Source organism: Zingiber officinale, chromosome 5A (assembly GCF_018446385.1).
Source record: "Zingiber officinale cultivar Zhangliang chromosome 5A, Zo_v1.1, whole genome shotgun sequence".
In the NCBI taxonomy this organism is placed as follows: domain Eukaryota; kingdom Viridiplantae; phylum Streptophyta; class Magnoliopsida; order Zingiberales; family Zingiberaceae; genus Zingiber; species Zingiber officinale.
Genome location: NC_055994.1, coordinates 83,399,955 through 83,544,133, shown reverse-complemented (window position 1 = coordinate 83,544,133; position 144,179 = coordinate 83,399,955). Strand labels below are relative to the sequence as shown.

Sequence of the window (144,179 nt, the reverse complement as noted above, 5' to 3'; positions counted from 1 at the left end):
GGAGTTTATAACACTTGTACATTCATTTTTAGTCAAAGTTTAAGCTTCCAACTATTATAAGGAGACCTTGTCAAAGTTTGAACTTCCAACTATTATAAGGAATTTCTCTATCTCCGACCTTATCGAAGAAGAAGGAGATTTTTTAGTGAATTGTTATTATCTTAGATGAAGGGTCCGACTGTAACGTCTCGGTAAGGACCGCTACATCTCCAGAATTCGGGTGTAGTGATAAATATGCAAGAGTTCGTGTTACAGGGTCCGACTGTAACGTCTCAGCAAGGACCGCTACATCTCCATGAGAACTTGGGTGTAGTGTTAAATAAGCAAAAATTCTCACACCATAGGTTAGATAAGAACAAATATGATAGGAAAACTAATAATCTAAGATTTGGAACATGGAATATAGGAACTCTCACTGATAAATCAATGGAGGTAGTAGATATGATGATTAGGAGAAAAATTAATATTTTGTGTGTACAAGAGACAAAATTGATAGGCGAGAAGGCAAAGATGATAGAGAACTCGGGTTTTAAGTTATGGTACATTGGAAAGAGTAGAGCAAGAAATGGAGTGGGTATCATTGTAGATAGTTTGTTAAAGGATAAAGTTGTAGGAGTAGTTAGAAAATGGGATAGAATTATAGCTCTTAAGATAATAGTGGCGAAAGAAACTATGAACATAATTAGCGTATATGCACCACAAGTAGGATTAGATGAAGTTACCAAATCAAGGTTTTGGGAGGACTTAGATGAAATATTACAAAATATTCCACCAAATGAAATGATTTTAATGGGAGGTGATCTAAATGGACATGTCGGAGTGAAAAATGAGGAATATGAGAGAGTACATGGGAATTATGGGTTTGGAATGAGAAATGAGGAAGGGAAAACTATATTAGATTTTGTGATAGCATATGACCTTATATTAGCTAATACGTTTTTTAAGAAAAGAGAAGAACACTTAGTCACATTCAAAAGTGAGAATAATAAATCGCAAATTGACTTTCTTATGGTTAGGAAGAAGGATAGAAAGATTTGTAAAGATTGCAAAGTCATCCCTGGAGAAAGCTTAACTACCCAACATAGGGTAGTAGTGTTGGATATATGCCTCAAACATAGTATCAATAGAAAGAAAATATATAAAATTCCTAGAATTAAGTGTTGGAAGTTAAAGGATGGGAAACAAAATATATTTAAGGAGAAGGTAGAAGTACAAGCATTAGGTGAAATATACGATGACTCTAATACAACATGGGATAAGATGGTATCAAAGTTGAAAATAATAGCTAAGAGTGTACTCGGTGAGTCAAAGGGACATGCACCACTAAGTAAAGAATCTTGGTGGTGGAATGAGAAAGTACAAGAGAAAGTGAAGGAAAAATGAATAGCTTATAAGGAATTATATATTTGTAAGAACGAGGAAAACTTTAAAAAATATACAATAGCCAAGAAAGAAGCTAAGAAAGTAGTGAGTGAAGCAAAAAATGAAACTTTTGAACGCTTATATCAAAAATTGGATACAAAAGAAGGGGAAAGAGACATTTATAGAATATCTAAAGTGGGAGAAAGGAAAATAAGATATCTTAGCTAAATAAAATGTATTAAAGATGAATGTAATAGGGTATTAGTAAATGATGGAGAAATAAAAGAGCGGTGGAAGAGGTATTTTCATCAACTTTTTAATGAAGGTTTAGGTGACCAACTTAACTTAGGTAATTTAATTAGGTCAAATGAGCATAGAAATTTTAATTTTTATCGTAGAATTCAAACTTCAGAAGTAAAACAAACTTTAAATGAGATGCACAATGGAAAAGTCGTTGGACCAGATGATATTCCGATAGAGGTATGGAAGTGCTTAGGGAAACAAGGTATTGAATGGCTTACAAAATTATTTAACATGATATTGAAAACGAAAAGAATGTTTGATCAATGGAGGATAAGTACTCTAGTTCCCTTATATAAGAATAAGGGAGACATACAAAATTGTGCAAACTATAGGGGTATTAAACTAATGAGTCATACTATGAAACTTTAGGAAAAAGTAATAGAAAAAAGATTAAGGAAGGAGACCACAGTGACAGAAAATTAATTTGGGTTCATGCCTGGAAGGTCGACCATAGAAGCTATACATCTCCTTAGACAATTAATTGAAAAATATCGGGAGCAAAAACAAGATCTACACATGGTATTCATTGACTTAGAAAAAGCTTATGATAGAGTCCCAAGAGAAATTATATGGAGAATTTTATAAAAGAGAGGTGTTAGCGTAACATATATTGAACTAATGAAGGATATGTATGAGGATATAACGACCAGAGTAAAGACTTCAAGCGGAGTAACTGAAGCATTTCCAATAAAGATAGGGTTACATCAAGGATCAGCCCTAAGTCCCTATCTTTTTACACTAATTATGGACGAACTCACTACGCACATTCAAGACACAGTACCGTGGTGCATGTTATTTGCAGATGATATTATTTTGGTAGATGAGACACGTGAAGGAGTAAATGTTAAGCTAGAATCTTGGAGGGAAACACTAGAAGGGAAAGGTTTTAAGCTTAGTAGATTAAAGACAGAATATATGGAATTTAAGTTTAGCAATATTAGAAGTAATGAAACAATTGTTAAGATAGGAGAGGAGGAGTTGCCCGGAACCGAGAGATTTAAATATTTAGGATCATTTTTACAAAATGATGGAGGGATTGAGAGAGATGTCTTACATAGAATACAAGCAAGATGGGTAAAATGGAGGGGAGTGTCGGGTGTTTTATGTGACCGTAAAGTACCTCTTAAACTTAAAGGTAAGTTCTATAAAACCGCAGTTAGACCTGCTATGTTATATGGAGCTGAATGTTGGGCTATGACTCGAGCACATGAGCATAAGATGAGAGTTGCAGAGATGAGGATGTTAAGGTGGATGTGTGGACATACGAAGATGGACAAAATAAGGAATGAGAGCATTAGAGAGAAAGTCGGAGTTGCATCTATTGAGGACAAACTCCGAGAGACACGTTTAAGATGGTACGGATATGTACTTAGATGACCAATAAATGCTCCAGTTAGGCGATGTGAAACTATGATAAACATGCATATCAAACGAGAAAGTGGACGACCAAAAAAGACTTGGTTAGCAACAATAAAACAAGATAAAATTTATTTAAATATAGATGATGATATAATAGGAGATAGGGCTCAATGGCGTAAAAAGATTCATACAGCCAACCCCACCTAATGAGAAAAGGCTTAGTTGTTATTGTTGTTGTTGTCATCATCTTAGATTAATAATCTTTTCTATTCTATTGTAAACCAGATAAAAATTCTCAATCTCTTACTTTATGTTTTTATTATTTATTTTTAAATAATTAGTGCGCCTTTATGAGTTCAAAGGTAAAAGAAATAGTTAACTTTTGTTACAGATTATTTACCCCTTTAACTAGTTCATTCGATCTAACAATATTAAGAATACATGTTTAATTTGTTCTTACATGTCACTCCACCTAAACTAATTGTATATTGAAATGTCTTTCATTATAACAAATGCATTTTTAAGGTCCAACTAGCATAGTAGTTAAAAATGACGTGCCCAATGCTTCAAAAGCAAGGGTGTAATAGCTTAAGTTTTAAGGTATCTAATAATGTACTTTTAAATCTAATAAATTAATTTTTTTAAATGAATGATTGATCAAAAATATTAGTGATCCTATCCGAAAGTACGAAACTGAAAAGTTGAGGAGATGATAGTTCCGTTGATTGTATGAAGTCCTCACTCCCCTCTATAAAATAAAACCAAAATTAAGGAAGGGGTCTCAGGCGTTCAAGTTAGAAATAGAAGAAGAAGAAAATGAAAATACTAGGGACAGAGATTTATCTTACCTTTCTTCATACCTGGCATACTCTTTTATACCTTTCTTAGTGACCCTCCATCTTCCCCTATTTTAATGGTATTAATTACCGATATAAAGCATCTTTGTCTTAGCTTTTTCTCATTTAATGATAGATGGAGTGCTCTCTTTTGTTTTCTCTTTCCCTTATTAATTATCCATCTTTTCCTCTTTTATTATTTTATCGGTTCATTATGTGCACAATGCCAACGCCATACCTCAAGCCAGACAGGTGGCTCGTTCGGCTCGGGCTCCTAGCCCGCTCAACTTGCTCTCCTATCGACCGGGTTGACCAGACACTGGTTTACTCAGATGGTCGAACGGACAATGATCCCTCCGATCGACCAATGAGTCGCTTCCCGCTCGGGTGTGGCTGAGCCCTACCCTGGCATTGACCGCCTTGACTTTGACCGACACCGTAGCAATTGACTCATGCCAGGTAGGCTCCTCCTTATCGCTTCATCACAAGTCTCCCCTTCAATTCTAGTCGAAGGAGGTTGTAAGTCTGACTGACTGGACAAAAAGTGTCTTCAGCGACTCTAAGGCCCGTTCAGCCCAAATGCTACAGTGTCCGATCGAACTGTGCTCGGTCTGTAACCACTGATCCGCCCACAAGCCAACACCACTCAGCTTCATTTTACCGTTGCTGGGTTTAGCCCTGTGACCCGTTCTTTACGCCAATCGAGATGCTGAGCAGCAACACTTGGCACATGTTTCCCTTTTCTTTACGCATCCTCGGGTGAGTTCGGTCTTGGCTAACGTCATCCAGATTTCTTGAAGACCATGTAAATAGTTATGGCGGAGCATGCGCCCATATCTTTTAAATTAAGCTCATTAAATACTATCTGATGACCGAAGGACACGTGTCCCTCACTGCCACCGCACGCTCGATGTAATAGGCGAATATTCTCTCGCAACGAGGCGTGCGCCTTTTCAAAATCAACGATGGGATCTTCTTCTAGGTTTCCGCAGCTTTAGATCGGACGACTAAGGTTGATCGACCGCGAGGTTTATAAACCTCACGTGTGTCGTCACCTTCCTCATTCTGCATCTCTGTCTTCAAATTTTCCAGTGACACTGCGCTCTTCCGGTGCTCGTGGCGATCTCTCTAGTAAGCTCTCTGTACCCTTTCCTCTAGTAAGCTCTCTGTACCCTTCAACCGGATTTGTTCATTTTTCTTAGTGTCTTTTCTTTCAATCGAACTTCTTCATTGTTTCTCATTGACGTTCATTTCTGATGGCAAGCTCTTATCAACCTCCTGTCTCCGTCCTTGGTCTCTGGTACACATCTATCGAGTCCAAGTTCGATGAAGACGATGCTGAGAGTTTGAGAGCTGCCTTTGAAATTCCCTCCAATTATCAAATCAGTCTTCCTTCAGCTTTTAACCATCCGAACGAGCCGCTTGCGGGTTTTGTATGCTTCTTTAGGGGACAATTTACCGTCGGTTTGCGATTCCCGATCAACCCTTTTTTCTCTACCGTTTGTAAATATTTTCGTATTTCTCTCCGTCAACTAGTGTCGAACTCCTTTCGACTGCTGTGCGGGATCGTCGTTTTGTTTCATCTGCACAGCATTCCCCTTACTCCATAGCTCTTTCACTATTTCTATCATCCCAAATTATCTATGCTGGGGACTTTTCTCTTCCAAGCCCGAGTGGGCCTAGTCTTCTTTGACAAGATGTCATCCTCTAACAAGCATTGGAAGGACTACTACTTCTTTATTCACTTTTTCGAGCGGTCGGACTTCTCAACCAGGTGGAAATTAGAGGTGTCGAACCCTTCAAAGCTCAAGAAATACAAGATCTGCTTGGATTACCTTCATGCAGCTTCCATCTTGGCCGGTCAAAAATACCATATACACAAGTTGTTGCTGGAGGGTGTCTTTTATGTGTTCGACCTGAGCCTAATCCGCATAAGGTTTCCGTCCAACCTAGGTATGTTCCCTCTTAGTCTAACTTTTGAATCTAACTGATTTCTTTTTTTCTTTTGCAGCTCAAGTCATGTTGCACTCACGTCTGGCCGACAAAGCCAAACTCGCGGATGCAGAGATCAATGCTGTGGTCGTGGCTGAGTTGGAGAGTCACGGCTTGCAGTTGGTCGGCTCTCATGAGGATCCACTCAAAGAGAGCACAGGAGCCCCAGCTCAAGCCAGTGACGGAGTAGCTAGCCATATGGTTGGAGGTGAAGCGATTGTCATAGTGAATCCCCCTCCCGAGTGTCTTCTGTTAATTCCAGCCGCTGAGGCCTCGAAATCGGCTTCTTCTGGAGAGCTATTGATAAGCCGAAAGAGGCACCGTGCAGAGATTGCAGCCTGATCTACTACCTCCACTATAGACTCCAACCAGGACCAGTCCACGTCTTTTATTCAAGTGGGGTGAAACCTCCACCCTTGCGCCCGAGCAAGCGACGGTCATCCCACATACTTCGCTTTCATCCGATTGGTCATCGTCTTTGTCCGAACTGTCGTAAGGAATAATATGTACACCGCTGGTCACTTTCATACCACCTCCACCGCTGACTCAGAAGTCTAGCATTCGACCAGTGTCAACGTCTCGGTCTACTGGTAGAGCAACCTCGGCCCCGTCTGCTCTTAGTGGTCAGCGCCAGATAACGGAGGTCATCCATCTACCTACAAACAAGTGGCGCGACTCTGACAACTCTAAATCTAGAGCCCAGAGCACCAAATAATTATCCAAGGGCCACTAGCACAGATATGGGTGGCAGTCATGCCTCCAGGGGTGCTTACCGATAGTTATACTCAGATGTCTACTGCGGTAAGTATTTTACATGTTACTATTCATCACCGCTCGACCATAATAAAAAAATTTTTACTTCCTCACAGTATTGGGTAGAGAGTCTAGCCATGTGTCAAAGGTTCGTATTTTTGGAGCAGGAAGTCAAGCAGCTGCGGGCACCGAGCGGCCAATCATCTGCTTCCCAGGCACAACTGGAGAAGATGAGTGCTGAGATGGCTCAATTAAGAGTCGATCTGAGTAAGAGCTCTGAGCAGCTGGAGACGGAGAAGAGCAAAGTCACCGAGCAGATTGCACAATTGGCTTGGCTTGATAAACAGGTCAGTTCCTTCGAGTTCAAGCTCAATTTGGTCAATACCAGGAAGCTCTAGGCCATCAAGGACTTGGAGATCAAAAACAAGGAGTTTCAGGTGTTGGCCCAAAACCTAAAGGAGGCTAAGGCTATATTGAAGGTCGAGCGAGATAGACCATCGGCCGAGTAGACCGCCGTGAAGACCCAGCTCAACGCCAAAGATGAAGAGCTGGCCAAGTTGAAGGAAAGTTGAAGGCCTCTCGGGTGGCCTTAGAGACTTATCAGGGAGCTAAGTTGAGCAGGTTCAATCTCATGAAGCAGGCCTACATCTGCTCAGACATTTTTAACGACAAGGTCACCGATCGAGCACTCTGTCTATTCGACCTTACTATCGATGGGACTCTCGATCAACTAAAGGAAGGTGGCTACCTACCCACTACTCTAACAAGTAAGATTATTAGTCGGGACAAGCTAGCTGAGTCACTGCCCGATGATGTTTTAGATTATCTTGAGTGAGCTTGCTCGTGCGAGTTTTGCTTCTGTAATTTTTTTGAAGTATCAATGAATGATCATTCGTCTGGTGAACCATTTTTTCTTTGTCCATTTCTTGTCGTTCGGCATTTTCGGTTTTGACTTGTATTCAGTTCACATGTTGTCGCGCCAACTCGAGTGAAATTGAGTCGTTTATGCCCCCAAGTGTGGTTTCGTCATCTTTTGATCGGCAACTAGTTATCTGATTTTATAGTCGATCGATCAGTTCCGAGTTGAAGGTCATTGCTCGACTTCTGTTGGTGACCAGGGTTCAAGGTCGCTGCTCAATCATTGATGAAGACTGGGGTTTAAGGTAGCCACTCGACCGTTGACAAAGACAAGGGTTTAAGGTCGCCGCTCAACCGTTGACGAAGATAAGGGTTTAACGTCATCGCTCGACCGTTGACGGAGACAAGGGTTTAAGGTCACCGCTGGACCGTTGATGGTGACGAGGGTTTAAGGTCGTCGCTCGACCATTGATGGTGATGAGGGTTTAAGGTTGCCGCTCGACCATTGATGGTGACAAGGGTTTAAGGTTGTCATTCAACTGTTGATGGTGACAAGGGTTTAAGGTCGCCGCTCGACCGTTGATGGCGACAAGGATTTAAGGTCGCTGCTCGACCGTTGACAGAGACAAGGGTTTATAGTCACCGCTCGACAAGGGTTTCTGTTCGACATTGTAAGGTCCTCTCCATGGCGCCTCGAGTTTGGTGACATCGCCGACCAGCTTGATTTTCTTCCACACCAGATCTCCGACCTAGAAAGACCTTGGGATCACCCTTTAATTGTAGTTCTGTCTCATCCATTATCAGTATGTCATTAGTTGGACGGTGGCTTTATCCCATGATTCATCCACCAAGTCGAGCTCCATTAACCCCTGCTCGGTATTTCTCTCGTCATAGAGTTGCACCCGATCGGATTCTACTCCAACCTCCACGGTGACCACTGCTTCCCCTCCATACACCAGCTGGAATGGTATTACGCCGGTCACTTCTTTTGGAGTCATGCGAATTGCCCATAAGACACTTGGGAGCTCGTCGACCCAGCTACCTCCTGCGTGGTCGAGTCAAGCTCGTAATTCTCTAAGGATCTCCCAGTTTATGACTTTTGCCTAGTCGTTGCTCTGGGGGTAGGCTACTGAGATGAAAGCCTGCTAGATGCCATAGACTTCGAACCATTCCCTGAGCCTCCGTCCCGCAAATTGCCTCCCATTATCTGAGATAAGCCAGTGGGGGATGCCGAACCGACACAAGATGTTTTGCCGGATAAATTTGATGATCATTTGCTCACTTATCCTTGCTAGCGGATCGGCTTCCATCCACTTTGAGAAGTAATCCACCGCGACGAGCAGGAATCTCCGTTGATCGGTTGCCATGGGAAACGACCCCACGATGTCCGTGCCCCATTGGTCGAACAGGCAAGATACTGTGGATGTCTTCATCTCCTCAGTTAGTCGATGCAAGATGTTGTAATACCTTTAGCAGTACAGACAAGTGGTTACTGTCTGAGCGACATACTCTTGGAGAGTTAGCCAAAAATATCTGGCTAGGAGGATCCTTTGAGTCAGCACACGACCACCCGGATGGCTTCTGCAAGAACCTTGGTACACTTCCTGCAGGATGTACTCTGCGTCCTATGGTCCAACGCACTTGAGTAGGGGTCTGGAGAAGGCTCTCTTATACAGCTGATCTCCGACCAAGGTGAACCGTCCGACCCTCTTCTTTAATAGTCACGTTGCCTCTCGGTCAGTCGGTGTTCTACCCGATCGGAGGAATTCAATCAGTGGCATTCTCCAATCGCTCGAGAAGACCACTCCCTCCATACAGTCGATGTGTGTCACCAACGAGACTTGTTCGATCGGTTGGCTGATCACGACTAGTGATAATGAACTATCTAACTTAACCAGCTCATCTGCTGCTTGATTGTCCGATCGGGGGATCTTCTGTATAGTGACCTCTTGAAAAATTTTCTTTAGCTTCTCGAAAGCTTTTGCATATAACTTGAGTCAGGAGCTGCTAATCTCGAACGTCCCTGATAGTTGTTGGGCAACCAACTGAGAACTCGAGTGAATGAGGACTCTTGTGGCTCCGACATGTCGTACTGCCTATAAGCCGGCTATCAAGGCTTCATACTCCGCTTCGTTGTTGGTGCCCGATAATCTAGCCAAATGGAAAGTTGTATCCGGTCTTCTTATGGTGAAATGAGCAGAATGTTAATCTGTTGCCTTGTCGAGTAGACGAATCATCGACATATATTCTCCAAGTTGCTGTTGGCTCGGTATTCTGGACCTCTATGACGAAATCGTCTAAGGTCTGAGTTTTGATCGTCGTTCAGGGTTGATACTAAATATCAAACTCGTTTAGTTCAGTTGTCCATTTGATTAGTCACCCAGATGCCTCTGGGTCGAGGAGGACTCTTCCCAGGGTGTTGTTGGTCATGACGATTATCAGATGAGTGAGGAAGTATGGGCGGAGTCTCCGACCGGTAAGCACCAAAGCGTAAGCTAATTTTTCGAGACCAGTGTAGCAGGATTCGACGTCTTTCAATATATGGCTTAAAAAGTCTTCGGGTTGTTGTTCATGGCCATTCTGCTTGACTAATGCCGAGCCGAACGCATAGTCGGTGGATGACAAATAGATCCAAAGTGGCTCCCCAGCACTCGGCTTAGCTAACACGGGTAAGGAGTTAAGATACTCCTTGAGTTCTTCCAACGCTTGGTCGCACTCTGCATCCCGCTGGAATCTTGTTGCTCGGCGCAACACCTTGAAGAATGGTAGACTCCGATCAAATGACCTAGATATGAATCTGGACAATGCTGTGATCCGTCTGGTCAACCGTTGGGCCTCCTTCAAGCTACAGGGCGGGGGCATGTCTTGCAATGCCTTTACCTTGCTCGGATTCACCTCGATACCCCCCTTCTATGACAATATATCCAAGGAAGCGTCCACTCTTAGCGCCGAACAGACACTTGTTTGGGTTCAGCGTCATCCCGTATGTCCTCAAGGTTCGGCATGTTTCTTTGATATTTGCACATAGATCAGCAACTCAAGCTAACTTTATTAATATGTCGTCGATGTATACCTCCAAGTTACGGCCGATCTATTTCCGAAACACCTTGTTCATGAGCCTTTGATAAGTGGTGCCGGCGTTCTTCAGTCTGAACGGCAAGACGTTGTAGCAGAACGTTCCATTGGTCGTGATAAAGCTAACCTTTTCCTGATCTTCTTTGGCGAGCGACACTTAGTGGTAGTCTTGATATGCTTCTATCATGCAGATCAGCTCACAACCTGTCGTAGAGTCAACCATCTAGTCTATCCAGGGCAGTGGATAGAAATCCTTTGGGCACGCTTTATTCAAGTTGCAGAAGTCGATGCACACTCACCATTTATTGCCCGACTTGGAGACTAGCATGACATTAGCGAGCCAACTTGGGAGCTGGACTTCCCGAATGTGTCCAGCCTCTAATAATTTCTCTATTTCTGCCTGAATAATCAGGTTCTGCTCTGCGCTAAAATCCCTTTTCTGTTGCTTTACGGGTCGAGCGTCTGGTCGGATATAAAGTTCATGGTGGGTGACGCTCGGTGAGATTCCGTGGAGCTCATGGATAGACCAGGCGAACACGTCATGATTCCGCCTAAGGAAGGCGGACAACTCCACCTTTCTCTCGCTCTCTAGATCGGCAGCAATGAACATGGTTGCTTCTTATCAGCTCGAGTGGATCTGGACCTCCTCCTTTTCTTCATAGACCAACGTAGGGGGCTTCTCAATGACGACGTTCACCTACAGATGCGAGTTCTTCTGAGCGATCCTTGCTTCTGATCTGACCATCTCAACGTAGTATCGTCGAGCGGCCAATTGGTCGCCTTTGACTTCTCTCACTTTGTCGTCCACTGGAAACTTAATCTTCTGACAGTAGGTGGACACCACTGCTCCGAATTCATTGAGGGTCGGTCAGCCAAGTATGATGTTATAGGCCAACAGTGCTTCTACCACAATAAAGTTGGTGGTCCTTGTTCTCTTCAGTGGCTCCTCTCCGAGCGAGATTGCCAACTTGGTCTGGTTGATCGGCAACACTTCGTTGCCCGTGAAATCGTAGAGTGGGGTCGTCATTGGCAGCAGCTAGCTCCGGTCGATTTGCAACTGATTGAATGTCTTTTTGTATATGATATTCTCCGAGCTCCCTATATTAGCAAACGTTTGATGGATTGTATAATTGGCAATTACCACTTGGATGATCAGTGCATCATTGTGAGGGATCTCTATTCCCTCCAAGTCTTTACGGTCGAAGATGATTCCAAGTCCTTCAGCTTTCTCCTTGCTGCAGCCAATGGCGTGGATCTCGAGTCCCCGAGCATGCCACTTCCTTGTTCGATTGGAATCTCTGCTAGTCGGATTGCCTGCAATCATACCTATCTCACCCCCCCCCCAGCGGCATTACTCCGGTTCTCTTCCTCCCATGACGACGGTTCATTCCACTCGGCGAAGCGTCGGGCGGGACTTGGATTGTTCCCATGCTGAGACTGATGGTGGTGTGGTTCGGGTGTTGTCCTCTCTCCTTCCCTTCAGACAGTTGATCGGCGCCTTTGTCGCCGATCAGGTGATGGTGATCGACGGTGATATCCCCGTGAGGTCGTCGTGCTTGCTGCCAGGTCGTAGTAGTTCTAGGTGTTGCGCATTCCTGAATGGTGGAAGGAGCAAAACATCAGCGTCCACCTTTTTCCTTTTGCGACCTTTGGACGAGCGGCAGCCACATGTTGCACAGTATGTGTCTTGGGTTCATGTGACGGGGCTCCTCCCGAGCGGGGCCCCTTGGAAGGTTGATGGTTGCTCGGCTGTCGCCGTTCAGATGCTCCTACGGGCTCGGTATAAGTCTCCTTCTTCCTTGTCGTCTGGGTTTCTTCTACGTTGATGTATTCATTAGCCTTCTTTTGTAGGTGGCCAAAGTCCCTTGGTGGCCTACGGATGAGCGACCGAAAGAATTCTCCTTCAGTGAGCCCTTGGGTGAAGGTGTTCACTAACACGTCCGAGGAGACTGCCGAGATATCCATCGCCACTTGATTGAAGTGCTGAATATAGGCCCTTAATGCTTCTCGGGGCCCCTGCTTCAGTGAGAATAAATTGACACTCGTCTTCTAATGGCCCCGACTGCTAGAGAAGTGATGCAAGAAGGCCGCTCGGAAGTCTTTGAAGTTGTGAATCGAGTTGCTCGGCAATCGTTTGAACCAACGTTGCGCCGATCCGGATAGTGTGGTGAGGAAGACTCGGCATTTCACTCCCCATCAGTGTACTGGAGGAGTTTGGCTGCGTTATCGAACTTGGCCAAGTGGTCGTCAGGGTCAGTCGCCCCATTATATCCCCGATCGTTAGTGGGGTGTAATGCTTCGGCAAAGGGTCATTTAGAATCCCTTCTGAAAACTGTCGATTAACCTGCTCGAGCAAATTATTCTCTCTGGGTGCCTTCCTTTTCCTTGTGTCTCGAGCGGGTGCCTCATCTGAGGAAGATCCTCGGTCTCTGTCCGCTTGGCCCCTTTCTTCTGCCGGGCTCCAAAACGGCGCTCGGTATAGGGGGCCGACGCATGAGGTACTTCCCCATAGGTGTTGATCAGCCTTTTGTTTAGGTCCCGAATGGAGAGTTGTTCCGTTCGATCCCCTCGCTCAGCCTAGCGGCCTACTGCGAAAGTTGCAAGCTCCTACGCTTGTCGATCGGCCAGCGTTTGGTGTTGCTGTTGCTCTGATATCTTCGTCACTCGAGCTGTATTAGTGTGTCGAGATCCTGTTGCGTCAATGCCACTATTGTGAGTCATCCAGCATCTTCCATCTTCTTGATCGAATGCAAGCTACGTTCCCACAAACGACGCTAAAATAATCCTATTCGAAGGCACAAAGCTGGAAAGCTGGGGAGGTGGCAGTTCCCTGATTGGATGAAGACCTCGCTCCTCTCTACAAAACAAAACCAAACCCAGGGAAGGAGTCCCTGGCGTTGGTCCTCTAACGCTCAAGTTAGAAATAGAAGAAGAAGAGAATGAAAGCAATAGGGACAGATATTCATCTTTCCTTTCTTTATACCTAGCATACTCTTTTATACCTTTCTTAGTGACCCTCCATCTTTCCCTGTTTTAATGATATTAATGACCGATAGAAAGTATCTTTGTCTTGGCTTCTTCTAATTTAATGATAGATGGAGTGATCTCTTTTGTTTTCTCTTTCCCTTATTAATGATCCGTCTTTTCCTCTTTTATTATTTTATCGGTTCATTATGTGCACAATGCCAACGCCATACCTGGAGCCAGACGAGTGGCTTGTTCACCTTGAGCTCTTGGCCCGCTCAGCTTACTCTCCTATCGATCGGGTTGACCAGACACTGATTTACTCAAATGGTCGATTGGACAATGATCCCTCCGATCGGCCAATAAGCCGTTTTCCGCTCGGATGCGACTGAGTCCTGCCCTGGTATTGACCGTCTTGATTTTAACTTATATTATGGTAATTGACTTGTGCCGAATAAGCTCCTTTTTATCGCCGCATCAATTAGATGGATGAATCTATCATGTGTTTCTCAATTTACTTAGTAACCGATAAAATTTTTTATGGAATTGAATGGATGACTTTTAAAATTAATGTACTTAAACTGAACTCGTAGTGACAATCATATAAATTTTCGGTCAAAACGAAAAATCCCTCGTCGCTTACTGACCTACAATTATAATTACATTTTAAATATGTCTTATGTTCGAAAAAACTATGATTATAGCAATAGACGTACTTATGAGATCGAACTACAATCATTTAGTGCAAAATGATATTATCATATTTATTTCTTTTTCCATTGTGCTAAAACAGAGACTTAATTAAATATTAATATTTTCGTTTTATGTTTTTTTAATATATATATATATATATATATATATATATATATATATATATATATATATATATATATATTAAATATTAATATTTTCGTTTTATGTTTTTTATATATATATATATATATATATATATATATATATATATATATATATATATATATATATATATATATATATATATATATATATATATATATATATATATATGTTATCTTTCATATCATTGCCAATGGGGCCAAAATGACTACTGGAGAAATCAGATCCAATAAAGATGATAAAGAATTGAATACTTTAATATTTAATTTATTTAATATAAATAGGGCAAAAAAAATTTTAAAAATGTCTTGATTTTTTCCAAATGGTAGCGCACTATTTTAATTTTTTTAAAAAAAAAATCTCATCCGGTGTAAAATAATATAATTATTTTTCAATTAATCTCCCATCTATATCTTCTGCCTAAATCCTAAACCAACTAGTTGCACTATAATTGTTATCGTTTTATAGCTACTGTAACTATAATAATTGTAACTTGTAGTTGATACAGTTTCTTAACTTCTATAATTATAATAGTTGTAACTTATAGTTGTAGTAACTATAATTTCGTAGCTGCTATAATATGAAAAATAACCTCAATAAAAATTAAAATTATTTGGAATCTCAAAAAAATACTTTAAATCATGTTTTTTTATCCTAAGACTAGGCGTTACAAGTTACACTCAATAATAGATGTAGACTTTAAACAAATTTTAATTTAATATATTGTACATCCCGTAATTTAACCTAAGTCAAAATTTATGATCACTCAAAACTTACCTAACATTCACGTTGTAACAGCTATAATTTCATATTTGCTATAACTGTGTAGCAACTATGAAAGCATAGTTGTTATAACTATGTGACAGCTCTATAACTATGAAACAGTAACTGCTATAATGTGCCCTTAATTCAGGATTTAGATAGAAAATATAGGCAAGAGATAATAATGAGAATAGTATAGTAGAGGTAGTTGGGTAATTGTATAATAAGGGTAGGATATTTTTTTGATAAAAAAATCAAAGTAAGGCGCTATCTTGATAATTCCAAATTTAAAGGGTGATCTTCTAACTTTTACCTTGTAAAATATGTGTATCATTAAAATCCTAGATTTAAAAAAATATGTTTTAGGATATGTTTGGTTGAAGATTATGATTTGAAATTTTGGTTATCTATCTAAAGTTGTTATTTTTTTTTGTTTAAGTAATAAGTGATTCTCAGGTAATGGAGCATGCTCATCACGTCAACAAATGAGGGATATAATCCGGAATATAATTATCTTAGAAGTGTGAGGTTTTATGTGATTTCGGGGTTAACAAAAAAATCTCAAAATTTTTTTTCTAATTTTTCCCCTAAAATGAGTATTCTAAAGGTGGAACAAAACAACATTAGGTTATAATTTATTCTCTATAATCTTAGTTATGTGATTATCTAGTAATTACATAAACAAGATTATGTAATTATTTGGTAATCACATAAATAAGGTTATGTATAATAACTTGAATCAAACATACTCTTTCTGTATGATCCCATCTGAAAGCTGAGTAGATGAGTGGCTAGTAATAAGGCATGAATGTTGGTGGAGGAAGAACATGGAGTTGGAAGTCGCAGACCTGCACACAATACAAAGAGAGCAAACAGGAATGTTAGAGCGAGAACCAAGGAAGGGGTCCCTAGGACAAACACTATGATGCTCAAGGCAGAATCGTAGCTCCGGCGAAAAATAGAGAAGAAGATGAATAGTAGAACAGCAGTGTGGATGTATGTGCATGCGTATACCTAACCAACTGAGGGGATCCCCTTTTTATTCCATCTCTCATAACCTCCGTAATAATGAGATGTCAGAGAATGTTTGGTGTCAAAATATGTTGGGTAGTGGAGAATGTATAATAGTCTTTTCCTAGGCAGAGGAAGGTTCTATTGTGTGTATATGTTAGAGTAGTGAAATATTCTATGGTGAGTGATCCTTATTCTCTAACTGGTGGTTGCGATTCTCTGACAATACTATCTCCTAGAGGGAGTTTGATCAACTTGGAGCTGACCGAGTTTATGTTGGGAGTCATACCGATGAGAAAAGGGGAGCTGAACCCTAGAGGTATAATCTGCTTTGGGTTGATAGGGTTTACGTTAAGAGCCATGACCATGAGAAGTGGGGAGCTAAGTCCCGGAGATCCAACCGGCTCTAGAGTCGATCGGGTTTATGTTGGAAGTCATGCCTATGAGAAGTGGTGAGTTGAGCCCTGCAGATCCGACCATCTCTTGGACCGATCGGGTTTACGCTGGGAGCCATGCCCATGAGAAGTGGGGAGCTGAGCTTCGGAGGTTCAACCATCTCTTGGACCAATCAGGTTTATACTGGGAGTCATGCCCGTGAGAACTGAAGAGCTAAGCCTCAAAGATCCAACCGGCTCTGAGGCCTATTAGGTTTACGCTGGGAGTCATGTCTGTTGGGACCGAAAAGTAGCTAGAGGGGGGGTGAATAGCTCATCGCGTGCTCGTTGTAGCTCGTTTCTTCAGAAATATGCAGTGGAAAATATAAAAACAAACTACACAATGCTAACAAGGAGGGTTTACTTGGTATCAACCTCACAAGAGGTGACTAGTCCAAAGATCCACACCTACTCACGCACCCTCCACTATGAATAACACTCCTTTATGATAACTACCAAAGGCAGAGAAGCCCTACAGATTCACACTACAAGAAGAAAGGGAAAGGGAAACAAAATACAGCACAAGCTTACAAGAAAACCCTAACCCTAGCTTTCTTCTTCAGCTGTAGATCCGCCTCTTGACTTGGGAAAACCTCCAAGAACCTTTAAGAACTGGCGATCTGAACTCTGTGGAGAAGCTGTGGAGTTGCTGAGATGAATCGTGTGAGCTCTCGAAAGTTCTGCCGAAGGAATCAAGCACCTGCAGCTAAATACGACGCCAACGGTCGGATCCCGATCGATTGGAATGCTCCCAATCGATCGGGGAGGCTTTGGATCGATCAATGGATCGATCCAAAGCGCCTCTGTGCTCTGAGAATTTGCCTAGATCGATCAACTGATCGATCCAGGGCTTATCGCGACAGAACGCACCTTCCCAATCGATCCCTTTATCGATTGGGACCTCTGGATCGATCAGCTGATCGATCCAGAGGCGTTCTGTGCGCTTGCGACTTCCTCCCAATCGATCCGCTGATCTATTGGGATGAAGGCTTCTCGCGGGGACACCCCAATTGATCGGCCGATCGATTGGGCTCCAGCCAATTGATCGGCCGATCGATTGGGCTCCAGCCAATTGATCGGCCGATCGATTGGGCTCCAGTCAATCGATCGGCTGATCGATCCACTGCTGATTTTTGCCCATAATCAAGCCCCAAAGCCCCCAAACCAACATCCAGTCAATCCATGACCTATTGATTCATCATGCCTAGCATCCGGTCATCCTTGACCTGCTAGGACTCCCTCACCAAATGTTCGGTCAATCCCTTTGACCCACTTGGACTTTTCTTCATCGTGCCAAGTATCCAGTTACTCCCTTGACCCACTTGGACTTTTCCCTTCTTGCCAAATATCCAGTCAATCCCTTTGACCTACTTGGACTTTCACCAGATGTCTGGTCAACCTTGACTCATCTGAATTTTCCCGTGCCTGGCTTCACTCACCAGGACTTCCCTTTTTGCCTAGCTTCACTCACTAGGGCTTCTCTTCTGCCTGGCTTCACTCACCAGGACTTCTCTTCTGACTGGCTTCACTCACCAGGACTTTCACCTAGCTTCACTCACTAGGACTTTCCTCTGCCTGGCTTCACTCACCAGGACTTCCATTCTGCCTAACTTCCCGGTTAAGACTTTCTAGTCAAGTATCTGGTCAACCTTGACCTACTTGACTCTTCTACAACCAAACTGATCAGACCCTGATCAGAGGGGAATTGCACCAAACAATTTCCCCAAATGAACAACTGCACCTGCACTTGTCCATATTATCGAAGTCTTGTATTGTCAAACGTCGAAACCCAAACCAAGACTCAAGCTTGGTCAACCAGGTCAGCCTTAACCTAAGGGATATTGCACCAATAATCTCCCCCTTTGATGTTTGACAATACCACTTGTAAGTTAGACTAATCTCATAGCCTAAACCTCCTTCATGCCACTAGGTAATGAAGGCATACGTTAAACCCTTCATTCTCCTCCTAAGTGGGCAAACTCCCTCTAGGTAATGAAGTCCTAACTTACACCCTTCATTCTCCCCCTATTGGCACACATCAACAACATGCCCCATCCTTGGGTACACATCAACAAATTCACTTGTTGAAAACTCTCCCTTTTGAGACTCTCCCCCTGAAGAGTTGCTCATCGTTGTTCACAACTTCACTCGTTGTGATCAACACGATAATGAAAGTCTCATACCCTTCATTATCCTTAACCCTACATTCTCCCATAATGTAGTCAAATGTCCATCCTTGAGTATTTTTTTTTTTAACTTAAACCACTTGATCAATGAGGATATCCACTCCCCATTAAAGTTCAAACACTCAACCTTGAGCATATTCTAAAAAGAAGGTTAACCACCTTCCAAGGTTTATGAAAAAATAGTTTTCACGTCTTTAAAGAGTCCCTCCCCCTAAAGACATGGTGGTAACTTCTGTCATTGCACCAACAATGACTTGGAATCCCTAAACCTTTAGGAAACCCAAAATTAGAAGTTTTGAAATTCAAAAATTCAATATTGAAACAAACCTCAACCTAAACTTCAATTTAGTCTTCCTTAACCAATCCATCCTTGTTTTCAACACGAAAACACCCTTTTTATGTATACAAATGTATTTTTAAGGGTTTGGAATGGTTACCTCGACTAACCATGGTTCAAAAATGCTGAAATCAGGCTTTACCAGCCAAAATCAGCAACTTTGATCGATTGGAGTTGGGTCCCAATTGATCGGACCATGCTGAATCGATCCACTGATTGATTCAGGTAGTGTGGATCGATCGGTGGATCGATCCAGTGAGCTTCTGCTCGCGGGATTTGCCTTCCCAATTGATCGCCCGATCGACTGAGGCATTCCAATCGATCGGGTGATCGATTGGAGTTCTGACAGTTGCTGAAATTCCATTTCAGTCAACTTCAGAAACCCCTAAAAAATTCTACAAAAATTCAAAAATTGTGAAAATTTGTGTAGATATTATTTAGGGCATACTTTATCATGAAAAAATAGTTTTCTAAGAAAATAATTCATATTTTCAAAGATTGACACAAACTTGAAAACTTACAAAAACTTTAGTGTTTTCTTCAAGTTTGTGTATAACTATTCAATGGTGATTACTATCAAAAGATAGCCTTCACCAAGGTTTTCCAAAATTATTTCAAAAAAAATTTCAAAACCAATATCCCACCATGTTCCTTGGGCTTAATGCACATGACTTGTACATTAGCTTTCCCAATGATGGGAACACACATAACTATGTGTTTTGATGAACTTAAAACTCAAAAGAATGCACTAAATCAACATCTTAAGTTTTGTTCATCATCCTTACATCTCACTTGTATCTAATGTGCACTAAAACACATACAAGTCATCTTATAGGTCTTTGTGAGATGTAAATTTTAGTTTTGCCCTAATCTAGGGATCATGCATATCTATCTAGGCATTTTGAGTGGTAAACATCCACCAAGGATGTTAATTGTTAATTCCACTTGTTTATAAATGCCTTTTGTCCTTAATTTTAAGGAAATAAATATAATGCATGATAATGTTATGGCATACATCAAAATGAAATAATTTTCAAAAGAAAATTTCCTATAACTACATGATGTATGTGTGGCATGACATGGTATTTTTGTATTTTCATAATAAGGCATGAATGCAAAAATAAAACATGATGTCATGGCATATAATGGGCAAACAATCATGGCAAGGTTTAGCATAAATAAAATATACCTAGATTATCTATCTAAGTATCCTTAATCCTGGCTAATCCTAAAACTTAAACCCTAGATTGCCCAAAATACTTCAAGAAAGTGCCAAAACCTAAATTGACATTTCTAATTCTCTTGATTAATTTATGCCGATTGAAATTAAGTTTATTCCTCAAGTGTTGGCACATTTCATTTTTCCACAAGAGTAGCCCTTTAAATTAAGGCTTAGATTTGCCTTAAATTACTAAGAAAATACCAAAATCCCAACTTGGTATTTCTTATGTTTTCCCAAATTGTGCCAAATAAAATTAAAATCAATATCTTCACTTTTGGCACACTTTACTCTTCCAAAGAGTAAATTATAAATCTTTTTCATTTTCAAAGGTTGATAATAACCTTGAAAATGCTCCTTGAGTGTCAATTTCTTCAAAGTTGGGTTAACTACCCTTCTTCTTAGAGTTGACACTCTCTAAACCATCTATGGGGTAGAGAAAATGCTCCTAGGAACCCAACACCTATTGGTGCTCCTTGGATGCTCTAGGTATTCACTAGGGATAACTTCCCTAGATACCTTCCTAGTGACCTTGTTTGGCTTCTTAGAAGCCTTGGTCACTTTTTCTAGGTCAATCCTAAGGATTGCTTCCCTTGTGACCTTGTTTGTGACTTTCTTAGACTTCTTAGAAGTCTTAGTCACGTTTTTCGTTGCAAAAATACTTCTAGGGATAACTTCCCTTGTATCCTTGACTTGACCTCTAGACTTAGGGTTGGTTCCATAGCTATATGGAACCCTATGGTAAGTAGGTACATCCTTTTTAATTTTAAGTTTGTATCCCAAACCTCTATGACCCTTGGATGACCCTTGTTGTCCTAAACCTAGATTTTGCTCATTTTGCCCTTTTAGGATATTTTCCATCCTCTTTAGGGTCTTTTCTAGTTTGTCAAGTCTTGACCTCAAGACTTGATTTTCCATCACTAAGTCCTTGGTTTTTGGTTTTTCATTAAATCCATGAGCATTTTTGTTTCTAGGCTTGTAGCTAAAATCCTTAGAGTTCTTGTCTAGACTCACTACTACAAATTGAGGCAAAGACATCACCCCTAAAGTGTTTTTTTTGGCCATATAATTGTTGCATTATACCTAAGGTAACACTTTTCATTCTATCTTATCATGTCCTGTCATGTTAGATATAACGCAACACTTTTATCATTTTATGCAACATTTTCTTAAACTGTTGCGATATATAGCAAAGGCAACACTTTTCTATATGCAACACTTTTTTCTTCCAAAAGCAACATTTATTTTTTTGTTACACTTGAATAATTGCAACACTTTTTACTATTAATAGCAACACTTTTTACAATTTTTTAACCCAATAATACAACACCCTTTTTCATCAAATGCATCACTTTTTTATTAAATTTTTCACCTATTAAATGCATCGCTTATTGATACATATGCAATACTTATATTTGTATTTTATTTTTTCAAATGTAACACTTTTAACCATTAATAGTAACACTTATTTTTTCACCAATATATTATTGATAATGTAATTTTATTATCTAATTAAACACATTTGTATAAAATAAATTATTTAAAATATGATCATTGTGATTGTACCACACTATATTCTGCTTAGGAATTTTACAAAACCCAACACTCAGCATCTAAAAATATATAGCTAACTAAAGTACTATACAAAATCCATCAACTAATACCTTCATGAATCCCTCCTAAAAAAGACAACTATACATTTACAAAAAGCAACCAAATGGCAATGTGTGGTTCGACTTCATTAATCCCCCAAAAGGCATTTGTCCATGTGTTGATCGTGCCCACCAAAAAAAACATATAATGATGTCCTGCTAGTCATGAAAACAAAAAATAACACACATTAATCAGTAAAGCTACACAACATGAATATATAAAGAAACAATTCAGTTCTACCAATAAAAATAAACATATTTGTTCAGTTTCAATAAAGATCATTATGAGTAAAGCTACACAACATATTGACACATGCAAATTAGTTCTAGTCATCAGTTAAATCTTGAAAAAGAAAATGGGAGAACCACATAAACAAATTGATAAATCTTGGGAAGAAATTATTGAAACACAAACAAATAAAAAAACCATAGGTAAGTTTGGTTAACCATCCACACCTATAGAACAGACTACACATAAATAATAAAACCATTCAAAGTGTCTTTAGCTACAGGTCCGGTAAGAGGCTAGAAAGATAAGCACATTAATATTAAACCAAACATTAATATTGCACGTACTAAAACCAATAACAGGCTATCAAGAAATTTTTAAAAAAAAAACTCAACAACTCAAGACTATAAGAAAAGGAAAAGCCTCTTAACTGAACAAGGAAAGGGACAACTTAAATGGAGCTAAACCTAGAAAAAATAAAGTTCTTTCAGTACTTCAAAAGCTATCAAGGTATAACACTTTTCAAATTTTGAGGTTACCAAATTTATCAGCCTTAAGCAAAAGTAGCAATATCCAAAAGTACTGCCAAGTTAATTATTGCCAAAACCATATAAACTTGCAAGCACGAACAGGGGAGGAGGAGCATGCCTATGTTACTAAAGTTTCAACCATGGAATCACATCACAAACTCTTTGTTTGCCTCAAAAAACGTGGAAGATCAAGCAACAAAAAGAGAGAACTATAGAAAAACCTAACAAACATATTGACACATACACCAAATAAACTAGAATAGTTTCGATGTTGGTGCTTGTTTATTATAAGAAATAGTGGGCAAAATAATGGGTTTATTGAAAGTTGTCCTTGCTTGAAACATGCAGAAGGCATGATGCAGTTAGTTTACCTCTTTTGGATGTATTATGGGCATAGAAAAATATAAATAAATAAATTTTGACAAGGAGACATCAATGAAAGTGCAAGCACAAACCATCAATGAGTACCTAAAGAAACAACAACCCAATAGCAATTAAATAAAAATGTACATACAACTGATAGCACAAGCTTTACTTTAAAATTTAGTAAATAACAATTACCATATGCAGAAAAGGCTTGTATTTTTCAGGATCTTTTAGCCTAGCCAGTTATATAATGTTACAATAAGAACAATTAAGTTGTCAATGATAGGTATAAAAACACAATATGTATAATAAACCACATTATTATTAGTATACAAAAATAACTTTCAGGATCTTTTCCTAATACAAAATTCTAATGACATTCTCAAAAACTTTCACCAGTAAAAACCACATAATATGGAACATGTACAATAATTTGACTATTTTTTTAAGAGAAATAGCAGGTCACACAAACAAAGGCACGTTTGAGAAAATAAAAAAGAGGTCTCTCATAAGTGAACTACTCACACTTAGATATCAAATATTAATGCAAGGACTCATCAAGTATCATTTGCAATGTTCTAGAAGGGTTAAAATAAAACTAACTCAACAGTATATCACCGAAAACATAAGGAAGCAGATTTCAATAGACAAACGTGATGTTTGCTGGAGTATTGACATATATAATTTTTATCTATATAAGGTGTAGCAGAGTCAAGAATTCTAAAAATAATGCATTTGGATTCCTTTCTCAAAATTCTTGATGTGACACTAACAGATGAAGACTTTCAAAGGTATTCATTATAGCTAAATGAGATATTAAAATGCTATAGTTTAGATTGCATGAGTTATCTAGAAAATTAGAACAGGTAATAGAGTGCAAGAAAAGATGCTTGAATTGGACCAACAATATTAAAGTTGATATAAGAACTACTCTTCCAAAATCTCCAAAGCAAGATCATTAATTTACTCAACTATCATCTATTTGTACTATTTTTGGAAGTTAATAAAATTATTCAGGAAACCATAAAAAGATGAAAGAATCTTACAAATCTTACACAAAGGCTAGAACCTTATTATTAACATATGATCAAGTAACTGAAACATATACGTAAGAAAATACATATAAAACTATAATATACCTTAGGAAAAATATTGATTTGCAATTTCCAGAGGTAGTCTTGCAAGAACCTTCTTTACTGTATCTTCAACAATTTTGTCCTATTGAAAGTCAATGCCCCTTTGCATCTCTTCAGTTCCAACCTTTGCCTTTCATTATTAGCTTCAATTTCTTTTTGCAAGTGCTCTAATTCTACCATATTTCTCTGATATCTTTGTTCAATCTTAGCAGTACTTCTTAAGAGAGTCAAAGACCTCCTCAGGCACCATATCTGATGATGTCGATGCACCACTAACCTTCTTCAACATCTTGCTAGTAACTCCTCTACCATAAAATCTACGACATCCATCATAATCCTTGCCCATAACAGTAAGAAAAGGATCTGCATCACCACATAACCAAATGACCAAACTCAATAATTTCGGATAATTAAGTTAGGTGCAAATAACTTACAAAAAAACTAAATAGTATTTTAAAACATACAATACATTTTTTGAACCCAAAATAATTAAATGCATTGTGTATCAAGTTGTTGATAGGTTTGATTCTTGATTCGTAAAATATTTTGAAACTTTATAAAATATGGCCCTAATCTTGGTAGAAACACTAATGCAAGGGTGCAATGTTATCACTATTCCAATCTAATCCACCAAATCGAGATAAACATAATTACTATTGATCAAATTTAATTGCCCAAGTTAATCCAATTGCATTGACCTATAAACATAAATTAATCAATCTAAACAATCAACCAATTAACCTCAATTTCATTCACAGCCATTACCTTCCATTTCACATCTCAATCCTTGAGGTTAACACCCCCAATTAGCTTGTTTATCTAATAAACACTTAATTGATCCAACAATAAACCAAATGAATTTTCAGATTCATGTTAATAAGCTGAGCAAATTTGATCTAATCCCAAATTTACCTTCACCGACGGTAGGACAATGATTCCTTCTCCGATGGTAGCTCCAGTGTTCAGGTGGAAAACCCTATAGTTGGACGGAGTATCAATGGAGCTGGCAACAACTGTGGAATGGCTGGGGTGGCGACGGAGAGGATTACGGTTGTAGGGGGTCGGCCATGGACTAGTGTGGTAGTCGTACAAACAAGAGAAGGGGCATCTACTTCTATTCTGTTGGAACAGTGGCGACGACAACGTCTTGGGAGAGGGTGAGCATCGAGATCTACTCGCGGTGGTGACATAGAAGCGAGCACGACAATGTTTCGTGCCCGTGGTGGTTGCGATGGCAGAGACACTCGGACTAGAGGGGCATCAGATCCGTGAGAGAGAGTGGTCGGCTCTGGTGGATTGGGAGGCTAGGGTTTCGAGTGAAGTGGAAGAGATAGGGCGGCGGTAGCTCTCACTCGGCCGGCGACTAGAGGGCGATGTGAGAGGGAGGCGGCGGTGATGAATCGGGGAAAGAGGAAGAGGAATCGGGGAAATGGAAAGAAATAGGGAGAGGGAGAAATAAAACTTAGGGTTTTGATTATAAAACATGTATTTATATTACAACACTTCTATAAAAGTGTTGCCTTTTCTAATAACAAGTATACCACTTCTAAAAAATATGTTGCATTTTAGTTATAATGTAACACTTATCTGAAAGTGTTGCATGTTTTTTTAAAAAATTTGATATATGGCAACACTTATTAAATTGTTGCTCCCAAAGTGATACCTTAGGCTTATTTTGTAGTAGTGACTTTTATCTACATTCCTAGCCCTAGGTGTAGTGGTTTTAGAATGAAAAGTTACATGATTTTCTTTAACTTTATCATGCCTCCTATTTTCATGGTAAATATCATTGAAATGATATAGTTTAGTACTAGCATGCTCTTTACCATAATTTAAATGGGTAGGCTCAATAAAAGTTACCTTTCTTTTTACCTTGGAGGCTCCCCCTTGAATTGAGCTTCCTCCAAGAGCCTTGACCACCTTCTTCTTCCCCTTAGGGCATTGACTTCGGTAATGCCCCTTTTGGTTGCACAAGAAGCACACAATGTGCTACTTGCTCTTCTTTGTTCCGGGGATGGTCTCCTTGGGCTTCTCCTTGCTCTTTTGTGCCACTAGGCCCTTCTTCTTGGCCAATTTAGGGCATTTACTTTTGTAATGCCCTTTTTCCCTACATTCAAAACATATAATATGGTTTTTATTATTAATTGAAATTGTTATACCTTTGCTTGTAGGGGTGGCATCTTCTCCTTTTGATCCGAAGGTAGAAGCTTCCTCTTGATCCAAAGATGACACTCCTCCATTTGATTTAGCTTGACTTGTGGAGGTGGAAGCTCCTTCATCCTCTTCTTCTTTTAACCCAGATGTGGAGGCTTCTCCTTGATCCGGCGTCACCGAAATTTGCTCCCCCTCAATCCTAGAGGTGGAGGCTTCTTCATCTTCATCTTGTACATGGAACAAGGAGTATGCTCCCTCCTTGCCCTCTTCATTGCATTCCATTGAAGATGAGGCTTCTTGGACTTCTTCTTCGGAAGTTGAGCATCTCTCAACTTCAGAGTCCTCTTCCTCTTGATCTTGCTCCAATGCGTCGCCCTCTTTGGATTCCTCTTGATTTGGTACAGTGGAGGGTTCTTCATGGATTGTTGCCAATTTGCTCCAAAGCTCCTTGGCATCGTTGAATTCTCTGATTTGAGCCAAAATGTGGCTAGGCAATAAGTTGACCAAAAGCTTGGTCACTTTATCATTTACCTCACTCCTTTGAACCTGCTCTTTGCTCCATTTGCTTTTCTTGAGGACTTTTCCCTTTGAGTTCGTTGGAGCTTCGAAGCCTTCCATAAGAGCAAACCATTGCTCTATTTCCATCATAAGAAAATTTTCGATTCTTGATTTCCAAGAATCGAAGCTTGTGGATGTGTACGGTGCAGCCACCCTTGTGTTAAATCCAAGTCCATCTTGGAATTGCATCTTGAAGTTGAGCTTCTTGAATTCTTTGACTTTTGATGAGTTTGCTCCAACTTCTTCACCCTCTAGCTTTGCTTGTTTTGTTTGCCCCTTCCGGCGATGATTCCGGTGAAGAGCAACCTGGCTCTGATACCACTTGTTGGGACCGAAAAGTAGCTAAAGGGGGGTGAATAGCTCGTCGCGTGCTAGATGCTCGTTGTAGCTCGTTTCTTCAGAAATATGCAGCGGAAAATATAGAAACAAACTACACAACGCTAACAAGGAGGGTTTACTTAGTATCCACCTCACAAGAGGTGACTAGTCCAAGGATCCACACCTACTCACGCACCCTCCACTATGAATAACACTCCTTTTTGGTAACTACCAAAGGCGGAGAAGCCCTACAGATTCACACTACAAGAAGAAAGGGAAAGGGAAACAAAATATAGCACAAGCTTACAAGAAAATCCTAACCCTAGCTTTCTTCTTCAGCTGTAGATCCGCCTCTTGACTTGGAAAAACCTCCAAGAACCTTCAAGAACTGGCAATCTGAACTCTGTGGAGAAGCTGTGGAGTTGCTGAGATGAATCGTGTGAGCTCTCGGAAGTTCTGCCGAAGGAATCGAACGCCTACAGCTAAATACGACGCCAACAGTCGAATCCCGATCGATTGGAATGCTCCCAATCGATCGAGGAGGCTTTGGATCGATTAATGGATCGATCAATGGATCGATCCAGAGCGCCTCTGTGCTCTGGGAATTTGCCTGGATCGATCGTCTGATCGATCCAGGGCTTATCGCGACAGAACGCACCTTCCCAATCGATCCCCTGATCGATTGGGACCTCTGGATCGATCAGCTGATCGATCCAGAGGCATTCTGTGCGCTTGTGACTTCCTCCCAATCGATCCGCTAATCGATTGGGATGAGGCTTCTCATGGGGGCACCCCAATCGATCGGCGGATCGATTGGGCTCCAGCCAATCGATCGGCTGATCGATCCACTGCTGATTTTTGCCCAAAACCAAGTCGCAAAGCCCCCAAACCAACATCCAGTCAATCCATAACCTGTTGGTTCATCATGCCTAGCATCCGGTCACCCTTGACCTGCTAGGACTCCCTCACCAAATGTCCGGTCAATCCCTTTGACCCACTTGGACTTTTCGTCATCGTGTCAAGTATCCAGTCACTCCCTTGACCTACTTGGACTTTTCCCTTCTTGCCAAATATCCAGTCAATCCCTTTGACCTACTTGGACTTTCACCAGATGTCTGGTCAACCTTGACCCATCTGGATTTTCCCGTGCCTGGCTTCACTCACCAGGACTTCCCTTTTTGCCTAGCTTCACTCACTAGGGCTTCTTTTCTGCCTGGCTTCACTCACCAGGACTTCTCTTCTGCCTAGCTTCACTCACCAGGACTTTCACCTAGCTTCACTCACTAGGACTTTCCTCTGCCTGGCTTCACTCACCAGGACTTTCATTCTGCCTAACATCCCGGTTAGGACTTTCTAGTCAAGTATCTGGTCAACCTTGACCTACTTGACTCTTCTACAACCAAACTGATCAGACCCTGATCAGAGGGGAATTGCACCAAATAATCTCCCCAAATGAACAACTGCACCTGCACTTGCCCATATTATCGAAGTCTTGTATTGTCAAATGTCAAAACCCAAACCAAGACTCAAGCTTGGTCAACCAGGTCAGCCTTGACCTAAGGGATATTACACCAATAATATCCATGAGAAGTGGGGAGCTAAACCCTAGAGATCTGACCGGCTCTAGGATGATCAAATTTATGTTGGGATCTATGACCATAAGAAGTAGAGAGTTGAGCTCCGGAGGTCCGACCGGGTCTGGGAGTGATCGGGTTTATGTTAGGAGCTAAGCCCATGAGACATGGGGAGTTGAGCCTCGTTGAAAGTGGTCAATTCAGATACATATACCTTGACTTTGACTGTCACATTGTCTTGACTATCGACCCCACATTACCTTTGGGGCCACTCACAATGCTTTGTATCACATGCCTCCCCTTTAAATCTAGTCGAAGGATGTTCATGACCGACTGATTAGACCCGAGTCCTACTATTGTACAATTATTCGATATATCAGTTGACCCGCCTAAGCAATTCTTAGACCACTAATGGATGATAGACAAGATTCCTGATGACATCTTTCCTGAATTTGGGTGATTTACCAATGTAGCAACCCTTGTATTCTGAGTCTTGTTGTGTTTTGTCTTCTGTTTTTGATCATTTTAATGCTTTCTATTGCTAGTTGAACATTATATGCCTCAAGTGTGATGTGCCATAGATGGAAAGGTTTCGGATGCCATACGACTAGCTTTGAGTTTAAGCATCAAGTGAGTAGGCAAGTTCGAGCGATCAACGATTTGGGATGAGTGTCAAGTGAGCAATGATTTATGCGGCATGCCAAGCGAGTGACAGTTTATGAGGAGTGCCAAGAAAGCGAGGATTTGTGAGGAATGTCGAGTGAGCGGCAATATGCGAGCGTCAGTCAGGTGGGAGCCATGCCCATGTGAAGTGGTGCCGAGAGCCATGCCCAAGTGAATTGGTGCTGGGAGACATGCCCGAGTGAATTGGTAATGAGAGTCATGCCCACGTGAATTGGTGTTGGGAGTCATGCCTAAGTGAATCGGTGTTGGGAGCCATGCCCGAGTGAAATGGTGATGGGAGTCATGCCCAAGTGAATTGGTGTTGAAAACCATGTCCAAGTGATTTGGTGTTGGGAGTCATTCCCAATTATAAATTGCAGTTGTGGTGAGAGCTGGGAACAATTGACTGGATGGTCGTTGGGCGCATGAGTCATGCATGCTTATAACTTGTAGCTATAGCGAGAGTCTGGAGCAGCTGATCGGATGGTCATTGGACGCATGGGCCATTCATGCTTATAACTCACAGCTATAGAAAAAAGTCTGGAATAGCCGATTGGAGGGTTGTTAGGCACGTGGGCCATGCATACTTATAACTTTCAATTGTGGAGAGAGTCTGGAATAATCAACCAAATGGTCATTGGATGCATGAACAATACACGCTTATAACTCACAACTGTGGCAAGAGTCTGAAACAATCGACCATCTGGTCATTAGACGTGTGAGCCATGCACGCTCATAATTCGTAGTTGTGGTGAGAGTCTGAAACAACCAACCAGATGGTCGTTGGGTGTGTAAGTCATACACACTTATACTAGTAGCTATGGCAAGAGTCTAGAACAACCGACCGACTGGTCATTGGGTGTGTGGGTCATGCACACTTATAACTCGCAACTATGGTGAGAGTATGGAACAACCGATCAACTAGTTGTTGGGTGTGTGGATCATGTACGCTTATAACTCGCAGCTATAGTGAGAGTCTGGAATAATAGACCGGATGGTTGTTAGGCACGTGAGCCATGCACGCTTATAACTCATAGCTATGGTGAGAATATGGAATAATCGATCGGTTGGTCATTGGGCACATGGGTCATGAACGCTTATAACTTGCAGCTGTGGCAAGAGTCTAGAACAACCAAACAGATGGTCATTGGACATGTGAGTCATGCATACTTATATCTCACAACTGTGGAGAGAGTCAGGAACAACCGACCGGATGGTCATTGGGCACTTGAGTCATGCACACTTTTAACTCGCAACTATGGTAAAAGTCTGGAACAATCAATCAACTAGTTGTTGGGCGTGTGAGCCATGCATGCTTATAACTCATAGCTGTGGCAAGAGTCTAGGACATTTTCATTAGATAGAAGTTGGTACAAGTACAAAATGCCTTCAAGTGAGGTAAGGTTGGAGGTAATTCACGCTCCATGGGCAATCCAACTCCTTACCATTAGCATCATGAAGATAGTAGGCAGCAGATACAAGTTTTTTTATGACTTTGTAAGGTCCATTCCATTGTGGTGCTAGCTTGGTCACGTCTCCGACTGGCTTTATCCTCTTCCAAACTAAATCACCTTCCTGGAAGAAGTGAGGAATTACCCGCCCATAGTAGCTCTGTTGCATTCATTGTCTGTAAGTTGTTGGCCAAGCAACAAGTTTCTCTCTGGTCTCACTGATAAGGTCTAGCTCAAGGAGGTGTCGATCGGCATTATCTTGATTATACATTAATCCTCGAGTGGATTCTTCGCCAACCTCAATGGAGACAACTACTTCACCACCATAGACTAGGTGGAAAGGAATCAGCCTTGTGCTCTCCGAGGGAGTCATGTGATAAGCCCATAGGATGCTCAGGAGCTCTTTAACCTAGTCCCTTCCCACATGATCAAGTTTAACTTTGAGTCTCTTGATAATCTCTCTATTTGTGACGTCAGTCTGGCCATTATTTTGAGGATATGTTACAGAGGTGAAAGCTTGGGTAATACCAAACTCTTGGCATAATTCTTGAAGTTTGCTCTTGGAATTGTCGACCATTTTCCGAGACCAACTTATAAGGAATCTTGAATTGGTACAAGATGTTAGTCTACAAAAAATTGATTACAGCCCACTCAATGATTCTAGCTAGGGCCTCAGCCTCTACCCATTTGGAAAAATAATCTACTATAACAAGTAAGAACCTTTTCTGAGCCTAGACAATGGGTAAAAGACCCATAATTATTAGGACCAAAATAATTAAGATATCTCCACAATGGTATAATATTGTCTACTTTGGACTTAAGTCCTCATAATTTTATTTTTGGGCTCTACCCAAAAGGTTTCATACTAATGGAGATATCTTTTCCTTATAAGTCCATGATCCTTTCCATATGTTTTTAATGTGAGCCTTTATTTACAACCATTTCAACCCAACAATCCCCCCCCCTTTTCAAATGAAGGACCTCCTCCTCAAGCCTATGCTTGATGTCATCTGATCCTTGATCCACCAAGATTTTTCTGCCCCTCAGTCCAACCAACCTACTAAGACTTCCTTACCTCTTGATCCACCCGACCTACTAAGACTTCCTTGTCACTCAGTCCAATAGACTTACTAGGTCTTCCTTATCTAGCCATAACTAGGACTTCTCTTCCAGGTGTCTGGTCATCTTGATCCAGACATGGGAGCCTCAACTTCCTTTGTTATAGGTCAATATTCCACCCACATGGCTCGATTGGGCCATGACTATTGTATACAGTCAGCAGTTAGACCTTCTAGAAGTCTGGGCTCTGATATCAATTATTAAGACTAAAAGAATTAAGATATCTCCACAATGATATAATATTGTCCACTTTGGGCCTAAGCCCTCATGGTTTTATTTTTGGGTTCTATCCAAAAGATCTTATACCAATGGAGATATCTTTTCCTTATATGTCCATAATCCTTTCCATGTGTTTTCAATGTGAGATTTTGTTTGCAACCATTGTAATCCAATAGTAGTATGTTATACTTAATTACAAGCCGATTTAATATCTTATTTGTAGTTAGTGTGTGTGCTAGATGCCAAACATGTACTAAGGAATCTCACCTATCTAATATTAAAAGAATATTTAAATATCTAAAAGACATAACCAATGTAGGAATGGTACCCTAGAACAACTAGTTTTGAGCTTATAGGATTTTTTAACTCAAATTATGCCAACTGTAAATTAGATAGAAAAAATACAAATGGTGGATGTCAACTAATTGGACCATCACTTGTAAGCCAGTATAGTAGAAAATAACATTGTATTGCTTTATCTACTACTGAAGTAGATAGGTAAGTGTGTAGCATAGTTATTATGGATGATGCATACTTAAAAGACTTTAACTTGGAATATAAACATGTAAAGCTCTTTATTGATAACATTGGCTCAATTAACTTAACCAAAAATCTAGTGCATCATTCACAAACAAACTATATTAAAATCAAACACTATTTTATAAGAGACCATGTAGTCATAGGAAACATTAAACACAACTATGTTGAGTCCAAGTCAAATCTGGCTAGCATCTTCACTAAACCACTACTAGAATATGAGTTTAGTAATTTATGACAAAATTATAAATGGGCATGATAGACTAGAACTTGTTCTATTTTCAATATCATGTTTTTTATGTTTCAAAACATAAGTTTTATAAAACTTATTTTTTTTAGTTATGTTATCAAACTTAAACTTTAATTTATATTCAAAAACCTAGAATTGGGTGAGATGCATAGGGTCTTTTTTTAACTTCAGATGTTTATATCAGTGTATCAATATAAGTCAGAGTGAAAATATCATAAAATATTGATCAAGTTAAGTGATTCTTCTTAGTGAATAACTAGATGGATAAATGTACGCAACTTGACTAACCAAGTGATAACTACTATCTTTTGGTAGTTAGTTAGTAACTAGATGTTAGACATTTAAGGATATTATATTTAGATGATTATTTTTACAACTAAGTTTTCAAAAATACCCTACATGTTTTAAAGAAATATCAAATTAAGTGGCAGAAATTATTTTCAAAATGTTTTAAACAATACTTTTAAATGTTTTGAAAAATATTTAAAAGTTTTTCCTTGAAAAATATTTTGAAAAAATGTTTACAAATTTTTTATGATTGAAAAATGTTTTGAAAAGTACTTGTAAAATTTTAGGCTTGCAAAATGTTTAAAAGATTTCTTTTAAAAATTCTAGATTTTTTTTAAATATTTTGGACAAGTATTCTCGGAAAAACCTTGTAAATATTTTTTGAAAATATTTTTTAAATCATTTTTTTAGAAAATAAGGTTTGAAAAAGCTTGCAAAATCACTTGAAAAGATTTTTCTTTGAAAACATTTGTAAAAAAATGTTTGGAATATTCCTTTAAAATCTTTTGAAATTCTCTTTGAGATAGACTTGAAAACCACTATTTTCTATCTTGATCCTATACTTTTGGTGTAATGTATTTGTATATTTATTTTTGATGAGTACTAAAGAGGAAGGGTAAGGGTTTAAGTAAGAAAAAGTAAGAATTCTATGAAAATCTTAACAAGAAAAAGTAAGAATTCTATGAAAATCTTAACCCTAAAATGATCAAGAGAAAATGTTCTCTTAAATCATAAACATATTCTTTTGTTTCTGTATATTTTTCTAATTTTAACCAACGTTGTCATTGCATCAAAAAGGGATAGATTATTGGTGCAGTTAGCACCGATAGTCAAACTCAGGTTTTGATGAATGATAAATAGTTAAAGTTAGATTTTGTGTTATCTAACCTTTTTACCAAGTGTACAGGACTTCCTGCCAGATATTGGGTCACACCTTAATTTATCTAAACTTCATGTCAATTATCATTTTCTCAGACCTAACTGGGCTTCAGTCTGGTGTCAAATCCTCTAAACCCATAAATTCTTGCATACTTGGTAAAAATGTTAGATAATACAGAATCTAAGTTTAACCATTTGTCATTTATCAAAACCTGAGTTTGACCATCAATGCTAAATACACCAACAATAATGTTCATTCTCCACTGGCCGAAAGGCCACAAAACTATTGACGTCTTTAACTATTCAGTCGGACGATGGGGTATGTTTTGATACTTCTAGAAAGAGACACATGTAGCCATCAGTCGGCTGACATCTACCTATAGAGTAGGCAAAAAATAACTGACCAGTAGCACCTTACGAGCTAACATCCTTCCTCCGGTGTGGTTGCGACAATAGCCCTAATCAATTTCTTGCAAAATGTAATCGGCTCCATCCGATCCAACACATTTGAGTAAAGGCTAGGAGAATATATGTTTATATAGTTAATCTTCGATAAGGGTGAGCAACTAGCTCTCTTTTTGACCTATCAAGCCAGCTCAGAGCCGACCAGCAACACTCCTTGTTGCAGGTATAGGATGATTGAAGCCCTCTAGTCGATCGGCTCCCCCATATTGGCTTGCAAGTCGATTTGGGATTTTAATAGATTTTGTGCCACCGACTTGTCTAGGACCTAAGTGGATAGTGAACTAACCATTTTAGCCAACTCATCCTCCTTTTAATTGTCGGATTGGGGTATCTTGACCAGTGTGACCTCCACAAATATCTCCTTTAGTTTTTTGTAGGTTTTTTTTGTACATTTGTAACCTTTCACGATTGATCTCAAAATTGTCCACCAATTGTTGAGCCACAAGTTGAGAGTCCCAGTGGATAGTTACTCGAACAGCTCCTATGTATTTAGCTCCTAGCAACCCAACCAACAAAGATTCATACTAGGCCTCATTATTAGAGGCCCAAAGTTTAGTCGGGCATATAATTGCATGATATCTTCCTGCAGAGATTTGTGAAGAATGCCTATGCCACTACCTCGCCTAGTGGAAGACCCATCAACATAAATATTCCATGTTCCCTCAGGTTCTGGATGATGAAATTCAGGTAGGAAATCGGCTTAAGCCTAAGCCTTGATGGTCATTCAGGGATGGTACTGTGGATCATACTCGCTCAGCTCAGTCATCTACTTAATGAAATAACCAAATGCTTTTGGGTTGATGAGAACTCTCCCTAGGGAGCTGATCCGGAGGTAAGAGCAGGGGACCCCCGTCTTGGGGAGTCAACGCCACGTGGAAGTCAAAGGGCCAGGTGGCCGACCGGACAACTTAGAAAAGGTGGGATCGCTATGCCGACCGGAGAATGGGGGGTCGACCGCCCAGCCGGCCGACCGATGTCCAATTGAGGGCAAAAGGCACCCCGGCGGGAGTCGAGGTTCCGGCGCTCTTTGAATAGGGCCGTAAGGCTGAGCGGACGACACGCTCGGCCGAAGACATAAGGCAGCATACTGCTAACAGTCTCCACAAAGCACATTATTGAGTATCTCCCAAGTATATCACTGTATATGGTCGGTCGGACGTAAGGCAAGTGCTGGCTGGCCGGACGCCCGACAGGGAGTAAGGAGAAAAGGACAAGGGACATATTCTGACAGCGGATTTAAGCGAATTTGACATTCAATACCAGCCCCGGTCGGCGATAAAGGTGCAGTCCTTGGCGGATTTTGTCACCGAAGTACAAAGGTCGGAACCCGAAGCCATGTGGAAGATATTTGTGGACGGATCGTCCACTCGGCTCGGGAGCGATATTGGTATATTATTGCTTTCTCCCCAAGAGGAAAAAATGCATCTATCCGTCGGCTTGATTATAGAGCTACAAATAATGAAGCAGAGTATGAAGCCCTCATAGCCGGCTTACAGGCCGCCCGGCATGTAGGGGCCGGACGGGTGATGCTGCATTCAGACTCCCAATTGGCCGCGCAACAATTCTCAGGCTCTTTTGAGATCAACAACGCTCGGCTCAAGCTTTACGCTCAAGCCTTCGAGAAACTCAAGGCTGACTTCAGAGAGGTTATTATCCAGAAGATACCCCGAGCGGAGAACCAGGCGGCCGATGAGTTAGCCAAACTCGCAAGCTCAATAACGCCGATCGTCATCCGGCAGCCAATTGAACAAGTATCTTTGGTGGCGCACGTCGATCGGATGGAGGGCCTCTCGTTTCCAAGTGACTGGCGGACACCCATCATGGAGTTTCTCCGCTCGGGTGCTACACCGTCCGATCGGGATGAGGCCCAGCTACTAAGAAAGAGAGCCGGTCGGTTCACGCTCATTGGAGACCAACTATACAAGAAGGCTTTCTCCCGCCCTCTGTTGAAATGCGTGAGCTCAGAAGACGCGACGTACATCCTCCAAGAGGTGCATCAAGGATCGTGCGGGGGGCATCCGGGCGGACGATCGCTGGCCAAGAAGATCCTGCTGGCCGGATACTTCTGGCCAACCTTACAAGAGGATGCCGCTCGGACCGTATTGACGTGCCTTTCTTGCCAAAAGTATCACAACTTCTCACATCGACCGGCGGAGGAAATGAAAGCAGCTACTGTGTCTTGTCCGTTCGACCAATGGGGAATGGATATGGTGGGTCTGTTTCCTATGGCGACCGGGCAGCGGAAATTTCTACTGGTGGCAGTCGATTATTTTTCCAAGTGGGTGGAGGCCGAGCCGCTAGCCAAGATCACCGAGCAGATGGTCAAGAAGTTTATCTGGCAACATATTATCTGCCGGTTCGGCATCCCCCGTCGACTTGTTTCCGATAACGGGTGGCAATTCGTGGGAAAGTTGCTCGAAGATTGGTGCAAAAGCTATGGCATTGAGCAACACTTCACGTCCGTGGCATATCCCCAAAGCAATGGTCAAGCCGAAGTAGCCAATCGGGAAATTCTTCGTATTCTGCGCGCTCGGCTCGACCAATTGGGAGGAAGCTGGGTAGATGAGGTGTCGGGCGTCCTATGGGCCATCCGAACCACCCCAAAGGAAGGAACGAGTGTCACGCCTTTCCATCTGGTGTATGGCGGCGAAGTGGTTATTCCTGTCGAAGTTGGCGTCGAGTCCATTCGAATCCAGAATTATGATGATGATAACGCCGAGCGGAGGAACATGGAGCTGGATTTGGTCGAAGAAGAACGAGCCAAGGCGTCCGTCCGGCTGATGGCGTACCGGCAAAGAATGAAGCAGAATTACAACCGGCGCGTGATCCCTAAATCATTCCAGGTTGGTGACCTTGTCTGGAAGAAAGTAAACTCGGTCGGCGACGTTGGCAAATTGGAGGCTCCCTGGGCAGGCCCCTTCAAAATCATCGAGAAGCTCCGCTCAGGAGCTTATTATTTGGAGAATGAAGACGGGCGGCAGCTGGATCGACCATGGAGCGCGAATCATCTCCAGCCGTACCGAGCTGAGTAAGAGGTGCGCTGATGTAGTTTTGCATACGTTTTGGTCGCCTATGTACTTGTAATGCAGGCAGCAAAAATGATTAAAGAATGATGAATAGTTTCGCCGAACGGCAATGTTCAAATTAGCCTTAAAGGCCGTCGAGCTCCGACGTTAAAAATCGAGAGACGAGCCGGCGTCTATAAACCCTCCGAGCGAAAGACCGTCGAGCTCCGACGTTAAAAATCGAGAGACGAGCCGGCGTCTATAAACCCTCCGAGCGGAAAACCGTCAAGCTCCGACGTTAAAAATCGAGAGACGAGCCGGCGTAAAATCGAGAGACAAGTCGACGTCTATAAACCCTCCGAGCGGAAAACCGTCGAGCTCCGACGTTAAAAATCGATAGAAGAGCTGGCGTCTATAAACCCTCCGAGCGGAAGACCATCGAGCTCCGACGTTAAAAATCGAGAGACGAGCCGGCATCTATAAACCCTCCGAGCGGAAGACCGTCGAGCTCCGACGTTAAAAATCGAGAGACGAGCCGGCGTCTATAAACCCTCCGAGCGGAAGACCGTCGAGCTCCGACGTTAAAAATCGAGAGACGAGCCGGCGTCTATAAACCCTCCGAGCGGAAGACCGTCGAGCTCCGACGTTAAAAATCGAGAGACGAGCCGCCGTCTATAAACCCTCCGAGCGGAAGACCGTCGAGCTCCGACGTTAAAAATCGAGAGACGAGCCGGCGTCTATAAACCCTCCGAGCGTAAGACCGTTGAGCTCTGACGTTAAAAATCGAGAGACGAGCTGGCGTCTATAAACCCTCCGAGCGGAAGACCGTCGAGCTCCGACGTTAAAAATCGAGAGATGAGCCGGCGTCTATAAACCCTCCGAGCGGAAGACCGTCGAGCTCCGACGTTAAAAATCGAGAGATGAGCCGGTGTCTATAAACCCTCCGAGCGGAAGACCGTCGAGCTTCGACGTTAAAAATCGAGAGACGAGCCGGCGTCTATAAACCCTCCGAGCGGAAGAGGGCAATAAGGACGGCAAGTGTCCAAGGAATTCTGCTATCAAAGCGTCAATGTCGTTCGACCGCTCCTGTATCCGATCCGCTCGGCTCTGTACCCAAAGGTATTTCATCGGCATCTAGCGAGCGATCTCTGCTATCAAAGCGGAATATTACATATTTAGCTGAGCGGAAGTCAGCGGAAGGGTCACGCCAAATACTTCGTAAAATTCCCTTTCGGATACTAGAGGTGTTATAATAGATGAGCTGACAACACACATTGGCTAGCAAAAGGTTAAAGTACGCGAAAGGAAAGCATTGCATTAAAAATAAAACTTTAAGCCGAGCGGCCTAAGTACAAAAAAGGATCATTTTTTGGCCGAGCGGCCTAATTACATATAAAAACGTCTACTCAATATAATCGTAGAGGTCCTTGGGAATGTTGTTCAGGAGCGCCACTTGATCGCCGGCCGGAATAGTAGTGGAGTCCGGAAGAAGACCTTTAGACTTCAGATATGTGGTGGTGGCGGTCATGGCGAGGTCAAAGGCAGTATACATCCGCTCACAAACCTTCTCTGAAAATTCGGGCGAGCGGATGTAATTTTGTCTCAGAGTAGCGACCCGGGTCGGCTCGGCCTCTTGGTATTCTTTGAAGGCCAATTGAGACGCAGCGAGGGACTCCTGCAGAGTTTTCAGCTCGTTTGTATGCTTGACTGCATCAGCCGAGCGGCCTGCCTTCTCGCCATCAAGCTGGTCCATCAGCTCCTTTACTTTCTGCTCTAGACCCCGAGCCTCCACATTCTTTTTCTCCAAGTCGGAGATAGCTGTGTTTTTGCAAGTAGTGGCCAGGGTTATTTTTGTGTCGAGCGATTTGACCTGTCGCTCGGACTCGGCCAAGGCGTGGGCCTGATCGGCCGTCTTCTTCTGCTCGGCCGCTAACAAATCTTGAGCTTTCTTCAGCTCCTTTTGCAGCTCGGCATACGAAGGGCCTTGAGAGCCGGATGGACCGCCAGCCGCCTTCAGTTGTCTTAATTCCTCGTCCACCATCGCCAGGCGGTTGGAGACAGCTATCTCCTCCACCCATCTCTGGCAAGAAAAAATTAGAAGTTGTTAGTTGCCGAGCGGAGATAATGCATACCAAACTTTGAAGAAAACAAACTTACCCCCGTGGCCTCCTGCATGTGGCTATTGGCCAAATTTCGGAGGGGGATCAGCGCGACGCGCGCCCGAGCGTCAGCCCACATCTCAGCTAGGGGCCCCTTCAAGGTGATGGTGTGCTCGAGCGCGGTTGGGCGGTCGGCCTCTGGCAGTAGCTCTTCAGTCGGGAGATGAAGGGTAACCCGTACAGTGCGGCCATGACCGGGGGTCGTCCGACCGGCGGTCGGAAGAGGATCAGAGGCCGGCGCCGAAAACTGAGATCGGATGGTTGAACGTTGGACTGGTTGAGCAGGCGGAAGGGTGCTGACCGGAGTAGCCTCAATAGGGGTTGTCGGCTCGTCCCATTCAGAGGGCGTCCGATCGGAAGAAATAGCTTTGATCTCTGGAGCCTTGCCACGAGCACGTGCAGTAGCTCGGGCAGACGGTTGGACCGCGGATCCAGCCGATCGAAGGGGAGTCTCCGCTCGGCGCCTCTTTTGTCGAGGCTGCTCCTCCTCCCGAGCGGAAGCTTCCTCCTGGACAGTTGGTCCTCCACTGGGAGTGGCTCCTCTCACCTCGTTTTGATGAGAGGCCTGAGCGGCCGACCCTTCATGAGTATCGCTCTCCCCTTCATGCGAGCCGACCGGCTGGATGCCGAGCACCTCCATCTCCTTTGCTGCCGCGGCTTCTAGCACTGTCGCCTTTTTCTTCAAAATGTCGGCCATTACCGACTCCATGATGATGTCCGCTGCAAAGGAAAGAAGAGAAATCAGTTAGCAATCAAAGCATATGCCCAAGTAAAATTCTTACCGAAGCAGCTCGGAAGAGGAGTCCGTATGGGACTCAGGCCGAAGATGTACATCACTCCTTCGTGCAGAAGCTTATTGATGTCAAGCCGCAGACCGGCTAGCATATTTGCAGCATGGAGGTAGTCCGGTCGGGTCTTGAACTTCTTCAGCTCAGGAGTGGGGGGTAGGTCGACCTGCCACTTGGTCCGGAAATTGGCCTGATCGGGCATACGAATATAGAAAAAATACTCCTTCCAATGTTTATTGGAAGAAGGCAGTTTATTAAAGAAGACTAAGCCGGGCCGAGCTTGGAACATGAAGGTGCCCAGCTCGGACTGCTTGGGGTAATAGAAATAATAAAAGACCTCCGGTCGGAGGGGGATGTTGTGGATCTTGAACAAAACAACAACACCACAGAGAAGGCGAAAGGTGTTGGGTACTAGACTGCTGAGCGGAACACCAAAAAAGTTACAAACATCTATAATGAAGGGATGTAGAGGGAAATGCAGACCGGCAGTAAACTGGTCGCGGAAGACACAGAAAGCTCCGCGCGGCGGCTTGTGTGGCCGAGCGGAGGGACCGGCTAAAAGAAGTTCAAAATCACCGGGGATTTCAAAATTATCGGTCAGAATATCAAAGTCACGCCGATCGAATCGTGACTGCATGGTAGTGTACCAAGGGCCGAGGGACTGGTCTTCAGGATAAGAAGAACTAGCCATGGTCCGATCGGAAGAAATCAAAGAGGCAAAGAAAGGCAGAAGAAAGACGACAGCAAGCGAAAAGAGGCCCCACGGATTGGAACTTGAGAAAGAAATGTAAAGAAAGCACCGGAAACAAGGAAGGAAAGAAATAGAGCCTTACTACGAGGAAAAGGATCAAGGAAGAGGCGCTAGAGATCGTCGGAGAGCAGGAGCAGAATTGCCAGAGCACCGAAACACCAGGGACGGAGGTAGAAGTCGCGAAAGCAAATGCGGTGAATAGAGGAGAACGAAGATTTTATAGGGCGGAGGTCGAGCGACCTCCACCGTTGGATCCAGGTCACGGGAGCCAAAGAACGCATCTGGCCGTTCATTTCAAACCGCCTCGATCTCATCACTCGACCACGCCGCCGCCGTACGATTACGACAGCACCGCCACGTGGTATTCAGCCACTGGGATGCATTTAATGCGTGCGTGCTCGACCTTAATGGGGGAGATTGGCAAAAAATTCGAAGAGACGCTAAAAAATGTTGGGTGTTGACTGGCGTTTCGGTTACCCCCTCGGCGACCGAGCGGATGGTGGTTGCATGGCTCCGCTCGGCCAGACCAATGGTCCAGTCAGTCGGACTAATCGCCTCCTTCGACTAGACTTGAAGGGGAGGCAAGTGATCCGGAGGTAAGAGCAGGGGACCCCCGTCTTGGGGAGTCAACGCCACGTGGAAGTCAAAGGGCCAGGTGGCTGACCGGACAACTTAGAAAAGGTGGGATCGCTATGCCGACCGGAGAATGGGGGGGCGACCGCCCGGCCGGCCGACCGATGTCCAATTGAGGGCAAAAGACGCCCCGGCGGGAGTCGACGTTCCGCCGCTCTTTGAACAGGGTCGTAAGGCTGAGCGGACGGCACGCTCGGCCGAAGACATAAGGTAGCATACTGCTAACAGTCTCCATAAAGCACATTATCGAGTATCTCCCAAGTAGATCACTATATATGGTCGGTCGGACGTAAGGCAAGTGCTGGCTGGCCGGACGCCCGACAGGGAGTAAGGAGAAAAGGACAAGGGACATATTCTGACAGCGGGCATGCTTTATAATTCAGCTATACTCCAAATCTGACGACAAGGGGTTCCGCTATACTCCAAATCTGACGACAAGGGGTTCCGCTGTCCCATCGAAGACATGCTTGGACTGTAGCAGTATGGTGTCAGGTAATCTTGTTGGCAGGCCCTTACTGAGGTATGGGCTGAGGACACGTGTTTGCCTAGGTATGTGTGTCTGAGCTCCTCCCCAGCTCTATATAAGGAGCTTTGCACTTCACCAGAGGTACGCGTTCTACGATTTTTGGAGCCACTTCTTCATTGTTCGCTTGCCTGACTTGAGCATTGGAGGGTCATCGCCGGGAACCCCTTCCCGGCCCGACTTCTGTGCAAGTTCACTGGAGGCCCGTGCGGACAGTCAAGATATCTACGTCAGCCGCTTGGAGAGCGCCACGTGCCCAGCGTCCGTTGATTCAGCTTTCGGACAGGATCAGGAGCTATTGGTGAGAACCATTACTAGGTGTGCAAGAAAGAAGGATTGTAAATGTCAAGCGATCAGAACTAATATGTAAGCTAACTTCTCAAGCACAGTGTAGCAGGACTCGACACTTTAAATAGATGAGCAAGAAAGTACACTGGTTGTTGCACATTATCATGTTCTTTGACTTGGACCATCCCCACGGCCTCCTTGGTGGTTGATAAATACAACTAGAGCAGCTCTCCGGAGATGGATTTAAAAAGAGAGGGAGAGAGGGCAGGGCTTCCAAGTGTTGCTTCAATTCTTCAAAATCCTTGTTGCACTCCTCGCCACACTTGAACTTTGTCACTCGGTGAAGTACTTTGAAGAATGGGAGGATCCAGTCACTGCTCGAGATATGAATCTAGAAAGTATCGTTAACCGACCCACCAACTTCTAGAACTCCCTGAGGTTCCAAGGGGCTTGCATGTCTCTAAGGGCTTGTATCTTCTTAGGGTTGGCTTTGATTCCCTGTTCAGTGACAATATATCTGATGAATTCCTCCCCTTTGGCTCTGAATATGCACTTCAGGGGGTTTAGCTTTAGCCTATATTGACTTCAAGGGATTCAACTTTAGCCCATATTGCCACAAAGTGTCACAAGTTTCCTAAATGTTCCCAATGAGGTCTTCTGCTTAAGCAAATTTTATAAGAATGTTGTCTACGCAAACTTCAATATTTCTCTCGATTCGCTTTCAAAAGATCCTATCCATCATCATTTGATATGTTGCTCCTATATTTTTTAGTCCGAATGATATAAATGTGTAACAAAAAGTACTATCTGAGGTGATGAAACTGACCTTCTCCTAGTCCTCTCGAATGTGAGGGATTTGGTGATATCTCTGATAAGCACCTAGCATGTAGATTAGCTCGTTCCCCAAAGTAGAGTCCATTATCTAGTCGATTCAGGGGAGTGGATAATAATCTTTGTGATTTGCCTTGTTAAGGTCATGGAAATCGATGTAAACCCGCCACTTGTTATTAGATTTGGATACCAAAACTACATTAGCAAACCAAGAGGGAAATTGCACCTCCCGGACATGTCCTACTTCCAGTAACTTGTCAACTTTCAATCAGATAATTTTATTTTGGTCGACCAAAAAATCTCTTTTCTTCTTCTTAACCGATTGGGAGTCAGGAACAAGGTGGAGTTTGTGCTCCATCATAGTCGGGGCTACCCTCATTAGTTCTCGTGGAGACCAGGTGAAGATGTTCCGGTTCCAAGTTAAATAATCCACCAGGCTCTTCTTAGTCTCTAGTGGATGGTCGGCTGCTATCTTCATAATGCCCTCTAACCGGTCGAGATGTATCTGTACTTCCTCCTATTTGACCGGCTTGTCAACCAGAGACAATGGCTCGTCATGGATGGTGTGCACTCCTCCATCCTAAATTTTTTGGGCCTTGCACGTCTCAATTTTTATTACATCGACATGACATTTCTGCGCGGTGAGCTTCTCCCCCCTTACCTCACCAACTTGTCCCTCCACTAGAAATTTTACTTTCTAATGGAAAGCAACGATAGGCGCACAGAATTGGTGCAAGGAAGGCCTCTCCAAGATGATATTGTAGGTGGATGGAATGCCCACCACTATAAATGTTCTCCCTCGGGTTCTCACTAGGGGCTCGGTCCCCAAAGAGAAGGTTAATTTAATCTAGTTGATCGACTGTACCTCATTTCCTGTGAACTTTGTTGGACCCCGTGGTAGTTTTAATGTGATCAACCAAGTTGGTTAGGTCATGCGTTTTGTCTGAACCCTGTGTCTGAGTGTGCAGGAACTTAGGAGCGTAGGAAGTCGAGCGGAAGACGCAGCTAGCGAGAAGGACGGCACGGGAAGGGAGCCGACGGGCTCGGTGCGTCCGAAGGACGAGAGAGCTGCGGAAGAGTACTCCGGTGGAGCGAGAAGAACGTGCACGGCGTTTGAGGGATAAGAAGCCGGACGAAAGCCTGCTCGAGGAGAAGGCCGGGAACTGGGTTCGGGTGAGCCCTATTCCGGATGGCCGCAATCACCCAAGGAGCTGAACCGGAGCAAGTCAACTGGAGGTTGACTAGTTAACGGTTCGGTCGACTGAACCTATTGATTGGTCGACCGAACCCTTCTTTAATCGAAGCCAACCTCAGCAGACACGTCGAATGACACGTCAGAAGCTGACCGTTGGTGAAGCTGATCGGTCGACCGAACCTCCAGATCGGTCGACCAAACCGAAGCTAATCCAGAGACTCAGTCGAGCAATTTGATCGGGCCAACTCAGCTGGAGACTGTTGGCCGATCGATCGACCGAACACAAGGATCAGTCGACCGAACCTATTGATTGGTCGACCGAACCCTTCTTTAACCTAAGCCAACCTCAGCAGACACGTCGAATGCCACGTCAGAAGCTGACCGTTGGTGAAGCTGATCGGTCGACCGAACCTCCTGATCGGTCGACCAAACCAAAGCTAATCCAGAGACTCAGTCGAGCAATTTGATCGGGCCAACTCAGCTGGAGACTGTTGGCCGATCGGTCGACCGAACACAAGGATCAGTCGACCGAACCTGAGATCGATCCACAGAGACTGCATCTGGACAGAAAACTGGGTAGGTACAGAAGATTCGGTCGACCGATCCCTCTCGAGTCAAACCTGATCCCGAAGGATCAGATGATCTGATAAGCTCAAGAACCCCTATATAAAGAGGGTCTCGGGCAGCTTTAGACACAACGAAAAAGTGAACAAAATTCAACTCTTGTACTCTCTAGTTAAGCAATAGTTCTATGCTCTTCAAAGTGTAAAAGGCTTCTCCGCCTTCAGAGAAGGAGTTTCTTACTGCGTCTTTCATCGCCCTGGATTAACAACCCTCTTGGTTGTAACCAGGTTAAAATAGCTGAGTCTTTCTTTTCTGTTCATACTTTAGTTTTGTTTAATCTTGTAGCTATTGCATCTATTTGAGTTTAAATTGGTTGAGGAGGGTTTAGTTTTTACTTGCAGGCAATTCACCCTCCTCTTGTCGGTCCCTGCTGCACCAACAAGTGTTATCAGAGTCTGATCACCTCAGAAGGACTAACCGCCAACTAAAGCACTACGATCAAGACAATGGCCGACGTGAACATTCATCCCCCGAAGTTCGACGAAGATTTCGCTACATAGAAGCGAAAAATAGAGGTATTCTTTAAAATAAACTTTGATATTTTAATTACTATGAAATATGGTTTTGCAGCTCCTAAAGACAAAGAAGAAAACACGTGGAGCAAGAAGGAGCAAGCCAATTTCGTCGCCAACGGAAAAGCTGAATTCCACCTCCTCAGCGTTCTGCCACCTCAGGAGGTAAGTCGAATCGGAAGCTACGTCTCAGCGAAAGATCTCTGGGAGAAATTACTGGAGCTTCACGAAGGTACTTCTGAAGCGAAGCTAGTGCGGCGCGACATTCTCCGGACACAACTAACAAACCTCCGGATAAACAATAGCGAGAAGGTAGCGCAACTCCAAGCGAGAATCAAGGAGCTGATAACGCAGCTAACGAACCTTAGAGAAGAAGTAACCAACCGGGATTCCATCCGATACGCGCTCGATGCCTTCCCGAGGACTTCAGAATGGGCGTCCTTAGTAGATGCTTACTACATCTCTAAGGACTTTGAGGTAAGTAGTTTAGAAAACTTGTTTTCTACTTTCGAACTTCACGGGTCTCGACTTGCAGAAAAACCAGTAGAGAAGTGGAACATCAACGTTGCCCTACTAGCTTAAAAGGACGATCCCGACTCCGTAGCGTCAATCAACAAAAATGAAGCTGCTTTAATGGTAAGACGTTTTAATAAGTTTTTTAAATCTAACAAGTTTAGATCGCAGTCAAGTAAACGTCATCAAAAAGGAAGGACAGTGTGATGCTACAATTGCAACGAAGAAGGGCACATCAAGGATGATTGCCCAAAATTGAAGAGAAAACAGAAAGATAAGGAAAGAAGCAAGAAGCCAGCTCGACCCAAGCACAAAAATCTGAAGGCAACATGAGACGACTCTTCATCCTCCGAGTCAGAAGTCGAAGAATTCTCAGGATTAGCTCTACTAGCTAACCATCAGCCAGAAGAAGAGTCAAGCTCAGAGATGAGCATCGATGAAGGGGGAGGAACATCAGAAGAGGAAAGCTGCAGTGAAGGGGGAGCCTCACCAAATCAGGTAAGTCAGGTACGCAATCTTACCCCTACTCAGTCCTTTCGCTTTATTAAAGCACTTTCTAAAGAGTTAGATAAATTTGAAAAGGAAAATGAAAATTTGAAATTAGAAAATGCAAAGTTAAAAAATGAAATTCAAGAACTGAAATTTGATGCATGTTTAAAAGTAAATATTTTTCCAAAATCAAAAATAAAGTTATATGGAAAATTAAACTGGTATGTTAAACATCATCAGGGTCAAATTAGAAAAATACCAAGAAACTATGTACCACCTAAATTCCTGATTAATTCAGTAGGAAGGAACCTCTATTGGGTTCCAAAATCTGTGCTAAACTAATCTCTGAAAATTAAAAGCTTTATAGAGAGAAAATTAAACATTTTCTTTATGAAGGTTTTGTCTAAGGAAGTGGTTGTTGCTCCAATAACCAAGAAGGTCTAGTGCCTCGCCATGACCTGGAAGCTGAAATATCGAAACAAAAATGTTTAATTAACTTTCTGAAAAAGCATTAAAAGTAGAATTAAAATGCTTTGAAAGTGTACAAACATTTTTTTTTTGGCGTTACTAAGTTTTGGATTTTTGGAAATTTTTAACTTAGAAAATATATTTTAACTTAGAAAAATTCTCATAACACTTGAATAATGCTTTGAAAAATTACTTAGAAATTCATTTTGAAAATTCTAAGAAATTATTTTGCTTAGAAATTTTTTCTATCTTAAGAACTTGCTTCCCCGTTTTTGCTGTGATCAAAGGGGAAGAGAAAAGTACAAGTTTAGGGGGAGTTAGGAAAATTAAAATATATCTGTTGTCTCTCTAAACTATGTTGCAATTTTATTTATTACAAATTTATGCTATACTTGTTAGTTTAGTAATTTTCTTAAAATTACGTTTATCTATTTTTAACCCTGACTTGAACTTGGGTTGATGCACATCAAAAAAAGGGAGATTGTTGGACCCCATGGTAGTTTTGATGTGATCAACCAAGTTGGTTAGGTCCTGCGTTTTGTCTGAACCCTGTGTCTGAGTGTGCAGGAACTTAGGAGCGCAGGAAGTCGAGCGGAAGACGCAGCTAGCGAGAAGGACGGCACGGGAAGGGAGTCGACGGGCTCAGTGCGTCCGAAGGACGAGAGAGCTGCGGAAGAGTACTCCGGTGGAGTGAGAAGAACGTACGCGGCGTTCGAGGGACGAGAAACCGGATGGAAGCCTACTCGAGGAGAAGGCCGAGAACTGGGTTCGGGTGAGCCCTATTCCAGATGGCAGCAATCACCCAAGGAGCCGAACCGGAGCAAGTCAACTGGAGGTTGACTTATCAACGGTTCGGTCGACCGAACCTATTGATCGGTCGACCGAACCCTTCTTTAACCGAAGCCAACCTCAGCAGACACGTCGAATGCCACGTCAGAAGCTGACCGTTGGTGAAGCTGATCGGTCGACCGAACCTCCTGATCGGTCGACCAAACCGAAGCTAATCCAGAGACTCAGTCGAGCAATTTGATCGGGCCAACTCAGCTGGAGACCGTTGGCCGATCGGTCGACCGAAACAAGGATCAGTCGACCGAACCTGAGCTCGATCCACAGAGACTGCATTTGGACAGAAAACTGGGCAGGTATAGCAGGTTCGGTCGACCGAACCTGGGGATCGGTCGACCGATCCCTCTCGAGTCAAACCTGATCCCGAAGGATCAGGTGATCTGATAAGCTCGAGAACCCTTATATAAAGAGGGTCTCGGGCAGCTTTAGACACAACGAAAAAGTGAACAAAATTCAACTCTTGTACTCTCTAGTTAAGCAATAGTTCTGTGCTCTTCAAAGTGTAAAAGGCTTCTCCGCCTTCAGAGAAGGAGTTTCTTACTACGCCTTTCATCACCCTAGATTAACAACCCTCTTGGTTGTAACCAGGTTAAAATAGTTGAGTCTTTCTTTTCTGTTCATACTTTAGTTTTGTTTAATCTTGTAGTTATTGCATCTATTTGAGTTTAAATTGGTTGAGGAGGGTTTAGTTTTTACTTGCAGGCAATTCACCCCCCTCTTGCCGGTCCCCGCTGCACTAACAAACTTGTATAAGGTCGTGGCCATCGATTGGATCTCGCTTACATCGAGTTGTATCTTGTTGAAGATGTTATTAAAATGCATGTTAATAGAGCTTTTGGTATCAATGAAGACTCTGGCCACTCATATGTTAGCGATTATTGTTAGAGTGTATACTAAAAGCCTAGCTTTTGGTATAAACATTTATCTAGAAATAAGAATCACATTGGTCAAATGTCTACATTTATGATATATGTAATTGTTCAATTAATTTATATTGTAGATAACATGGTGTGTGGTGTCACACACAGAGGATCATGTTATCAGTACCTTATAAATTATAAACAGTAACTCACGACCATAATGGAAAGGAACAAACCATTGGAAGGTCGTAGTGTAATTAGGTATTAGTTTATCTTAACTATATAATTACACTAGTACACTTAGAGTGTATTGAGTAGGACCATTAGAGGTCGTTTCTTTTATACTAACTTTATAAAGAAACAAAGACCTCAGTTATTATGGAAGTGTGTGCTCTTAATCCTAATATAATAACAAGCACATATATTTGATATTTATTTCTTTAATTTATCAATGGGTGTGATTTAGTTCGATGAATCAATAAGCCCGATAAGTTGGGAAATGATATCACTTATAGTGTGTATTGTTGATTATAGAAGGAAACTGTGTCCTAGTGATCTAGGTTGAGAATGTCCTCAAGAGGAGCTCATAAGGATTGTCATGTTAAACCCTGCAGGTGGACTTAGTCCGACATGACGATAAGGTTGAGTGGTACTACTCTTGGACTAAGATATTAATTAAATGAGTTGTCAGTAACTCGCTTAATTAATAGACATTTGACATCTTAAACATAGGGAGACTAACACACTCAAAATAAGAAGGAGCCCAAAATGTAATTTGGGATTGGTGCGGTAGTTCAATAATAGTTCTTTAGTGGAATGAATTATTATTGATGAAATTAAGTTGTGTGTTCGGGGCGAACACGGGAAGCTTAATTTCATCGGGAGACCAAAACCAATTCCTCCTCTCGGTCCCTATCGTAGCCTCTTGTATATAGAGATTTATACCCACCACATACCCACCTTCTTACCCAACCAAAAGGGGCCGGCCAAGCTAAGCTTGAAGCTCAAGCTTAGGGCCGGCCAAGCCTAAAGGTTGGCCTTAAGGTGGCCGACCAATAGCTTGGAGCCCAAGCTTAGGTGGCCGGCCACATCATATTAAAAAGGATTTTTTTAAAAAAAATTATTTCTTATGTGGATATCATAGTTTTAAAAGAGAGTTTAAAAATTAAATCTTTCCTTTTAAAGCTTTCTACAAAAGATTAAGAAAAGATTTGAAATCTTTCCTTATTTGTAGATTGAAAGGAGATTTTATTTTTAAGAAAAACTTTTCTTTTTAACCATGATAATAATTTAAAGAGAAGTTTAAAATTAAATATTCTCTTTTATTAGTTTCTACAAAAGATTAAGAAAAGATTTGATATCTTTCCTTATTTGTAGATTGAAAAGAGATTTTAATTTTTAGAGATAACTTTCCTTTTGGAAATTATCCACATCTTTAAAAGAAGAATTTTAATTTATAAAATTTCCTTTTTATTAACCAATCATGAAGGGATAAAAATTATTGGAGAAATTTTTATAAATTTCTAGAAACAAATTAGGAAGTTTTAATTCTTGTGTGAATTAAATTTTCCTTGTTTTGGGGAATTAGAAGTGGCCGGCCATTATTATTAAAAGAAGAAAATTATTTTTTAATTAAAATAATTTTTCTTTTTTATGACAAAAGAATTAAGGAATTTTTTATTAAAATTTCCTTATTTGTCAAGACCAAGGATTATAAAAGAGGGGGTAGAGGTGCCTTCACGGGTGATCAACTCTATTATTCTTCTCCTCTCTTTTCCTCCTTGGTGGTCGGCCCTAGCTTCTTCCTCTTCTCTTCTTCTTATGGCCGGCGGCAACCTCTCTTGAAGCTCTGATACCAATTGTTGGTTGCTACTCGGAAAACCTAGAGGTTCCACTGTACAAAAATTTTGTACAAAGGTCTGAACCTTTTCCTAGCTACCTTGTGTTCTTTTATTTTTCTTTTCCTTGTGATTTGATTGTTCTTTTTGGTTGACCTAAAGTTATTTTAGGAAATTAAATATTAGCTTTCCATAAAAGGTTTTGTCTAGTCGGTGGTGGTTGTTCCCATATCCAAGAAGGCCATGTGCCCAGCCACGTTAGTACTGGGAACCAATTATGGAAATTAATATTTAATGGAATTAATAACTTAGGTGATTTGGATCAAACGTGTTAAGTTCCGCAGGAGATCCAAGTCTAAACCTTAAAGAACAAATAGATTAAGTTTTGGATCAAACGTGTTAAGTTCCGCAGGCGATCCAAAATTTAATTTAAAAGAACACATGGTAGCTAGGAAAAGGTTCAGACCTTTGTACAAAATTTTTGTATAGTGGAACCTCTAGGTTTTCCGAGTAGCAACCAACAATTATATCTTTGATGATCAGCACATCATCATAAGAGAGCTCCACTCCCTCAAGATCTTGAGGCCCGAAGTTGATTTGGGGCCCGACTACTTATCCTTGGCTACAGCCGACCGTATAAATCTCAAGTCAGTAATTACCATCAGTGGAGCCTCCAGAGATCATACTGACATCTCTTGCCACAGCATTTCCCCGATTCTCTTCTTCCCTAATCTACCATGTCTCCTTGCTTTGGTCATCTAATCTACCACTTTGGAGGTGTTTTGGTCGATCGACCGGAGGTGCCAGGATTAGGAGCTAATGTGCAATTTGAAGTGGTGGCAAGCCTAGCTCGACCGCTCGACGCATTTCATGAGCAAGATGATAATAGTCTCTTGTATCATGGGTCTTGGACCAATGGTAAGTGCAAAATCAAGGTACCCACTAGAGGGGTTTAGTAAAAGAGGTATGAATGAACTCGATGAGTTGTATCGCTCTCGCTTCCTAGACTGGTGGAGGATTTGATCGAGGTCTTTAGGGAGTGTTGGAGGTGGTGGTGGTTTCCAATCGGCTTGTCTGGTCGGATATGGGGCATTCGCCTCTGTCTTTCGGCAGCTTGGACTTTCTCTACATTAATATATTTGGACATCTTCCCTAGCAGGTTATGAAGTGCTTTGCACACTTTTTCATGAGGGCTCAGAAGAATTCTCCTTCTAAAAGGCCTTGAGAGAAGGCACTTATTAATATTTCTGAAATGACAGACAGAACATCTAGCACCACTTGATTGAATGCTTGATGTATGCTCATAGGGATTTCTTGGGCCCTTGCTTGAGCATGAACAGACTCAGGTTGGTCTTTTGATACCACCTGCTACTGGTAAAGTGGTGCAGAAAGGCTTTTCTGAATTCTTTAAAACAAGTAATAAATTTAACCAGGAGTCGGTTGAACCATCTCTATGCCGAATCTGAGAGAGTGGTCAGAAACACTCGACATTTTATTGTGTCATGGTACAGTAGAGCGACATTCTCTAATCTTTAGAGGTGATCTTCAGGATCAGTGTTGTCTCCATATTCTCCAATTGACAAAGGTTGAAAATACTTAGGCATCTTTTCATCTAGTACCTCTTGAGAGAAAGGTACAGTGGGTTGTTCAAGTGATTCCCATGTGACAGGAGCCTTGCCTCGCCTCAAGTCCTTCATGTTGGTGCAGTTGACACCAATGATCAAACCTAAGTTTTGATGATTGACAAGTGGATTAAAGTTAGATATGTTATTGATCTAACTTTGTTACTAAGTGCGGAAGGTTAACTAACTTGACGAGTCAAGAAAACCTGACACTAGGCAGGAAGTCCAGTCAAAATGTGTGATTCCCGATTGGCGAAGTCTAGATGTGCGATTCTTGTAGGAGGTTGGGATGTTCGATTCTAGATGAAGTCCGAATGTGCGATTCTAGCAGGAAGACCTAGTGGGTTAGATTAACATCAAGGAGGTAACTTGACGCTTGATAAGTGAAGGTAAGTCACTAATAGAGAGTGACTCGGTGAGGACGCATCCCGATTGAGGGGGCAGTAGGCGTCGGTCAAATTTAGGTCCATTTAATAAACCTAAATTGAGACCCTGATTAGATCCTAGTCTAGAGGGCAGGGTCTAAGTCATAAATTGGTCATATTCTTATTGTGCTAACTTTATTTTATAGGCTATACACAAAGTGCCTCGGGTGAACAGTACCTGAGGCACCTTCCAAGCGACGAAAGGCACCTTGAGTACTATTCATGGAAGGTGCCTTTGAGTGCTTGGAAGGCACCTTCAGACGGATAAGGTAGAGATGTCATCGACGATAAGAAGATGATTTTTAAGGGATAGAAGTTGGCATTGAAGGCACCTTCAATGTTATGGAAGGCGCCTTTCATCCCTTATAAAAGAGGCATTCTACCAAAACTTTCTATACAATTCTTCTATAAGCTTCTATGCATCTGTTTGACATTCTGATTGCTCCAACTTCGTGATGCTGCTCTGCTATGACACTACTGTGCCTAACTACTATTGAGGAGTCATCCAACACCAAGCCTAATCCGATCATCTTTGAGGTTATTGGGTAACAAACGTTTAATATTGTACTTAATTGTTGCATAAAGGAAAGTGTAGTTTATTACACTTTTCCTATTCTTTTTGTACTCGATCTCCTCTTCTAGCTGTTCCGGAAGAGGTTATTAGTGGATTACCCATCGATAGGTTCACGAGACCTGGACCTTATGTAGGATCGTTGCGCTAGAGGGGGATGAATAGAGCTCATGGCTTTCACGTTCCTTTAGAAACTTTCGAGAGACAAACATAGGGGAATAAAGGAAAATAAAAGCAATGCTAACACACCCAAGTTTTGCTTAATTCAGAGCCTTTAACGACTCCTACTCCAAGGCCCGCATGTGAAAGTTCTTTCGTTGAGCAAACACTAATCAATTTGGAAAGCTACAAGAATGATTACAATTGAATAAGTAACTTTAACAATAACAAAAATTATACCGACGACTTAAAGAATCAAATCTGCAGTGTAGTCATCGTCAGAATAACTTTTGAACGTCGTAGAGGTCCTTTCGAAGTAGCACACAAAAGTAGAAGTTGTTTGGGTTGATATGTTGAAGTTACTGGTCGAAGCCTCCTTTTATAGCCTCGTTCGGGTGCCTGGATCCCCTCTCGGGCGCTTGGCCTGTGTTGATGTGGCGAGCTCTCATTGAAACTTCATCCCTGAAATTTATCCACGTCCAGGAGTCTGAATCCCCTCCAGGTGCCTGGACCGTTGATGTGGGTCGGCCAGTCGTTGCGCTCTAGCTCAGCATGTCGATCAAATTTTGATCGTTTGGGCGCTTGGAGCACCTCCGGGTGCCTGGAGCACCTCTGGGTGCCTGGAGCACCTCCAGGCACTCTGACCACCAAGGTGCCTAGCTAGGCACCCACCCAGGTTGCTACTTCACTGAAGCCTTCAAGGGCGTTCAGAGCAGCTCCGGGCGCCCAGACACCTTTTTCCAGCACTTCACTTTCTGTAAAAAAAGAGTTGGTCCAAGCAATAAACAATATATATATAAAGTATGATTTTATCGTCCTCAGACTGTCCTGTCCTGACTTTGAGTTTCACTAAAACTCTAGGTCAAGCTAATGCTTACTGTTCCCTCTTTGGGGAGCGTGACCTCACCTACTCCTCTCAAGAGATATTACATTTTGTTAGATTGGTCCTCCAGACCATCTGGACTTTTGCTCAGTGTTTGATATATCAGGACTTCATGCTGGACATCCAATTCTCGGTCCACCCAGTCTTCCATTTGGTGTCTGCGACCCCCATGACTTTCCTTTGCATCGACTCTAAGATTTCGCCTAATGTGTTAGACCCTGTGGTAGTTTTGATATGATCAATCGAGTTGGTTAGGTCTTGCTGTGTGTTTGATCCCTGTGTCTGAGTGTGCAGGAGCTTAGGAGCACAGGAAGTCGAGCAGAAGACGCAGCTAGCGAGAAGGACGGCACGGGAAAGGAGCTGGCGGGCTCGGTGCGTCCGAAGGACGAGAGAGCTGCGGAAGAGTACTCCGGTGGGCTTGAAGAGCGTGCAAGGCGTTCGAGGGGCGTTAAGCCGGGACGGAAGGCTGCTCGAGGAGAAGGCCGGGAATTGGGTTCGGGTGAGCCCTATTCCAGTTGGCTACAATCACCTACAATTGGTATCAGAGCCTGATCGCCTCAGAAGGACTAACCGCCAACTGAAGCACTACGATCAAGACGATGGTCGGAGTGAACATCCATCCCCCGAAGTTCGACGAAGATTTCGCTACATGGAAGCGAAAAATGGAGGTATTCTTTAAAACAGACTTTGATATTTTAATTACTATGAAATATGGTTTTGCAACTCCTAAAGACAAAGAAGAAAACACGTGGAGCAAGAAGGAGCAAGCCGATTTCGTCGCCAACGGAAAAGCTGAATTCCACCTCCTCAGCGTTCTGCCACCTCAGGAGGTAAGTCAGATCGGAAGCTACGACTCAGCGAAAGATCTCTGGGAGAAATTCCTGGAGCTTCACGAAAGTACCTCTGAAGCGAAGCTGGTGCGACGCGACATCCTCTGGACACAACTAACAAACCTCCGGATGAACAACGGCAAGAAGGTAGTGCAACTCCAAGCGAGAATCAAGGAGCTGATAACGCAACTAACAAACCTTGGAGAAGAAGTAACCAACCGGTATTCCATCCGATACGCGCTCAATGCCTTCCCGAGGACTTTAGAATGGGCGTCCTTAGTAGATGCTTACTACATCTCTAAGGACTTTGAGGTAAGTAGTTTAGAACAATTGTTTTCGACTTTTGAACTTCACGAATCTCGAGTTGCAGAGCCCACTGGAGTAGAAAAAGTCAGTCAGAACATTGCCCTAAAGGTAAAAGTAAATGGTTCTGACTTCAAAGCCTCAGTCGACGAATCTGAAGCGACACTACTGGTAAGACGCTTCAATAAGTTTTTCAGTACTAATAAATTTAAATCGCAGAGACATTATCGAAAAAAGAGGACGGTTCGTTGCTACAACTGCAACGAAGAGGGGCACATCAAAGATGGCTGCCCAAAGCTAAAGAGAAAGGAGAAAGAAAGGGAAAAGTCAAAATACAAGAAATCAGAACCCTCCAAGCACAAGAACCTGAATGCTACTTGGTCAGATTCGACATCCTCTGAGTCAGACATCGAAGAATTATCAGGGTTAGCGCTAATGGCGAACCATCGGCCGGAAGAAGACTCAAGCACAGAGATGAGCATCGATGAAGGGGGAGGAACATCAGAAGAAGAAAGCAGCAGTGAAGGGGGAGTGTCACCAGATCAGGTAAGTAAGGTACGCAATCTAACCCCGACTCAGTCTTTTAAATTTATCAAGTCTCTATCCAAAGAATTAGATCAATTAGAAAAAGAAAATACTGAATTAAATAATATCTTAGATAAATTTAAATCAGAAAATGAAAGTTTAAAATCAGAAATTGAAAAAATGAAATATGCTGCATGCTTAAATCATTTTCCAAACTCAAAATTAAGAATTTATGGAAAATTGAACTGGTACATTAGAAACCATCAAGGTCAACTTAGAAAAGTGCCCAAAATTTATGTACCCCCTAAACGTCTGATTAATCCAGTAGGAAGGAACCTTTATTGGGTTCCAAAATCTATGCTAAATTAATTTCTTTTAAGTTAAAAGCTTTAAAGAGAGAAAATTAAACATTTTCTTTATGAAGACTTTGTCTAAGGAAGTGGTTGTTGCTCCAATAACCAAGAAGGCCTAGTGCCTCGCCACGACCTGGAAGCTGAAATATTGAAATAAAATGTTTAATTAACTTTCTGAAAAAGCATTAAAAACTAGAATTAAATAATGCTTTGAAAGTTTATCAAATATTTTTTTAAAAACAAAAAAAAAATATTTTCTTTTACTTAGAAATTTTTCTTGAAAATTCTAACTTAAAAATTTTTTAAAATTCAATTTAACTTAGAATTTTTTTCTATAAATTCATTTTTGCTGCCTTAATAATTTGCTTAATACTCTCTTATTGGTACCCCATTTTTGCTGTAATCAAAGGGGGAGGGAAAGGTACAAGTTTAGGGGGAGTTAGGAAAATTAAAAATTAAAATATTTTTAACATTTTTTTACTAAAGTGTGTTGCAATTTTATTTATTGCAAATTTATGCTTAAATATGTTAGTTTAGTAATTTCCTTTAAAATTACTATTTATGTCTATTTTATCCCTAACTTGAACTTGGGTTGATGCACATCAAAAAGGGGGAGATTGTTAGACCCCGTGGTAGTTTTGATGTGATCAACCGAGTTGGTTAGGTCCTGCTGTGTATTTGATCCCTGTGTCTGAGTGTGCAGGAGCTTAGGAGCACAGGAAGTCGAGCGAAAGACGCAGCTAGCGAGAAGGACGGCACGGGAAGGGAGCCGACGGGCTCGGTGCGTCCGAAGGACGAGAGAGCTGCGGAAGAGTACTCCGGTGGGCGTGAAGAGCATGCACGGTGTTCGAGGGACATTAAGCCGGGACGGAAGGCTGCTCGAGGAGAAGGCCGGGAATTGGGTTCGGGTGAGCCCTATTCCGATTGGCCGCAATCACCCAAAAGATCGGAGCATCGGAAGCCAACGCAAAAGAGCAGGAAAAAGGAGCTGTGCTGGATAAATAGCTCAAGGCGCCTTCAAGCTGCCTTGAAGGCGCCTTCAGCTTGAAGGTGCCTTCAGCTTGAAGGTGCCTTCAAGGCTGATGAAGGCACCTTAAGCCTGGTCAAACAGACCGTTTTGCGCAGCGGATAAAATTTTATCTGCTGACCGAGCTGGAGGCGCCTTAAACCTTGTTGAAGGTGCCTTGGACCCTCGGGATAGGATTTCCAGGACCTATATAAAGGCTCCTGGAGCTAGGAAATAATCAACAACTCAAACATCTAACTTGTAATCAAATCCTAGCAACTAAGTGAGCGTTCTAAGTGTAAAAAGGCTTCTCCGCCTACAGTAAAGGAGATTCTGCTAGTGGAGCTTTTCATCGCCCTGGATTAACAACCTCCTTGGTTGTAACCAGGTTAAATTCCTGTTTTACTTTACTTTCCTGTTTTATTTGTATAGTTACTATTTATTGAGTTGAAATCCAAGGAGGGTATATTTTATTTTTGTTTACAGCAATTCACCCCCCCTCTTGCTGGCCTCCGCTGCACCTACAATTGGTATCAGAGCCTGATCGCCTCAGAAGGACTAACCATCAACTGAAGCACTACGATCAAGACGATGGCCGGAGCGAACATCCATCCCCCCAAGTTCGACGAAGATTTCGCTACATGGAAGTGAAAAATAGAGGTATTCTTTAAAACAGACTTTGATATTTTAATTACTATGAAATATGATTTTGCAGCTCCTAAAAACAAAGAAGAAAACACATGGAGCAAGAAGGAGCAAGCTGATTTCGTCACCAACGGAAAAGTTGAATTCCACCTCCTCAGCGTTCTGCCACCTCAGGAGGTAAGTCGGATCAGAAGCTACGACTCAGCGAAAGATCTCTGGGAGAAATTCCTGGAGCTTCACGAAGGTACCTCTGAAGCAAAGCTGGCGCGACGCGACATCCTCCGGACACAACTAACAAATCTCCTTGGTTGTAACCAGGTTAAATTCCTGTTTTACTTTACTTTCCTGTTTTATTTGTATAGTTGTTATTTATTGAGTTGAAATCCGAGGAGGGTATATTTTATTTTTGTTTACAACAATTCACCCCCCCCCCTCTTGCCGGCCTCCGCTGCACCTACATAATGTCCTCTATCCTCCAAGACTTTGCCACTCCCCGGGACCAAGACTTTATTTCCTAACCATAGCTAGGACTTTCCACCTGCCTAGCCTCAACTATGATTTTATTTTACTTAAGATCACTTAGGACTTTTTTGCACACTCAGTTAAACTTTTTAAACAACAAAAAACCTTAACTTTGAACTCTTTGTCATAATCAAAACATAGGTTCAATCATCTAGTGTTTTTTGTACCAACAATCTCTCTCTTTTTGATTATGGCAACACAATACAAAGGTAAGCAAAATATAACAAAAAAATAGTGTAACATAAGGAATTTGAGCATAAGTAAAGCAATTTGATAATTTTAACAGAGACAAAATTCTCCCTCTTATGGTCCCCCTCAATCTTTCGAGAAAAAACTTATTAAGTTATTTATGACTTAACTTTTAACTCTTCTCTCCCCCTCTAATATATATCAAAAAGCACACTAAGTAGAGAGAAATGTTGTTTAACTTGTAAGGATAATACTTAATTTTGAAAATCTAACTTTTTAACCTTTTTCCCTTAAGCTCTCCCTGAAAATATCACTTTCTTTTCAGAAAAATGTTTAGCTTTAAAAGGAGTTTCTTTGAAAAATACTTAGCTTTGAAAAGGATTTCTTACTTAGATTTTAAAAGAATTTCCTTGTAAAAAGACTTAGTTAAATACATAACTTTAAAAGAGATTTCTTACTTAGCTTTGAAAAGGATTTCCTTTAAGAATACTTAGCTAAAAAGAATCTCTTAATATTTAGCTAAATATTTAACTTTAGTTAAACTTTTGTAAAGATACTTAACTTTATAAAAAAAAAAAACTTAGGCTTATCCAAAAAAAAACAAACCTTTTGAAGATACTTAAATTTTTAAAAAAAAACTTAAATTTTTACAAAACTTAGCCTTTAAAAACTTGAAACTTTGAAAAAAAAAATACTTAGCTTTAGCAAATACTGAAAATATTTAAATTTTAACCTCCTTTTTCTCTCCCTTGATTAATGCCTTAAAAATTTGTAAGTAAATTGTTTAACTTTGAGGGTCATTAAGTCCAAGCATGAAAAAAATTAAGATTAATGATATATTTATTTTCCTTATTTTTCATTTCACTCATTCTAAGTTATCAAATATATTAAGCTTATGAGTTTATGTGAGATGAAGTTAATCTTTAATTTTTAAGCATTTAAGTTTGAGTTTTGAAATATTTAAATTTGAATTTTGAAACATATTTAAGTTTGCATTGTGAATTTTGAAACATATTTAAGTTTGAATTTTAAAAGATATTTAGGATTGAATTTCAAAAAATTAAATTTTTAAAATTTAAGTTTAAATTTTAAAAAATATTTAAGTTTGAATTTTAAAATATTTAAGTGTAAATTTTAAAAAACATTTAAGTTTAAATTTTTAAAAAATATTTAAGTTTGAATTTTAAAATATTTAAGTTTGAATTTTAGAATAATTTAAATTTTAAAAATTATTTAAGTTTGAATTATATTTTGAAATTAATTATAATTGAAAAATTAATTAATATTTAAAAATTAATTTATAAAGATTAAATTAAGTGATATCTTTCTCGGTTGGAGTAGCATTAGATTGTTCATGCAATTCATATTATGAAAATATCTCGTCTAGTCTGATTAAAGAAAGGTCTTTAGATACTTTGTAAGTATCTACATCGATACCCACAAGGTATTTCTCAGAAAAGTATTTAACGCGTACCTTATCATGTCACGATTCTCTATATTATGACCAATTGCGTGTAGTCCATTAAGTAGGTCTTGGATCCGAGTGTGTAATTGGCTCGTCGATTTACCATCTTACATTTTAATATTATATAACTTATTTAAAATTAAGTCTTGTTTGCTTACCTTAGTGTCAGTGGTCCCCTAGTGTAATTCGATTATATTTTCCTATAGGTCCTTCACACTTGTGAACGAACCAACTCAATTCGGCTCCTCTTTGGTCAGGTCGCATTAGAGTGTTTGAGTCACTTTGGTGTCAGCCTTGATCTTCTTCATCAGGTGTGGGTCCCAATTCTCGCATTTTACTAGTGCTCCAATGTCGTCTAGTGGTAGTACAAATCTCATTTGGATGTTTATCCACATTTCTACTTGGGTCTTCAAGTAGTATTCCATTCGGCCCTTCTAATAGCCGAAATTCTCGCTAGAGACAAGGGGAGTCGTGTGGTACTGTAGCCTTCTTGATGGGTCATGTGAACTCTCGCACAAGAAAACAAGAAGGAAACTTGTTCCAAGACTTGGTCTTGAATTAGTAGTGCGGTATGAAAATAAATAATAAAACTCGAGTGGTGTTTGCACCGACTTTGAGAAACGAAAAACTCAATTATGAAAGAATTATCGGAAGGTGTGATAGCACCGATTTCTATTGACTCCGAAAATCTCAAGATGTAAAAATCAAGAAAAAGGCATAAGAATATATTCACTAGCGAAAAAATATAAAAAAAATTTGCTTGAATGGTAGTTTCACCAATTCAGAGTGACCCCGCTCTAATACCAATTGTAAGATCGTTGTGCTAGAAAGGGAGGGGCGAATATCGCTCGTGGTTTTCATGTTCATTTAAAGACTTTCAAGAGACAAACATAGTGGAATAAAGGAAAATAAAAAGCAAAGCTAACACACTCAAGTTTTACTTGGTTCAGAGCATGTAACGATTCCTATTCCAAGGCCCGCACATGAGAGTTCTTTCGATGGGCAATTACTAATCAATTTGAAAAGTTATAAGAATGATTACAATTGAATAAGTAACTTCAATAATAAAAAAAATGATATTGACGACCTGGAGAATCAGATCTGTAGTGTAGTCGTCGTTAGAGGAGATTTTGGGTATCGTAGAGGTCTTTTCAAAGCTACGCGCAGAAGCAGAAGTTGTTTGTGTTGATGTGTTGAAGTTGTTGGCCGAAGCCTCCTTTTATAGCCTTGTCCAGGCACTTGTATCCCCTCCCAGACACCTAGACTGTGCTGATGTGACAAGCTATCGTCAAAACTTCACCCCTGAGTTTATCCACGTCCAGGCACACGAACCCCCTCCGAGTGCCTGGACTACTGACATGGGTTGACCAGTCGTTCAAATTTTGACAGTCCGAATGTTTGGAGCACCTCCAGGTGCTCAGACCACTAGGTTGCCTGGCCAGCACCCGCTCGGGTTTCTACTTTGTCGAAGCCTTCCCAGGTGCCCGGAGCATCTCCGAGCGCCCGGATCCTCTCCGAGCACCTAGACACCTTTTTCCAACACTTCACTTTCAACAAAAAAAGAATTAGTCTAAGAAATAAACAATATAAAGTATGATTTTGATAGTCTCTAGATTGTCCGGTCCTAACTTTGAATTTCACCGAAACTCTAGGTCGAACCGACGCCTATTGTTCCCTCTTTGGGGAGCGCGACCTCACCTACTCCTCTCAAGGGAGATTACCTTTTGCCAAACTGATTCTCCCAACCATCTGGACTTTTTTCAACGTCCGATACATCAGGACTTCATGCTGGGGACGTTCAATCCCCGACCCGTCCAGTCTTCCGCCTAGTGTTCGCAACCCCCAAAGCTTCACCTAGCATCCTCGACTCTAGGATTTCACCCAATGCCCTCAACCCGCCAAGACCTTGCCCAATTCCCTGAACCAGGATTTCATTGTCTAACTGCAACTAGGACTTTCCACCTGCCTAACATCAACTAGGATTTTACTTTGCCTAAGATCAGTTAGGACTTTCCTACATACTCAGTTCAACTTCTTAGACAACAAAAAATTTTAACTTTGAACCCTTTACCATAATCAAAACTTAGGTTCGATCATCTGGTGCTTTATGCACCAACATCTTGGAGTAGGAGTCCCCGAAGGATCCGAACCAAGTAAAATTGACTGAGTTAGTTCGAGTTTTCTGTTTTGCTTTCGTGTTTAGTTTTTATCACTGCGTACTTATTTCAAAATCAAAAAAGGAAGTTTTTTAAAAATCATAAATAGTTCGTACTCCTTCGGTGTCATGGCAACGTTGATTTTATCAGCTGTGTCCATCCTTACATTCCGAAATAGGTGAGTGTGTTCCCATAGACAGCAGTAATTTGATCTCATCTGGAAGTTGAGTAGATCAGCAGCCGGTAAGAAGGCAAGACTATTGACGGAGGAAGGACCTAGAGTTGGAAGCCACAGACCTATGCACACTACAAAGAGAGCAATCAGGAATGTTAGACCGAGAACCAAGGAGGGGATCCCTGGCGCAGCACTCGGACGCTTAAGTCAGAACCGTAGTCTTGGTGAAAAATAGAGAAGAAGATGAACTGTAGAACAATAGTGTAAATGCTAGTGCATGCATGTACCTAGCCAATGGAGAGAACTCCCCTTTTTTTACCGCCTCGTATAACCTCCATAATAATGACATGTCAAACAATGTATGGTGTCAGAATATGTTGGATAGTGGAGGATGTACAACAGCCTTCCCCTAAATAGAGGAAGGTTTTGTTGTGTGTATATGTCAGAGTAGTGGACTATTCTTTGGTGAGTAGTCTTTATTCTCTGATAGATTATAGTGATTCTCTAATAATATTGTCTCCTAGAGGGAGTCTAATCGGCTTGGAATAAACCAAAGTGGGGAGCTGAGCCCCAGAGGTTCGACCGGCTCTGGGGTCAATCGAGTTTATACTGAAAGTTATGCTCATAAGAAGTGGAGAGTGTACGATCGAAAAGAATTTAGATATCTCCACAATGGTATGATATTATCCACTTTGGTCCTAATCCCGTATGATTTTGCTCTTGTGCTCTACCCAAAAGGCTCATACCAATGGAAATATCTTTCCCTTATAAATTTATGATTTTTTCCATGTATTTGGGACTTCGTTTACAACCTTACAACCCAACAATCCCCCCTCTCCTCAAAAGAAGGACCACAGGCTTCCCACGTCTGATCCTTGACCCACTAAGTCTTCTTGCTCCTCGGTCCACCCGACCTACTAGGACTTCCTTGCCTAGCCGCAACTAAGACTTTTTTGCTTAGTATATGGTCCTCTTCATTTGGACACAGGATCCCCCACTTCCTTTGTTCAAGATCAATATTCTACTCACATGGCTCAATTAGACCATAGCTCTTGTGCACAGTATGGCTCAATTAGATCATAGCTCTTGTGCACAATCGGTAGTTAGACCTTTTAGCAGTCCGAGCTCTAATACCAATTGTAGGATCAAAAAGAATTTAAATATCTCTATAATGACATGATATTATCTACTTTAGGCCTAAATCCTCATGGTTTTGCTTTTGGGCTCTATCCAAAAGGCCTCGTACCAATGGAGATATTTTTTCCTTATAAATATATGATGTTTCCTATGTATTTTCAATGTAGGACTTTGTTTGCAACCCTGCAATCCAACAGAGAGCTGAGCCTCGGAGACTCGACATGCTCTGGGATTGATTGGGTTTATGTTGGGAGTCGTGTCCGTGAGAAGTGGGGAGCTGAGCCCCGGAGATCCGACTAGCTCTTGGGCTAATCAGGTTTACACTGAGAGTCATGCCCATGAGAAGTAGAAAGCTAAGACCCGGAGATCCGACTGGCTCTAAGGTCGATCGGGTTTATACTTTGAGTCATGCCCATAAGAAGTGGGGAACTAAGCCCTAGCAGTTTGACCGACTCTGGGACCGATCGGGTATATGTTGGGAGTCATGTCCATGAGAAGTGGAGAACTAAGCCCCGAAGATCTGACCGGCTATAAGGCCAATCGGGTTTACACTGGAGTCCATGCCTACGACAAGTGGGGAACTAAGCCTTGGAAATCCGACCATCTCTAGGACTGATCGGGTTTATGCTGGGAGTCATGCCCATGAGAAGTGGGGAGCTAAGCCCCGGAGGTCCAACCGGCTCTAGGGTTGATCGAATGTATGTTGAATCAAGCATATGAGTAGTACCGACTCAAGGCATGGGTCATTAAGGCCTATGCCTAGGCCTCAATAAAATTGGGACCCCTAATTTTTTATATTTTAGTATTATATATATAGGCTCTAAGGCTGATTGGGTTTACGTTGAGAGTCATGCAATAAAAAGTGGGGAGATGAGCCTTGGAGATCTGACCGTCTCTAAGACTGATCGGGTTTATATTGGAAGTCATGCCCATAAGAAATGAGAAGTTGAACCCTAGAAATCCGATCGGCTCTAGGATCGATCAAATTTATGTTGAGAATCATGCGCATGAGCAATGTCAACTCAAGGCATAGGCCTTAAAAGGTCTATGCCTAGGACCTCAATAAAATTGGGGCCTCTAATTTTTTATATCTTATTTTTATAAAACCTCAATTGATTCTTTCTTTTCCACATTGATCTCTAAATAATATACACCCTAATAATTATTGGTAATAGCGTACCCTTTTAATTTTTCATTGATGTTGTCGCATCTTTCTCTCTCTCGAATTTTTTTCTCTCTTATGTCTTATCAATGATATTCTCAAAGGATGTCATTTTTCTTCCTCACTAATGATCTACCTTACACATTATTTCTTCCTCTTTTAGATAAGAACATAAAGTAAGGGACAAAGATTATAAAGTAAGGATTTTTATTCATCAGATTTGATGCAAAATATTATATTAATTTTTTTTAACTTTAAATTGATTCCGAATATTAAAAATATATTATTTAATCAAAAATATGAACCATATAGATTTATTATTAATATTAAAAATAAAAAACTCAAAGAATTAATTAAAAATGTAAATAAAAATCACTTAGAAGATAATACTTTAGAAAAAATATAAATAATAAATCTAAATTAAAATTGAGATATTTAAAAATATTATTTTATGTATGAATAACTTATGAAATACTGATAATATTTGTTAATATAAAGTGGGAAAATTTTAAAAATTAAAATTAATAAAAATTTTATTTATGTTCAATAATATCTTATTTAAAAAAGTAAATAATTTAATAATTTTATCCACGGAGAAAAATTTATTATCAAACTTAAATATAAAATTTTAATTAATTTTTTCATCTAAAAAAATAAATTTATATAAAATAAATTAATATTATTTTTTGAAAATAAAAATAAAAATTTGCCTAGGGCCTCCGAACCAATTGAGATGGTCTGCGCATGAGAAATGAGGAGTTGAGCCCCGTTAAAAATGATTTATTTGGATATCTACACTTTAACTATCACATCGTCTTAGTTATCAATTTCATATTATCTTTGGGACCACTCATAATATTTTGTATCAATATCATTGTATAAGAAATTAGATCGAATCAGTTTCATGTCATTGAATCCATCCTAATACATATTTTAATGATCGTACTAGACTCATCAACCGAATCGAATTTGGTTTTATTCGAATTGAATAAACAACTTGAAATAGATGAATCATAACTCAAACATCAAACATTTTACATGTGAACCATTCGCTCAATTGATTATTACTCCAAATAATTTAATTTTGTCCTTTTATAGTACAATAGTTTACAGCGAGGCTCGTGCTTGTCTCCTCAAGTTCTTCGATGCAATAATTGAAAGTACATTTTATAGCATTTACAAATAGACCAAATAAATTCTGTTCAATGGATCTAATGCATTGATCGTTCTTTTGCAATAACAACTTTCTCGTTTCAAATGCATATCTTAAAGAAAACAATATATATATATATATATATATATATATATAACTTTTAGTGATCAGATGGACTGAGCTGAAAAGGGTGGGCCAAGGTAAAAAAAAAGTGAATTTTATAATTTAGTTAAATAAGTAGGCATATTATAAAACAATGTCATAATCAACTTACATTCTTACAAACAACTTGCAAATACAAAGGACCAATAATTGGGCTAAATATTGATGGGAAAAAATCAAAAAGACTTTTTAAAATATATTCAAAGGGACCATTACTTTTTTTTTCAAAAAAAAAGTCAAAAGAACCCACTAGATATTTTATTTTAAAAATATCCATACTTTTTAATATTGTTATAGAATTACTACGACATATAATTAGGACCGATACTAAGGTATATCATCGAAGACAGCCTAGGGCTCCTATTTTTTAGGGCCTAATTAAATTGTTTTAATAAAAAACTAAGAAATATATTTTATTGGGAAAGTTGTCGGTTTTGGAGGAATAGAGTTACCGAACATAATTCCATCTTGGAAAAAAGTGTTTGGATTTGTGCTCGAAAAATAAAAACTGCCAACTTCTAATCACTATCATCCGGCTTTAGAGATCATCTTTGGGAATTTCCAACCACACTAGTGGAGGTGATTTATTGATTTTCTTTCTCCTTTCATAGCTTTGGTTTCTGGATGATTTGATTTGGCTGAGATGTCTTCTTCTTTCTTTCTATTTTCAAAAAATATATCTGGTCAAGTCAGTGACTAGGGATGACAACGGGACAGGTTTGGATCGGATTTAGCCAATCCCAGAACCTATCCCGACCCCTCTCAAAACCCGATGGGTCCATAGCGGGTTGGACCCGCCAACCCGCTAAACTTTAAAAAAAATACAAGTCAATAATATATATATATATATATATATATATATATATATATATATATATATATTCATGGCGGTTCGGGTCGAGTTCATTGAAACCTATAACCCGCTCCGAGCCCGCTTCTAAATCCGATCAACGAGTTTAGGCCCACTTCATAGCCCATTTGACCGGATTTAAATCTGCCCCGAACGTGGTGGGTTTAATATGGGGTCAGGTTTAAACCCGACCCATTGTCATCCCTATTAGTGACTCAGTGCTTGAGTTCCTCTGAGAAAAAAAGAATTTGATTTGCGCTCGAAGAGTAAAAATTGCCGCAAGTTCCATCTCTTAGTGATCCTTGCCTTAGATATGTGGTTTGGCTGGGAATTATTGCAAAGGCAACATTTATCGATTGATTCAAATACAAATCAAGTTTTATTGCTCTTTCACTATTATTTTCACTACTTGTGTTTGTTTCGTTGCTACTTGCTAGCTTTGTTGCTAGTTTTGTGTGTTTTATTTTTACACTTAAAATTTGCATTACAAACATGTTTTCAAAAAAATATCAATCTGGGAGTCAGAAAAAAAAAATAAAAGAAAAAGAGTGGAACAGATTATTAAAGCTCAAAAAGGTGCTCTTCATCAATTTTTTTAAAGTTGGCTCTTTAATTGAAGATTCGGTTAATGAATTACAAGAAGAAAGTCAAGAAAAACTAAATGATTGTGCAACAAATGAGAAACAACCGAGTAATTAAGAAGAACTAAATGATCATGCAATCAATGAGCAGAAAGAATTGATAGCAAATTATGATAATAATCATGCAACGAATGAGTAAAAAGAATTGAGAGAAAATGATGATAATGATTTGAATGTAGAAGTTGGTAATATAATTGAGAACAAAAATGAGTTAGAGGAAACTGGTCATGTTTTGGATATATATGATCTAAGATCTTGGGATAACATTGATAATAAAATAAGAGATCTTTTAGTAGAGAAAGGTCATATAAGAGAAGGTAATCTTAAGTTCACTGTAGATAAGCTTTCGAGACATTTTTCATATTCTTATTACACAAGAAAATTATCAAATGGAGAGAATCAAGATAGAAAATGGCTTGTGTACTCGAAAGGTGCAAACAAACTATATTGTTTTTATTGCAAATTGTTTAAATGAGTGAAAAATAAAATTTTGCTAGCAAATGAAGGTCTTAATGATGGGAAACATTTAAGTGATAAACTTAGACAGCATGAGAATGGTATTGAGCATATTACTAATATGAGAACTTGGATTGATTTATAAATTAGATTGTAAAATGAAACATTTGACGAAGAAATTCAAATGCAAATTAAGAAAGAGAAGAACATTGGAAACTTGTTTTAGTAGGGATTATTTCTGTTATGAAATGTTTTACTAAGAGTAATTTGGCTTTTTATGGAAATAATGAAAAAAAATTACCAAGGTGGTAATGGTAAGGGCTACTTGAATTAATTGCAGAATTTGATTTGGTAATACAAGAGCATTTTAGACATTTAAAATAATGAGATTCATCATCATTACTTTAGTTATAAGATTCAAAATGAGTTGATTTTTTATATTAGGTTCTAAAGTAAAAAAGTACTATAATTGAAAAAATAAAAAAGACAAAATATTTTTTAGTGATACTTGATTATACTTCAGATGCAAGTCATCATGAGCAAATGACTTTGATAATTCGATGTGTGGATGTGTTGGTTTGTCTTATAAAGGTAAATGAGTCTTTTATAAAGTTTTTGAAAGTGGATGATACATCTGGGTTAGGACTTTTTAATGAATTATAATCTATTTTAGAAACCCTTGGACTTATATTGATAATGTGAGGAGGTAAGGTTATGATAATGGTTCTAATATGAAAAGTAAAAAATCAAGGTATACAAAAGAGATTTCTTGAAATAAATCCAAGAGCTAGCATTTTATATGTCATGTGTTTGTCATTCTCTTAATTTAACAATTTATGATATGAAAAATTCTTGTATTAAGGCTATGTTATTTTTTGGAGTTGTGCAGCGCATGTATACTTTATTTGCTAGTTCTACAAAAACGTGGAAGATTTTCCAAGTTTATATTCATCAATTAACTTTAAAATCATTGTCAACAACAAGATGGGAAAGTCATGTTAATAGTATCACAGCCATAATAACTCAGCAAAATAAGTTAAGAGAAGTTTTATATGAATTATCAAAAGTTAGTGAAAATGCTAAGATTAGGAGTAAGGATGAATCTTTAGCAGCACATGAACTTGAAAATTTTAAATTTTTGTTGGGCATGACTATATGGCATAACATTTTGAAAAAAAAAATTGAATTGATTGACAAAAAGTTACAATCTAAAGATATGCAAATTGACATTACAATAAAGATTTTAAGAGGATTGATTTCTTATTTTGAAAGAAGGAGGAAGGTTCCGATCTACTATGACATTAGCCAAAGAGATTGCATCTAAAATGAAAATTGGTCCTATTTTTTCTCAAAAATGTACAACTGTAGAAAGAAACAATTTGATAAAAATTATCATGAAGATATTTTACCATCTAGGAATCTTTTAATATTAATTATTTTTTATTATCGTTGATATTGCTATTTCATCTTTAAAAAGTATATTTGAACAATTGAAAATCTTTGAAAACATTTTTGATTTTCTATTCAATCCTAAAAGGTTGCTTTCAATGGATTATAATAGATTGCATGAGTGTTGTGATAATCTTCAATTTTTTCTAAAATATAATGACTAAGTCTGATATTGATGCTCATGATTTATTTTCTAAATTGCAAATGCTATAAATGTGTTTACCAACAGAAACAAAGTCAGCTTTCGAAGTTCTTGAGTTTGTAAAAGTCTTATATTATTTTCCTAATATCTCCATTGCTTATAGAGTTTTATTAACTATACCAATTACTGTAGTATGCAGAAAGAAATTTTTCTAAATTAAAATTGATGAAATCACACTTACATTCAACTATGTCTCAAGAAAGATTAAATGACTTGTTAATTTTATGCATTGAAAATAAAGTGTTAGAAAAAATTTATTTAGAAGACCTTATTGATGATTTTGATTCTCAAAATACTAAAAAATCTGGATGTTTTCAATGATTATTTGATACTTATTTTTTTTAGGTATTATACTTTTTAAAGAAGCTTGGAAATATATTTTGCATGATGTTATTTTTTTTAGAGAATTTTGATAAATATATTTTGTATGGAGTTTATCATATTTTAAATAAAATATATTATTTTTTAAATTTTTCTATTAAACTCTATTCAAATTGTATGTTAGTAAAATAAAATCCTATAGGATCTATTTTTCTCTTTCCACCAAGGACCCCCAAAAGTCAAAATCGACCTTGCATATAACTACTCTATCTATAGCCACTAGACCCACTACAATATATCTACAACTATTAATAGCTATTTATTTAACTATTACAATTGATTTAAAATAATTTTGATCAATTTAAATTTATTTTATCGAAGTTTAAATAATTTTAACCAAAGATAAATAACATTTTGATATAATAGTGCTCATGATTTAAAATTTAGGTTTTAAAATTTATGGTTAACAATTTAACTAAAATGGTATAACATCTAAGTAGTTTTATAGTTGTTTTAAAATATTTTTATTAATTTAAAAGGGTTTTGATAAAGTTTAAATATCCAAATTGATTTCCAACTATTCGAATCAATTAATTCTAAAAATGGTCAGCTCAAACTCACAAAAGTATTACATCAGTAGTACTGATGAATCCTAGCAACCCAGCATCACAAGTGGTTCCAACATTATAATTATATGATATACCTTACAAAAGATTTGAACCCTTCTGATATGAGAGCTCATCTTACCTTTTACCTCTTATCATCGCACTATAGGGGATGTATGATAAAAAGTATTTTAATATAATAGTATTTTATATATAATAATTTTGATTTAAATGAAATAGTTAATTTTTTATATGCCAACTGCTCGATAGTACCAAATAAACTAATACAACAATACTAAAATAAAAATAATATTATAACTACAAAACATCTATAAGATACCTTTATAATTAAATAGGCATATTATATATCTGTAGAATGAAATCTTAAAGAAAACAATGTCATAATCAACTTACAATCTTACAAACAACTCTTCAAATACAAAGGACCAATAATTGAGCTAAATATTGTTGGGAAAAAACTTTTAAAAAAAAAACTTTTTAAATTATATAAATAATCAAAAGGGTATTTAAAAAAAAATCAAAAAAACACCCAATGGATAAAGAGTTTTTAAAAAAAAATTAAAATAATTTGACTAATTTAAAAATATTTTGATAAAATTTAAATAATTTTAACTAAGTTGATAAAAAAAAATTAATAATCTAAATATTCAATTCTTCGAATCAATTAATCTGGGAGATAATTAGTGACTACCAAAATATCCAAGAAACATAAATATATCCTAACGGACGATCCAACAGTTTAAACATAGTAAATGTATGATACACAGGAGACATGATAAAGATTATTTTAATATAATAAGATTTGGTATATAATAATTTTAATTAAAATAAAATAATAAATTTTACACCTGAGTAGTAGTTATTATAAGTTATAACAACTACCAAATAACTCACAACAATACTAAAATAATAGATATTATGAATACAAAACATCATTACCTTCTAATTTTTTTAATTTTTATTTTGAAAAAAAAAACATCCCTCTGACAATTTACATAATTTGAAACATTCTTTTTACAATCGAGTATCCTTAAAACTTAAGATTCAGTGTTGCAAAGCTGCCACTCTCTGAAACACACTAATTGTACTGAATGTTAGAATCCATGGGCTCTAATTATTATTATTAATTACTACAAATTGACTTGTACTAGTTTGGTACACACTCTCATGAATCATTTCATTGAATTATGAAACAATCGAACTTTACAAAGATTCAGAAAACCACTTGATCAGTCGATCACACACAGTCGATGAGACAAGCCTAAATTACCTTCGAAACCTTCGATACCAGAATATATTACAGGAACTACACTTCGAGACACTGCAATGGCACAATCTTTAAATCGGGAGGAGCGTTTCCAATGGATTTGTTTTCCACCTCCAAAACAGAATGCAATGCGAGGATTATATGTAGATCGGCTTGACATCGTTGGCGCCAAAACTCGAACCGCAAGTTGGACACTTGCGCTGACGGTTGCTAATTGTTCTTCGAATGCACTGATAGCAGAACAAATGGTAGCATTTCGCTATCACGACCTGTTAGCATGACAAAAGCTTAAGAACCAATTTACCAGAAGGAAAAGCCCTCAATTCTGATTCTTGAAATTGGTTTACCTCCTTTTGCCGATCGAGGCAGATACTGCACTTGAGGATTCCACGATATTCTTTTACTTCTTGCTGAAGTTTCTCCAGGACAGAACCCTTGGTTTGTGCCCTGAGATAGGCAGCTTTCCTTGTCATGTCGTCTAAACTTTCCTCGATCCTCTTCTTGTTGAACCTGAACATCCAGCGAGATTAAATAGGCTATCGACTGGATCTAAAATTGTTTACATGCAGTTCATTACCTCTCTTCCTCTATTTCTATCAGCAAATTTGCTACCTCCAGTCGGCTTCCCTCGACCTTGTTTTGGACGAGATCGAGTAATTGTCTCGATTTTTGGGCCTCCATCTGTATCTCCAATAGCCTTTTCATTGTGTGCTCAAAAGCAGCTCTACTTTGTCGAGCATCCTCGGCGAGTTTTCCAACTTGCTCTGACCATATCTTCAACTGTTCATCCATTTTAGAAACTCTCAGGTCGTATGAATCCATCAACAGTTTTGCTTCTTGTAGCTTCCTGTTCGTAATTTGTATTTCCAAGCGAAGAGCTTCCTGCACTTGCTTCTCTTTCGTGCCCTCCATCACAAGCTAGACAAAAATCGTAAAATTAAGTGGACCAAAGAATAGTTAGCAGACTTGGATCAGTAGTAAAAAATTGGAAATGCTGATATATCATAAAATGAAATTTATGATCCAGCACATTGCAGATCGATGCCATTGTCAGCTGTCGACCTACAGGTTTTCTCCCTTTTTCTCAAAGCCAATCTTAGAGATGTTAATTAGAGGCATCAAGTGTATTACAATATCGACCCACATTACTCGTAAATCCCAAATCGAAGATCTCCCCACCTTGCGTGCCAAAATTCAACAAAAACATAGAAATCACCCACCGAAAACACGAGGCTAATGCACTCTAAGAAAATAATAATCAGCAAACATAATTTCTAACCATGAAAGAAAAGTAAAACAGAACAATGTTAGTTACTTTGATGTTGTAGTCATCTCTCTCTATAATTTGCTGCAACAGATGTTGATTTTGAGTTTGCATGTCGACATATGATTGCCCGATACACTGCAGCAAACAGGCCAAAGTTGGTAAGCATTTTCTTGCATGGAATTTGGAATTACTGTTAGATCTTTTTAAAGGAAAGAATAACCTCAATTTCAGATAAATATGTTCTTCCTTCCTCCTGTTTTGATGTCAGAATCTCTGACAATTTAGACAAATCTCTGCATAAAAAATTGTCGAACATTCATCAAAAAAGATAAATATTTGAGGCAGCAACAGCTACATTGCATGCATTTATGGAAAGATAAATATTCAGGTACCAATATTTACAACCAATAGTTGTCAATAAAAAAATGTAGAAGTGAAAGATAAGAATTATATTTTAGTATCATATGAGTATCATAATATTTATGGAAAGAATGTAAAAAAAAAAAAACTGGTACTTAAATCTTTCCTACAATTTGTGTATTAGATATTGAAAGATCTGTGTTTAGTTAATTGACTAGATATTATGCAAGTAACACAAAACAAGTTACCTCTCGCATGTCTCCAACTTCTGCCTCAATTCATCGATCTCAGCTTCAGCAGAGGTTAGCCTCTTTTGAGATGTTGCTTCAGCTTCAATGGCCGCCTTAACACGCAACTCTAAGTTGTGTTCATCAAGAGATGATTTGAGGGTATGGACGTGAGCCCATGCCTTGTATTCATTGTCTTTGGATACTATGAGATCTCTACATTAGAGAAAGATGACACAATAAAATTACTGTTGCTACTTTTATAGAACTTAATGATGAGAGGAAACAATAATTTGCTCCATCCAATCCAATAATAACCAATATTGTCCGAAGATATCACAAAAGAAAGGGGGAATATCTCAGCTGACAAACATGTGCATTACCAAACACAAATGGCATACACTTCAGAATAAAATGGTACAAGTCGCTAATGGGACTCTTACACCTTCCATACAAAAGATTCAACTCTTCTAACAATAAGATCTATTGGTGCACTTTGAACATGACCATGCCATCTCAACCAATTTTCACTCATTTTATCTATTGAAGATACTTTTTTTGGAGTTACATTAGCATGTATTCTCGCCAAAATATATTATTAGACCATGTGTAAGAACGAAGCAGGATATTGAGACAATCAAACTACGAAATAGATTTAGATTGCAGGGCATCACAAGTGTAAAGGAAGAAAAACCTGGAATCGGTGGATTCACGTCTATACATCTCTATGAAAAGTTTCAACTCGTGATTATTATCTCTCAAATCTTGAACCTGTATCAGGCATAAACAAGCAATTATTAACCATGCAAATTTAGCAAATAAATACGATTACAAAGAAAAAGACCAGATCTCTAAATCCTTGCATAATTTGATGGATCAGGAAAAACAAGACAACATATCATGAAGAAATAGGTTATTCAAGAAAAGCATCAGAAGTAACTCATAGATTGCATTTGAATGGGCACACAAATACATTCAAAAAATTATAAGGAACATAGCATACATAATTGTCCAAAAATGTATATAGGCACTTTGATTGAGTGTGACTTTATTAACCCTTCATACCATTTTTGATTCATCATCTTTCCATACAGATTTTGATTTAATTCTGTGTTGACTATTGCAATTTAGTAACTACAATTAAGAAAGTTCTAACTGGTGTGAAATAAAAAATGTGTTTTGTTCTTTTTTTGTTTCAAGGAGATTGGTTGAAAGATTTACTTTTAAGTCAAATTTTCTCATAGACCCTGCACTCAAACTTATCCCACAGTTTTTTTATACTGTATTTTAGGAGGGGAAAACAAACTGGTGTATTAGTAACATAACATCATTCTTTTGTTAACAAAAATTACAGTTAATTTCTTCTTTTGTTAGGTGATCCTCATTTTACTAATTACCCTCCAATACTAAGTATAAATATCTCAACTTGGACAAATCCCTATCACATTTTCCAGTTAGTATCAAAATTAAAAAGAGATTAGGCAGAGACACAGATCCAGTTCATCAATTCTATCGAGAGCTCATATCAGTAACAAAATTAGATTCAAACCAATACTAATCTTACAGTTGTATGCAGCTGCTTTATTTCAGAAAGTTGATGAGAAGATGTACCGAATAAAGTTTTAATCTCGTTCTCCTGCAATGAATAACATATCCTTCTTGATAATTTGATGAATAAAAAAAATGAAGGTATTGACATTGATAAGTTGTTACCTTCCTATGCAGCAAACTAGAAAGAGATTGCACTTCTGCTCTCAGAGAATGAAGATCTACAGTAGCTTCCTTTTTTTGATCAATTTCACTTTGCATGATCTCCATGCTTTTAGGCAGTGAAGCAGCAAGTGTCTTGAAGTCTTGAATTATCTCCTCCCTACCTGGGAATAACAAACCATATAATGTTCTTTCATACCTAAAATGAAGTAAGATTGAGCAACTGGACCAAATACTTGATTCTCTCGTGGCTGCTTCAAGTTTGTTCTCTAACATAACCCTTTCATCAGCCAATTTCTGCAGAATCTGCTGTAGCTCAGCAATTCTGGATTCAGAAAGGAAAGAGATTGTCCTACCAACATCAGCAATCTCGTGTTTCAAATTCACCTCCTTTTCCCACCAAATGAAGCTGTCTTTTTCAACCTGTAATAAATATGTTGCACCAAATCTCAAAAGGCTAAAAATGTGAAATGGAATACCAAAACTAACCATACAAACTACCGACCAGTTATCACCTGCAATTTCTCAAGTGAAACCCGGCACTGATCCATTTCTTCCTTTGATGTATTCAGGCGATCGCTCAGACACACAAAAGCCTTAGATGAAGATATCTTCTTGAAATCCATCAAAGCATTCTGAAATTTATTATTTCAGAAATACATGATAGCCTTATAATTTACAAAAAATATAATCAAATACAAAGAAAACCAACCCGCATATCAGCTAGTTTCTTTAGAATCTCAATTCTGTCTTCATGCAGTCTCTTTATGTCCTCTAACCGGCTAGAAACCAGACCCTGATAAAAATTCCAGCACAAATGAAACAATCAACAATAGGCCTGTTGAGCAATATGCAGATAAGAAAAGCAAAGTTGGATATCTACCATCAATTCTTTGAGGGAAGATTCCATGTGTTGCATATCCTTTTCAGCATCCTTCACTTTATCTCCAGCAACTTGTTTGTTTCCAAAATTAGGGAAAAGGAAATATGAACTTTGGGTTGTGCTTTTATGCAACTTCAGCTTTGATATTCTACAATTGTTTTCTTCCAACTCCGCAACTGTACTGGCCAACTCCTCTTCATAAAGGTTTCAAAAAGGAGCATGTCAACATCAAAAGAGTAAGGGCATGAAGTACAGATGCATACATTTGTGACAAAAGTCAGATAGGACTGCTCATAAGTTCATAGAGGTATCACAGGCAAATTCAACATCAGAAATCCTTTTCCTTAAATTCAAATTATAAGATGCAAAAAAATTTGGAAGGAACTTCAACACCTTCTAGAAGGGTACCTGCTAGTCGTTTGCATTCAGCCTTATTTTTCAAATCAATATCTTGGTGGTTTAGGAGATCATCTGTCATCGATCTATGTTTTAAATGAAGATCACCTACAGCCACTAGAAAGTTCCTGACCTCTACCTCAAGGTTTTGAATAACCTTCAGCAATTTCCTGCTGGGTTCTGCAACAAACCAAAAAAAGTATTGAAAGAGAAATACATCAAGCACAGCTCTGAAGCTCAATCAGAACTACAAAATCGGCAACACACTGTATGGAAGAGGTTGATACCATCTTCAGGTAGAGTTGCAAGGCAAGCACTAGAAAATGCCTCATTCACATGCCACACATCATTGAGCAAGCTTATAAGATTCTTCAAGATGCTTTTGGTCATCGAAGCTTCTGTTTGTGTATCATCTTGGTTAGATGTAGGAGATGCATCCTCTGAACATTCGGTTGCACCTGTTTCCAGGAGTCTCCTCAAGAAATCCTCTTCTATGGAGAAGGATGATCCACCTGAGAATAATATATTATGGAAAAGTTTTTAAAAATCTTCAAACTTGATTAATAAATAGAGGAAAAGCTGGCATTTGAAAAAAAATTCCCCGCTGAAACTAAAAGGAAAGTTTATACCTAGATTTGTAGCACAATCACAATTTTCATTCAGAAAACTGCCTAAATTGTGGACAAGAACTCCCAAATAAAAACATATTCCACCCTAAGATGTACTTACAATTTGAAATCTATATTGAATGATTACATCTTGCTTAACTCACAAAAAGAAGCAGCAGAAAAAATCAATAAACTAAACAAGATACTTCGGTAGAGTTTCTTTTGAACAGATATCAACTAAACATAGAATAATCAAAGAGGGAGTTCCACAGGCCAACTACAACAGGAAAGATGCCTAGTCACCAATGGATTCATGTAGCCCAACTCACATAGTTGGGACAAATATGGCTTGATGATGATGACAAATCGAGACTGCCACATTTAGTAAGAAGACATATAAGATCTCTACAGTGTTTCATACTCATTAGTTAAAAACTCAAAACATATGTTTTTGTATACCTGCTGATAATCGTGTTTTTCTTTTACATTCCTAACTTGTTAGTGAGATTTTCTGCTCATAAAGGTGTTCTTTCACATTCCTCAGTGAGATTTTCTTAATTTTAATTTTTCATGTTTGCCCTTCTCATTTGCCTATCTTCCATTAAACAACAAAGCAATTTTTTGCTACGTAAATAACAAGTTCACAAAGATTGAACCAGCAAATAAATTATACAGATTCACATCACATTTTGATGAACAATATAGAAGTATCTGAGATTCTATTTCTTTGAAGATAGATGTTCAAAGAATTAAGCTAAGGTCGTATTTATTAGGAAAGAAATAGCTTAATTGAGTCATGTATGTGTTAAGTGGGTGCCCATCTGACCAAACCTGACCCAACAAGCCAAAGCTTTAACTCGGTTGGCTAATTCAATATGAAAATACCTGTCTATGTTGTGGCACAAAATGCACAGGAAAAACCTACTATTGTATTTCATAGCTTTGTGTAAAAAAAAAGAACACATATAGTTTGAGTGAAAGAAACAGATTACATATGCTCTTAACAACACACAGTATACACCAACACAAAAAGATCAGTTAGTTGAGTGTTGAGTTTGAAGAAATTAGAAGTGAAAAACAAGGTGCAAGACAACAAAGGATATGAACTGACTCCAAGTACTTCTTCTAACTTGGACATCCAAATGAATGCACAAGATAATTTTTTCTATGCAAGAAACAACTTCCTATTCAATTATTCCTGTTGATTAATCAAAGCATTAGTTCTTCCCCAACATACTTCTAACACAATGACTTCTCATGAATCAAGAAGCATAAAGCATATGCAGTGAATAAAATTGCTCTCGTCAAACCTTTACATTGCCTAAGTTAACATAATATACATCCTACCAAAATCTCACCGTTAGACAAATGAGAGCATTTCAAGTGAATAGCACTTGAAGATCCACTTGTTGAGGCAGAAAGTGAGTCCAGGTCACTGAGAAGCTGGTAAAAAACCAACCAAATTATTATCAAATGATTCAAACCAGCATTGTTATTCTGGAACTTTTGTAACCAACCATCTAAAAGAAAGCCTACTAACCCTCTCCCAGTTATTATTGACCAAAAGTAACATGTCTTCATGTGTCTTTTGTTTCTCTTTGATCTGATGAAATTTATTCTCAAGAGTAAGATACTCAAATTTCTGAGCTTCTAATTGTTCAGAGAGCTTCTGATTCTTGTATCTCAACACAGCAACATCAAGCTACATAAAATAAATCATTGAGAATAAGTTTAAGAGACAAATCAAAATCCCATGCAGTTCTTACCACCCTGTGATGTTGTAAGAGCCTTACAAGAAAATAAAAAATAAACCTTATCTTTTAATATGAAATTAAAACACAGAGAGAGATCAACAAAACAACACATCAGTCTACTACCACTATTAAAAATATATATATAAACATTGGGCGGTCAATAACTAGTTTAATCAAGATCATGTGGTTTCAAACTATATCAGTCAGAGTTATAAATGAGTCGTTAAAAAAATTCCTCAAGGAACATATATCACTTCTGTATTTCAAGGCCAAAGAAATGCTTATCGGAGTCATTTCACTCCAGAAATGAGAAGGGGATTAAATGACTTCAACTTCCTAGTCTGTTTATACTCGCATATATTTGATCCCTCTTTATTAGTTCTAACTGATACTTTCAAGAACAGTAGATTGAGTTGGCAATCGATCAATGATAAAAATGACTATCAAATATGACACAGAATCTTAATCAAGAACAAAAAGTTGGCACAATTGGCTTACTACAGCCCGCAATCTGATGAAAAATAAAAGAGAAGAAAATAATATGGATTAAGTCATTTCCCCAGTGAAAACAGGCTACATTATTCAATAAATGAACTAATCTACGCTTAATTGAAATATAAAAAAAATGACAAAGAACTATGAAGCGCAGTGATGGCACCTTCTTGTCCTCAGAACGAGGTGAAAAAGGCTGCTTCTTGGTGGTACCAGCGCTAGTGGGAGAAATGGGACTGAAATACCGTCGCTTTCTCACCGGCTCCCCAGTGCTTCCCATGACCCGAACAACTAGCAACGAGAAACCCTAGGAAGCAGCTCCGCACTCACATACATACACCGCGCACACTATGTCTTCAAGTCCCAGCAAAATCAATCAATTAACAGACAGCACAAGAGGGCCTTCCTCGCCCAAAACTATCAGATCGACCCCGAACCGACGGATCGCACAGCCATCAAGCAAAGGGGGGAAATAAGCAGGGAAACGAACTAGGGCGAGGAGAAGGAGCCGGAGCCCGGGACCTTCCGCTCAAAGACGCGATCTTTCGATGCGGGCAGGAGGCCACCGGATCTAGGAGGCGGAAAAGTAGGAATCGGCGGAGTCTCAGGAGGAGAGACGAGAGGGAGGCGAACAGGAGCAAAGGAAAATCATTAAACTTCGACTCCGATGACGAGAGCAGCGAGCTAGACGGCGATTATTTGCAAGCAGTAGGGGTATTTTCGTCTTTTCATTATACCATTTCTAGTTTTGGCTAAAATATACCAAAGAATTAGATATTTGCTAAAAATATACCGATAAATTATATTGAGTAATAGCGGTTCATTTCCATTAATGGATAGGATTTGGATATCATCAAATTAGATTCAGCATACTTTTATCTAGTTGGATTTTTGTATTATCCCAAAAAGAAATAAATTTTATTTTATTTTATTTTATATTTGAAAGTTAATTGTTTTTTTTATTTTATTAATTTAATTTTTGTAACGGCCCTCTTTGACCCATTTCCCCATTTTCGCCGGGCTCGGCTCCTGCCATAAACCCTAATCAAGTCCTCTCTCCCTCGCAGGCAATTCCTCTTCGAATGGCTACCGCGAGCTGCTTGAGATCCTTGCGCTGCTGCATTCCTGTCGCTTCCCTTCGATCGCTCGGTGTCAGATCGAGATCTGCTGCACTATCTGCTTGCTTGGCCGCCGAGCAGCGGCGCCGTGCCCGATCCGCCGCGTTTCATCGCTCGCTAGGTCAGTTCTCCGGTTGGTGCGGGATTAACATTTCTGTGTGTGCATCAATTGAAGTTTTTTATTTTCCCTTTTGGGTGGTATGTGACGCAGACTTCCTCTGGAATTGGGAAGCTGCGGAGGGTCGCTGTTCCCGTTGCACAGCGCGGTAGCGGCAGCGAGGCTGATGTCGCGTCTTAGCACGACGTCCTGCGGTGACCGGGCTCTCTCACAGGGTATACTCTAGTGTAGTTCTCTTACTCTAATCTGTGCGTTGCTTTCCTTCGATTGTCTACTTGCTTTTCATCCCATTGAAAATTCTTGGATGCAAGTTTAGCTGAAACTTCTGGATTTGACTATGTTTTGTCCAGAAATTTTGAAGTTCACTTTTCCGTTCTTGTCAGCGTTTGAGCTGATAGATTATGATAACTCGACTTGAATTTCCTTTAGCATTTTACGTTTGAAACTGTATTAGGGAATAATCATGTGACTGTTTGTTTCAGTGATCTGCTATCTTCAGAATCAAATAGTATGAATTATGCTAATCAAAATGTAAGAGTGTCGAGCAAAATTGTTCAATTTTCTTCCATAAGACATCTCTGAACAGCCTCTTCTTAATTTGATGTATGGGATGCTAATTCTATGCCTCATCTGAACTGTTGTAGAGTCGTGCTCTATGCTTTTTTAACATGTAAACAAGTTAACAATTCATCTCACATATTTCATCTTCCCCTGCACTTGTGTTTATTGCATCTTCTAAATACTGTTATCTGGAATTCATTTGCATGTGAAATTTGAACCAGCTTTCGTGATGATACTTGATGTAGGTTGGTTAGAGAAAAATGGAAGCAAAGGATTGGCAAGCGCTACTTCATACATAAATATTTATATGAAATTATGAATGTTCTTCAATCTGAACATTTGATACAAAATGCTTAGAATGCTTAGCCACTGATATCATCTTAACACACACACACACACACACACACAATTTCATCTTGTGTCAGTATACAGTTGTATGTCATGTTTACATTATAAATTGCTCATCTTTTGATTTTTGATATCTAAAACTAGCATATTGAGTTAACATTATTTAGTGTATTAAATCTTATCATACACTTCAATCTCTTCAAAATTATGTTAGGTGAAGTATTATCAGTGATTAAATGGCTAATTTAGTAGGAAGGAGGTCCTGACATAATGTTGCTTGGATGGGCAAGCTAATCTTTGCTGCGAAATAACATGATCCATTTCTCAGGATCTTGTTGTACCTGTGAAAACTATTCAAATTTACTACAATCGTTTTGATCTCATAGATGTTCTTCTCTGACTTTTCACCCTTTTCACATAAACGAACTATGCAGTAAAGTGGAAACTATCCTCTTCGTAGCTTGTTCTAATCAGTTGATTAACCTAAACAGTCTTTTCAGGCTTATAAATAGTATAAGAATTAAAAATTAATATCTACGAGTAAGCTATTATTATTTTTTTTTTGAAAGGTAATCACTTGATGTCTACAAAGTGTGAGACATGTATTTGGATTTTGTGAAACATCCTCTCAATACAGGGTACAATGTTCTCAAAAAGACTCCGATTATGTGCATCCCAGATAAATCATAGAAGATATAGCTAGATATCGCGTCTTGGTGCGCCATTCGTTCCCTTTGTAGTGATGCTGAAATATGTAAACCAATCTGCTCATACTAGTGATTTCAAATATGATGTTCAACCATCTCTTAACTTTTTCAAAAAGAGACCTAGCAAAAGCACAATTTCATATCACAATTTCATATCTTCGGCATAAGGCGCACATCTTGTTCGGTTCAAAAGGCAATCTATCCACTGTCTTTAGCTTCCTGTGAGCAAGCAACCAAGTTGTGAAATGATGCTTGTGTAGTATGCATGGCTTCCATATCACCGAAAACTAAGGGACTTTGGGGTCGAAAGCACTCATAAGTCAAAGCTGCACCGTTTTGTTCTGCCGCAAGCCATTCAATGAGCTTCACGTTCATTGCACTTACTGAAGTAGTTCGCTGCAAAAGAACATGAATATGAAGTAAACGCTTAATGAGAGGAGAATCCGAAGGTTTATTCCGCCAAGGTTAAAATTCCACACGCCGAAGATAGTGGTGATGAACCCATCGCACCCAAAGAGACTCTCTCTAGTTTTGAATGTTCCATAGGATTTGGCATAGGAGAGCCGTATTCCATGCTTGCAAATCATGTAACCCATAACCTCCTTCTTCTTTTGTTAGACATATGGTTGCCCAAGAGATTGGTGGATGTTTTGTAGACCATATAAAAGATTGAGAAAGGTCATAAATCTTGTCAATCACCCCACTAGGCATTGGAAGAATAGACAACCAAAAACATTCAGCTCCTTAAAACACCGATCATACTAATTCCAATCAACCAACATGTGACAGGGTGTGCTTCGACCAAGAGGTTAGCTTCTTTGTGATTGCCTCAAGAAGTGCCCATAATTTGCAATCATAGTGTGTTCGTAGCTAATGGAATACTAGGATAGCGGAAGGGAAAGGACCCTGATGGGTAATATGGAGTAGTTGCTCACGCATTTATTCATCAACTCCGACCACATACATGTTAGATTTTAGTGAGTTCGCCCTAAGCCTTGCCTTGTCACCAAAATCCGTTAAGCAACCTATGATAAGGTTCAAAGTAGAGACATCCGGCCTTGCAAATAACAATAGATTGTCGGCATACGCTAGGTGTGTGAGTTCTACCTCAGCACACATAGGATGATAATGAAAAGCATCCTGCCTTGAAACTTCTTTCATAGAGCACGAGAAAACCTCCAAACAATAAAGGGGAGAGGGGATCACCTTATCTCAAACCTCTTCCACCACTAAAGAAGCCATATTAGTTGAGACTAATAGTAGGAGACCGTAGTTATACATTCATGTATTCATCCACAAAATTGTTGAGGAAACTCATAACCTACAAGTGCAGACATAAGGAAACCCCAATCAATCGTATCAAAAGCCTTTTGGAGATCAACATTAATCATGCACCTTAGGGAAATTATGTTACAAGCATACTTCTGTTAGGGTCGATTTGTAGCTAGAGGGGGGTGAATAGCTCGTCGCGCTTCGTTTGCTTGCTTTGTGATGGTGATATGCAGCGGAAAGAACTCGAAACAAGACTCACAACGCTAACACGTAGATTTACTTGGTATCCACCTCAAGAAGAGGTGACTAATCCAAGGATTCACACACGACGCACTCTCCACTATGAAAAACACTCATTCTCGGTAACTACTGAAGGCGAAGAAGCCTTGTACAATCTCTCAATACAACAAGAAGAAAAGAAGAAGCAAACACAAAGAAAATCTTACAAGATTTTACACAAATGAAACCTTAGCTAGCTTCTTCTTCTTGTGTGAAACGCCTCTTGACCTTGGAAGTGCAGAAACACTTTGCTCCAAGAAACTTCAAGAATTGGCGTAAACCTGTGAGAAATGATCGCAAGAAGTGGAGAAGAAAGCTCTATCGAATCGCTGCGAGGAAGAAGGCTTTTGTGCGCTTTCCTTCGCAACAGTCATATCCCAATCGATTGACCAATCAATTGGGGAGGCTTGAATCGATCGGCTGATCGATTCAGAACGTCTCTGTGCTCTGCTGGAAACTGCCTTAATCGATTGACCGATCAATTCAGGCTTTCTCGCGATCGCGCGAGAAAACCAGCCCCCAATCGATCAATCGATCGATTGGCAGTGCCCAATTGATCGGCTGATCGATTGGGTAGCATTCTATGCTCGTGATTTTGCTTCCATCGATCGATTGGGCCAACCTTCAATCGTAGCCCACCTTCAATCGATCGGCTAATCGATTGAATCACGGTTCAATTGATCGGTTGATCGATTGACCTTCTTTTGACTTGCTTAACTCAAGTCCAAGGTTCCCAAACCCAACATCCAGTCAACCATGACCTGTTAGGACTTCTTCATGCTTAGCATCCGGTCAACCTTGACCTGCTGAGACTTCTTCACTAAGTGTCCGGTCAACCCTTTGATCCACTTGGACTTTTCTCCTAGTGCCAATTGTCCGGTCAACCTTGACCCACTTGGACATACTGTCTCGTGTCAAGTGTCCAGTCCTTCATGACCCACTTGGACTTCCTTTCACCAGATGTTCGGTCTCCCTTGGTCCATATAGATTTCCTTGTACCAAGTATCCAGTCAATCCTTTGGTCTACTTGGACTTTCCAACATTAGGTGTCCGGTCAACCTTGACCCATCTGGATTTCCACGTGTCTGGCTTCACTCACCAGGTCTTTGTATCTATCTAGCTTCACTCACTAGAACTTTCCATCTGTCTGGCTTCACTCACCAAGACTTTCCCACTACCTGGCTTCACTCACTAGGACTTTCACCTAACTTCACTCATTAGGATTTTTCCACTGCCTGACTTCACTCATCGGGATTTTGACCTGCCTAGCTTCACTCACTAGGTATTTCACCTGTCTAACCTCTAGTTAGGACTTTCTCAATCAAGTATCCGGTCAAATATTTGACCTACTTGACTCTTCTTCACATATAACTGATCAGTCCTAGACCAGAGGAGAATTGTATTAACAATTCCTCAATTGGCGTCCAACTCCTGCAATCTCCATATATTATCAAACATCGAAACCCAAATATCGAGACTCAAACTTGAGTCTACTCAAACTTAGTCAACCTGGTCAACCTTAACCCACGGGATATTACACCAACAATCTCCCTTTTTTTATGTTTGACAATACCTTTAAGTTAGGCTAGTCCCGCCTTAACTTCTCCTTCATGCCAAATCATGAATGAGGGTTTCCTTCATTCTCTCTCTTTCTTAGTAATGAAGGCTTAACTTAAACTCTACATTTTCCTCCTTTGGCACACATTAAAAACTCTCTCTCTAAAGAGTTACTCATACGTTGTTCATAACTTCACTCGTTATTTACAACACCACAATAAAGGTCTTATACCCTTCATTTTGTCCAATGTTCAACCTTAAGCATTAACCACTTTACAATGCTCATCCTAGAGCATTCATCATTCCAACAATGAAGGTCTCATACCCTTCATTGTACTCAATGTTCACCCTTAAGCATAGATCCACTTCATAATGCTCATACTAGAGCATCTATAACTCAACAATGAAGATATCCACTCTCCATTGTGTTTCAATGTTCAACCTTGAGCATTTACTCTAATGAAGATTAACCACCTTCCATGATGTTTGAAAAAGATTTTCATGTCCTTAAAGAGTAACTCCCCCTAAAGACATGCTCCAAACCTTTATCATTGCACCAACAATGACTTAGAATCCCTAAACCTTTAAGAAACCCAAAAACTTAAAGTTTTAAAGTTTATAAGATTCAATATGGAGACCAATCTCATCCTAAACTTCAATCTAGTGTTCCTTAACCAATTCTCCTTGTTTTCATCATAAAATCACCCTTAAATGTATATAAATATATTCCAAGGTGCTAGGAGTGGTTAAAGGGACTAAAAATAGCTTAAAATGTTGAAATCAGACTTTTCCCGTCAAAATCAGCCTTTAATCGATTGGGTTGGGACTCAATCGATTGTCACTTGCTCAATCGATCCACTGATTGATTCAGCGAGGTTTTGTTCGTAGAAAATGCCTCTGAATCGATTGTCCGATCAATCCAGACCTGAATGAATCGATCGGCTGATCGATTGAATCTCTGATTTCCTGAAATTCAATTTCAGCGAAATTCAAAAATACCCTAAAAATTTTACAAAATTCTAAAAATCATGAAACTTCTTGTAGACATTATTTAGGATATATACTATCATGGAAAAATAGTTTTCTAAGAATATACACCTTATTTTCAAAGATTGACACAAAATTGAAAACTTGTAAAAACTTCAATGTTTCTTCCAAGTTTGTGTCTAACTTTTCAATGATGATTACTATTAAAAGATAGTCTTCACCAAGGTTTTCCAAAGTATATTTAAAATGATTTTCAAAACTAATTTCCAACCATATTCTTTGGGTTCAATGCACATGACTTGTACATTAGCGTTCCTAATGATTGAAGTATAAATAACTATGTGTTTTGATGAAACTAAAACTCAAATAGATGCACTAAGTCAACATCTTGAGTCTTGTTCATCATCCTAGCATCTCACTTGTATCTAATGTGTATTAAAACACATACAAGTTACCTTATAGTCTTTGTGAGATGTAAATTTTGGTTTTGTCCTAATCTAGGGATCATCATGCATATCTATCTAAGCATTTTAGGAATTATGAATATCCACCTAGGATGTCACTTGTTAGTAAATGTTATTGTCCTTAATTACAAGGAAATTAAAATGATGCATGATGAGTTATAACATACATCAAAAAGAATAATTTTCAAAAGAAAATATACTATTACTACATTATGTATGTATGACATGACATGGTATTTTTTTTTTGTTTTTCATAATAAGCATAAATGTAAAATATGATGTCATGGTATATGATAAGCAAACAAAGCATGACAATTTAGTATAAATAAAATATACCTAGATATTCTATCTAAGTATCCATAATCCTTAGTTAAACTTAAAATTGTTTCTAGAGACAATGAGCTGTGGAAGAGCACACCGATGGACGAGAAGGATGATGTACACAACGCTTTCGAGGGGCGAGAAGTCAGGGAGGAAAACTGCTTTAGGAGAAGGTCAGAGTTGCGGGTGAGTTCAACTCTGGACGGCCAGAATATCACCCAAGCGACCGGATGAGAAAGTGGTCAACTTCAGAATTGATTGTGTCTAGGCGCCCAGACTCCAAGAGCCGGAACCAAGTCCAGGTGCCTAGACTATTCTACCATGTCAATGAGTCGTTGCAATGAAGAGGATCAGCACGAAGTCCACGTCAACCGACTTCAGGGGCCTAGACCTGTCCAAGCACTCAGGAAGCGAAGATTCGTTGAAAAGAAGCCGTTGTAGAGTGGATCAAGGCGACGAAGTTTAGGCGCCCGAACCGAGACTAAGCGCTTGGGAGGTGTGACGTCAGCCAACGGCTAACTTCGACCAGTGAATTATAAATAGAGCTCTAGCACTCCAAGTCTAATATAACACACTTTGTACTCGATTTTCATTTTTGTTTTTAAGTCTGCGCTTTTAACGATTGTAAGAAGCTATTTCACTCTCTTCAAAGGAGATCTTTAGTGGAACGTTCATCGTCTTGGATTAGCAACCACCCTGTTGCAAACCAAGTAAAATCGGAGTCTCTTCTTACTTTTGTTTATGTTAATTATCTTTTTGTTCAATTAATGTGTGTCTTTGCTAAGTTCAATAATAAGAGAAAAATTCTAACTTTTATTGTAGGGTTATTCATCTCCCCAGCTGGCCTACCAGAACGTTCACTTCTAACTATTATTGTGTGCACTTATGTGTCAAGACACTCCTTATATATTTTATGGATAATTATTTCATAAAGATAATTATTTATCATTAATTATTTACTTTTTTTTACGTATATGATTAATGATAAAGTCCCACCAATTAATGGATATATTAATTTGAAAATAGTTCTTGATCGGATAGATATTTAGAGGGGACATGAATATCTAGATCAACGCTGAGTATAACTAAGTCGAGATAGACCAAGAGATGGATATTCAAGTTGTACTTGGGAGAGCCTTGAGTTTAGAGATACACTGGACACGATCCGTTTAAGAGAAGACCACATATTAAGCATCATTAGTCATTTCTCTTATGAACGAGCGTAATTGATCTTTTGACTTGAGACCTTCATTTATTCTATGCATGGAGTTATGTGCTTTGACGTCTTTAAAAGTAGTCTTTAATTGGATTGTAATTAATACATTAGTTGGGTGTATGGCAAAGCGTAGAAAGAATAGTATTGAGTCAATAGAGGATTCATCGCTCTCTTAGATTAGGAGTTAACATCCTGGCCGCTCGATAGAGATATTAGTGACTCAAAATCCATAGTCATGGGAGGAATGATTTATCATAGAGGAGTTTATTATATCTTGAAAATCAAGTAAAATAATTAATTTCGAAATAATGCATAATGTACCGAATTAATTGGGATGTAGGCTTAGATAAAAAGATTGAATTACACATGGTGGTTTATAGTTTATGACTGATATTAATTTTATCACGTTGAATGGTTAAAAACTATTATTAGATGGTTACTTTAGTCTGTGTATAGATTTACATTATCTTCTGTATAAATTCTAGAGGGTCGTATGCATATGACGTAGACACAAACATTATTTATAATTGATTATTTTAGTAGATACTAAAATTAATTAATTGATTATTTTAGAATATGAATTAATTAGATTATTAATTAATTCTGAAATATCGGAAGCTGGTCGAGATCAAGATCAAATATGGATTTATTTGATCCAAAGAAAAGAATTCGAATCATCATAATCATGATGATTAATGGAGAATTCGAAGAGTCATTATAATGATAATTAATGGAGATTTTGAAAAGTAATCATAATGATGATTAATAGAGAATTCGAAGAGTCATCATAATGATGGTTAATGGAAAATATGAAAGGCATACCTCTTTATATTCATTGGAGGCTATAAGTAGTCATCCTTGGACAGATTCAATAGCAGAATTCTTTCTCTCCATTTCTCTCTCGTCGACCTCTTCTTTGCTTTCTTCTATCGGAAGAGATCGGTAGTGCTTTAAATGCTTTGTTAATACAAGAAGCTAGCACCTAATGGATCGTGTCAAGTTCATAATCTAGTGTGCGTAGATATCGCTAGAGGAGTCATACGTGGGGCTCTTATTTATTTGTGGTATCATTCATACCTATCGAGTACTCAAGTTATGTTTTTTATATTATTTTATATAAAATTATATGTACCACAATAAAATTCATTATTTATATGTTTCTGCTGTGCTCTGATCTCAACACTAACTTATCAGAATTCAAAGGGTGTTCCACAGCCCCCGGTTTTACCAACTGCACCGTGACTAATTCGATTAGCTTGGGCTTCTCCATGTGTGGCTGGACCATGTGCTTGTGGGGGGAACTTGTGGACGCCCACTATTTCTTGAACGAACTCTACCTCTCGCAGATGGGAGCATCTACCATCTGCATTTCCTAAACCCTAAATTGTACTTCATGTGGTGTTGTATATTCTATCTTTTATGTGGGTGAATTTTTTACCAAATCCGTGAAGGGTATATTATGACCATGTTCGTCACTACACCATTGTTGGATGTAGCCAATATACAAAACTTGTGCCGGAATCAAGAGAAATGGAACCTAAATATAATATTTAATGCAATTCTACTTTAACAATCAAAAAAGGAAATTTCTTGCGGCACTAAGCAAGGGTAAAACAGAATAAGCAGATTTTCTATCATGACTATTAAACATTTGGTGTTTTGAAAAGATAATGAAACTGTATCAAGGATGACAACTGATTCTTGGCTTGGATCACAAAATTAAACTAATTAGAAAGATTATAGATTGTAGCATGACTTGATTCTCGCAATATAGCTTAACGGTTGATTCTATCATGACTATTTGATGTATTATGCTTCAATCATCTTCTATGTTTGCGAACAAAATCAAAAAGTTGGTTTGCTATGTTTTTCTACAAATTTGTCTTGTACAAGTTTTGGCTATCAATGAAGGGATAAGATTTGTGCAACCAATTTCAGTTTATTAGGATAAACATAACTTAACTATGCTGATGGTTAAACTAATAGTTTCTCCTTAATGCTTATAGTCCAACTCTTCTGATTAATATTGGCATGTACATGATTCATCCAGAGATGGGCCTTTCAGTGAGAAGGTGATCTTCAAGGCTGACCTGATCGTTCGAGTGCTCCTAATTTGGTAGCAAGCTCTCGTTCCCCTCGTTCCTCAAGGTCTCTCAACTTTTGATGAACTTTGGTAACTGCATTGATATTTTTGTAGCCACTTATTTAAATTACTCAGTTTTGGACAAATTTCAGTATGAATACAGAAACAAAATGTCAACGATTGGTGTTTTTTTTCTTCTGTTGCTGATGAGACACCATCCATTCTCACTGAATCAAAAGCATAAAATGCTCATACTTGCTAAATTAAGCCACAAGAAGAAACGGAAAACCATATACAGTAGTTGCATTCTTTTGACTTTACATTATTTAACTGCTGCATTCGTTTGACTTCATGAAGCTAATGATGTTTGTCAACGATGGGTGCGAATGTTGACTTCTAACGCATCGTAGTTCGCAATTGGAGGGCAATCAGTGAGCAACGCCGGAGAACTACTTCCACACCGTCATGGCCAGCCAACTGGACTCTGAATTCTAGGTAGTGTCTCCGCCTCTCCTCGATTTCCTTCATTATTTCCTTCTTGCTGAAGTCAAGCTTCACTGAAACCAAGTATCTATTAAAGCGAGAGAAAAAGGAATTACGGAGAGTAAAAGTGATTGATTGATTGATTTGCGTTTCCTTCGCTGGCAGGCCACCTGACGACGACCACGTGCCGGTGGACCCGGGGCGAAGTGAACGAGCACTTTCCCTGCTCCTGTCGGTAGCGGCCACCGGCACGCGGCGAGGAAGCAAAGGCAACCGCCACGTGCTCCGATTCGGATGAAAGTTCCCCAGCAAACTGTTCACTAATTCGCTGCGGCCGACAACGATTGCGGTTACTTCACCGCGGTTCAGCCAAGTCTGACCCCGGGTTAAGGTCATCACGTGCAGGCAGGCGCTCATGGAGGAGGGGCGCACGAGCCGGCACGTGATTCGATGCCCTCCCCTTCCCTCCACCTCGGGATCCCATCCGGCCTCACGTGATTGGATGCCCTCACCTTGTCAGCTTCCCCGCCTTATCCGACGGTTCGCGACCCCCACTCCACGACGTCGAATAAAAAACGAGGAGCACGCGATCCGCTGCCCGTACAAGGGCCCGGAAGCCGACCTGGCGGCTCTCGGCTCGTCCGCTTCCGCGGGGTCCAGCCAGTACGGCTCTACCGCGTGAGAGTGAGTGCGAATCGCCGTCCGGTCGCTGTCCTTGAACCGGCCGATCCGGAACGAACCGGATCCCTGAACCATCGATCGCGCAGCTGTATCCAGCCGTGAAAAAAAAAACCGAAGATGAGGTGGTCCCCATGCGTCCGACACCACACATGCATGTCTCACTGGCCGTTGCCTCCGCCCACTCCCCAACCATGCTTCTCATCGTCTGACACGCTGCGCTGCGTCGGACGAGAAACAGCAAATCCCGACGACGCTCCTCCGTATCGGCGGCGGTAACTGCTCCTCTGACATCACGTAAGAGTGAAGAAAAGAAACGTGAGTTACGGCGGGATAAGTTTTGTTGTACTGGGCCAATGATCTCCATGCATGGAATAAAACGCCACGTGGCGAAAAGACACGCACTGCACAGGCAACCCCGGTTCTCAGCTCCACAAAGGACTCGAAAAAGAGAGGGAGAAGAAGATGAATGGATGGATGATCATGGATGATGGAGAGGAGAGAGAGAGAGAGAGAGAGAGAGGGGGGCAGAAGTAGCTGCTACTTCAACGGCTTCATGCATGCCGCCATTATTAATATTATTATTGTTGCTGCTGCTCCCATCATGTCTCCTTCTCCATTATTTGTATGGCAAAGTTGATCCTCCTCTCCAATTGACCCATATCTCTCCCTCTCTCTCGAAGTTCAGTTCCGTGGTAATGGCTAAGGAATGGGAGATGATGGATTTCACAATGGGGGTGGGGATGGCGTCTGCTCCGCCTGCTGCACCGTTTACAGCTGCTGCTGCTGCTTCGCCGGCGGCGACGTACCTCTACGGCTCAATTCCTCCCATCGTCGATGAGCTCCTTGACTTGTCGCCGCAGCAGCACGAGGATTGTTTTCCCTCGATGGAGGGTGTTGCACCGGGAGGAGCGACGCCGTACTTCTCTGAGTTCAAACCTCTGCAGGGGCCTAAGTCTTCCTCGTCTTCCTTTGATCTTTACATTCCGGTGAGTGATCGTCGGTGCGGTTGAACTGCTAGAATTTTGGGTGTGATTTGGGCAGAGTACTGATGAGGAGGTTTAATGGTTGATTGTGTAGCAATGCGAGGAGGCGGCGGAGCTGGAATGGCTGTCGAAGTTTGTGGATGACTCCTTCTCCGACGTGCCCTACTGTAATTCTGGCCTGGGGGCAGTCATCGCGCCAGCCACTAAGCGGGAGGCGACGACGCCGAGTAGGGCGGACCACTCCACCTCTGTTTCGGCCGTGTGGTCGTCGTTGGTGGCGCCGGTGACTATGCAGAACGCGTCGCCGCCGTCCCCGTCGTCCTCCTCGTCGTCTGAGTTCGCGGAAAAAGCTGGCGGCGCTGAGAGTGCAGGGAAGGGAGGGAAGGGGAAGAAGGGCGGCGGCGGCGTGAACGTACGTCGCTGCACGCACTGCGCGTCGGAGAAGACGCCGCAGTGGCGGACGGGGCCGCTGGGGCCCAAGACGCTGTGCAACGCGTGCGGGGTACGGTTCAAGTCCGGCCGGCTCGTGCCGGAGTACCGCCCGGCGGCCAGCCCCACCTTCGTGCTCACCCAACACTCCAACTCGCACCGGAAGGTCATGGAGCTCCGCCGCCAGAAGGAGATGCTCGTGGTCGGCGGCCTCCGCCAGGAGGGCGATGCCGCCTCCGCCGCGGCCATCTCAGAGCTCCTCCTCGGCGATTACGGGGTCTGCTGAGCGCCGCCTCCGCTCGAAGGCAGCGATTGTCGGTAGCAAATTCCCCCCTCTCCTCCCCTCCCCTTCCATTAGTTAGTTATTTTAATCCAAAACTAAAACAAGCAAGAAATTCTATTCCGTTTCTCACCGAATTGTGCTCCGCCAATTTATTCTCATTGGATTAATCTCGACGTCGTAGATTCTCCGGAAAAGTTCGATTTTATATTTAAATTCTTTTTTTTTTTGTGCAACAAAAAAAAAGGGCGTGATTAATGGAGGGGTGAGAAAGGCACGTGAAGAGCCTGCAACACTGACAAGAAAGCGAAAAGAACGCCTTCTCGCGACGTGAAGGAGACGCGGTGGCGGTGATAATATAAATATATAAAATAAAAATAAAAACTTTGATCGTGGGCAATTGACTTTGAGATTTTTACAAAATTAGAATTTTTAGCCGTAAATATATTAAATATTTTATCCTTCTTAGCAAATTGAGGATTTTAGCGTCCGAGAGGATGATCGGAAAAGGCTGGAATTGAGATGAGAATATCATCGGAACTCTCGAGGAATGATAAACAAATATAGGTAAAAATGTTACAGATCGAGGAGAAAATGATATTAGTAGAGCTTGTCGTTGGACTGGGTCATGGGGATGGACTCCCCTGTTCTGCTCGGGGAGAACGACTCCCTCTCCAACGACCCATTCAACGACTTTGCCGTGCTCGCCGCCGCCGCCCACACGGCGGGCGCGCAGCAGCACGCGTACGCGAACAAGGCCAAAGCCCTCTGCACCCCGTCGGCGTACCAGGGGGACGCCATCACGAGCAGGGAACCCAGCGCTCCCGCCAGCGGCGTCATCAACGCTAGCGCCGGCAGGAGGAATACGGCGACCACCACCGAGCAGAGCGAAGCCGCGCCGAGGGCGTACAGCGCCCACCCAGCCACGGGGTGCGCCGTCCGTGGCACCAGGAGGAAGGGGAGGACGTAGGCAGTCAGCACCGACCACGCGGCGGCGGCCCTCACCAGGGCGTGCAGGAACGGGACCGTGCGCTCCGAGCGCCGGCTGTAGCAGAGCTTGAGCAGGCTGGGTCGCGCCAGGCGGGTGACGGCGATGAGACCCAGGTAGATCGCCGCCTGTATCAGCATCACCGGCGTCTCCGAGGCGTACCCGAGGGTGCTCCGTCGGAGCTCGTGCCAGTGCAGGCCCAGAGGGAGAACCGGCCACGACCACCAGTACCACGGCTTCAGCGACGGCATGCTCGGGAAGGTGATCACGCTGTTGGGGCCGCACGGCACGCTCCATCGAAGCTTCAAATCTGAGCAACGACGAACCAATTAATCCAAATTCACTAAATGAGTTCGATTTCAAGCGAGAGATGGGAGCAGAGCGTACAGTAATAAGAAGCGTCCATTTGGTAACCGAGCGGAAGCCTATAAGTTCCGGCAAGCTTGGTGCCGTTCGCCGGCGGGTGGAACATCGGCCGGTCTAGCAGCTCCGGGAAGTAGCTCACCAGGAAGCCCTGGTCGGCGCCGTCCTTATTCGCTCGTCCGATTTCCAGCTCGTGGAGCATGTCCTTGAACACTGCCGTCGAAGGCTGCGATCGATCCGCCGACGTTCAAAATTTGATTTTTACACTAAACGTATTCGAATTAAAGGATGGGGAATAGAATTGGACCTCGAGGACGAAGAGGCCGGTGTGGAAGATGCAGGGGTTGATGAAGACGGCGCAGAAGCTGCCGCACTGGAAGAGCTCGTCGGCGTTGCGGAGGAAGATGTTGTCGGCGTCGAGCATGACGACGCGGTCGTAAGAGACCAAGCTCCACGCGTAGAGCTTGTTGAGGGTGAGCTTGAAGCGAGTGTTGAAGTTGCCCTGCGTCACGTAGGGGTTCTTGATGTTCTCCACCGTCACAACCTTCACCCCGTCCTCCTCCTCCCTGTTCTTCCATCCATTTCATTAGAACAGATTAAAGCTGGATTTAATTGAATTTTAAATCGATAGAAGAGAGCTGAATGATGATAACTTGAGACAGATCATGAACTATTATCTGTTGAGCATTGAATATTTGCAGGATTAGGAAAGAAGCGCGTCGGAAGTCAACGGCAAACCATTGCGACGAAGAAGTAAACGCCAGCTCGAAAATTTAAAAAGCTTCTAAAGAAATCAAAGAAACAAGATTCTGACGTCAAAAGCAATTGAAACTTGTACGCGATTCAAGAAGGAAAAAAAGAGAGAGATTTGTTTGTCTTTATTCTGAAAAATGAAGAACGAAGAGAACTCACATTGTTTGGACCCAGCGGGGAGGAACGTCGGCGGAGGCGATGACGACGCGGTCGGCGTCGACGGCGAGACGCGCCAGCGACCGCATCAGCACGCGGGTCGCTACGTAGAACTCGTAGTCCCGCGGTGTACCCATGTACATCATCGATGCGTAGGCGTGTTTCCGCCCCTTCTTCTCCGCTGCCTCCGACGCCCCCAGCGCAAGCACCAAGAGCACCGCCATCGCCACCGCGGGGAAAAACCGCGTCCCCATCGATGCGCTTCCTGATCGAGCGGAAAACTCCAAAAGATCCGAACTTTAGGGTTATCGAACCAGCTGAGGGATCCGCCTCGCGCCGAGCCGACCGACGGCGATAAAAATCGGACTTTGCGATTACTGAACCTTTAGCTGTGCCCGATCGATCAGCTCGGAGCTCCCCTTCACGACGAAATCAAGCTCGCTCCGGGACAATTGCAGAGTCGTGTCGGAAACTGACGGCCGTAGGTTCGCCGGAGAAGAGATTGCTGCGATCTCTGTTCTTAACATGGAGATGGTCGAGGAAAGGGGAAGGTGCTTATATATGAAAAACAGGGGAGGAAATTGATTGATAGCGACAAAATAATTGTGAATAAATGTAAATATTTTATTAATTTAGATTCTGATTTATGATGTAAATTATTATTATTATTAAAAAAAAAAAGATGAGAACGAGAGAGCGAGTAGATATTTACAAAGTCTGACCTTGTCGAATATGTACACTTGTCTAATTAAAAGAAGAACATTCCAAATATTAGTTTTTATATTTAACTTTTTTTTAATTATATCTTATCATTCAATTAAAATTTAATGGGAAAAAATGCCCCCTCAAATTAAGAGAAACATGATATGAGCTCTGTTTTTTCAACAACAAAAAATATCAAATGTTTTTTTATGATTTTATTTCGAAATTAACTCTTGATCTAGCACTGATACCAAGTAGCTTCTAAAAAAATGTAACAATTATTAGATAGTTTTTACATTGTATAGAAATTATCGGATAGTTGAAAATCATATAGAAGGTACTCAGTAATTATTACAATATGTTTAGGGTAAATTTTAGAATTAATATTTATAGCATATATAAATTACCTAATAGTTATTACAATGTATAAAAACTACTTAGTAATTATTACAATGTGTTTAAGATGAGTTTAAAATTTAAGATTTATATCGTATAGAAATTACTCGGTAGCTATTACAATATATAGAAGCTAGTCGATAGTTATTGCAACATGCTTAGTATGAGTTTAAGATTTAAAATTTAGGATTTAAAACATCTAAATATTATTATACTAAAATACTATTTAACAATTTAATCAGGATTATTTAAACTTCATCCAAATCACTTTATAACTAACTTCATCCAAATAACTCTAGCATAGTTATAGAAATTATTTTAATATAATAGTATTTAAATATTTTAAACTCTAAATCCTAAATTCACATTAAACATATATTATTGTTGCTACCGGTAGTTTTTATACGTTGTAATAACTACCAGTAGTTTTTACACGTTGTAATAAGTGCTGAATAATTTTTACATGATATAAATCCTAAATTCATCTTAGACATATTATGACAATTACTAAATAACTTATATATACTGTAGAAACTATTAAGTAACTTCTATTATTAGGTAGCTTTTCTATGATATAAATTTTAAACTCACTCTAAATACATTGTAGTAATTACCGATAACTTCTACAACATAAAGTGAATGGGTAATTTTGGGATAAAATTATGGGAGATGCCTATTTGATTTTTCTTTTTTTAAAAAAAGATGTACCTATTTGTAAAATTTGTGATGCTCTTTGAAGTTTTGTCCAAATTTAATCTCATTATTCATGAGATTTTGCTAAAAGACTCAACCAATATATATATATATATATATATATATATATATATATATATATATATATATATAATTTTATATAATAAAATTTAGAAAAGAAAGCAAAATGTTTTTCTTAAAATATAATTTCTTTGAGAAGCAAATATGCGCGGTCCGGTCCAAATGATTTGTTTAAATCTTAATAATAATTTATTTATATAAAATGGTAGTTTTCTTACTTAGCGAGAGGTTAATTAAAGGAAAGTCAACCAGATCATGTAGGCGGTCGCCCAGATAAGGATTATTGGTTGAACTGGTCAAGACACGTCCTCGACGGCGAGTCTACACGGACACGCGGTCGGCGAGTCATTCAATTTCGTCGTGCCGAACAGCGACGACCGGCCGCGTGATGCCCACCAAGACGCCAGTTCACAATGATGACTTTCGATGATTTATTGCACCTTTTTTCATTTTATAAATATGAGACAAGGAAAATTACACCCGCCTTTCCTTTAAAAAATATTAAAATGAATATTTTACTTATAATGTAATATCTAAAATATTTTTTCTCTACACTTTTAAATAATTTTAATTAAAACTATTTTAAAATAATATAATTTTCAAAAGTTTTCAAAATAGTGTTACAATTTTAATCAAAATTTGCGCTGTGAAAGTATAATATTTTTATTGGTGGTAAATGAATCAAATATTAATGAATAAGTTTGATATTCAATTTAGTAATAATTTTTTATTTAATAGAGCAATTAAATGAACAAGTTTGAATAATTCGTTTAACTAAACGAAAAAGTTTGAACATATATATTTAACTCGTTAACGTTCATATATAATATTCGTGAATAACGTTCGTGATCAATATTTATGAACAACGTTTGTAAACAATTTTCTGAATTTCAACTTATTAAATAAATAAATAAAACTTTTGAAATGAATAAATAAATTTATATTATAAGCTCAATAACTAATTAAATAAGTTTTAAATATAAAAGTTTCAAACAATCAAATAAGTTAGAATTGAGGGTTTGATAATATTTAAATGAATCAAATCCAAGCCAAGCTCAAACTAGTGGAGGTGTATTCAATTAAGAGATTGAATGATTTTCATTGATTTTTTTTTAATGATAAACTTTTGTGGAGTTGGTATACTTTTATTGATTTTTATAGAGTCTCGTATAGTTGTGAAAAAAATTTTATGGAGTTCTATAAACTTTTTTGTAAGATTTTTACAGACATTTGTAAATTTCACGGAAACTTGTGGATTTAAGAGGGGTGTATTCAATCTTGAAAAAGCGTAGGCGGCCATGGTCTCGCACAATATTTATTTTCAAACAAAACCTAAAATATCTAATTAATTTTTTTTAATAAAATAATAAATAACATACTTGTCCAAAAAATTTTTTCAACTTTTATCTTGTTTTAGCTAAAAACAAAGAGAAGATTAGGAGTATTAAAAATGAACCCGACCCAACAACCCAACCCAAGTCGACCTGAAAAAAATCAGATTATGGTTGGATTTTTTTTTTTTGTTCAAGTCGGGTTCAAGTTGAAGGGGTTTTCGGGTTAGGTCGGGTCGGGTTCGGGTTGACCCAGATAGATGATTTATTCAATTTTTTAGGGTTAAATCAAATTTTATTTTGAAAATTAAGATGTTTTTATGTATATTAATATCAATGTTAGTATGATAATGATGGAGTATTAAGATAAAAATGAAGAATTATAGAAAAATAGTAAAAAAAAAAATATTTTGAATTGGGTTTTCTGGTTATCCAGGCCGGTCAGGTTCGGGTTGTTAGGGTTGGACGGGTTCGGGTCGGATTCGTGTTGGGTTAAAAAAAATTCAACCCGACCCGATCCACCCGAATTGACACCCTTAAAGAAGATTGTTGGTGCAACCCTAGGTCAAGGTTGACCTGGTTGACCCGACTCGAGTTGACCTGACTCGAGTTGTATTTTGATGTTTGACGAAAATAGAAAAGTTGTATCTTGATGTTTGACAAGAATACAAACTTGGGAGATTGTGGGTGCAACCTTCGGTCAAGGTTGACCTGGTTGACCCGACTTGAGTTGACTTGATTCGGAAAAGTCCAAGCATGGAGACTTGGCACGGAAAAGTCCAAGCAAGGAGCTTGGCACGGGAAAAGTCCAAGCAGGGAGCTTGGCACGGGAAAAGTCCAAAGTATGGAAGCTGGACCAGATGAGGAAGTCGGAGAGGGCTTGGTAGCTCGTTCTCCGGACTAGGTCAGAGAGGGCTCGGTAGCTCGTTCTCTGGACCGGACGAATTCGGAGAGGGCTCGGTAGCTCGTTCTTCGGACTAGGTCAGAGAGGGCTCGGTAGCTCGTTCTCTGGACCGGATGAAGTCGGAGAGGGCTCGGTAGCTCGTTCTCCAGACTAGGTCAGAGAGGGCTCGGTAGCTCGTTCTCTGGACCGGACATGGGAGAGGGCTCGGTAGCTCGTTCTCCGGACTAGGTCTGAGAGGGCTCGGTAGCTCGTTCTCAGGACCAGGTAGGGTTTAGGGCTGGGAGCTCTAAACCTGGATCGGTCTGGTGACCGATCCAGTGATACGCTGGTTGACTGATCGGTCTGGTGACCGATCAGTAACCAAACAGTGTGTTTCTGTGAATTACCTGATCGGTCTGGTGACCGATCAGTAATCATACAGGAGCGAAGAAGATCGGGAGAAGAAAGAGGGGGATCGGTCTGTGGACCGATCCACCTGAGTCCTGATCGGTCCACAGACCGATCAGAGAGTTCGGCAACTCTCTGTGAAGCGTGCTGATCGGTCTGGGGACCGATCAGCATAGGTCCTGATCGGTCCCCAAGACCGATCAGAGAAGGTCTGGACCGATCAGGATGGAGCCTGATCGGTCCAGGTCTAGCCATTGAGACACAACGGCTAGATTTCTCTCTGTGTCTTCTTTGTCTTCTTCGCAGGTTCATATAAGGGGGTTTCAAGGGTTGGCTCCGGCTGCTACAGTGGTTGTTCTTCTTCCTCACTCTTGCGATCTGAGCTTTGCTGAGCTCCCTATTCCTGAAGCTTCGTGTGAGCTTCCCTCGACTGGGTGATCAGCTGGTGTTGACATCGTGAAGTTGCTGCTTCATCGAACTCCAGTCGACGAGAAGGCAAGCAAAGTGTTTTTACATTTATATTGTTCTTGTTTTCTTTCTCTATTTGTTGTACTCCATTCTTGCTGTTGCAAGAGAGATTATAGCGAGGTTTCTCCTCCCAGAAGGAGTTCATATTAGCCGGTTATCCGGGGTCTCATCCACCGACGGATTGATAGGCTTCGTCCACCTTACGGACACGCCGAGGAGTAGGAGTTTCATCTCCAAACCTCGTTACATCGTCGAGTTTAAGGTTTGTTATTCTTTGTTTCATTTCTACATTGTATTTCCGCTGCGCTAACTAAAATTGTAGGAAGAAACGCGAATTTGGGGTCGGCTATTCACACCCCCCCCTCTCTAGCCTCGACCGTCGATCCTAACAAGTGGTATCAGAGCGAAGGTTGCTCTTCGTCGGATTAACACCCGAGGGAGCACAAGCTAGAGAATGGATCTACTTGGAGAAGACATCACGATTCCACCCTTCTACGATCGCGACGACTTCGCGTATTGGAAGGTAAGAATGAAGTATTTTCTTATGACTAACCCAGTGAATTGGAATTGTGTACGAGTAAGTTTTACTCCTCCGGTGGATAAAAAGGGAGAACCTCTCGAGAAGAAGAAGTGGACAAAGGAACAAATCCACCAATCCACAATCAACGACGAGATAACGAAAATCCTTGAATTTTCATTACCTAATGATATCTTGTGTAAGTTAGGTGGATACAACGATGCCAAGGAGTTGTGGAACAACTTGGCTAAGTTCCATGAGGAGAGCTCCACTTCAAGTCATGAAGAGGAGTCAAGTGAGCCAAGTAGCTCACATCATGGAGGAAAGGAATTAGAAGTTTAGGGCTACTCAACATCTAAGGAAGAGGAGGAGGAGAGTTCTTCTTCAAGATTGGAGCAAGAAGAAGAAGCCTCTACTTCCGGAAGGGATGAAGAAGAAAGCATACAACCATCCTCAACCCTAGGTAATTCAAGCAATTTACTTTCAAGTAAATTACATATAATGTGCTTTGAGTGTAGGGAATTTGGGCATTACAAGAGTAAATGTCCAAAGAGGATTAGGAAGACCCCACCGGCGCCAAAGGTCAAGGAAGCCGGAGTCCCGATACGCATGGGCAAGGAGCACGTGGTGTGCTTCCAATGCAAGCAAAGGGGACATTATAGGAGCCAATGTCCGAGGGGGAGGCAACCTCACAAGGACAAGAGACCAAGCACATCTATGGGGGGAGCTAAGGCAAACCCTAAGGTATCTTTTAAGGCACATTATTGCAATTCTCATAAGAAACATGCTAGTAGCTTTATTGCAATTGCCAATGATGATAAGCATGATAACTATAGAAACTGATACATGTGCTTAGGTGCCAAACATGTTAGCCTAGGTAAGGACAATTCTAGAAATGCTAACCCTAGAATTAACTCATCTAAGGCTAAGGAGAACCTAGGTAGAAATCCCAAAACAACTAGACATATGCCTAAGAATACCTCAAAGATAAATGGCAAATTAAAACTTGAGGTATTAGAAAAGGAAAATCAAGTCTTGAGGTCAAGACTTGACAATTTAGAAAAGGCCCTTAAGAATTTAGAGAAGTCAACTCTAGGGTCTAAGGGTCAAAAACAAAAGCCCAAGGACATGAGAGGTTTGAGTCACAAACCTAAGTCTCAAGTGGTCAAGCCCACTTACCATAATGTTTCATTCGATTATGAAACAAAACCTAGGGCTAGGAAGACCATCACCAAGGTCATAAGGGGAGTCACCCCTAGAGTTGATCTTGATGAGTCTCAAATGACCAAGGCTTTAAAGCCTAGGAGGGTCATTAGGAGGGTTGCTAGGGAAGTCATCCCTAGTGATTATTTAGTGAACCCAATGAGCTCAAATAGGTATTGGGTTCCTAGGAGCGTGATTCCATCACGCTAGATGAATTAGGGTATGCCAACCTTAATTGAATAGGTAGTTAACCTAATCATGGAAAAAGGGGGCACTTTAGGAATGTTCAAGGTGTAATCAAGCCTTGAAAATGAGATTAAGAAATTATTCCTAAGGTGATTAGCATGTGTCAACCATATTCGAGGAATTCTCTAGGGTCAATCTAATTGGCACATAGTGATCTAAAAATCTTTAGTATATGATTTTAGGTCTATTACACTTAGGAATATGGAATTTATGGTAAAATGATCAAAATTATCAAAAATTGCAACTAAGGCTAGAATTAGGTATTTTCTATACCTTTTATATATTATTTGTCATATATTGTTTGTCATATGCCATGTCATGACATCATATCTAATTTACTATCATTTGAAATGTCATGATAATACTTAGGTTAGCTATATGTCATGCCTTATTTAAGTTTCATACTTTATGCCATGACATCATGACATTGGCACATGTTTTTACTTATGATATCATTATATGACATGTCATCATCTTTTGCATTTATAATCAATTAATTTGATTTAAGGACAAAAACACAATTTGATATGGAAATCAAATTGTTGTCTAGAAAATGCATGAGAACTTAGCTTAAGATGACCTAAACTCATATCTCACATCAAAATTGACTCGGATGTGTTTGATACACCTTAGATGTGTGTGAGATATTAGGATCATAAGTTAGGATCAAGGTGCATAGTTCTTATACCTAGATGAGCCTAATTCAAAATGGAGGATCATAGGGAAAGCTTGTGTACAAGTCATGTACATTTAGCCCTAAGATTGTGGTCCTAAATTTAATGGTTTAAAATCATTTCAAAATTGATTTGAAAAACCTTGATGAAGCTTTTCTAGTGATAGCATTCATCATTAAGCAAGTTGATACAAAGTTGAGGTAAACTTGAACTATTTCAAAGTTTTTAAACTTTGTATCAAGATTTGAAAATGGAAGTTATTTTCATAGAAAACTATTTTTCCATGATAGTATATGTTATGAGGAATGTATCCTCAAAATTTTATAATTTTTAAAATTTTCTGTAATTTTGTAGGGGTTTCTGAATTTCGGGAGGAAGAAATTCAGAAATCAGAAATAGACATGTGTGATCGATCAGGAGGTTCCCTGATCGGTCCAGGGGATGCTGGATCGGTCACTGGACCAATCCAGGGAGCTCCTGATCGGTCTGGTGACCGATTGGGAGTGCCAAATTCTGTCTGAAATTTCTGAAATGTGCTGTCTGAAATTTCAGCTGATTAGATTGGTGATTTCTAAAGGGTTAAAACTCTCCAAGACATTGTTGGTGCAATGGTCAAGGGGAAGTTGACCTTTAGAGGGAGTTTTACCTATTGGTCAAGCGGGAGTTGACTTTTAGGGGGAGTTTTTACTCGATTTTTGAGGATGAGTGATATGGGATTATCACTATGTTGATTGTTGTGTTTAGTATCAAGGGGGAAATTAAGGGTTTCAATGAAAGGTATGGGACTTTCATTAGGAAGAAACTCTTGACCTTGATTCACTCTTTTTGATGTGTGTCAAAAAGGGGGAGAATGTTTAGAAAATGTTCAAGGAAGAACATTGGAGAACTATTGGAAAACCTAAGTTAGGTTATCGGGTTAACCTAACTTGATTATGGTTTTTGTCAAACATCAAAAAGGGGGAGATTGTTGGTGCAACCCTAGGTCAAGGCTGACCTAGTTGACCCGACTCGAGTTGACCTGACTCGAGTTGTATTTTGATGTTTGACGAAAATAGAAAAGTTGTATCTTGATGTTTGACAAGAATACAAACTTGGGAGATTGTGGGTGCAACCTTCAGTCAAGGTTGACCTGGTTGACCCGACTTGAGTTGACTTGATTCGGAAAAGTCCAAGCATGGAGACTTGGCACGGAAAAGTCCAAGCAAGGAGCTTGGCACGGGAAAAGTCCAAGCAGAGAGCTTGGCACGGGAAAAGTCCAAAGTATGGAAGATGGACCAGATGAGGAAGTCGGAGAGGGCTCGGTAGCTCATTCTCCGGACTAGGTCAAAGAGGGCTCGGTAGCTCGTTCTCTGGACCGGACGAAGTCGGAGAGGGCTCGGTAGCTCGTTCTCCGGACTAGGTCAGAGAGGGCTCGGTAGCTCGTTCTCTGGACCGGACGAAGTCGGAGAGGGCTCGGTAGCTCGTTCTCCGGACTAGGTCAGAGAGGGCTCGGTAGCTCGTTCTCTGGACCGGATGAAGTCGGAGAGGGCTCGGTAGCTCGTTCTCCGGACTAGGTCAGAGAGGGCTCGGTAGCTCGTTCTCTGGACCGGACGAAGTCGGAGAGGGCTCGGTAGCTCGTTCTCCGGACTAGGTCAGAGAGGGCTCGGTAGCTCGTTCTCAGGACCAGGTAGGGTTTAGGGCTGGGAGCTCTAAACCTGGATCGGTCTGGTGACCGATCCAGTGATACGCTGGTTGACTGATCGGTCTGGTGACCGATCAGTAACCAAACAGTGTGTTTCTGTGAATTACCTGATCGGTCTGGTGACCGATCAGAAGCGAAGAAGATCGGGAGAAGAAAGAGGGGGATCGGTCTGTGGACCGATCCACCTGAGTCCTGATCGGTCCACAGACCGATCAGAGAGTTCGGCAACTCTCTGTGAAGCGTGCTGATCGGTCTGGGGACCGATCAGCATAGGTCCTGATCGGTCCCCAAGACCGATCAGAGAAGGTCTGGACCGATCAGGATGGAGTCTGATCGGTCCAGGTCTAGCCGTTGAGACACAACGGCTAGATTTCTCTCTGTGTCTTCTTTGTCTTCTTCGCAGGTTCATATAAGGGGGTTTCAAGGGTTGGCTCCGGCTGCTACAGTGGTTGTTCTTCTTCCTCACTCTTGCGATCTAAGCTTTGCTGAGCTCCCTATTCCTGAAGCTTCGTGTGAGCTTCCCTCGACTGGGTGATCAGCTGGTGTTGACATCGTGAAGTTGCTGCTTCATCGAACTCCAGTCGACGAGAAGGCAAGCAAAGTGTTTTTACATTTATATTGTTCTTGTTTTCTTTCTCTATTTGTTGTACTCCATTCTTGCTGTTGTAAGAGAGATTGTGGCGAGGTTTCTCCTCCCAGAAGGAGTTCATATTAGCCGGTTATCCGGGGTCTCATCCACCGACGGATTGATAGGCTTCGTCCACCTTACGGACACGCCGAGGAGTAGGAGTTTCATCTCCGAACCTCGTTACATCGTCGAGTTTAAGGTTTGCTATTCTTTGTTTCATTTCTACATTGTATTTCCGCTGCGCTAACTAAAATTGTAGGAAGAAACGCGAATTTGGGGTCGGCTATTCACACCCCCCCTCTCTAACCTCGACCGTCGATCCTAATAAAGATAACGTCTCACTTTAAAAAAAATTAATAATATAATTTTAAATCCAATAATATTATAATAATTTTAAATATTCTTATTTATCATTTTGATCCAAATTAACCTGAAATGTTAGTCAACTTTTTAATTCAGTCAAACTGTTAATAAAATATTGAATTGATAAATTTGATTAGTAATAAAATTAATAATAATATTATTAATTTGATTAGTAATAATATTATTAAAATAAATAAATATAAATATATAAATTTTATTTAGGGATTTTTAAAATTTAATAAATTTTATATAATATTTTTAGGTCGAATTTCATTAGACTTTATTAAATTATCTATTAATTAAGTTGAGAATTAATTTGATTTATTAATATATATTTTATATTAAAATCTACTGTCTCAAGTTTCTCTTCCCTCTACGTATAGCACCGTCCAAATCGACTTCGACTTCGACCTGCTTGCAAGTAGTCAACGGAAGCATCACCGGTCGCCTCAAACAATTTTTCTATTTGTTTTCCTCCTTTCCGGCGCACCGCGGCCTTCACCGGATGACACTCATTATTTCCCTTTACGAGCAACCAAGGGAGTAGCTACATGGCGTCGAGGGGGTACGACCGCCCCCCTAAAAGTTTTGGAGAAAAAATTAATACAGTGATTTTTTTAAAAAGGATTTAGTTATAAATTCTAAAAATTTCAAGATTTTTTTATAAAATGTTCAATTAAAACAAACAAGACCCCAAACCTTTTTTTTCTTTCTTTCCGCCAACCCTTTATTTTTCTCTCTCGATATTTTTTTTCTCTCTCCCATTGCCTGTACTTTTTTCCCTCTCCCCTCTTGAGTTTTCTTCCTCCTCTAATCCCCTCTCCTTTTTTCTCTCTTGTGGTCTTCTTCCTCTCATAATCTCCTTATTATTATTTCCCTAACTTTAATTTTATACTCAAAATCCTTTGTTGTACATTGATGTCGTTGCCATCCACATTGCTATCACCGCTATCACCAACACCGTTGTCATTTGTTGTCAGCGCTGCCATCGTCGCTTTGCTAACGCTCCCCATCAAACACGTTTTGATTGAGGTAAAGTTTTCTTGCTTTATCTCTTTCAATTAGGAATTTAAGTGTTGGAAAAACATTTAGTGTTAATTTTTCATATATTTATAATTTTATTTGCTAGTAAAGTATGTCAAATATTTATAGATATTGAGATCTTCTATGCATTTAATGTTTGATTTGTTATATGGAGGTGATCAATTTATCGTTCAAAATTTGATCAAAATAAATTATGGTCAGTAGCGACAAAAATTAAATTTTGTTATCAATTCCATCTCTATACTTATTTAACCTATTTAATTAGCTACGAAAACTTAATTCCCTCGCTATTTTAGCAACAAAATAAGTTTTCGTTGCTATTTTAGCGACTCAATTAAGTTTCCGTCGCTAATTAACTTTCTAATTAAGGTTTTTATTCTCGATTTTTCTTCCCAGTGCCCTAAAATCTTCCTCTCTAATTGACCTTCTCTCCGATCTATGGCACGCTCCTCTCCTCTCCTCTTCGATCTCCGACACTAGCATGCATCTCATTGGTATGCATGATCTTCTCCCTTTCCCTCTCCTCTTTTAGTGACTGCTTGGTGGTGGCCTAACTGTGAGGTCTCGCTTTGGTCATAACCTTGCACTGAGGTCTTTCCTTGGTTGCGACCTTACCCTCTGTTTGGATGGGGTGAGATAAGGTTCATTAATGGAAGGGGATGGAAGGGGAAGGGAGGGAAAGGAAGGGAAAGCAATATATTTATCTTGCCCTTGTTTGGAAGGGAGGGAAAGTTTATGTGAGAGGAAAGGGATGGAATGAAGGTTAAATATACAAATTTACAAAAATATCCTCTTATTTTTTTAATAAATCTGCATGTGAAAAAATAAATAAGGATATAATTGTAATAATTTATCCTTATCCTTCCTTACACCCCAATTTGGGGTGTAAGGAATTTCGCTTATTCCCGAGCATGCAAGGGGAAGCTTTTGTTAAGATCTTAGATGGCTAGAGGGGGGGTGAATAGCCCCTTAATAAAATCTTTAACAAAGATGTCTACAAAAACTTGTTAGCACAGCGGAAATAGGAAACTAAAACGAAAGAAAACAAACACACTAACACACAAATTTACGAGGTTCGGGGATAACTTGCCCCTACTCCTCGGCGTGTCCGTAAGGTGGACGACTCCTTGATCTTCAGTAGATCGCACCCCGGTAAAATTCCGGCTAGAGATCCTCCTTCTCGATGGAGTAACCTCTCCACAAAGTCTCAAGAAAAATGTATGTTAAAGCACGAGACTTACAGAGTTCGGTGGCAAAGAAGAATGAACGAATGCTTACAACCACGCGAGGATCAGTGGAAACAGGAACTTACAGATCACAGTTTCTCACCCGAGAGCTCAAGAACAAAGCACACCTCAACGATCAACAGTTTCTATCACTTTTTCTTACTTGCTTGTTGTGCTTTTCTCTCGTTGTTTACTGCTTCTTAAACCCTGTTCTCCGCTGTCACGGATCGTGGTGAATCTGAACAAAATCATCGCTGCAGCCAATCCTCTTACTGGTCCTCTGAACTCACACCAATGAAATCACAACCTTCACTGGTGTCTTCTGAGCTCGAATCAATCACCAAGAGTCAAGCGGATCGCAGCCAGATCTCACCAGTAGCCATTGTTGCCTCAAATGCACCATGCGCCGTGAATCACAGCAGAAAGTTCATTTGTCGTATTCCTCTTATGAACTCAATTTGAAATTATGCTTGGAATGGTACCTGTAATCCTGCAAACTCAAAAACTAACAGCATAGAGGATTATATCACATAAATAAGGCAAAACAAATGCAGTGGAGGAATCGCAGAAACAACGAACAAGACAGCTTGTGTGTGGATCGGTCACCAGACCGATCCATGGACCGATCAGGACGTTTCCTGATCGGTCCACCGCTTACCTGATCGGTCGTGGAGACCGATCAGGCCGCAGCTGGATCAGTCTCCATGACCGATCCTTTCCTTTTCTCTTCGCAAAAGCATCTCCTGATCGGTCTACAGACCGATCAGATTACACTCAGTGGGCTACTGAGTGTTTCCTGATCGGTCACCAGACCGATCAGATTACACTCAGTGTGCTACTGAGTGTTCCCTGATCGATCCACAGACCGATCAGATTACACTCAGTGTGCTACTGAGTGTTTCCTGATCGGTCACCAGACCGATCAATGGAAACTCAGTTTTACAGCTTCACTGGATCGGTTTGTCGACCGATCCACTGTCCTATGTATCACTGGATCGGTCGGCAGACCGATCCAATGTGCCATGGAATCATTCTGACCTAATTCGGTCCACAGAATGAGCTCCCGAGGCCTCTCTGATTTCGTCAGGTCCAGAGAACGAGCTACCGAGCCCTCTCTGACCTAGTCCGGAGAACGAGCTACCGAGCCCTCTCCGACTTCGTCAGGTCCAGAGAACGAGCTGCCGAGCCCTCTCTGACCTAGTCCGGAGAACGAGCTACCGAGCCCTCTCCGACTTCGTCAGGTCCAGAGAACGAGCTGCCGAGCCCTCTCTGACCTAGTCCGGAGAACGAGCTACCGAGCCCTCTCCGACTTCGTCCGGTCCAGAGAACGAGCTACCGAGCCCTCTCTACCTAGTCCGGAGAACGAGCTACCGAGCCCTCTCCGACTTCGCGTGCCAAGTTTCCAACTTGGACTTTTCCCTTCCACTCGATCAACCTTGATCATTAATTAAAACGAGTTTAATTAACATCTGATACAAACTTAAATCCGTGTCAACATCAAAACAACAGCCAGGTCAGACTGTATCAACAATCTCCCCCTTTTTGTTGTTTGACAACACGATTTAAGTTTAGATCAGAAATATTCTTATTTTCACAATTTTAGGGGAATCAAGATCCTCCCCTAAGATGAATATTTAAGGAAGTCAATAACGAAAATCACGATCCACCCCGTTATCTTCTCAAATCAAACCTTCATACATCTCTAAACTTAGATATCTCTCCCCCTTTGTCAAACACTGAAAAGGTGCGAATAGGGTGATAAGACTCAAAAGACTCCCCCTTAACCCATACTGTCGTTTCTTAATGCACCTAGAGTTCCCTCGAGGTGTATTATATGACAGTAAGAGATAAAACACAATCAAGTCAAGGCATAGAAACAACATATGAATATGAACTGAAGCATAAGGAAAAGTAAGAAATAGATAAATGAATAGTAAAAATATACGAGTAGCATAAGTATCCAAGTCAGACAAAGATATCCAACAGGTAGCATCCAAAATACAGACAGACAGAGTGATACACAGAATGTATCAATCAATATCCTCAACATGAGGAAACTCATCACCCTCCGTGGGAGGCTCGTAACCCTGAGGCGGCATGCTGGAGCTCGAAGGTGGATGGCCCGAAAAATGCTGCGGAGGTGGGTAGTTGGCCATCCAGCCTAGAAGTAGCTGCTGCGTCACCAGCTGCTGACTGCGCAAGTCATCGTAGCACTGGTCGATCCGAACACGCAGTCTATGGAGCTCAGCAGCCAGTAGCTCATCGTGTCGATCAAAGCGACTCTCCAACTTGGCGATCTGCCAGCGCAGATCAGGATCGGCCTCTCCATCGTCAGCAGCAGGAGGAGCAGCAACAGGAGCAACCTGTCGTGGAGGTCCCCGTGGTAACTCACCTAGAGCTCTCCCATCCTTCCACCGAACATCCCCATTTTGTCCTATGATTCCAGACTTGGAAAATGCCCAGTTCCCAAGTCTGCAATCCTGTCTGACCATCTTAACTATTCTACCCTTAGAGACATCAATTTGAAGGGTCTCGAGCCAATCGGTAATTATATGCCCATAAGGCATATAAACGGTGGAGCTGCTAGGCTGAGAATAGGAGATGATCGAAGTATAGATGCTGGACATAATATCAAAATTGAGACGCCGACGTAAACCATAAAGCATAAGACAGTGGTATGGTCGGATCTCTGATAATGGTTTAGATGTGATAGGTAGAAGGCAGTTCGTGACAATCTTAAAAAGAATGTAGTCTTGAGGAGATAATCTCAAGGCTGCAAAAGTAGGGAAGTCAACATCTAGCTCATCTAGTCCATCAGGTCTAGGGTGTCCAAAGAAATACTCATAGATAGAGTCAGGTGATACATCAAGTGGAGGAGGTAATGACTCTGGTAGATCAGGATAGATGGGAAAAAGATCTCCTGAACACATCCGACAACCTAGATACCCAAAGAATTCGCTGATGGAGAAATCGATAGTTCGTTTAGCGACTCGGGTTTTATAAACACCATCACTGTTCTGATGAAGATTATTATAGAACTCAGAAACTAGGTCAAGGTTGATGTCCCTTTCTAAGTAGACTACCGAGTCAAGTTTATAATAGGCTAGAGTTTCGGATATAGAAGGACAAAACTCATCCATGTACTTTCGATCCACAGATCGACATGGGAGTAGCTTGAATGTCCTATTTTGAAATGCTTTTTCAAACTGTTGGTTCGGGAATTTTGAAGAAGAGGAAGGTTGAGGTCGGGAGGGGGCCTGTGATTTGGATTTCTCGACAGAAGACTTAGAAGGACCCTCACCGACAGATTTCTTCCTAAATAAGTCAAAAATAGGACAAGGTCGAGGCAAATGGGAGTCCACGGGAGCCACAAAGTAGAGAACCAAGACAACACACAAGAAAACACCGTGAAAAGAAACTAGAATGTCAAAAATGAACAGATTTTGGGGAGAAAGGAAGTTACCTGGGCGCCATTTGAGGTTTTCGGAGAAGATGGAGAGAAGAGTCGGGACTGAGGAGTGGTTCAGCTAGGGTTTTCGGCGTGAAATGAGAGGACGAAGGATTGGGGTAGTTAAAAAGGGGTGAACAGATCAAAAGATCGGACGACTGTCCGATCAGGAGAAATCTTGACCGATCAGGGAACATCCTGATCGGTCAGGGAGTGTTCTGATCGGTCGCGGAGACCGATCAGGGAGCTTCCTGATCGGTCCCTGGACCGATCAGAGGTGATCAGAAGTAGAGCCGCCTGATCGATCGTGGAGACCGATCAGGGAGCCTCCTGATCGGTCCCCAGACCGATCAGAGGTGGAGCAGCGTGCCAAGCTTCCTGATCGGTCGTGGAGACCGATCAGGGAAGCTCCTGATCGGTCCCTGGACCGATCAGAAGTCGATTAGTAAATGCTGATACATGCCAGAACCACTGATCGGTCTGCAGACCGATCAGATATCGAAAAACTCTCATGATCGGTCGTAGAGACCGATCAGATATCATCCTGATCGGTCCCTGGACCGATCAGTGTCTGATAATCAGTGACTTCAGTTTCTGAAATTCGTATCGACAGCTCTGAACTTGGTTCAACAACTTCCAAGTTCATAACCTAGGATCCGAAGAGCTGATACCAATGAATATTTTTGAACGATGAGCTCTAATGATTTTGAAATATCAAGGGCTCGAAAGTTTCAGACACTTAAACTTCTTCTTGAATCTGAAAGTCTCAAAACCAGAGAACTTTCAAGACTTGAGAAGTTTGTGTTATTTATTTGCTGAAACTATAATCTATAGTGAACCAAGGTACCAAAACTAACTTAGGATAACCTGGTCCAAAATTCGTCCTTTCTATGAATAGTTTCAAGTTTATCAAAATATGTCTAAATTGCTGATATTTCTTCACCAACTTGTCCTATTTTCAATCAAGGTCACGAAATGTATCAAGCAAAGGTATCAATCAACCACATCAACCATGTTAGATGATTTCTAGACACAGATCCAACCAAGATTCCTTGGTTGGAATATATGAGTAAGATCTAGGAGCCAAATACACATGAATTATGTAATGGCCTTCCCCATACTCAATTTATGTCTCTTCAACCTAATTATTCAAGGGATGCATGATACATTTTGAATAATTTGGTTGATCCTAGCATCTCACCCCATTTCTAGCAAACAAAAATATTTTGTTAAACCTTATAGTTTGTGTGAGATGTCCCCAAGTTGCCCAAATTAACTTTCCAATTTCTCTTGTCATTTTAATGATCCTTATTGATCATGATGTTGTCAGAATGACTTATTGAGCCAAGCACATTCCCAATTCCCTCCTTAAATGACTAAATTCATTTTCCGGAAGGGGTTTGGTGAAAATATCGGCTAAGTTTGACTTTGACTCAACATATGTGAGTGCAATGTCTCCCCTAGCTACGTGATCTCTAATGAAGTGATGACGCACTTCAATGTGTTTGGTCCTAGAATGATGGACTGGATTTTTCGTTAGGTTTATTGTGCTAATGTTGTCATACAACACTTGCACTCCTTTATATGAAAGTCCATAATCTTCTAGAGTGTGAATCATCTACAACAATTGTGATACACTCTCTCCCATGGCAATGTATTCAGCCTCGGTCGTGGAGAGAGCAACACAATGTTGCTTCCGACTTGACCAACTAACCAATGATGATCCTAAGAATTGACAACCTCCACTAGTGCTTTTCCGATCCAATTTGCATCCAGCATAATCGGAATCGGTATAGCCTATCAAATCAAAAGACTCCGTACGAGGGTACCAAAGACCTACTCTAATTGTGCCCTTGAGATATCTTAGAATTCTCTTAACTGCAGTTAAATGAGATTCCTTGGTACAAACTTGATATCTAGCACACATGCCCACAGCAAAAAGTATGTCCGGTCGACTAGCCGTGAGATATAGAAGACTACGATCATGCTTCTATATTGCGTTAGATCAACTGATTTCCCACTCTCATCATTGTCAAGACGAGTGTTTGTTGCCATTGGAGTGGACACTTCCTTAGAGTCACTCATGTTGAATTTTTTGAGCATCTCTTGAGTGTATTTCGTTTGATGGACATAAATTCCATCTCGAGTTTGTTTGATTTCAAGTCCAAGGAAGAAAGTCAATTCTCCTACTAGACTCATCTCAAACTCACTTTCCATGTGAGTGATAAATTCATTTAAGTAGCCCTTGTTATTTGAGCCACAAATTATGTCATCGACATACACTTGGGCTACAAAAATGTTTTCACCATCTCTACGCAGAAATAGTGTTGGGTCTATTTGGCCTCTTACAAAACCCTTTTCTAGCAAATATGTTGACAACCTTTCGTACCAAGCTCGTGGTGCTTGTTTAAGCCCATAAAGTGCTTTCTTGAGCTTATACACGTGGTTTGGAGCTTCGGTATTCACAAACCCCGGTGGTTGTTCAACATAGACTTCTTCTTTAATAAAGTCATTTAAGAAGGCAGATTTAACATCCATTTGATAGAGCTTGAAACCTCTATGTGCAGCAAAAGCTAGCATCAAACGAATGGACTCTAATCGGGCCACGGGAGCATAAGTCTCATCATAATCGAGACCTTCGACTTGACTATAGCCCTTGGCTACAAGTCTTGCCTTGTTTCTTACAACTTCTCCCTTTTGATTTAGCTTATTTTTGAAGACCCACTTAGTTCCAATAATGGTGGTCTTCTTAGGTCTAGGAACTAAGTCTCACACTTGGCTCCTTTCAAATTGACCTAACTCATCTTGCATAGCTATGATCCAATCAGGATCGCGCAATGCCTCATCAACTAATTTTGGTTCAATCTCTGAAATCAATGCGACTTCATTAGACTCATTTCTAAAGTATGACCTAGTCCTAACCCCTTGTTGAATGTCTCCCACAATTTGGCCTTGGGGATGACTAATGGCTATCCTAAATTGTCTTGGTGTTGGTGGTGCCTCATGAATGGTCTCACTAGGCACAGGCAAGGACTCAATATCAGGCAAAGGATCAGATTGATTTCTTTGTTGCCTTTGCTCATCAACATCAGAGTCAACTTCGACTCTTTCTATGTTTTGATCATTCAAACTTAGCCTTCTAAGTTCAAATTGAATTTCTCCTACATCCCTTGATTGATCATTTAAGTTAGGGATTTCTTCAAAAGCTACATCCGAGGACTCTTCAATCAATTTAGTGCTATTGCTGTAGACTCGATAGGCTTTGCTGGTGAGCGAGTACCCGACCAGTATCCCTTCATCAGCCTTAGCCGTGAACTTCCCAAGATGATCCTTGGTGTTCAAGATAAACACCTTACAACCAAACACCCTAAGATGTTTAATTGTAGGCGGTTTCCCAAACCAAAGTTCATGGGGAGTCTTTCCTAAAAACCTATGTATTAAAACTCGATTTTGCACATAGCAAGCTGTATTCACAGCTTCAGCCCATAAGTAGCTCGGTAGTGAGTACTCATTGAGCATGCTTCGTGCAGCCTCTTGTAGGACTCGGTTCTTTCTCTCCACAACCCCATTTTGCTGTGGGGTCCTTGGAGTAGAGAACTCATGCCTATATCCCTTTTCTTGACAAAACTCTAAAAACCTATGATTTTGAAATTTCCCACCATGATCACTTCTAACGGTTTTAATTGTTGTTGATTTTTCATTTTCAGTTCTTCTACAAAAAGAAATAAAAATATCTATTGTTTGATCCTTATGTTTCAAGAAGAAAGTCCATGTGTATCTAGTAAAATCATCAACGATTACCAAGCAATATCTACTTCCATTCAATGATATTACACTACTGCAATCAAATAGGTCCATGTGCAATAAATCTAAAGCAGTAGATGTACTTACAGTGCTTTACCTTTATGAACAACTTTTGTTTGCTTACCCTTTTGACATGCATCACATAGTTTGGTCTTGTGGTACTTGATGCTGGGTAAGTCTCGCACTAATCCTTGGTTGGCCAACTTCCGGATGTTCTTCATGTTTACATGTGCCAACCTTCTATGCCATAGCCAAGACTCTTCTTCTTTCGACATGAAACACTTAATCAAAGCATTAGTAGCACTTTTAAACGATACTTGATAAATGTTATCAACCCTTGTGCCTACTAGTACCGTGTCAAGTGTGTCAATGTGTTTAACCAAACATTGACTTGAATGAAATTCAATTGTGTAACCCGTATCACACAATTGACTGACACTTAGGAGATTAAAAGTCATCCCCTTGACTAGAAGGACATTCTTGATATGGAGACATTCGGATATATGAATGTCTCCAACTCCTACAACATTAAGGCTACCATTATTACCAAAAGACACATTACCTCTACTTTTGTTTTGAATGGTTGTAAACAGTGATTTGTCCCCGGTCATGTGCTTGGAGCATCCACTATCAACAAACCAAGTTGATAGATGCTCCCCCTCGACCAATGCCTACAAGACACGAAAGATAGATGTTTTAGGTACCCAAATCTTGGGACCTAATGCATCTACAATGAAGGACTTAGGCACCCATGCCTTTGTTACCTTCTTCCTAGTCTCATGAACCCTAGAAACATGCGATCTATGAAATTGGGCTCTTGACACTAAGGAAATAAAGCTAGACTCCTTAGATTGGTATCCTAATCCAGCCTTGTTGTAGACCGCCCTTTGGGCATTTAGAATCATGTCTAGGGTCTTAGAGCTAGTTGAGAATTTCTCAAGCATTTTCTTGAGTTTCTCAACCTCACCCTTCAAGGCCTTGTTCTCATCTTCAAGGAGCTCTAGATGTAGGTCATCAACCTCATCTTCCCTAAGAGCTCTCAAGTTCTCTACTTCTTCTTTTAATGATTTATTTTCTGTTTTTGATTTTTTAAGCAAGGTAGACAAATGTGTAATAGTCTTATAGCATTTTTCTAAGTGAGACGAGGTTACCTCTTCATCATCCGAAGATGATGAAGCCGCGGCTGAAGTGCTTGAGTCATCACTCTCGGACTCGGACTCCTCCCTTGCCATGAGTGCCAATTGCTGAGTACTCTTCTCCTTCTTCTCTTCCTCCTCCGATGAGCTTGAGGAAGATTCATCCCATGTGGCCTTGAGAGCTTTCTTCTTCTTGGCTCTTTCCTCCTTTTTGGCCCGTTCCTTCTTCTTGAGTTTTGGACACTCACTCCGATAGTGGCCTTTCTTGCTACACTCATAACATATAACATTAGACTTATCAATATTTTGATCTACAGTCTTACCTTTGTATCTTCTGCTTCTTCTCATGATCCTCCTCACGAAATTTGCCATCTCGCTTGATGATGATCCACCTTCATCATCGGACTCGGAGGAGGATGAAGATGAAAGAATCTCTTTCTCCTTCTTCTTTCCTTTCTTTCTTCTCCCATCCTTGTTCTTTTCTCCTGCAACCAAAGCTATACCTTTCTCCTTTTGACCTTTGTTAGTAAGTTCATGAAGTTCCATTTCACAAAAGAATTCATCTAACTTTACAATGGAAAGATCCTTGGAAACCTTGTAGGCATCTACCATAGATGACCACAAGGCATTCCTTGGAAAGGATTTAAGAGCGTACCTTACTAGATCGCGATTCTCCACGCGTTCATCCACGAAATGTAGACCATTGATAATTTCCTTGAACCTCCCATGTAGTTCACTTACCGTTTCATTTTCCTTCATGGTGAGATTTTGTAGTTGATTCAAGAATAGGTCCCTCTTGGCTATCCGAGAATCACGAGTTCCTTCTTGGAGCTCGATAAGCTTGTTCCATAAATCTTTTGCACTCGAGAATGGACCTACCTTGACGAGTTGGTCCTTGGCAATCCCGCATTGTAAAGTGACTACTGCCTTGGCATCGGCTTGCCCTTTACGAGTTTGTTCAGTAGACCACCTTGATGAATCAAGTTCCTTACCTTCTTCGTCCTTCGGTGGTGTGAATCCTTCCTTGATCGAGAACCACATGGAGATATCAGTCTTGAGGTAATACTCCATGCGGCTCTTCCAGTACTGGAAATCTGCTCCATCGAAGAAGGGTGGTCTGTTTGTGCTGAATCCTTCCTTCATGGTCATCTTCTTGCTCCTTTGGATGTTAGTCCAGATGAAGAGCACCAGACTCTGATACCACTTGTTAGGATCTTAGATGGCTAGAGGGGGGGTGAATAGCCCCTTAATAAAATCTTTAACAAAGATGTCTACAAAAACTTGTTAGCACAGCGAAAATAGGAAACTAAAACGAAAGGAAACAAACACACTAGCACACAAATTTACGAGGTTCGGGGATAACTTGCCCCTACTCCTCGGTGTGTCCGTAAGGTGGACAACTCCTTGATCTTCGGTAGATCGCACCCCGGTAAAATTCCGGCTAGAGATCCTCCTTCTCGGTGGAGTAACCTCTCCACAAAGTTTCAAGAAAAATGTATGTTAAAGCACGAGACTTACAGAGTTCGGTGGCAAAGAAGAATGAACGAATGCTTACAACCACGCGAGGATCAGTGGAAACAGGAACTCACAGATCACAGTTTCTCACCCGAGAGCTCAAGAACAAAGCACACCTCAACGATCAATAGTTTCTATCACTTTTTCTTACTTGCTTGTTGTGCTTTTCTCTCGTTGTTTACTGCTTCTTAAACCTTGTTCTCCGCTGTCACGGATCGTGGTGAATCTGAACAAAATCATCGCTGCAGCCAATCCTCTTACTGGTCCTCTGAACTCACACCAATGAAATCACAGCCTTCACTGGTGTCTTCTGAGCTCGAATCAATCACCAAGAGTCAAGCGGATCGCAGCCAGATCTCACCAGTAGCCGTTGTTGCCTCAAATGCACCATGCGCCGTGAATCACAGCAGAAAGTTCATTTGTCGTATTCCTCTTATGAACTCAATTTGAAATTATGCTTGGAATGGTACCTGTAATCCTGCAAACTCAAAAGCTAACAGCACAGAGGATTATATCACATAAATAAGGCAAAACAAATGCAGTGGAGGAATCGCAGAAACAACGAACAAGACAGCTTGTGTGTGGATCGGTCACCAGACCGATCCATGGACCGATCAGGACATTTCCTGATCGGTCCACTGCTTACCTGATCGGTCGTGGAGACCGATCAGGCCGCAGCTGGATCGGTCTCCATGACCGATCCTTTCCTTTTCTCTTCACAAAAGCATCTCCTGATCGGTCTACAGACCGATCAGATTACACTCAGTGGGCTACTGAGTGTTTCCTGATCGGTCACCAGACCGATCAGATTACACTCAGTGTGCTACTGAGTGTTCCCTGATCGATCCACAGACCGATCAGATTACACTCAGTGTGCTACTGACTGTTTCCTGATCGGTCACCAGACCGATCAATGGAAACTCAGTTTTACAGCTTCACTGGATCGGTCTGTCGACCGATCCACTGTCCTATGTATCATTGGATCGGTCGGCAGACCGATCCAATGTGCCATGGAATCATTCTGACCTAATTCGGTCCACAGAATGAGCTCCCGAGCCCTCTCTGATTTCATCAGGTCCAGAGAACGAGCTACCGAGCCCTCTCTGATTTCGTCAGGTCCAGAGAACGAGCTACCGAGCCCTCTCTGACATAGTCCGGAGAACGAGCTACCGAGCCCTCTCCGACTTCGTCAGGTCCAGAGAATGAGCTGCCGAGCCCTCTCTGACCTAGTCCGGAGAACGAGCTACCGAGCCCTCTCCGACTTCGTCAGGTCCAGAGAATGAGCTGCCGAGCCCTCTCTGACCTAGTCCGGAGAACGAGCTACCGAGCCCTCTCCGACTTCGTCAGGTCCAGAGAACGAGCTGCCGAGCCCTCTCTGACCTAGTCCGGAGAACGAGCTACCGAGCCCTCTCCGACTTCGTCAGGTCCAGAGAACGAGCTGCCGAGCCCTCTCTGACCTAGTCCGGAGAACGAGCTACCGAACCCTCTCCGACTTCGCGTGCCAAGTTTCCAACTTGGACTTTTCCCTTCCACTCGATCAACCTTGATCATTAATTAAAACGAGTTTAATTAACATCTGATACAAACTTAAATCCGTGTCAACATCAAAACAACAGCCAGGTCAGACTGTATCAACAGCTTTACCCTTCTCTCCCCTTCCCCTTCATAGCTCACTCTCTCCCAAACAAGGGTAAAAATTCATTTTACCCATGTTTACCTTTCCCTCTCCTTTACTCACCTCCTCCCAAACAGAGGGTTATAGTGAGGTGGCGAGGTTGGGCGTGACCTTAGTAGTGTGCCGTAGTCAGCTTGAATTCGCCCCCCCCCCCTCCCCCTAAATGCAAATTCTTGCTACGTCACTGCGAGCAACCAGAGCAAAAATCTCCGCCTGTAGCCCACCGCCGTGAGTTGTCGTGCGGAGAAAAGACTGCAAGTGGCTGTTATTCCGTTCCAACTGTTTTGATCCATTTTTTTGCTGTTATAACGTCGGAGAATGACATTTCAGAGGGCTCTCAGCTTTGCATGAAATGCATGCTGAGAGGTGGATGTAGACCGCAAAGAGGTTGAACAAGGACATGACCTTTAAGATAAAAAAAATAATTAAAATTGATGAGCAGGAAGAGAAAGGATTTATTTGTAAAAAATTAAAGCGATTTGAAGTATATAGAAATCTCAAGGATGAGGAAAAGACTTTTTATTTTATTTTTAAAATTGTATCAAATATTTTGGAGAGCTATTATTAGTTAAAATTTATATCCAAGGATTTCTAAAAAAATCCATGAAAATCTATTGAAATTTTGGATACCAAAAATTTTCATAGAGTTTTAAAAAGTCAAGTTTGAATATCACATGACTTTTTTAAAGCTCTATAAAAATCTAATTTGGATACCCACTATATTTCTATAAAGTTTATAAAAGTCTAAATTGAATACACCTAGACTTTTAAAATCCACAAAAATCATTCAAAGTAATTAAAAATTCAACATTAAATACACCGACCTAAATTCATGCTCATAAAAAAAGTCAAGCAAAGGTTGAACAATCATTTTAATGACTTGATTCATTTTAGACTCAACTATAAAATTTGACTCACTTGACTTATTTATGACCCTAGTTTTAGTCAAAATTATTTATTGACTCTATTTTGATATTTTTATATAAAAAATATTCCGATGATATAAATAATTAGAGATTTCTATTTTGAGCGAGTTTTGGTGAATAGGTAGTTTTTGCACATATTTTATTTTGATTTTTAAAATAATCATAGCTACTAATTAGTCAATGATTACAATTCTCTTTAAATCTCTTGTTCTAATTATAGGAGTTTCATGCGACCCAAGGTTGATTTTATTTGTCTTTAAAGAAAAAGCACTAATGAGTTTTTTTAATTGCGGGGATAAGCTTTATCATTGTAGCACAAAGGCATAATCAATAGCGGATTTCTAACTAAATATGCTAACTTGTGAAATATTTAGTCAAGACTCATGATTTTTTCCTTTATTAAACAATCTAGTTAATGGCTTCGTTTTATTCTTTTAATGAACTTGTTTTATTTTAAAAAATTTAAAAGGAAATTCTTATGAACTAAGCATTTTAGGAAATAAATCATCTCATCAAAAGCACTTACTATTTGTATTATTAGTTCAATGGGGTTTCATCTCTCATCATCAATCAAACACCATTTTTGGAAATTTTAACTTACGAGAGAAATTAAAATTCAATTAACCAATTATAATACTCAATTAAGGATCGAATATTTGAATTATGATATAATAAGTAAAGAATATATTTAATTCTTAATTCTTTACTAATCGGGTTTCCTCCTCTTCTCCTTCCGTCCGAATCAACGGTTGAGATTTATTCCCTTTACGGGGAGACCCGAAATCTGATTGTTATCGAAATCCAACGGAGCAGGCTCATGGCGGCCGCGCGTCCCTGAACAGTCCGCATATGAGTGGGATAATGAGATAGAACGTAATCCGTTGGATTGAAACTACGAACGGCGATGTACGCTCCCGCATAACGATCAGATGAACCCGCGACTTTGCTTCCTTAACAAGAATTCCTCGTGTAATTACCCTTCTGCGCCTATAAATTTCCCGTCACTGCAGTCGATAGCTTTTATCTTCTCATCGCTTCTTCTCGCCGTCGTTTTTTGGATCTTGATCTCGATGGCGAACCCGGGCGAGGCCTCCTCTTCCGATCCGTGAGTCTCCACTGCCTTCTTTCTTTGATTTTCGTTTTTTGGCTTCGCGATTTCTATCTGGATTGTTAAGATTTTGTTTTTTGTTTTGTTTTTTTATGTTGGTTCTAATTGGATGGATGGTGGAAATTGATGCAGAAAGGGGAAGAAGGATTACAGCACGGCGATCCTCGAGAAGAAGAAGGCGCCGAACCGTTTGATTGTGGATGAAGCTACAAATGACGACAATTCGGTTGTTTCGATGCATCCCGACACGATGGAGAAGCTGCAGCTGTTTCGTGGCGATACCATACTCTTGAAGGTTCCAAGATTGTTTCCTCTTAACTGTATCCGATTGCAGCTAGTCCAGCAGTAGGGGTTTTAGATGAACTGGAAAAATTAGGGTTTTTTTTAGGATCTTAAGATTTGTGATAGTTTGGGGCTTTGTGGGTGATTGTGCTTCTTCAGATTATGCCTTTTCTAACATTACATGAATTCTAATTATGTTCGACTTCTGACATCTATTGGGCGAACTTTGAATGTATAATGATTTTACTTTGCTGAGTGACTGTCAATGTCCAGAATTAGGCTGGACTTCAGTTGGAAAAATCTGGTCTTCCTAAGCTGACAAATTTCACACTATTTGTTTTCTTCAGGGGAAGAAAAGAAGGGATACAATCTGTATTGCTCTAGCTGATGATACATGCGATGAACCAAAGATCAGGATGAACAAGGTTGTCAGATCAAATCTCAGGGTGAGGCTTGGTGACGTTGTATCTGTTCATCAATGCCAAGATGTCAAGTATGGAAAGCGTGTCCACATACTTCCTATTGATGACACAATTGAAGGAGTTACAGGAAACTTGTTTGATGCATATTTGAAACGTGAGTTTTCATTAAATTTCTCCTGAATGAATATAGATATTTATCAGCTTATGTTGTATATGTTGTTTTACTTATTGTCGGCTTTGCTATGATTTCTCTTCTAAAATTATTTGCCTATAAGGTGATCATTAATATCATGGCTCATGTTAATGAGACAATTTGTGGTATTGTTGCTGGAACTCATTACATAACATGTTTCAGTTTTTCAAATAAAGAACTTATGCACTATGCTTACACTATAGTCTTCTGTCTCATCATATTCAAGCTTCTATTTGGAATAAATACATTCAAATTCTAGATATTTATTCATCCCGTTTGAATTTTGGAAAATTCTGCTTCTTTTAAGTCCCATTCTTTTTGTTTAGCTGAACATATAACTCTAACCTTTAATCATTTGATAAGAATACCTCAATACTCTACTTGTCTGATTTGAAAACGGTTCCAATCGTTGGCAATGTTAATTGCAATGGAGCAACCTTTCTATTTCGAGAAATCCTGTGTGTATGTACTACAGCAAGATGTGTCCTTCTTGGTAGATTTGACTTCCAGGTCAAATTAGGATTACTTTTATGCTTTAACTATTTTCCCTGTTCTGTGCTTGAAATTGATTTGAACCCTCATTTGATTCGAGCAAACAATATGATTAATTGGTTTTGAGATGCTCTGCTTTCATGGCCATTTCGTAGCTGTTCATTGTTAAAATGCCCTTTATAACAGTTGAACACCTGGATTCATGGGTTCTAATTAAACTTCTCTTGTGGTTCACAATCACATCTTTCATAGTATTTATTCATTGAGTATAGTGGTCATTCTCTGTTCTCTTATGAAAAAAGATGCTGTGATCAGTGATCACACAATATTATCTCTTTTGAAAATGTAATTTATTAATTGGGTGGATACTTCTTTTGTTTCTTGATTCTAGACCCTCTTACTAGCAAGGGATATGCACTCAATCTTAACCTTGGTTGGATAGAAAAGTAAATATCTGAGTAAATGCATATTGATATCTTATTTTAGAGTTGTAGATGGAGAATTTATAAGATACTAATTCATTAATATCTTTAGTCTAATGGCATTTAAATCAAAATTTAAACCTGTAATATGCTTTTCATTTCTCCAATTGGAGTCTCCTCATCAAAGTCAATAGTGTTCAAACATGCATATGAAATTGAGAGTTCATCATTGATGTTCCTAACCAATTGTGACAGTTGACATAAGTGAATTATGATATTGTATGATGTTATAATGGTTATCAGATACCGACTAAAATTTACTTTGTTGGAATTCCATTAACTCGTATATTGAGGATGGTACTAATTCCACCAACTTAAAGATATATCACTATTTTCATTTCTATGCTAGTACTCCCTGTCAACTGAAGGCATTAAAGAGCTGCATTCTAAAGCATTTTCCAAGTTTAATACAAATTAGATGCAATTTTTAAAGCACAATAACTATGCCCATAGTTATTTGAGGCGTGAAGCGACCAAAAGTGCATAGGTGCCGTGGGGCCTAAGGCGCTAGGCGCAAGGTGAGGTGCACACCTTACCGAAGTAAGACATGGATATACATTTTTACAATTCAAACATATATAGAAAATTTTTGCCAAAATATTTCACCAACAAAATTCAAATATTTCGCAAACTATTAAACAATAATGTAAATATAAAATTTACTAACATTCAAATATTGAAATAGTTTATTTTTATAATCAAAATCAGATTTTAAATTAAACAAAAATCAAAATCAATGAATGAAAATTCTAAACTAATTTACAATTTGAATTTGTGAGCAACGAAAAATAAAATAATTAGAATGTAAATCGATAAGAAAACTTATGAACTTAATGTGAGAAAAAAATATACTGTTATGACGAAACAAAAGGAGAAAAGCAAGAAAGTGTAGCCAAATTTAGAAGACTGTTGATGGTGTAGGTGAGAGAAGAGTTTACTTTTGAGAAGGGAGTGGAGTGGAGTGGAGGGGAGGTTGATGCTAATTTTTTAGGGGAGAAAAAGAGTCATGCAAGAGAAAATTAGTGAAATAAGTTTGCAAGGAACTAAGGGCATCTTCAATGGATAGAGCTCTAAATGAGCTCTTTTTTATGATCTCAATATGCCACATCAATAATATGAAAACTTATTGAAACATCTCCAATGGTTAGAGCTCTAAATGAACTTTTTTGTGATCCAATTCATAGCATGTAGTTGCATGGCTACGAGCATATTGCATCAATTTTGAGACAAAAGAGTAGGTTTAAGTTTAAACTACAAACCTCAAACCTCACATCTACAATGGTTCAAGGCTTTTTATTCCGTTTTTTTTTTAAATTTTATAAACCTCTCATAAACCTTGTATTGGAGATGCCCATAATGTTCATTTTCTAGGGGAGAGGAAGAGTCAAGCAAGAAAAATGTGTCGCATGCATACAAGTTAATGCAACCTTATTAATTTAAATGGTCTTTAAAGGTATGGATTGGACTTAACAAAAAAATTAAAACTTTAGTAAAACAAGGAAAATTGTGCCTTAAGCGCGCCTTAACCTCTCAAAAGGCGCGCTTCATTCAAGTACTTGCCTTGGGTGATTGGCTAGGCGTTGCGCCCAGGCGCATGCTTTTCACAACTATGACTATGCCGATTGATTTCCCCAGCATGCAAACTAAGTATTTATGCAAAGACTGGTCACTTGATTTTGTCTTTGTTAAATCATTCTTTATACATTCATTTTGTAATTTATGTTTCTGGTATATGATCAATTCTGGATTTCTTGTTTACTTGCTAGTCTTTTGCATTGGTAATCTAACTAATCAAGCTACCTGCCTATTTCTTGAAGTTTTCTTGCAATCTTATTGTGATCTATAATTTATTTGATTCATATACTTTGATCAGAAAAAGTCTTGATAAATCATCTTTTCTACTTCCTAATGCTGAAATGCTGTAGTAGTATTTTTCTCATGTGAATATGCATTTAATGTTTTCATGAGCTCAGATTGGTGGTTCTAAGTGGAGTAGATCAGAGATTCTGTAATGTGAGTCAAGATTTATGCTCACTCTATGTCTGGTGCATACTTGAGTCATTAGTTTTCCTCATTTGGTTTATGCTAACTACATAGTCCACACTACCTAGTGGGATAAGGCTTGGTTGTTGTTGGTTTATGCTGGCTACATCTATCTTATTCAGTTTCAATTTGATCAGTTCCTAATCCTATTTTCCATACGCAGTATTATACTTGTGAATTTATGCATACCATTGCATTTTTACCCTATGTTAATATGGTTTCAATATATTGGAACCACATGAAAATTTATGCTAGCTTTAACAATACTTACGAAGGCTGGAGTTATCTGATACTCGTGACTTGCTTTCTTTATTATTCTCTTTTAACTTAACAATTAACATTTTTGCAGCTTATTTTCTAGAAGCCTATCGTCCTGTTAGAAAAGGGGATCTTTTCCTCGTCAGAGGGGGTATGAGGAGTGTTGAGTTTAAGGTTATAGAAACTGATCCTGCTGAGTACTGTATTGTCGCTCCTGATACTGAGATTTTCTGTGAGGGGGAGCCTGTAAAAAGAGAAGACGAAGACAGGCTTGATGAGGTAGGTTATGATGATGTTGGAGGAGTTAGGAAACAAATGGCTCAAATAAGAGAGCTAGTAGAGCTTCCTCTAAGACATCCTCAATTATTTAAATCTATTGGCGTCAAGCCGCCAAAAGGTATTTTGTTGTATGGACCACCTGGTTCAGGTAAGACTTTAATAGCAAGAGCAGTTGCAAATGAGACGGGAGCCTTTTTCTTTTGCATCAATGGCCCAGAGATCATGTCAAAGCTAGCTGGTGAGAGTGAGAGTAATTTGAGGAAGGCTTTCGAAGAAGCAGAGAAAAATGCACCCTCAATTATCTTTATTGATGAGCTTGATTCCATTGCTCCCAAGAGAGAAAAAACTCATGGGGAAGTTGAAAGGCGTATAGTTTCTCAACTATTAACACTGATGGATGGGTTGAAGTCACGTGCTCATGTAATGGTCATTGGAGCTACCAACAGGCCGAACAGTATTGATCCAGCTCTTAGACGATTCGGTAGGTTTGACAGAGAAATTGACATTGGTGTCCCTGATGAGGTTGGACGATTGGAGGTTCTTCGCATCCATACTAAGAACATGAAGCTATCTGATGATGTAAGTGACCATTTGCCAATTGTTGTTACCTTGTTCAATAAACATGTGGCAGTGAATGTTGATTTTATGCAGTTTGCTTTCTATAATGCAGGTTGATTTGGAAAGGATTGCTAAGGACACACATGGCTATGTTGGGGCTGACCTTGCTGCTTTATGCACTGAAGCTGCTCTCCAGTGTATCCGGGAAAAGATGGACATAATTGATCTAGAAGATGAATCAATTGATGCAGAGATTCTCAACTCTATGGCTGTTACAAATGAACATTTTAAGACTGCTTTGGGATCTAGTAACCCATCTGCTCTCCGTGAAACTGTAAGTCTTCATTGATAACTATAATCATTTTCAATTGCTTTAGTTTACTACATTGCTAAAAGTTGAAAATAAGAAATTTGAGATTGATGTTTTTTTCTAATTTAAACGACACTTTTCAGCTCAAAAAAATCCTATAAACTCAAATGTCTGGTTGGCAACTTGTGGCTACTGCCATAGGTTATTGAATGGCCTAAAAAAAAAAATCCTTTTTTTCTTCTTCAAATGCTTTTGGCACTTGGGATATAAGCTGGTATATTCATTTATCCTTGAGAAATGCTGATAGTTTTTTGGATTTTGATAAGGTCGTCGAAGTACCAAATGTCAGCTGGGATGATATTGGTGGGCTGGAAAATGTCAAGAGGGAGCTGCAAGAGGTAGTTTCATGGATATTTTGATGTTTTATGCCCACCGAGTGCTTGACAGTGATTTTTGATTATTTTTTTTCTTCTGCAGACTGTCCAATATCCAGTTGAGCATCCTGAGAAGTTTGAGAAGTTTGGAATGTCTCCTTCCAAGGGAGTTTTGTTTTATGGTCCACCGGGATGTGGTAAAACATTGCTAGCTAAGGCCATTGCTAATGAATGCCAAGCTAATTTCATTAGTGTGAAGGGTCCTGAATTGCTGACCATGTGGTTTGGTGAAAGCGAAGCAAATGTGCGTGAAATATTTGATAAGGCTCGCCAATCTGCACCATGTGTGCTCTTTTTTGATGAACTTGACTCCATTGCGACTCAGGTTAGCTATTGTTGTCAACTTTTGCCGTTTCAGTTTGTCTTCAACTCTAACTGTTTTGTTTTGTCCCTGTAGAGAGGCAGCAGTGTCGGTGATGCAGGAGGTGCTGCTGATAGGGTTCTTAATCAGCTACTGACAGAGATGGATGGCATGAATGCCAAGAAAACTGTATTCATTATCGGGGCAACCAACAGACCAGATATCATAGATCCTGCTCTGCTTAGGCCTGGCCGGTTGGACCAGTTGATTTATATTCCTTTACCAGATGAGGCCTCTCGGTACCAAATTTTTAAAGCTTGCCTAAGAAAATCTCCAGTGGCAAAAGATGTTGAGCTGAGGGCTCTTGCGAAGTACACTCAGGGATTTAGTGGTGCGGACATCACAGAAATTTGTCAGCGGGCATGCAAGTATGCCATTAGAGAAAACATTGAAAAGGTAATGCCATTTCTGTATTGGTTCACTTGTTTCTGTTACTACTGCAGTGCAAATTTATAGCATGCCAAATGTTACTGATCTTGCATTTAAAAAACACAAACTTATCAGGTTTTCTTTTCAATAGAAACCAGCAACTTTGCATGTAAGCTAAGCTTTATTATAACTGGCAAGAAGTTGTGTGGGAGAAATAGGTGCTGGAACTACAACATTTGGAACAATTCCTTTACACTGATAGCGCCAGTTTGTTGAATCAATTCATCAGTTGTGTTATTCGTGTTTCAGAACCTAACCTTCAACATTTCATGGCTCACACTTTTTTTTATTATTGTATACTTGTTTTTATTTTGAAATAGAGCTGGTTTATAGATATAATTCTGGTATGAGCACTTTCATAACTATTTTTCGTCAATGTAGTTCCTTTCTGATTTTCCTGCAGTGATTGGGTTAGAAAATTCTGGTCACCTTGTTCTGCAGGACATTGAAAGAGAAAAGAGGAAGAGTGAAAATCCTGAAGCCATGGAGGAAGACGATGAGGCTGATGACATAGCAGAGATCAAAGCCGTTCATTTTGAAGAGTCAATGAAGTTTGCCCGCAGGAGTGTCAGCGACGCTGACATTCGCAAGTACCAAGCATTTGCTCAAACTTTGCAGCAGTCACGGGGTCTTGGCAGTGAGTTCCGTTTTGCCGATCGTTCTGAAGCTACACCTGGAGCAGACCCTTTTGCAACCCCAACTGTCGATGCTGATGATGATGATTTATATAGTTAGTTAACTGATTTAGAAGAATGGATAAAATGTTATTGTGATACCATGTTGAATTTCCACCTTTAGTTTTCGTCGTGTTGACTCCATACTACGAATTTAAGGGCACAGGATGTGCTCATAGGCATTGGTATCACTATATGACTATATCCAAGTAAAAACCTTTCACTTGTGATTTATTGTTACAGTTTAGTTTGTGCATCGCATAGGATCTGTTCTTGCTGCAAAATAAAAGATAAATACAGTTCGGATACGAACTGTTGCAGGAAGAAAAAAAAACGTTTCACTTTTGCATTAAATAGAATGGTTATAACAAATTCAGTTTGATGAATATGGTCAAAGTGATAATTCTTGGATATATGTGCATGAAGAAGATAGGGAAGAGGTATGAAGTTTTATTGTGAATGAGATTTTAGTTTTACATTGGGAGTTTCAAAGTATATTAGTTGGTTTATATTGATTTACATGCATTGATGATGTGAATAAATGCAGGAGAGATTCTTTCACGCGTAGATGCTATAAATTCAGGACTTCAATTGCATTGAATTAAGTTGACTCATGTGCGAACACGACCTGCGCGCGTTGAATGTCAGACTGGTCAGGATAAAATTTGTCCAAGTGGGCGATCACAGGCAATAGACACACAAGTAGTAGTTCTCCACCTTCGTTCCCCTCTGTTTCCCTCCTTTGTTCTGCATCACTTGCTTGGCAGATTATCTGTGGTAGCAGTCGGGTAACTCTTAGTTCACCGTGGTAACCACGAGTTCTTCGTGCGCGTCACAATTAATCGTTGTATTTTAGGAAATAGACGACCCGAGAAAACTTTGAAACACAGTCAGAGGTGGAGCGAATCTGTTTCAAGGAAACTGTATCTGATGCGGATGCAGCTTGGGGCGTAGGAGTGATTAGGGAGAAAGGGAGAGGCAGTTCGGTTATTTGCAAGATTAGGGCTTTGAGTTTATAAGATGCACGGTTCATGGGGAAGAAAGGGGCTGGTTTTTTCTCCGCCGCCGAGCTCACACGAGGGGAAAGAGTCCCTTCTCTACGCCGGCGTCGCCTCCGGCAGCCACCACTGCTACCTCCAGTGGCCCTACGTCACCTCCTGCGATCATCACCGCTGATGCCTCCAACGGCCGGCGTCGCCTCCGGCAGCCACCGTTGTTGCCTCCAGTGGCTCGCGCCACCTCCGATAGCCACCGCTGCTACCTTCAGTGGCCTGCGTCACCTCCTGCGGCCATCGCCGCTGCCTCCAGCGGCCGGCGTCGCCTCCGGCAGCCACCGCTGCTGCCTCCAATGGCCCTACGTCGCCTCCTGCGACCATCGCCACTGATGCCTCCAGCGGCCGGCGTCGCCTCCGGCAGCCACCGCTGCTGCCTCCAATGGCCCTACGTCGCCTCTTGCGATCATCGCCGCTGATGCCTCCAGCGGCCGGCGTCGCTTCCGGCAGCCACCGCTACTGCTTCCAGTGGCTTGCGTCGCCTCCTGCAGCCATCGCCGCTGCCTCCAGCGGCCGACGTCACCTCCGGCAGCCACCGCTGCTGCCTCCAGTGGCACGCGCCACCTCCGGCGGCCACCGCCTCTACCTCCAGTGGCTCGCGCCACCTCCGGCGGCCACCGCCTCTACCTCCAGTGGCTCGCGCCACCTCTGCCGGCCACCGCCTCTACCCCCAGCGGCTGGCGACGCCTCCGGCGGCCACCGCCTCTCTCTCTCTCTAGCGGTCAGTGCTGCTTCCGGCGGCCATGGCAACTGCCACCGCCGCCTCTTCCCGCGTCTAGCGCCGTACAGCGGTCGTCGCCGTCTCTCCCAGCAGCTGCCACCACTTCTTGTGGCCTTACAGGCGACTCTAGCGTACCCACAGGCGACTCCGATGACTCTACAGTCGGTGCCCACTGTTTGCTGCGCAGATCTGACCATTGTTGGATGTCGGCCATCGAGCCGTTCTATTTCATTTCGTATCATTATCATGCTTGTGAGTTATTAATATTATCCGGCCTGCGCGCCGTTGTCGCATTCTGGCCTGTGAGCCGAGGTCATATACTAGTTGTGTCGTCGTCGTATTTTGATTGTGTGCCACCTTTAGATCCAGGTCGTATTCGGCTCCATGTCGGCACCTCTGAACCTCCTCTTCAGTCGGCTCAGATGCATACACTATTCCGGGTCACAACGACTCGATCAGCTTCACTACCAGTTCACTGATCCATCCGAGGGCGTCCCCCTGGGTCAAGGTACGTCACTGTACTTATCTTACATTTAGTTAGTTGTTCTACTATTATTCGGCCACTCATATATCCGTGGAATCTGTCTCGAGCATTGGAGTACTAGAGACAGGGGCGACCCGGTCGCTGGCTGTAGGTAGCATTGACCGGAGGACTTTGGATGACTTGGTCAACGCAGAAGACAGCTCACCACCCGGATCAGGGAGATGCAGTCAACATTCCAGACACGTCATTCCGGCATCCCCATCTTCCCAGATTCCTGACAGGATCAAATTGACGCCGTCTGTGGGAACACACCTGATCTGGAACGTTAAGATGGATGACGCCGAAAAATTCTACCATCCTCATGACCTTGGTAGGTTTCGACGAATGTGTCATTCTCCTCACTCCACGGGTATTCGGGAGTCGAGGAACTGAGTCAAATCCTCTGCTAGTCGGTAGGTCAATTTTTGCGTTATCTTTTCTCTTTCAGTTATATGATCTGCCCTAGTTCCTCGATCGAAGACCCCGTGCCGATCGACCGGGTGTATATTAGCTGAGCCACGGGCTCGATGTCGAAGACCTCGTGCCGATCGGCCGACCGTATATTATCCGAGCCATGGGCTCGATGTCGAAGACCCCGTGCCGATCTGCCGGACGTATATTAACCGAGCCATGAGCTCGATGTCGAAGATCCCGTGTCGATCGGCCGGATGTATATTATCCGAGTCACGGGCTCGATGTCGAAGACCTCGCGTCGATCGACCGGGCGTATATTAGCCGAGCCACGGACTCGATGTCGAAGATCCCGTGCCGATCGACCGGGCGTATATTATCCGAGTCACGGACTCGATGTCGAAGATCCCGTGCCGATCAGCCGGACGTATATTAGCCGAGCCACGGGCTCGATGTCGAAGACCCCGTGCCGATCGGCCGGGTGTATATTAGCCAAGCCACAAGCTCGATGTCGAAGACCCTGTGCCGATCGGGCGGACGTATATTATCCGAGCCACGAGCTCGATGTCGAAGACCCCGTGCCGATCGACCGGGTGTATATTAGCCGAGCCACGGGCTCGATGTCGAAGACCCCGTGCCGATCGGTCGGGCGTATATTATTCGAGTCACGGGCTCGATGTCGAAGACCCTGTGTCGATCGACCGGGTGTATATTAGCCGAGCCACGGGCTCGATGTCGAAGACCCCGTGCCGATCGGCCGGACGTATATTATCCGAGTCACCGACTCGATGTCCAAGACCCCGTGTCGATCGACCGGGTGTATATTATCCGAGCCACGGGCTCGATGTCGAAGACCCTGTGACGATCGACCGGGTGTATATTAGCCGAGCCACGAGCTCGATGTCGAAGACCCCATGCCGATCAGCCGGGTGTATATTAGCCAAGCCACGGGCTCGATGTCGAAGACCCCATGCCGATCGGTCGGGCGTATATTATCCGAGCCACGGGCTCGATGTCGAAGACCCCGTGCCCATCGACCGTGTGTATATTAGCCGAGTCATGGGCTCGATGTCGAAGACCCCGTGCCGATCGGCCGGGTGTATATTAGCCGAGCAACAGGCTCGATGTCGAAGACCCTGTGTCGCTCAACCGGAAGTGGACGTATATTATCCGAGTCACGGGCTCGATGTTGAAGACCCCGTGCTGATCGGCCGGGCGTATATTATCCGAGCCACGGGCTCGATGTCGAAGACCCCGTGCCGATCGGCCAGGTGTACATTATCTGAGTTGTGAGCTCATTGTCGAAGACTCCGTGCCGATCGGCCAGGTTTGAGTTATGCTTAAAGGTAGTCGAGCGGCGACGTTAAACGCCAGAGTCGAACCGGCGACTATAAATACCCGACTCGAAGACCGTCGAGCAGCGACGTTAAACGCCAAAGTCGAATAGGCGACTATAAATACCCGGCTCGAAGACCGTCGAGCGGCGACGTTAAATGCCAGAGTCGAACCGACGACTATAAATATCCGGCTTGAAGACCATCGAGCGGCGACGTTAAACGTCAGAGCCGAACCGACGGTTATAAATACCCGGCTCGAAGACTGTCAAGCGGCGACGTTAAACGCCAGAGTCGAACCGGCGACTATAAATATCTGGCTCGAAGACCGTCGAGCGGCGACATTAACCGCTAGAGTCGAACTGGCGACTATAAATACCCGGCTCGAAGACTGTCGAGCGGTGATGTTAAACACTAGAGTCGAACCGACGACTATAAATACCCAGCTTGAAGACCGTCGAGCAGCGACGTTAAACGCAGAGTCGAACCGGCGACTATAAATACCTGGCTCGAAGACCGTCGAGCGGCGACGTTAAACGCCAGAGTCGAACCGGCGACTATAAATACCCGATTTGAGGACCGTCAAGCGGCGACGTTAAATCCCCGCCTTCATGGACCGGTCCATCAGATATTCTTTCTCCCCCATTCGGGGTCGAGCTTATCAGAGCATCTATCTCCCCCGTTCGGGGTTGAGCTTATCAGAGCATCTGTCTCCCCCATTCGGAGTCGAGCGTATTGGATGATCTCCTATCTCCCCCATTCGGGGTCGAGCGGTCGTCGATGTTCGCGAATCAGCACATCAGATTTCCTATTTTCCCTGGTTGGGATCAAGGCGTCATTGCTGGCCTCGCACTAGCTTATCAGACCTGCTATCTCCCCCGTTCGGGGTCGAGCGTACTTCATTCCCCCGCTCAGGGTCGAGCGGCCTTTATTGGTCGCGGACCTACTTATCAGATCTCTCATTTCTCCTGTTCAGAGTCGGGCGCTTCTCACTGGTCATACACCGGCTTATAAGAGCATCTTATCTCCCCTGTTCGGGATCGAGCTATCTCCGATATTCACAAACAAGAGTATCTCCATTGATTTTGCACCAGAATATCTCACGGGCGATGCGCCCGCTCGGCTGGCGACTTTCGCTTCCATGCGCCTTCGACTCACGGGCTACACTCCAGTTCAGTTCACGTGCGTGTGCCCGTTCGGCTTATGACTTTCGCTTTCGTGCGTTTCTGATTCATGGGTTATACTCTCGTTCAGTTCGCAGGTGATGCGCCGGCTCGACTCACGACTTTCGTTTCCGTGAGCATGTGATTTTGCGGGCTATGCTTCCGCTCCGTTTTCAAGCTCCACTTCCACCCGGCATTGCTTCGTCACTCGCTCGGTATTCGCCTATGCACTCACTTGGCGTTCGCAGAGAGCTTACCTGGTAGCCACTCGGCACTATTTTTCATCGCTCGGTCAACACTTTGGCAACCACCTAATCCTACGCCTGATCGTCCACTTAGCCACGCATTGTTTTGCTCGACATCCTCGTGGTCGTCAGTTTATGATCGCCCGGACGACATTCTCTAGGCTACTTGTTCAGCACTCTCATAGTCATCTGATCGGTATTGCTTAGTCATCCGCTCGGCCAACATTTTATGATCTATTGGGTGATACTTTTTCGATAGCCCGCTCGGCATCTCGCTTGTCGCCCGACCGCTCGATTCAGCATCGGTCTGGTTGTCGATTTGGTATTATTTCTCGTAGTTCGCTTGACATCGCTGTTGGGGCAATTTCCCTTGGTTAAGGTTGACTAGTTTGACTAAGCTTGAGTCGGGATTTGAATTTTGATATTTGACAATATATGGAGATTGCTAGGGCAATCGTCCGGTTGTGGAGATGGTTAAAGGGTTGACCAGGTTGATAGGAAGACAAGTCAAGTAGGTCAGGGATGACAGGAGACTTGACTGGGGAAGTCCTAACTGGAGGTTAGGCAGTGGTGAAGTCCTAACTGGAGTTTAAGCAGTGATGAAAGTCCTAACTGGAGGTTAGGCATATGAAAGTCCTAACTGGAGGTTAGGCGTATGGAAGTCCTAACTGGAGGTTAGGCAAATTGGAAAGTCCAAGTGTGATCTTGGCAAAGGAGAAAGTCCTGGTGAGGAGCCAGACATTTGGGAAGTCCTGATGAGGAGCCAGGCAACTGAAAGTCCAAGTGTGATCTTGGCAAAGGAGAAAGTCTTGGTGAGGAGCCAGGCAATTGGGAAGTCTTGGTGAGAAGTCAGGCACGGAAAATCCAGATGGTTCAAGGATGACAGGACATCTGGTGAAAGTCTAAGTGGGTCATGGAGGACCATACTTGGTGATTAGAAGTCCAAGGAGAAGTTGGCAAAGAGAAAGTCCAAATGGGTCAAAAGTTGACCGAACTCTTAGGGGTCGTAAGTCCAATAGGGAGTTGGCATGTAACTAGGAAGTTCAGACGTAGTAAACTTCCGAAGGCCATAACTTTTGACTCGGATATCTGAATGAGGTGATATCGGATGCGAAACGAAGCTAATTTCAAGCTCTACACAGTTTTCTGGGTTTCAATCGATTGGACAATCGATTGGGGGGGTTCAATCGATTGGTCAATCGATTGGTTGACGCGAGTTTGTGCAGAAAAGCTCTGGATTGATTGGGTAATCGATCAAAACTTCCCCCAATCAACTGGTCAATCGATTGAGAGAGTTTCTGAGTGAACAGTAAGCTTCTGAATTGATCAGTTGATCGATTGAAACCTCCAATCGATCAGCCGATCGATTGGAGTGCTGGAAATCGCTCGAGAAGCCTTGAATCGATCGGGCAATCGATTCAGGATGATTCCAGAGAGCACAGAGGTGCTCTGGATCGATCGACCGATCAATCCAAAGCCTTCCTAATCGATTGGGAGCAATCCAATCAATTGAGATTCGACCGTTGGCGCAGGTTTTAGCCGTTGGCGTGCGATTCCTTCGGCACTTCTTCGTTTCTTCTCTACGAGTGCTCACAGCAAAGCTCCACAGCAATTCCTTGATTCTCACCGCCAGTTCTTGAAGGTTCTTGGAGGCACATCCAAGTCAAGAGGCGAGTTACAACAAGAGGAAGAAGCTAGGGTTAGGGTTTATTGTACTAATCTTGTAAGATCTCCCTTGTATTTGCTTCTCTTTGTATTCTTGTTGTATTGTGAGCTTGTAAGGCTTCTCCGCCTTCGGTAGTTACCGTAAAAGAGTGTTTTCATAGTGGAGGGTGCGTGAGTGTGTGGATCCTTGGACTAGTCACCTCTTCTTGAAGTAGATACCAAGTAAATCTACTTGTTAGCATTGTATAGTTTGTCTTCGAGTTGTATTCCGCTGCAAATCATCAAGACGAAGCAAATGACGCAAGACGTGAGCGAGAACCGAAGTTCACTCTCCTCTAGCGGGCACAAAGGTCCCTACAATCGCAACCATCTCTTGTGTGACGCTCTCTCGATTACTCGATTCACATTTTTACGGTTGCCTTATCGACATCTTCTCAATCACGCGCTTGGCTCGATCGCCCGTCTTTCTACCTGATCAACATTATCTCTGTTGCCTGGATCGCACTATTTCTCGTCACTCGCTCGATACTACTTGAGTCACTCGCTCGGCATCACCATGGCTACTCGTTTGACATGATAAGACGAGTCCAGTGATCCGATTTCGCGTTTGGTAGCGATTCTGTTTCGGGCTTGGTCTAGTTAGTCGGACTCGCGCCTCCTTCGACTAGACTTGAAGGGGAGGCTTGTGATGCGAATGCAGCTTGGGGCGTAGGAGTGATTAGGGAGAAAGGGAGGGGCAGTTCGGTCATTTGCAAGATTAGGGCTTTGAGTTTATAAGATGCACTTGTTGGTGCGGTTAGCATTAACAATTTAACCAAAGTTTTGATGAATGACAAATCAGGTTAAGTTAGTCTGTTGTTGTCTAACACTCTGATCGAGTGTGCAGGAGAAGTCCAGACAGGTCAACGGGCTGACCGGATGTCTGGCACGAAGCCCAGCTAGGTCGACGGGCTGACTGAATAGCTGGCGAGAAGTTCAAGCGGGTCGACGGGCTGACCGGACGCTTGGCGAGAAGTCCAGCTAGGTCGATGGGTTGACCGGATAGCTGGCGAGAAGTCCAGACGGGTCGAAGGGCTGACCGAACGTCTGGCAGGTGAGTAAAGGTAAGTCACTGGAATGGAGTGACTGTGAGAACGCGTTCCCGGGAAGGGAACATTAGGCGTCGATCCGGCTTAGATCCATTTCGGATATCTAAGTCGAGATCGTGACTAGATTTCGGTCTTAGAAAGACGGAATCTAATTCATACTTTTTCATGTCAAACTCATGAACTGTGCTAACACTTTGTTTTGCAGGAAATTTATTATACTTGCCTCGGACTAACCTTGTCTTGCAGGAGAAGGACCTGTTCTGGAGAAAGGTGGTCCGGGCGCCCGGAGGGGATCCGGGCGCCCGGGAGGCAAGTTTTATCCCGATTGCGCGTCGCCACGTGGAGCTCACTGGTTGGACCTGCCACGTCTCACCAGGGCGTCTGGAAGGGATCCGGGGCGCCCTGAGCTTCATATAAAAGAAGGGGCAAGAGTAGAGCTTAGATATGAACTCAGAATCCAAGATCTGCTACTCTGTGCTCTTGCGACGCCACGAAAAGCTCTCCGACTCAGTGCTGGTTTTGTTTTAATTCTATTGTCGGTATTTTCTTTATCTGTCAATTCTTGTACTTAACTCTGTAATATTCGAATTGATAGTGATTGTCCAACGAAAGTACTCACGGAGTACGGACCTTCGAGTAAGAGTCGTCACAGGCTCCGAACGAAGTAAAATCAATTGTGTTCATTTACTTTTCCGCTGCGTACTTTTACACTCGAGTTTTCGAATCGATATTCACCCCCCCCTCTATCGAACGATCACGGTCCTACAAGTGGTATCAGAGCAGGTACCGCTCTGATTTGGTGCAACCACCAATCAGGCAAAGGGGGACCTTTTGAAAGAAAAATTAGATATCGTTTGTCTTTAACTGTTTTTGAAAAATAATATTTTGAATTGTTTTTGGTGCAACCACCAATCAGAGCAGGTACGCCTTTCGTTTTTTCCCTCCAAAACTATTTTTGAAAAATACATCGCCATCTCTTCACCATTGCTTAGTATTGACAAAATATTACATTTTCAAAAATTTGAAATAATATTTTTTTATTAATATTTTAATAATATTTTATTACTTTTTTCGAAAATAGTGAAGTATTATTTTTTTTCCAGCACTGCTAATCCAAGACCAAGTCTTGGGATATTTTTTGTTTGTTTCTCTGTGTGCAAGAATAATGACTCTTCTAGAAGGACGGAACCCTCACGAACCTCCACCATACGATCATGAAGACTTCAACTACTGGAAGCGATTAATGGAATGCTTCTTAGGAAGCGTAGACATCGATTATATGCTAATTTTGAGGAAACCTTCTCAAAACTCGGAACTGAACAAAAAGGTAAGTAACATTATTTGTAATGTTTTACCTAACAATATTTTATGCAGATTAGAAAAGTACAAGAATGCATATGAGCTGTGGTCCCAGTTGATCAAGCTTCACGAGACGCCGATGGAGCTAGAAGATCAAGTTAAAGTCAAATATGGGCTCGAGTCAAATCCAACGGAAAAGCCTACTGAATTAGGGGTTGCGCTCAAGGTTAGTAATATTTACCAAAATACCCCTGCTAATAGTAGTTTAAATAATCAGCATGATGATATGTATGAAATTAGTCCAAGTATGGTGCATGATAATCTAGATTTAAATGATTTAGATTCAAAATCACAAAATAATCTAGACTCCGATCAATTTGGCATCAACCTTGACTTGGTCAAACAGAACAATGACCAAATCAATTCAAATAATTTAAAACTAGGTGAGCATTTAGACATAAATAAGTCAAACATTAAAATAAATTTGAATTTAAATGCTAAAAATGAGAAAATGGATAAAATCAATAAATACCTTGATAAAATATTTAGTAATCAAGATAAAATCAGTCTAGAAAATGCTATCCAAAACCAAGATAATTTAATTAATAAAAAATTAAACTTTAAAGATAAAACTAATCTAATAAATTCAATTAACCATATCAATTTAAAAGGCAAAGAAAATGTAAGGATAAAATCAAACACTTTGATAAAATCAAAACGGAATTTAACAAACTTAAAATTAAATGTTAAAGATAACATATTAAACAAAAATAATCTAGAAATTTCAAAATTAACAATTAATAAAAAGCTATTAAAGAAAGATAATTCAATTAACCCAATAAAATTGAAATTTAAAGAACATTCAAATATTAAATACACTCTCTTAAAGAAAGATAATTTGACCAATTTAATTAATTCAAAATTAAAAACTTAAATTTAAATTACAAATTAAACATTAAAACTTAACTAAAACCAACTCTAATTATACAAAAATCTTAAATTAAAGACCAATGATTTAGGGGAGGCTCCAGAATAGCTGGCACCTCCAAAACTAACTTACCCGACAGGGTAACCCAAACAAATTAACCCGGCAGGGTGATTAGGATTAGTTAAAAAGAGACCGCGTCTAACTTGAATGCTGGTACTGGTGAAGTTTTTGGATGATAGTACGTTAGGGAAGCTTGGGCATCGCATGTCTAGAAAGATATGGCTTCAATCTGGTGCATTTGGCCAAGTGGAACTGACCGAAGCTACCCTTAAATGGATCATAACTAGTTAGACCAAGGTTTAGTACTAAGCTCCGTGGATATGACTATTCGGAAAACCTCGAAAGGTTGGTTACTTCTAATGATGTCCAAGTGACTCACCAAGCTTAGAAGTTTATCCGAAGAATGTCTATTTGTTGAGACCAAAGCTAAACCTGAATCTAACACAAGTTAAACCAAACTCTATAATTAAATCTAATTCATCTCACAAAATTATAGGATTCCCTGATTGAAAACTTAGATCGGGTGAGATGACTAAGGATCAAAACTAAATTTCGAATTAAATTGATTAAATTAAATTTCAAATTAAATTAAATTTCGAATTAAGTTAATTAAATTAAATTTCGAATCAAATTAATTAAATCAAATTTCGAATTAATTAAATTAAATTTCGAATTAAGTTAATTAAATTAAATTTCGAATCAAATTAATTAAATTAAATTTCGAATTAAATTAATTAAATTTAAAATTAAATTAATTAAATTAAATTTCGAATTAACTTAATTAAATTAAATTTCGAACTAAATTAATTAAATTAAATTTCGAATTAAATTAATTAAATTAAACTTCGAATTAAATAACTAACAAGAACTACGATTAATTTATGTTAAATTTTAAACTTTAAAAATTATTTTAATTTTAAATTAACTTTAAAAATTATTTTAAAATTAAATTAACTTTAAAAATTATTTTAAAATTAAATTAACTTTAAAAATTATTTTAAAATTAAATTAACTTTAAAAATTAAATTAACTTTAAAAATTTATTTTAAAATTAAATTAACTTTAAAAATTTATTTTAAAATTAAATTAACTTTAAAAAATATTTTAAAATTAAATTAACTTTAAAAATTACTTTAAAAATTAAATTAACTTTAAAAATTATTTTAAAATTAAATTAACTTTAAAAATTATTTTAAAATTAAATTAACTTTTAAAAAAAATTATTTTAAAATTAAATTAACTTTAAAAATTATTTTAAACTTAAAAATATTTTAAAAATTTTATATTTAACTTAAAAAATTTAACTTTAAAAATTTTATTCTAAACTTAAAAATTATTTTCAAATTCTGTCAAAACTATTTTAAAAATCCTTTAAAAACTATTTTTTTAAACTATTTTAAAAATTCTTTTAAAAATTATTTCTAAATTATTAAAAAAAAATCTAATTAAAAATTATTTTAATACTAAGGCACTTAAATTACTTAAAACTTAAATTTAAAACTTAAATTTAAGACTTAATATAACTTAGAATTAAAACTTTAAATTCATACCTAAGATAAAACATAAAACTAAAAATTTTGACTTTAAACTTAATAAGTAATTAATAAGTAAATAACTAATTCTTTAAATCTAACCTTATTTGAGAACTAAGCTTGATTTGATTAGAACCTAAGTTTAATCTTATTAAAAATATTAAAATTACTCTAAGTCATTTTTTTAATCAATCTTTAAAATATTAATTATTTTTATTAAAACATAATTAAAGTTTGACTTAAATTGAACCTTACTTAACCTTGTTTAATAACGAGTGTAACTTCAAATTACCACCAACTTTAAACTAAATTAATCCAACTTAAAAGGAAGTAAATGAAAAGTTAAATTATAACTAACACCTTCATCAATTAATACAAAATTTAGATTTTAGCAAAATTTAATCAATAAATTATTAATATTGATCAATTATTGAATTAATAACAACTTATCTTACTTAACATTACACTAAAGGTTAATTTATTTCAACTGAATCTAACATTAATTACGGTTAGTCAAATTTAAATGAACAATTTTATAAAGATAATTATACAATCGCCTAAAACACTTAGGTACGAAAATATGTTACGGTTGTAAAATTTTATATTAAGGGGGAGTAATAAATAAGGAGGATTAATAAATTAAAGGAGTATCAAATTAAGGGGGAGGTTTATTTTTTTAATTATCTCCTTAAGTGTTAGTTTTTAATCTTCTCTTTAAAATCTCTCTAGAAAATTCTACCTCAATTTAAAAAAAAATTTACTTTGAATATTTTTAGCAAATATTTTCAAAATTTAATGTCGTTCAGGGGGAGAAATAAAACTAATTCAGTTTTTCAAATTGAATTTTAAAAACTTAATTTTGAAAATCAAAGTTTAAAAACAACTTGTTTAAACTTGTGAAATTTTTTTCACAAACTTTTTATCCATTTTACTTAGTCTTTGAAAACTAAACTTTTCAAGTATTTTAAACCATGGTTTTGAAACTAGTACTTTTGAATTTTGAAAATTTGATTTTGAAAAACGAATTTTACAAAAACATTTTAAAAATATGATCTTACTTTTACCAAACTCCTTTGAAAACTAAAAGTAAAGTTTAAATTTAATTTAACTTTACCTTGAAAATTGTCCTGAATCTAGTTCTTAAAATTTGATTTTACTTAATTTTGACAATTTGATTTGAAAGTTAAATTTTAGTTTTAAAAATTGCTTTGTTGAAAATTATGGAAATTAGAGTTTTTTCAAAACTTAAGTTTACAAACTAAGCTTCTCAAAATCACTTTCCTTAATTGAATCTTTTATAAACTTAGTGTTAAAAAATAAATTTCAATCAGGTTTGAAAAACAATTTTTTTCAAACTTAGTTTTGGAATTTTTGAAAACTTATTTGAAAAGCATTTCAAAATTGAAACTTATTTTGAAAATTTACAATTTGATCTTGAAATTTAGAACTTATGCACTTATGTTTGAGATTTTGTCTATTTAAACTTAGCTATTTTTCTAAAATCTAAAAGCTAATGCTTTAAACAAGTTTTCAAAAGTTTAAACTCCCCCAGATTATGTTGACATTTTTTTCTCTTTGTCTGAAATCTATGCTTACTTAATCCATGCTTATTTTTGATGAATGCCAAAGGGGGAGGGTTAGGTGGTTAAGTTAGCTAAACCAATTTGAAAATACAAACTAACTTTAAAACCACATAAATGCATGTTGTTTCTTGCATGTGTTTTCACTAACTTAACCAGGTTGTCATTCCATCAAAAAGGGGGAGATTGTTGGTGCGGTTAGCATTAACAATTTAACCAAAGTTTTGATGAATGACAAATCAGGTTAAGTTAGTCTGTTGTTGTCTAACACTCTGATCGAGTGTGCAGGAGAAGTCCAGACAGGTCAACGGGCTGACCGGATGTCTGTCACGAAGCCCAGCTAGGTCGACGGGCTGACCGAATAGCTGGCGAGAAGTCCAAGCGGGTCGACGGGCTGACCGGACGCTTGGCGAGAAGTCCAGCTAGGTCGATGGGCTGACCGGATAGCTGGCGAGAAGTCCAGACGGGTCGAAGGGCTGACCGGACGTCTGGCAGGTGAGTAAAGGTAAGTCACTGGAATGGAGTGACTGTGAGAACGCGTTCCCGGGAAGGGAACATTAGGCGTCGATCCGGCTTAGATCCATTTCGGATATCTAAGTCGAGATCGTGACTAGATTCCGGTCTCAGAAAGACGGAATCTAAGTCATACTTTTTTATGTCAAACTCATGAACTGTGCTAACACTTTGTTTTGCAGGAAATTTATTATACTTTCCTCGGACTAACCTTGTCTTGCAGGAGAAGGACCTGTTCTGGAGAAAGGTGGTCCGGGCGCCCGGAAGGGATCCGGGCGCCCGGGAGGCAAGTTTTATCCCGATTGCGTGTCGCCACGTGGAGCTCACTGGTTGGACCTGCCACGTCTCACCAGGGTGCCTGGAAGGGATCCGGGGCGCCCTGAGCTTCATATAAAAGAAGGGGCAAGGGTAGAGCTTAGATATGAACTCAGAATCCAAGATCTGCTACTCTGTGCTCTTGCGACGCCACGAAAAGCTCTCCGACTCAGTGCTGGTTTTGTTTTAATTCTATTGTCGGTATTTTCTTTATCTGTCAATTCTTCTACTTAACTCTGTAATATTCGAATTGATAGTGAT

The 144,179-nt window shown here is 40.4% G+C and overlaps 5 protein-coding genes across 6 annotated transcripts; 2 read left to right on the top strand and 3 right to left on the bottom strand.

Moving 5' to 3' along the window:
- Nucleotides 1-8,608: 8,608 nt before the first annotated feature.
- On the bottom strand, nt 8,609-10,325 carry LOC121979709. The gene is made up of 2 exons (XM_042531696.1): nt 9,844-10,325; nt 8,609-8,930 (listed from the first exon to the last, which is right to left on the bottom strand). The coding sequence occupies exons 1-2, from the start codon at nt 10,323-10,325 to the stop codon at nt 8,609-8,611; spliced, it is 804 nt and encodes a 267-aa protein (XP_042387630.1).
- Nucleotides 10,326-72,109: 61,784 nt separating this feature from the next.
- LOC121980774 (E3 ubiquitin-protein ligase BRE1-like 1) lies at nt 72,110-80,650 on the bottom strand. Of its 2 annotated transcripts, XM_042532976.1 has the most exons (18): nt 80,136-80,650; nt 79,264-79,425; nt 79,082-79,166; nt 77,403-77,627; nt 77,128-77,295; nt 76,720-76,913; nt 76,549-76,632; nt 76,352-76,471; nt 76,073-76,259; nt 75,840-76,000; nt 75,691-75,762; nt 74,821-74,897; nt 74,148-74,342; nt 73,760-73,832; nt 73,588-73,674; nt 72,850-73,190; nt 72,620-72,782; nt 72,110-72,541 (listed from the first exon to the last, which is right to left on the bottom strand). In XM_042532976.1, exons 1-18 carry the CDS (start codon nt 80,247-80,249, stop codon nt 72,410-72,412), a joined length of 2,640 nt encoding a protein of 879 aa, XP_042388910.1. In that variant the 5' UTR covers nt 80,250-80,650; the 3' UTR covers nt 72,110-72,409. The 2 variants fall into 2 exon arrangements, with proteins under 2 accessions (XP_042388910.1, XP_042388911.1); XM_042532977.1 differs by lacking the exons at nt 79,082-79,166; nt 79,264-79,425 and having other exon boundaries at nt 80,136-80,271.
- Nucleotides 80,651-80,971: 321 nt separating this feature from the next.
- Nucleotides 80,972-93,993, top strand: LOC121980772 (GATA transcription factor 4-like). Its single transcript, XM_042532975.1, has 6 exons — nt 80,972-81,208; nt 81,299-81,420; nt 90,968-91,065; nt 91,358-91,495; nt 91,649-93,150; nt 93,242-93,993. Exons 5-6 carry the CDS (start codon nt 92,722-92,724, stop codon nt 93,860-93,862), a joined length of 1,050 nt encoding a protein of 349 aa, XP_042388909.1. The 5' UTR covers nt 80,972-81,208; nt 81,299-81,420; nt 90,968-91,065; nt 91,358-91,495; nt 91,649-92,721; the 3' UTR covers nt 93,863-93,993.
- A 394-nt stretch (nt 93,994-94,387) lies between these two features.
- On the bottom strand, nt 94,388-96,647 carry LOC121980771 (putative glucuronosyltransferase PGSIP8). The gene is made up of 4 exons (XM_042532974.1): nt 96,120-96,647; nt 95,515-95,773; nt 95,232-95,433; nt 94,388-95,154 (listed from the first exon to the last, which is right to left on the bottom strand). Exons 1-4 carry the CDS (start codon nt 96,368-96,370, stop codon nt 94,457-94,459), a joined length of 1,410 nt encoding a protein of 469 aa, XP_042388908.1. The 5' UTR covers nt 96,371-96,647; the 3' UTR covers nt 94,388-94,456.
- Nucleotides 96,648-122,121: 25,474 nt separating this feature from the next.
- Nucleotides 122,122-129,729, top strand: LOC121980770 (cell division cycle protein 48 homolog). The gene is made up of 9 exons (XM_042532973.1): nt 122,122-122,269; nt 122,405-122,567; nt 122,902-123,130; nt 126,536-127,302; nt 127,394-127,615; nt 127,918-127,989; nt 128,069-128,350; nt 128,423-128,782; nt 129,257-129,729. The coding sequence occupies exons 1-9, from the start codon at nt 122,235-122,237 to the stop codon at nt 129,548-129,550; spliced, it is 2,424 nt and encodes an 807-aa protein (XP_042388907.1). The 5' UTR covers nt 122,122-122,234; the 3' UTR covers nt 129,551-129,729.
- Nucleotides 129,730-144,179: the final 14,450 nt, after the last annotated feature.

What these genes read in the sequence shown, in the direction of transcription:
- LOC121979709 (XM_042531696.1), bottom strand. Translation starts at nt 10,325, where the DNA reads ATGCCCCCGCCCTGTAGCTTGAAGGAGGCCCAACGGTTGACCAGACGG. An exon ending in CTCGACCCAGAGGCATCTGG is followed by an intron (nt 8,931 to 9,843) that starts GTGACTAATCAA and finishes GTACTGCTAAAG; the next exon opens with GTATTACAACATCTTGCATC.
- LOC121980774 (XM_042532976.1), bottom strand. Translation starts at nt 80,249, where the DNA reads ATGGGAAGCACTGGGGAGCCGGTGAGAAAGCGACGGTATTTCAGTCCC. An exon ending in CTTCCCTCAAAGAATTGATG is followed by an intron (nt 76,633 to 76,719) that starts GTAGATATCCAA and finishes AATTTTTATCAG; the next exon opens with GGTCTGGTTTCTAGCCGGTT. An exon ending in TAAAGCAGCTGCATACAACT is followed by an intron (nt 74,898 to 75,690) that starts GTAAGATTAGTA and finishes TGCCTGATACAG; the next exon opens with GTTCAAGATTTGAGAGATAA.
- LOC121980772 (XM_042532975.1), top strand. Translation starts at nt 92,722, where the DNA reads ATGCCGCCATTATTAATATTATTATTGTTGCTGCTGCTCCCATCATGT. An exon ending in CCTTTGATCTTTACATTCCG is followed by an intron (nt 93,151 to 93,241) that starts GTGAGTGATCGT and finishes TTGATTGTGTAG; the next exon opens with CAATGCGAGGAGGCGGCGGA.
- LOC121980771 (XM_042532974.1), bottom strand. Translation starts at nt 96,370, where the DNA reads ATGGGGACGCGGTTTTTCCCCGCGGTGGCGATGGCGGTGCTCTTGGTG. An exon ending in CCGGCCTCTTCGTCCTCGAG is followed by an intron (nt 95,434 to 95,514) that starts GTCCAATTCTAT and finishes GATCGATCGCAG; the next exon opens with CCTTCGACGGCAGTGTTCAA. An exon ending in AATGGACGCTTCTTATTACT is followed by an intron (nt 95,155 to 95,231) that starts GTACGCTCTGCT and finishes GTCGTTGCTCAG; the next exon opens with ATTTGAAGCTTCGATGGAGC.
- LOC121980770 (XM_042532973.1), top strand. Translation starts at nt 122,235, where the DNA reads ATGGCGAACCCGGGCGAGGCCTCCTCTTCCGATCC. An exon ending in GAGGCCTCCTCTTCCGATCC is followed by an intron (nt 122,270 to 122,404) that starts GTGAGTCTCCAC and finishes AAATTGATGCAG; the next exon opens with AAAGGGGAAGAAGGATTACA. An exon ending in TTGACTCCATTGCGACTCAG is followed by an intron (nt 128,351 to 128,422) that starts GTTAGCTATTGT and finishes TTGTCCCTGTAG; the next exon opens with AGAGGCAGCAGTGTCGGTGA.